General features: G+C 53.9%; 4 protein-coding genes and 1 pseudogene across 10 annotated transcripts; all 5 read right to left on the bottom strand.

Annotated features, from left to right (window-relative positions):
• Positions 1-28081: 28081 nt before the first annotated feature.
• LIF (LIF interleukin 6 family cytokine) lies at positions 28082-36991 on the bottom strand. The gene is made up of 4 exons (XM_047698155.1): positions 36856-36991; positions 34446-34565; positions 32435-32613; positions 28082-31708 (listed from the first exon to the last, which is right to left on the bottom strand). The coding sequence occupies exons 2-4, from the start codon at positions 34462-34464 to the stop codon at positions 31298-31300; spliced, it is 609 nt and encodes a 202-aa protein (XP_047554111.1). The 5' UTR covers positions 34465-34565; positions 36856-36991; the 3' UTR covers positions 28082-31297.
• Positions 36992-38870: 1879 nt separating this feature from the next.
• Positions 38871-45831, bottom strand: LOC125082465 (uncharacterized; annotated as a pseudogene).
• Positions 45832-49567: 3736 nt separating this feature from the next.
• Positions 49568-56760, bottom strand: OSM (oncostatin M). Of its 2 annotated transcripts, XM_047697863.1 has the most exons (4): positions 55062-56760; positions 53388-53937; positions 51640-51773; positions 49568-51077 (listed from the first exon to the last, which is right to left on the bottom strand). In XM_047697863.1, exons 2-4 carry the CDS (start codon positions 53419-53421, stop codon positions 50532-50534), a joined length of 714 nt encoding a protein of 237 aa, XP_047553819.1. In that variant the 5' UTR covers positions 53422-53937; positions 55062-56760; the 3' UTR covers positions 49568-50531. The 2 variants fall into 2 exon arrangements, with proteins under 2 accessions (XP_047553819.1, XP_047553820.1); XM_047697864.1 differs by lacking the exons at positions 53388-53937; positions 55062-56760 and adding an exon at positions 51925-52478.
• Positions 56761-67110: 10350 nt separating this feature from the next.
• On the bottom strand, positions 67111-71627 carry CASTOR1 (cytosolic arginine sensor for mTORC1 subunit 1). Of its 6 annotated transcripts, none has more exons than XM_047697857.1 (9): positions 71396-71621; positions 70706-70776; positions 69332-69519; positions 69113-69245; positions 68719-68845; positions 68222-68335; positions 67969-68051; positions 67774-67868; positions 67111-67651 (listed from the first exon to the last, which is right to left on the bottom strand). In XM_047697857.1, the coding sequence occupies exons 1-9, from the start codon at positions 71506-71508 to the stop codon at positions 67583-67585; spliced, it is 993 nt and encodes a 330-aa protein (XP_047553813.1). In that variant the 5' UTR covers positions 71509-71621; the 3' UTR covers positions 67111-67582. The 6 variants fall into 6 exon arrangements, with proteins under 6 accessions (XP_047553813.1, XP_047553814.1, XP_047553818.1 ...); XM_047697858.1 differs by having other exon boundaries at positions 68719-68842; positions 71396-71616; XM_047697862.1 differs by lacking the exon at positions 67774-67868 and having other exon boundaries at positions 71396-71627.
• A 2346-nt stretch (positions 71628-73973) lies between these two features.
• On the bottom strand, positions 73974-105005 carry TBC1D10A (TBC1 domain family member 10A). The gene is made up of 9 exons (XM_047697784.1): positions 104707-105005; positions 85687-85786; positions 81380-81487; positions 77521-77627; positions 76718-76832; positions 76573-76638; positions 75679-75868; positions 75417-75571; positions 73974-74839 (listed from the first exon to the last, which is right to left on the bottom strand). The coding sequence occupies exons 1-9, from the start codon at positions 104913-104915 to the stop codon at positions 74333-74335; spliced, it is 1557 nt and encodes a 518-aa protein (XP_047553740.1). The 5' UTR covers positions 104916-105005; the 3' UTR covers positions 73974-74332.
• Positions 105006-110368: the final 5363 nt, after the last annotated feature.

The following is a 110368-nucleotide window of genomic DNA, read 5'->3' as shown; positions in this document are numbered from 1 at the left end:
GCCGTTCTCCTCCCTTGGGAGACTGTCGGGGCTTCCGGCACGTGCAAGATGGGACTAATGAAATCCAAGTGCAAAACACAAAAGGCATTTCGCATTGTTGCTGCAAAAGGAACACTTTATAAGCTATCCAGCTGTCTGGCCAAAGACATAGCCAGGGATCTTCTCTGAGAAAGGGACCGTGGGCAGGAGATTTCGAAGGCAATGAGCAAGATGTCATTTTTTTTCGTCTCTAAAGCTGTGGTAGCCCATTGGGGAAAAGCAGAGGAAGGAGAAGCCACAGGAAAGGAGAGCCAGAGAAACAGAACCTGAAAAGAATTCCACGGACTGCTGCCTGAAACATCTGGAAACACGTTAATGGGCATAAAGGAAAAGGCGGCGCCAAGCCATCTCTTGGCAGGAGCTCCGAGAGCCGCCCGAGGGAGCTGGAGCAGACACTGTGGGACTTTTCTCTTGAGTTCCTGTAGCTTCCTCCTCAGGCTGGCCTGGAGTGATGGCTGAAACATGGAAACGTGGCCTGACTTCTCTTCCCACCAACCAACTCCGGGCCTTGGCTTTTCATCCAGTAAATGTGAACAGTTTGGTAAAGATGAACAGGCCCACATTTCTGGGGGAAAAATTAAAAATCTAACATGAATGCCAGGCACCGTGTTGAGTTCTGCACATGCATCCTCTCAGTCCTTACACTAAGTCTGGAGGGGGCGACAGCGTGAAAGGTATGCCCCTTTGACAGAGAGGATAACTGCTCAGAGAGGGTCTGGGCGTTGCCTGAGATCACAGAGCCAGCCAGGGGACAGGGTGAGATTTGAACCCAGAGCCCACCACTGTGTTCTCCTGCTGAAGAGGAGTAAGTGTTAATCTTCCCGGCTCTCCCCCGCACTCAGGGGCCAGAACCCCCTGGGACCAACTGCCGGAAACGGATGACCTCAGCCAGCCTCCTCCGTTCACAGACAGCGGGGAAAGTGAGGAAGCCAGGGACTGGCCCCAGGTCGCGACGCGTCCCGTGTCCAGTCCTCATTCCCGGACTTCACTCTCCCTAACAGCCCCAGGACGGAGCTGGGGAAAAACTTCAGAGACATCTCCTGGGAAGGCAGCCAGAAGGCGGGGCCGAGCTGGGAGCTCTTGTGACGTGGTGATGAGGTGATGTTGACGGCACTGTATTTCCCGCTTTTGAGAAATGCTCTGGCATCAGAGAAGTCGTCGGGGGAGGCGAGAGGAATTTGGCAGGGATCTGGTTATAAGCCATCCGGAGGCTGGTGCAAGGACCAGAAAAGTGGCTGCCTCTTCAGTGTGGTGTCATTCCCTGAGTGCCGTCACAGCTCTCTGTTCACAGGAGGCGTGGTCCTGACCAGGGAGACTCAGAGAGAGAGAGAGAGAGAGAGGGTGGCTCTACCCTGAATCCCAGAGCAGGGTAGGGACATTTCGCCATGCCCTTTTGCAGCCTTTGTCCTGCGGGACCTCATGAGGGCCCGTTGCACACTCACCTGCCCGCATGCAAGCGACTCTCACGTCATTGCATCAGAAGCGTGACACGCTAGCACGACTCATCATTGTTACGCAACTCCCGTGTGCTGGGACCGGTGCTCGGGACCTTATCCACGTTCTCTTGCTTCATCCTCAGCACCCGGCTGTGGAGTCAACAATTACCACCCCCGTTTCTGTGTTTCCACTCGAGGACGCAGAACCTCGGAGGTTTGATGAAGTTACAGAGGTGATAAGGACGGAGCTGGAACTCAAGAGCAGGCGTCCAAGGTCCCAGCCCAGGCTGCCACCCTCGACACCAGGCTGCACCTGCATCACTTCCAGGCACTTCAGGTGACCCCTGAGTATCACTCAAGCAGGAATGGCCAGAATCCTGGCTGTCGCGACTGCCCCCCCACCCTGCCACTCCACCACTTTCCTCTCTGAATTGGGGACATCGGCAGAGGCAGAGCCCCGGGAGACTCTGTCTGTCCCCTCGTGTTGGCCTAGCTCACCCACGGATGAGTCAGCTGGAATTTCTGGACATCGCGGGCTCACAACCGTGGTACCAGGAGCTGTCAGGAGGCAGGAATGTGCGGAATGTGGCTTCGAGCGCTCCGCCTGCACCCCCCTCCGCCCCTGCTCCCTGGGGCCGAATCCACAGAGAGGTTTGGAAGGTGAATGACACAGTGTTTGTCAAGGGTTTGGGACGACAGGTGCATTCGAAGATGAAGACAAAGACTGATTCTTTTCTGGGGCTGCAGGCACAGTTTCCCATCCCGCCCACGCATGCACGTCTGTGTTCCAGGCCCGGATGCTCCGTGCCCCAGGCTCGGTGAAGGGCAAGAAACCACTGATTGGGAAGTGAGAAGAAAAAAATGTCCTGGGCTCACAAAAGACGGAATGTTGGACCTCTTGCCCAGCTCTGACCTGGCCTTGCGACTTCACCATCCTGACTGTGTCCCTTGTCGGCTCACATGCCTTTGTGGACACCGTGGGGATTTGCCTGGTACTTTCTCTATGTGGGGGGCTGTGCGGTCCCTGGGTTAGAGGGCAGTGAACTGGGCGGTGACCCTCCTTCTCTCTGGGACCTTTCCCTCTAGAGGCGGGGACTTCAGATAACAAAACGAGCAGAGCAGCCGCACAGTTACAGAAAGCAGTCAAGCTGATGAAGGAAACCAACCAGGGCCACGATGGAAATGAGGGAGAGGGGGTCACTTTAAAATAAAATGCACCCTTCAGAGCTGTGTACTGTCAAATGTGTCACCTGCCCCAAAGCTTTAGCTCATGTCATTTCCCCACCCGGCTTCCCTTTTTCCTCCCACCTTTGCTGGACGGGGTGTGGGGGGTAGTTTCCTGCCTCCCGGAGCCCTTCTCGCCCACTTGCCGCTTTGCCCCGTGGATATTGGACCACTTATTTCTCTCCCTGGCTCGTGAGGCTCTCAGGGGCAGGAAGCCAAGTTGTCTTACACACCAGTGCCGCGTGAGAATTCCCTCTGACACACGTGCCCCAGAACCTTTTATTTTGGTGCCAGGCCCCAGGGAGATACATAATAAATACTTCTTTAGGGAATGGGCATCCCCAGACTCTGGCTGCCTGTAGAAGGTTGGGAGGAGTTGGGGGTCTGAGTAAAGAAACCGTATTTCAGAGACACTCGGGGCATTGGGAACCAGCTCGGAGCCTCGTGGATTCGGAAAGTCACATCAGATGCATGCCTTTTAGGAAGGAGGAAGGGCTGAGGGTAAAAACTGTTTCATCAGCCCCTCTTCCACAAGTCCGGGCCCACAGATGTTGCCTTGATTACCTATCAAAATGAGCAAATGCCAGAATTCACCCAAGGCCTTGCTGACGCAGGGCACTAGAGAGAGAGAAACCGCTGGGCTGATTATCTTGGCTTTATCCACCACATCTGGTCTAGCTCAGCATCTCTGCTTTCCATCTTTAAAGAGACGGCTGCGGAGTTTGAGAATCTCAGAGCAGCAGAGGCCTAAAAAGACCTCACATCTGACCTCCTCCCTTTGTAGATAAGGGCCATGTCACTAGGAGAGGCTGTGACTCACCCACGGCCACACAGCTGGTGGGAGACCCAGCTGGGACCATCCCATGGCTCTCCCCTCCCAGGCCGGAGCTTTTCCCGGTTTTCCAAGCTGCCTCTTAGATCTCGCCAAGTCATTTCCACATTCTCCTCCCTCGGCCGGGCCGGTGGTAGGCCATTAGTTAGAGAAGCTGGCCATAGTCCTTTCTCCCTCCTTCCACAGGACCTCACCAAAAAAGAAAGAGATTTCGTTCCAGAACCAAACAGGGATCGTTTTTGTTTTGTTTTCATTTTTCTCATCATCTGCTGTATTGTACTATCCAGTCTAGGCTCCCCTCTCGGGGTGCAGCTCCCTGTCTTCAAGCAATGCCACGGAAGTGTCATCCACCCTCCTGTCAACCCTGAGAACAAGAGGCCATGTCTTGGCTGGGCAATGAAGCCACCACGGGTACCGAGGTGAAGGAGGGATGCCACAGACCCGTCAGCCGAGGCCTCGCCTTGGAGAACAGGTGCCCCCAAGGCTTCACAACCCCATTTCCTGAGTTCCTCTTTTGAGACTGTCTCCTCGCTCCCAGGTGAAGTAGAGCATCTCCCTGGAAGGTGCTTCCTAGCCATTCTGGAATGGAGAAGTGCCCATACTCACTCCGTTTTTGTTTTTTTTTTTTAACTGATGTAGAAATTGAGGCTCAGAGGTGTTAAGTTACCTGCCCATGGTCACCCAGCTAGTGAGTGGCAGAGTCAGAATTTGAACTCAGGTCTGACTCCAAAACCCATCTATTCCCAAAACACCTCCCCCATGTGCCTCAAAGGCATTGGAAGCGTCTCAAGAGCCCCCACCTGCCCACATGCTCAGAAATAGTGCCCCTGGCGTTGAGTCCCTCATTGGAGCCATCGCCCAGTGACTTCAGTCTCGGGTAGCCAGGGAAGGTCAGGGATGGGCAGAAGGAAAGTATACAAGAAAGCCCTCAGCAAAGCTTCGATTGTGGTAGGACGGACCTAAGGGTTGGGAGGAGGAAAGGGCCCAGAGGCTGGTGGGGCCAGGCATGAGGGCAGCCCCCCTCAAAAGCCCACAGGGCCACTCCAGGGCAGGGACTGGTTTTGGGGTGGAAGGGCCCAGCGTGACTGGGAGGCATTAGTCAGCAGCGGCGGTTTATGAAAGGAGGGATTGTCTGAAGCCTCCTTACTCACCAGGCCAATCGGGTCGTCCCCAGAGCCCGGGAGCAAAGCTGGTATCAGAGGGGACCGGGAACTCGGCGCTGCTCATTGCCCAGGTTGAATGACCAGGGTATCGGGGGCTGAGTGTGAGGGCCTGTGAGTCACAGCCTTTGGCTGGCAGGCTGAGTGTCTTCATTGTCCACTCGGCCTTGGGACAGTGGACCCAGAGCCCTGCCAGGGTGGGGGAGGGGGCTGGGGAGCCCCCCTCTTATGTCAGAGGAAACCAGGGGCTGATTCATGGGGTGCCTGCCCTCACTTATCACTCTGCCAACCTGCTCCCCCCTCATTAGAAATTCAGATTTGGAGTCACTCCCCAGCAGCCCCCTGGGTTCACCTACCCGTTGCTTCTTCCATCATTCACATGCTCTTTCTGTTGTTGGGTTTTTTGCGTTTTGTGGGGTTTTTTTCCCCTGATTTTTATTTTCACGGACTGTGAAAGTAATCTATTGAATATTATCCAGCCTTATAAAGAAAGGAAATCCTGACCCATGCTATGACAGGGATGAACCTTGGAGCAAGATAGACATTGGCTGTATGAGCCCATGTTCGTGAAACACTTAGGACAGTTGACATCATAGGGACAGAAAGTAGAATAGAAGTTGCCAGGGGCTGGTGGAGGGTGGAGAGGAGGCACGGGGAGTGAGTGCTCAATGGGTCAGCCCAAGTTTGGGAAGATGAAGAAGTTCTGGAGATGGACGGCGGCGATGGTTGCACAACAGGGTGAAGGTACCTAACGCCACTGAACGGAACCGTTGAAAATGGCTAAAATGGGAAATTCTCTATTTAGTATATTATATCACAAGAAACACAAACCAAAAAAAGTAATCCGTTATTCAAACAATACATAAAAGTAAGAGATAGCTAGATGTCCTCATCCCACCCTCTGTTATTAATAATTTGGAATATTTCAAACTTTTTTTAAAAATTTCATTTATTTATTTGACACAGAGAGAGCGAGAGATAGCACAAGCAGGGGGAGTGGGAGACAGAGAAGCAGGCTCTCCGCTGAGCAGGGAGCCCGATGAGGGGCTCAATCCCAGGACCCCGGGATCATGACCTGAGCCAAAGGCAGATGCTTAACCGACTGAGCCACCCAAGCGCCCCTTCAAACCTTTTTATATTCCTGCATAAACATGTAGGTGTGTGTGACAGAAGTTCCCTGAGGTGGGAGGGGAACAGAGTCCCCAGGGGCCAGCCATGCTCCCAGTCTCTAGCTCTCTCTGTGTCTCTTTGAAGGATAATGCCACATCTCCTTCTCACCAAACCCCAGATAACCCCTCAGAGCCAGGCAGCAAGGTCACGGCAAGGTCACGACATTGACAATGACACCATCCAGTGAGAGGTGAGCCCTGTCTGGCTTGGGGCTAAGCCCTCACGCACAGGAAAGCACTTCATCCTTACACCAGCATGTGAGGAAGGTCCACTTTATGCCCACCCCACAGCCCATTTCATACACAGAGACTCAGAGGCTTTGAGAGTGAGGGAGCTACCAGGTCCCAACGTTAGAAGGAGAAAGGAAGTCAGGTTGTTGTACCGCGGGACTCAGAGGCGCCCCGGCTGCCTCATGCCCCTCTCCTTGAACAGTGATCATTTATAGGGCGCTTGTCCACTTTGCAGGAATCCCTTCATTTCTGGCTTCCCAGAGGGAAAGGACTCCTGGAGTTTTGTTCACTGTTTGGTCCTCCTGGAACACAGTAGGTGTTCAACAAATATTTGCAGAGAGAATAGTTCTCATTCATGCCTCTGTTTGATCTTCCCCCACACCCCTGTGAGGTAGCAAGTTAGGAAACAGGATTGCTGCTGGTGTTAGTCATCTGGCTAGCAGGCGAGATGGAGTGACTTCCTCCTGGTCACACGGCTGGGCCCGGCTGCCGGACCGGGGCCCCCTGGCTTCTGGCATCCTTCCCAGGCCTTTCCAACTCTGTTGTCAAGACTTGGGCCCCTGCTGTTACGGGACAAAGATATTAATTGGGAGGAGGAATCCTTTGAGTCATTACCAGCAATAATAATAATAATGGCAGTCATAGTCTCTGTAATCTTTAACTCATGTGAGCCTCTTATCATTGGCACCAACAAGGCACTATTATGCCCATTCTACAGCTAGGCCCAGAGAACTCAAGCAACTTGCTCAATGTCGCACAGCTAGGAAGTGGAAGAGGTGGGATTCAGACTCCATCTGGCTCCAGAGCCCATATGCCACATCCCAGTAACATTTCAGGACCAGCTGGCATCCTGGGCTGGACCCCACAAGGCTCACAGCACAGCTAGGCTGAGCTTTGGTGAAGGCTGGTGCCTAATGAAACGTCCACCCTTCCCTCCCTCGTTCCTGCCGGTCATCAAGTCTTCCCTGACTTCCACCTGTGCGCTCCTCCGAGCGGCCCCAGGACACAGCCTGAATAGATGAGGGCCCTCCCTGTTCTGACTGAGCCTTTGGCCTGCCTGGCAGGAGAGGTAAATGTCATAATTATGTGGTTAATTGTTTCATTAGAGCCCAGACGAGTGCCACCGAGGAGGGCTGAGGCTTTGCCAGTCTGTGATGGGCACAGACCAGGGCTGGGAGCTAAGGAGGGCTGCCCCATGGGGCTGACCTCTCAACTGAATGCCGAAGGGTGGGTTGGGGTGAGGCGAGCCAAGTGGAAGAGCATTCTGAGCATAAGGCATGGCCTGGGCAGCTGCAGGGTCTATGACTGTGGCCCGAGCTGGTGTGGGAGGAGGACAGGCGTGGGGGGTGGGGGGAACCAGGGACGAGGGCTGTGCCAGCCTGCCCTGGGTCAGAGGTCTCTCATACGGAAATGGGACCACTGTCATCATCTCTCTTTCACTATTATCCTTAGAGCACACGTGAGGAAGGGGACTTTAGGAATTCCTGTTCCCCCCCAGCTCGCTGGGCTTGAATGGATTCTCCGATAAGCATTTACTCCATCACACCGTAAGTTCGGGCAGCTGTTAGCACCTGACAACATGCCTGCTGTCCTGTTGACCCTCACAACCACCTGGAGGGAAGAAGGGTGAGCAGGTGCCAGGCCCCAGTACAGCAGAGGAAACTGAGGCAGGAAGAGGTGGTACCTTCCCAGGGCCCCACCCCTGGCACACCTTCCTTTCATGGCGGCCTTTTATCCTCTTTGAGATTGCACTTAGCAGCACCTGAGTCCCTGGACTGCTGGGGGGTGGTTTACGTGACAGAAGCCAGGAAAAGGGCTGAGCAGGTAAAGGCTCAAGGTCAGTGTTCCGGAAACGGTGGCTGCCCTCATTATCATCACAACCATAATCATTACTCCTTGATTCCGGTGCTCAGCTTCTCCCTGAGCACCTGCTCTGTTGTGTGCCAGGCACTGTGCCAGGTGCTGAGAGGCGGGAAGGCATAGAATGCCTTCCCTGCTGCTAAGGAACTTACGGTCTAGTGAGGGAGGCAGTTAATTAGCAACCTGGGGCAGCTAGCGAAGCACCCACGAAGGAGCCGGGCATGGGGCAGGCGTGGCAGGGGAAGCCCAGAGGCCATGAAATCTGAGCTTCAACTTGATGGTAGTTTGGCCCTCAGAAGTGGGAGAGTGGGCGAGGACTCCGCAGACACCTCTGGGTGGAGGTGGGTGTCTCTGACGCTAGAGCAGGCGGAGCTGAGTTAGTGCTGGCCACACCGAAGGGCCTCGAACAGCTGCTCCATGCCTGCCCCGTGGTGAGCAGCGGCGCACGGGGGATCCTGTGTAAGACCCTCTGCCCAGAGGGTCACGATCCACACAACAATGACAAACGCAAAGCTGCCTCGGTCGATGAAGTGGACCAGATCCTTCTCGACAAAGTATTTGCAGCTCTTTCCTAATTCTAGGGGTAAATGATGCCCAATGCAGGAAAGAAAGGCTGTGTGCCCACCAGGGGAAATGTCAAAAACGTTTGTAGCTCACCACACCCAGATAGCCCTGATTAACCCTGTTAAGCAGAGTACATCCTTCCAGCCTTCAGGCAGGTTCCAAGTGCTGTGAGCGGGGAGCCGGGGTTGCGGGGCTGGGGGAGGTCTCAGATGGCACTGGGGGAGGGGGTGAGATTTGGACTCAGCCTTAAAGGAGAGGCAGGGCTTGGAAACCACAGAAAAGCAAAGAGATTCCAAATAAGGGGACAGTATGGCTAAGACACAGAGCTGGGGGAAATGGATAAAACAAAACAAAACAAAACAAAAAACAGGGCTGTCTGGGTACCTGCTCATGGGCCAGCCTCTGTTCTCATGCATATCTCATGTACCCTCATTCAGTTTTCCCAAAACCTCGTGGTACAGAGACAAGAGAACCCTCATGTTAGGGTAAGAAGCAGAAGCACCCACACCCATAGGCTGAAACATGGCTCTGGTCCAGACCCAGGGCCACCTCAGCCCCAAGCCCAGGGAACCATTAAGAGGGGTGGCCAGGAGTGGGCCCCTGTGGACAGGGGCCTGGGCACATCCGGGCCCCCTCTGAGGAAGGGGGAGGAGCTGAAGGAGCGGCGGCAGGAGGGACTGGGGGAGGACCAAGCATAATGGAACCTTCCATGATGCTGGATCTGTGCTGTGGTGGCTTTATCAGGACCCCACAGGTCTTGACAATCGCTGCTGCCCATCTGAAACCGGGCTTCTCAGAGCACGGGTCTGCTGCCCCCCAGGAGATAAGGCAACTCTGGTCATGCGGCTGTAACTGTCAGTGACCAAGCAGAAGGCACAGCAGGGCTGATGGCCAGCTCTGTGACCATGGGCAGGTGACATCGCCTCTCTGAGCCTCGGTCTCCTCATCTGTCCAATGAAAACAGCCACACCACTTCTCTTGCCCCAAGCTTGGTGTGCCACCAGCCCGCTGCTGCTGCCTTCCTCCCAGCCCTGTTCCCTCCCCCAAGCCCCCACCCCACACCAAACCGTTTCCCCAGAGGGCACCACCTTTGCACCGCACCAGACACCAGGCTGGGAGTTGAGTCAGACCGTGGTCCACCAACATGTTGCTGGGGTGGACCGGCCCAGACAGCCAGAGGATTCTTGTCCCAACTCCCATCTGGCAGCCAGCATTTGCCAGGCCCAGCTGAGGCTGGCTGAGCCCGAGGGAGAGAAGGGGGGTGGGGAGCCCCGGATGGGGAGGCTCTGATTTTGCCAGCAAAGGCTTTTGTGCTCTGGAATGCCAGGCCAGGGCAGTCGGCTCTGCCAGCGAAGAGACCGGCCTCCAACAATAATGTTTTTCCCTGGCTTTTCCAGAAGGCACCAGCTGCTTTCTAATTCAAACCATCAGGAGGAGGAGCCTTACATGTGCTGAGTCTCAAAACGCTTGTATAAAGAAAACTACTCCCTGTGCCAGACAAGAGGCAGCTTGGACAGGAGTTTTGGTCAAGAAGCCTCCGGACCTGAGGCTGTGAGGGCCTCCCTGGGCGCCCCCGCCACGTACAGCCCCGGCCCTCAGCTGGCAACCTCCCTGGGGCACGTTTGGCACCAATCACCCCACCCACATCCATGAGGGTCCACCATGCACCAGGGACTACAAGGTTTTTGGAGAAATCATTGTGACTGTTACTGTGGTTCACACGGCTCTAGTCTATGTGGTACACCAGCAACTACACTCAGTGCTTTCCATTCACCGTCTCTCTCGACCACCTACTGTTCTCCCATTTCGCAGAAGAGAATGGTGAGGCTCAGCAAAGCGAAAAGACCCTGCCTTGGGTCCCCCAGCAGAAATAAAGAGGTGGGCTCCTCACTGTGGGTCTGCCTCCAGGGTTTCACTGCCCCACGGCCTTGCTGTGCTGCAGATAAAAGATCGTGTGCCTCCCCACACCAGCCCCCCAACACACACACAAGCATGCACGCACGTGCTGCACACGCACACTCTGTTCATTACGAATTGTATCAATATCAAATGACTGCCTTCATCCCAATAAATGCAATTCCTTCCTCCTAGTTCATTATAATGTCATCGCCTCGGTTTAAAAATTTGTATTCGTCCAATAGATTGTTTATGAAAAGCACATCTGTTGAGGGGTCCATAAATAAATTTTTGAAAAAACCCTGGGATAAAAAGGATGCCCGTGTCCCTTCCTGGGATGGCTAGGATCAAAAAGTCAGATAATAACAAGTGATGGCCAAGATGTGGAGAAATCAGAGCCCTTGGAGCTGTGGGTGGGGGTAGAAGACGGTGCAGCTGCTTTGGAAAACAGTCTGGCAAGCCCTCAAACAATGAAACACAGAGTTCCCTATGACCCAGCAATTCCACTCCTAAGTATGTACCCGAGAGAAATGAAAACATATGTCCACACAAAGACTTGCACAGGAATGTTCAGAGCAACATTGTTTCTAGTAGCCAAAATGTGGAAGCAATCCACAGGAATAAACAAAATGTGGTCTCTCCATAACATGGAATATTATTCAGCCATAAATAGAACTCAGGTACTGATAGGCATTACCATATGGACAGCCCTTGGAAACATTTTGCTGAGTGAAAGAGGCCAGTCACAAAAGTCACATACTGTATGATTCCATTCATAGGAAATGTCTGGAATAGGGAAATCCACAAGGATGGAAAGGAGATTCGTGTTTGCTCAGGATGGGGGCCCAGGGGTGGGGTGGGGACCTGGGGAGCGGTAACAGCCAAAGGGTAGGGGCTGTCTTTCTGGAGTCATCAAAAATGCTCAGAAAGTGTGATAGTTTCACACATCTGTGAACACGCTCAAAGCCATTTAAATGGGTGAATGGGATGGTATGCAAATTTGATCTCAATAAAGCTGTTAAAAAGAAAAGATCGAAGGTGGGGCCCTTAAGGGTGAGGGGGTCAGAGGAGCAAACGCTTTTATTCACAACATCAGAAAGGACAAGCCAGGGTGAGGGAGACAATCTTCGAGTCTGGTTGAGGACAGGCGTTTTGGGTCCTGGTGTGGAAGTAACAAGTTTTCCACACGACTGGAAATGAGTGGTAGGTGTAGGAAGAGAGGGGAACGGCTCTCAGCCTGGGGAGCTGGGGTGAAGGAAGAGGCAATCTAAGGAGGCTTCCTGGAAGAAGTGATGTTCTGCTGCGTCCTGAAGAACAAATTGGGGAAGAAAGTGAGGGTCAGGGCACCTGGGTGGCTCAGTCGTTAGGCATCTGCCTTCGGCTCAGGTGGTAATCCCAGAGTCCTAGGATCGAGCCCCATGTCAGGCCCTCTGTTCAGCGAGATCCTGCTTCTCCCTCTGCCTGCTGTTCCTCTGCTTGTACTCTCTTGTCAAATAAATAAATAAAACCTTAAAAAAGAAAGAAAGTGAGGTTCCCAGGTGGAGGTGACAGAGGCATGCTCAGGGGATGTTCTGAGGGGCTGATGGGAGTGGGGGAGAGTTTGAGACAGGATTCCTTCCCGGCACAGTGGGAAGGGCAGGGGGCCCCATTTGCCCCTAACAGGCTGTGTTTCCCTCAAGCAAGCCCCCATCCCTCTCTGGGCCTGGATTCCAATAAAAAACCCTCCCTTCATCCCTGATTCTGGGGGTCTCTGAGGCTGAGATTGGAGAGAAGAGGGCAAACCAATGACAGATTGGGGGGAAAGGGCAGACGTAGAGGGGGGTTTTGAGTGTCAGGGCCTGGCAACAGAGGGACTAGGGCCTCTCAGACACAAGCTCTCCAGCTTGTCAGAGCTGGACAATGACTTGCTGCCCATGGGCCATGTCTCACACCTTGACCTCCCCAGGAAACACGGGTGCCTGAGAAGAAATCGAAACAGAAACACAGGTGTCTCTCCCTGGGCAGATTCCAAGAAAGAAAAGAAAGTGGCTTCTAAAAGAGAGAACCCATGAGCTTTGAAGGGAGGAAGGAAACCCAAGCTGCGAGAGGAAGCGAGGGAGGAGGGGAGCTGGGAGAGAGCAGCAGGTGCCCTGGGTGTGGGCACGCGGCCCATGGCCACCCCGCCGCTAGTGTCTGAGCGACCCCAGCCCACGGGCGACTCCAAAGGGGCAAGAGAATTGTGTGTGGAGGAGGCGCAGGTCCTGTCGACGGTGGGGGGCTTTCCGCAGATAGTGCCTGCCAGGCTCCCGTCTTCTCAGCCTCCCTCAGCCCTCGTGGCTCAGACATTTGTGGTTCTGCATTTGGAGCCAGAGGATCTGGGTTCAGCTTTGGGGTCTTAACTGCAGTCTCTGCCGCCTCAGTTTGCTTATCTATGAAATGGGATCGCCAGTGCCGCTCCGCCTCTGCTATCAGAGAAAAGGGAAGAAGACTGTCGGTGGTCGGTCATGTGGAAAAAACTGGCCCATGGAGATCTAGGGTGTGGGTGAACTCTGGGCTTGAGGACGGTAACCTCCTGAGCGGTCCCATGCAGCGCTTTTACCTGTCAAACACCTTCCCCTGTGCTGAGTCCTCTGCGCGAGCTGGCCCTGAGCAACGAAGGCCAGGGTGTCCTTCTGTCCATTTGACAAGAGACTGAATGGAGGCTCCGAGAAGCTGCATGACCGAGAGCGTGGGCTGCAAGCAGGAGAACATCAGGACGTTGGGCTCCCCGGGTCTGGACCTCACGGCCAGTGGGCCCTGTTCTCTGGAGAGGGGTTGGGGAGATGCTGATGCCTTTCATCCAGGCAGGGGATCGATCAGCTCTGGTCCTGGGTCCGGGGTCCTTTGGGGGCTGTTTGGCCTGGCAGCAGAGAAGGCTCACAAACAGGCCCTCAAATACGTAAAGTTTTCTTGAGCAGATGCTGGATTACGCTAGTTCCAGGGCTGGAACCAGGGCAAACTCTGAAAGGCTGTAGGGACATGGAGAAGGAACATGACGAAACCACTGACCTTAGAGATGGAACAGGCTGCCTGAGGGGGTAGTGAGCTTCCCGTCACTGGTAGGTGCTCAAGGGCAGGCCTGACATAGCTCAGAGGGGAGTGAATTGCTGAGGGAGGGGAGCCTAGAGGCGGGCTTCTCCACCGAGGCATGGTGGGTATTCTTTGAAGCAGGTGCCTGTCCTACAGGCACCTGTAGGACGATCAGTGACATCCCTGGTCTTAACCCACTAATACCGGTCCCACCCCCCACCCCCACACACACATTTTGTGATGATCAAAAATGTCTCCCGACACAGTCAAGGGTCCCCTGGGGCAAAATCACACCCCCAGTTTGAGACAAACTGGCTTAGGTGTCCTTTAAGGTGCCCTGAGACGCCCTGATTCCATAACTCTAAAGAAGGAGACCCAAGAATCCCTGATATTTTTTGAGCCCCTCGTGGAGTGCACAGATGTTTAGACCCATCACCTCATTTAATGTCGTGATCTGTCCTGGTGGTTCTGTCTTCTTACTTACTCCGTTCTCCCCCACTCCTCTGCCTGCCTTACTCCCATTCCTCCTTATGTTCCAGCTTAAGTGTCACTCCACATGCAGCCCCTTCCTGCTCCCCATCTCATTCATGCCCCTCTTCGTAATTTAGTAATTTAATCCCAGCACCCCACGGATCCCCTAAATAGCTCAGTGTCGGAGTGCCTCCCTCTCTGTCTTCTCACTAGACAGCGGACACCCAGAGGCCCCCGGGGGCTTGCTCCCCTCTGGGTCCCCACGTGGTAGGGGCTCCACGCACATGCCCTGAGGGGCGGGGGAAGAGGTCAGCTCAGCGCATTACGAACTTGTTGAGGTCTGCGGGGCTGCCTCAGCCTGCAGCCCGAGCTGCCCACTGCCCACGCTGCCTGAGCCAGCCCTGAACACCTCCTTGGGAAGCCACCCCCTGCCTGGCCATCCCCGGTTCCTCCTGAGCACAGGACTCTGACACAGACACTGGCCTGTGTCCAGACAGCCAGGTCCCTAGGAAGGACGAGGGGCGGGCCATGTGTGCAGGACCCTCTCCTGCAGGAGGAAATGATCTGGCTGGGGAGAGTGACCACAGACTTGTTCAGTAAATCCCGGGTCCCCAAGCAGGTCCCTTTCTTCAAAGCGGGAAGGAGGTCACTCCAGGATAAACAAGGGAAACCCGGTCAGATCCTGGCCGGGAGATGGCCAGGGCAGAGGGCGTTTCTGTTGACTGGCTATTCTGATGGAGGCTGAGCTGTCGCACAGGAGGACAGGAAGCTCGCCGCCCTTCGTGGCTCAGGTTGGGACTTGAAATGCAGCTGCCCCCCACCCCAGGGGGGCCTTCTGCCAGGTGACCTCTGCTAAGGCTCTCTGGGGCTTGGATCCACAGAGATTTCTTTTGTAAAGTGAGGAAGATTAGAACAGCATTGGTGGTTTCTGAGTTTTGGGGGGGGTTCATTTTGTTTTTAGCAAAAGAAGCCCCCCTTATTAAAGGAAAATCTCATGGGATATCCTAACATGTAATGAAAACCCAAGGTCTGTCTTCTCGGTGTGCTCTATTCCCCCCACCCCAAAATAGTCCTGGGTTAGCTCTCCTTCCCACAGAGCTCTCTCAGGGCCCAGTTTGAAACCCACAGGGGTTTCTCTGAGGCCCTTCTAGCTCCAATCGTCTGCAGTTCTACCAATGACCCCACCAAATGGTGAAATGCAACCGAACATAATGGGGGGCTGGGTCATATGTGGTGGCCCTTCAGGGTCTTCCAAGCCCCTCAGGGCCAGGAGGATGGCTGTGACTTGGGTTATCCTTGAACATGCTGAGATGGAAAATTCTGGTCATCTGAGTATTCTGTTTATTTCTGTGGGTCCCTGGATAAACAGGAATTCACAGTACCCAACAAAGATAAACTTATGGAACTCATTACCCCAAAAGGGGTTAGAAGCCCAGGACGTGAGCACACCCCAGCAGGCCCTGCTGTGTTTGGATGACTGGAGCCCAGAGTAGAGACACCCAGGTCTGGTCCCAGCCTGACGCAGTGGCCACAGCTGTCCTGAGGCTGGAACTCGGAAATGTCCCACAAACACAAGCACTTTCTCATCCCTTTGCTTAAGAAACTCAGGCTTCAAGAATTGGAATCACGCTCAAATAGCAGAAACCAGAGCCCTCGGCTCCCCTGTCAGAGGCTTCCCACATCAACCACTGAGAGGCCAGTGGCAGACCCAGACTTGGGCTCCTCACCTGGGAACTGGACGCATTTGACTGGAGCGTCTTTTCCCATCCACATGTGTGGGTCTGGATGGCTCCGGGCAGGGGACTGAGTTAGCTGCTGGTAACAGAGGGACCAGAGGCCAGAAGCAACTCTTCAGCCAGGCAGCTGGTCAGTGAGCATCTGAAGAAGGTTTCATTGAGAAGGGATGCCTAAGTCTACTTGGAGCCCAGGTAGTCAAGGGGCAGATAGAGGCAGCAGGGAACAGCATTTCCCCCAGAGGGAAGAGCCTGTGCTAGGGTTCAGAGGTGTGAGAGGATCTTGAAGGATTCCTCCAGCTCTAACTGCCTTGGGTGTTAGTGGGTCATTAAGGGTTGATGAGGGAGAAAAGGTGGGCATCCCAGATCAATGTCTCAGAGGAAGAATAAGGGTCTCTTACCTGAGCCAGATTCTTGGGCTTCAGGGACCCTGGGGCTACCCATGGGAAATCTGATCATTTTAAGACTCTCTTAATCAGTTCTCACAGGAGCTAGGAGAGCCCTTGAGAGATTATAGGAGTTTCCTGGGACTGCCATAACCAGTTCACATAAACTGAGTGACTCAAAGCAACAGAAATCTATTCTCTTACTCCTCTGCAGGCCAGAGGTCTTAAATCAAGGTTTTGGCTGGGCAGGGCTTCGTCTGCAGGCCCTAGGGAAGAAGCTTTCCTGGCCTCTTCCAGGTGGTTTCTCGAGAAGGTGGCTCTAGGCCTTTCTTAGCTTATGATTAGGCTACATCACTCCAGGCTCTGCCACTTCCCTCTCTCAAATATCACTCTGCCTTTCTCTTATAAGGATATTTGTCATTGGATTTAGGACCCACTTGGATAATCCAGGATGATCTCATCTAGAGATGCTTGACTTAAGACATAAGACCATTTTCCCAATAAGGTCACACTGACATGTTCTGGGTTGTAGACACATTTTTTGTGGGGGACACCCTTCAACCTGCCACAGTGATCAACCATGCCCGAGCCTTGTTTTGAAGACGCCAAAGCTTAGCCAGGGAAAGGCTTTTGCCTGTGGCTAGATGGTCAGTGACAGAGCTGGCACAGGCATCCTGGTACTGATGTCACTATTGTGACCATAACATTACACGCATATCACTTAGCATAGGCCAGATGTGGTTCTATGCTGCACATTTACCCATTCAGAGTGACCCCATCCTACGGAGGAGGACAGAGGCACAGAGAGGTGCAGGAACTTTCCCAAGGCCACACAGCCCATCTGTGAACCTACACTGTCCCCCGAAAAACCCCATGTGTCTCCTGATATGTAAGAGTGAGGGCCAGCCATGGAATGGTCTTTTGTGCAGCTCGGAGGCTTCAAAGGGATAGAATAGGAGCCTGTGGTCTAGATGAAGGATAGACACATACAAGATCATTTCGTAGAACCCAAGGGAGACGCCAGCCTGGGGGTTCAGGGAGGAATCTCACAGGAGAAGAGACCAATGTCAGGAGACCCTCCAGGGAGGAATGAAATCGTACAGAGGAAGAAGAATGGGAAGGATGTTCTAGACACGAGGACTGGGCACGCGGAAGGAAGGAAGCAGGAATGAGCACGGCATGGGCTGGGGAACTCCAAGTTTGGTTTTTCTGGAACAGAAAATGAAGGGGAATGAGGCTCAGGGGTGGGCAGAGCACAGGCTGAGGTTCTAGACTCCAACCTGAGGGTACTGGGGAGTCACCAAGGGTTTTCAGCAGAAGCTACATTGCTGACTGGTGTTCTCGAAAGATTCTCTCAGGGGCTTAGATAGAGGGATTAAATGGAGAAGTCTCTGCAGAGACCGCACTCAAAGGTGCCACACCTGAAGTTTAGCCCTGGTCAGTGGCTGGGCGGGCGTGAAATGAAGCTGAGATTTGCAACAGGAGAATCTGCACCTGGTCAATTCCCCTTCTTCTCCCCTTCTGTTCTAGAAGCCCAGGTCATGCTGAAAGAATGGAGGCACAGAAGAGAGAAGGTCTATAGACAGAATTTAGCCCTGCACGCATCTCTGTGTGGGGTAGGCCAGTGGTGGCTTCTGGAAAATATGCCTAGAGTATATTTAATAGGGTATTAAAGGAGGTTGGCAGATCAGCATTTTGCAGGCTGTGTCCATGGATATAGTTCTGAAAGGTCGATGAACACACTGTTCCATTCATATCTGACTGTCTTTTTTTTTTTTTTTCCCGATTTATTTATTTGACAGAGAGAAAGAGATCAAAGTAGGCAGAGAGGCAGGCAGGGAGCCGGGGGGGTGGGGGGGGAGGAAACAGACTCCCTGCTGAGTAGAGAGCCCAATTTGGGACTCGATCCCAGGATGCTGAGATCATGACCTGAGCTGAGGGCAGAGGCTTAACCCACTGAGCCACCCAGGCACCCCACATCTGACTGTCTTAAAGGCTCTGAGAAGTCCTACAATGAAGACTTTTTTTTTTTTAAAGATTTTATTTATTTATTTGTCAGAGAGAGAGAGGGAGAGAGAGCAAGCACAGGCAGACAGAATGGCAGGCAGAGGCAGAGGGAGAAGCAGGCTCCCTGATGAGCAAGGAGCCCGATGTGGGACTCGATCCCAGGACGCTGGGATCATGACCTGAGCCAAAGGCAGCTGCTTAACCAACTGAGCCACCCAGGCGTCCCAAGACTTTTTTTTTTTTTAATTAAGCTGTACACATGGTTTGGGGCTTGAACTCACAACCCCGAGGTCAAGAGACACATGGTCTACTGATGGAGTTGCCCTGAAGACATCTTTTTAATTTTGTTTAATCCAATGTATCCCAAACTTTTTTTTTAATTGAGGTATGGTTGACACACAGTGTTATATTAATTGATGCAGGGTCCTTGTCAATGAATATCAATGAACTTCCCTTAAGAATGGAGAGCAGTGGAATCCACTTCGGGCCATGCTGGTGCAGAAAAAGGAGCACCGGGCCAAGAGTCAGGGTAGAATTAGAGTCGGTCCTAGCAGAGACACCCACCACTTCCCTAAAAAGCCCCCATTTCCTCCTGGCTGCCTCCTTTGGGGGCAGTTGTATTCTGTAGTACAGAAACACTTGGACTCCATGTAAAAGGGGTTTTGTGTTCTCACTGTGACGACCTAGTGCCCAACACAGAGCCATGCACCTAATGAATACATGAATGAGAGTCTAAAATGAGACCCGCCACTCCAATAGGATTATTAGGAAATTAAATAAGTGCATGCCTGCAAGATGAGTTTTATGTTAGTAAACTTTATAGCCTTATTCACCTGTAAGGAACTATTTTCTATTTGCCCTGTAATCCAAGGGGACTTTTGCCACACACCCCCCGCCCACTAACTTGCCATGTGCCTAAAATTCCAGTTTGTCATTCATTCTCCTTAAGGCGCTGAAGATCCCAATTACAAGGTAAATGTGTGACCTAGTGGTGTCATCTTTGGGTCACCAGCACTCTGACATGACATCAGACCATCGTCACTGACAATTCGTCCATCAGCTGAATCTGATCCAGACAAAGGAACTCAAAAGTGGGAAGCTCCTCTGCCTTCAACTCAGGTCATGATCCCAGGGTCCTGGGATCGAGCCCCACATCGGGCTCTCTGGGCAGCGGGGAGCCTGCTTCCCCTTCTCTCTCTCTCTGCCTGCCTCTCTGCCTACTTGTGATCTCTGTCTGTCAAATAAATAAATAAAATCTTTAAAAAAAAAAAAAGTGGGAAGCTCCTAAGTGAAGGAGGGATGTGGGACATAAAATGATGTTGTCGGGGATTCTGGGGGGCTTTGGGGAGCAGGGGTAGGCTATAAATTAAGCTTGATGGTCACAGTGCCAACCTCTACCACGGCTCCCATCCAGGCAGGCCTGAGCCATGTTCTTCCCTCCCGGGACATCAGGGTCAAGCAGGTTAGAGGGGGACGGGCCAGGGCTGGGAGAAAGTCTGGCCCATTTCGCCCAGGGCTGCCGGTCTGTGCAAGGGGTCTAAGCTGTGCTCTGCAGGAAGTCCACACAACACAGCCTTCCTGGTTCCCTGCCTGGCCCCTGGGTCAGGCTGGCTCAGCCAGCTATGGGCTCAGGACCAGACACTCTCAGGACCGGATGCAGGAAAACAGGAAGGGAGGTAGCTGCTGCTGGCCATGGTTAGGACTAGGGCCTTCCTCCCTTCCCCATCTCCACCCTTTACTCCCCAGACCCCCACTCTCAGCATCTGCCAGGTGGCAGCCCCTCCTGTCTGGACCAGAGGATTCTCTCTTAAGGGTCTTTTGCAAGGCGGTTTAGAAGAGAACCCCCTGGCACGAGCTGATTCATTCTTGCCATTGGCAACCTGGGCAGCCCCCAGGAAGCACCAGATGGGGGATACTGAGGCTCCTCCTTCTCCATCACGTCTCCACTCAAATGTTCCTTCCCTGGCCACCCAGCTCCGGTATTTCCTCCAGGGCCTTTCTCAACCTGTGGACATCAGCTAGTGTGTCCACTCGTTTCTCATTTCTCTCCCCACCTTGAAATGAAACTACTTGAGAATGGAGACCTGTGTCCAGTGGCATCTAGCCCACAGTAGGCGTTTAATAAATATTTGTTGAACAAATGAAGTAAGAAAGAACCCAGCCCAGAGAGGGAGAAAGGACTTTGCCAAGGTCACTCGGAAGTCAGTGAAGAGCCAGGCCTAGAACCTGGGCCCCGAGACCCCCAAGCCAGTGTGCTTTCTATTTTCTTCTGGGCTGTGTTCCCAGGGTGACAGTGCTCACTTTCTTCTGCAAATATCTCCTCTATCCACCATCCCGAGAATGAAGGATTTACTCTGTGGGCTCCAGCCGCACACCTCACCACCCTACAGCAAGCAATCATTTCCTGACATACACCAGGGCTCAGCAAACTTTTTCTGTAAAGGGTCAGATACTATTTTAGGCTTTGCAGGTCATAAGGTCTCTGTTGCAGATGCTGGACAATACTGTAGTATGAAAAGCAGCCAGAGATAATATATAAATGAATGCATGCAGCTGTGTTTCAATAAAGCTTTATTTACAAAAGCAGGCTGGGGGCCAGACTTAGCAAATCAAAATAGAATTTCAGTGTCCTGCGTTTTGTCTCCCACCCTAGGCTGGTGGGCCAGTGTGCTGACCTGAGCATAGATTCTGGATTGGCACAAACCTGGGAAGGGACAGGGGAAAGAACCCTCATGGAGTGGCCTATTATGTGGGTGGCACTGGGCTCGGCACCTTCCTTTCATTTTCCCAGCAGCCCTGCAAGGTGAGATGTCGGGACCCATCTGACAACGTCTGAGAAAATGAGGACTTGAGGAAAGGAAGATCTGGGCTTTTCATAGCTGGCCAGGGACAGAGCCAGGATCCAAATACGGTTGCAGTCTGACCCCAAAACCCATGCTTTTTTAAACTGATCTCATTGTATTCTGTGGAAACCAGTGCTCAAGAGAGGTGAAGTGATGTGACCAGGGCACACAGCAATGGTGGAGTCCTGCCTGGGCTAGGATGAAGGCTTCCTGGGCCCTCATTCTCTGAGCTTTCGGGGGACACCCAAGAATTCTGGGAATGAACTTGTGTTGTTGACCTATTGGGTTACTTCCCGTGTGTGTGTATACACGTGTGTGTACACGTGTTTATGTGTATATACGGCACACATGCATGAACACATGTAAGCAAGAGCAGAAGCCATGGATCTGGTCAGTTTCTGGGGGCTGGAGCCTATCTGCTTGCAAATGAGTTGCTGTGGAATGCTGTGTTGATTGATGGCTTTGTTTTGACCCGGGCTTCTGAACCTTGGCACACTTGGGCCGGTGATTATTTGCGTGGGGGTGCCAGGGGCTGTCCTGTGCATTGTGGCACAATTAGCAGCACCCCTGGCCTCTACCCACTAGAAGCCAGTAAATAACACCCCCATTGGTTGTGTGTGACACCCCAAAATGTCTCCAAACATTGCCATGCATCTCCGAGTTAGCGGAGGGCGTGGCTGGGTTGGAAAGAAAGAGCCCCAGGCTGAGAACTACTGTTTTTGCCGAATTCAGAGATTTGAACCTCCTTGAGTGTCTCCTGGGGAAACCTGTATTCACCTACCCTCCAGAGGCCCACAGATCTCCCTACACTTCTGGCAAAACCATTCCGAGTTCTTGAGAACAGTACCACTGGGAAAACCTGAAAAGCAGAAGGAAGGGTTTATGTTAGCCAAGTGCCGATAAAACTTGCTGTGAACACAGAATGAACCCAGTCCCTGAAGCCGTGCTCTGTAGGCTGCAGACGATGCCTGAAGCCAGAGGTTCTGGAACCTGTCTCTGCCTCAGAGCACCCCAGAGCTGTTCGAAGGCCCACTCTGGGCCTGTCGGCACGTACCCACGTGGCCTCTGGAAGGTAATCCCGGAAGCTGTCTGTCCCGTTTCCTCTCAGCCCATCCAGCTATCTTCTAATCGGTGTTTGGGGCCTACTCCTGAGGGCCCCTCAGAGGGAATGAAATAGAGGGAATTGGGGGCCCCGGGGCTGCTGTCAGGGAGAAGCTGTGGACAGGGGACTTGGGGGTGCAAAACTCCTGCCACGTGGGTGGCTGACTTCTTTGCATCAGGCTGGTCTGGTGGAGAAAATGACCTCACCTGCTTGAAAGAACCCTGGGTGGTTGCTGGGATCTGGGGTCGGGAAGGGGTCCCCAGGGCCAGACGGAGAGGAGCTTGGGGGCTGAGAACACCCCCCCCCAGCCTGGCTGCAGCCCAGCCTGGCTGCCTGTGGTCTGGCCCGGGAGCAGGGGACAGACCTCCTCCGTGGCTGGCACCCGCTCAGCAGCCTCTTCCCAGCCACGGCGGGGAAAATGAGAGGGGCTGACGTGGGGCTGACCTCACAATCGGCTCCCCATCCTCCAGGACCTCCCTTGGGGGTTCACTGCTGCTGGGAAGCAGGACCTCCCTGGGGTCCCTGGGGGGAGGGAAGCAACTAAAAGATGCCACAGGCTGAGCCGGGGGAGGAGGCACTGGGGGCTAGGTCCCCAGCCAGGGCCAGGGGCTGGGGGAGAGGGGAGATGAAAGGCCCCTTGCACCCCAATACCTCCTCTGATGCCTACAGGAGAACTGAGGTTTTCCTTAGGAAAGTCATCATTGTAGAGGGGCTTTCGAAATTTCTAGAAATGACTCGAGACTGGATGGCCCTGGATGGTCCTGACAATGAGGAAGAGGCGGGGGGATGTGGTTTTTCTTGTGCTACCTGGCCACTCAGCCGACATGCCAGACATTACCAAGTCTACTCCTCTCAACGTTCGTAGGAGGCCCACGTGACAGGTGAGGACACCAGGGTGCAAAGAATTTCACAAGCTTGTCCTGAGCTCCTGAGGCCCTGATCAGGGTGCTTACCCTAGGTCAGGCCTTCTCAGACTCAAGGGAACAGAATCCCCTGAGAATCACCCTGAAATGCAGATTGCAATTCAGCCTGTCTCGGGTAGGGCCGCGATTCTAAATTTCTTAGCTCCCAGGGGTGAAATTCAGGGGTTGGCAAGGCTCTAGGGAAGGACCCCTCCAGCGTCTTCCAGTGTCTTGTGGCCCTAGGCTTTCTCTGGCTCCCGGCTGCGTCCCTCCGCGTCCCTCCCTCTGCCCTCACGGGGCCTCCTCCTCTTCTTCCCTCTGCATGTCTCTTAGAAGACAACTGTCCTTGGACTTGAGGCTCACTCGGTTCATTTGGGATGATCTCACCTGGAGGTCCTTCACTTAATTACATCTGCAAAAATTCTTTTTCCAAATAAGGACACATTCGCAGGTTCTTGGGACTAGGAAGAGGATGTATTTTTCTGGGGGCCACAGTTCAACCCACTGGAGTGGGTGACACAGGCGACGTAGGCTACACCCCTCTCCAAGAGGGGACCAGAAGAGCCGGCCGAGGAGGAAGCGAAGAGTTCTACCGTAGGCTGCCCGCGTCTGCCCTTTGCCTATGACACACTCTTCCTCGAAGAGCCAACCGTCCTTCTGGGGAACTGGGAGGGTTCCAGCTGGCCTGCCAGGGCGGAGGGGTGGGGCCTTGGTGAGCAGAGCCAGGAGAAAGCCTGCTGACAGGTAGAGCCACTCCTGGCTTTGATTCATTGACCGTCCGGGGCAAGAGCTGGACCAAGTCTCTTGGAATTACAAAAATGCCCCACACATATTTTCCCTCCCAGCAGTGGTTTTGTTCTCAGCCAGCAGAGAAGGCCTGTCTGCTCTGTTAACCAACCCCCCACCCCCCCACTCCCCGCTCGGCCTCCTGTCCCCTTGCCCTGTCTGCGGCTCCCTCATCACATCCCCCACCCCCACACCTCTCCCCTCAGAGACACCCTCTCTCCGTTGCCAGTCACTGAGGTCTCAGTGGGCAGGGCTTGACCACGTCCTCATAATTGAAATATTTGGCCCCTCCACTAAGGCCAAAGCAGGGCGGTGCTTCCCCCAAGTCAAAGGGACAGATTCAAGCTGGGTTCTGCTCAGGCAGGAGGGGGCGTGGGAAGTGTCCTGGACACAGGAGCCAGTGGCCAGGAAAAGATTTTCTGCTCAGCGCCGGAGGATCCAAGTGGCCTTGGAGCAAGGCAGGGGCCAAGACTCAAGGCCCACTGACCACCCCCTCCCCAAATCCCTGCCTTTGTCATGGTGCTGTCCTTCCCACCTTCCCCTCATCCACCACCTGGCATCACTCCAGGCTCACAGAACCTTCCTGGAGGGAGGAGGAGGGAGGTGTCCATTTCGTGGGTATACTACACATCCATAAAAATGTTCTTCAAATTTCCGGGGACAGAGGGAGCTTCTGAGGCACGGCCAGCCCCTGCTGCCCTCTCAGGACTCAGAAGCCCAGTGTTGGGCTGGGCCGAAGCCCCAGTTTGGGCCTGTGTCATCCTGGGTTCTTGTAGAATCCCTTTCTTTGGGCTGCATTGGATGCTGGGCAACGGTTTTTGCAAAGACCGCTGCTGAAATAGCCCCCTAGGAACCCACTCGCTGGAAGGCCTGTCACATGATGACTACCACCCACCCCGCCGTGGGGCTCAATGGAGAAATCACCCTCAGAACCAGTCCTAGGATAGGCTCTGTTTTCCCCGAGCCTCAAGAAAGCCTCCTCCTTTCTGAGTGTGAGAACTCATAACAGAACACATCTCCCTTTTTCCTTCAGCTGCCAGGAATCTCAGAGCCAGCTTTGAAGCTCAGCCATAGTAATTATGTGGCCCCTTGTGATCTGAAACATTTATTTTTTTTTTCTTTCCACGCTCTTCGTTTTCTCACTCGGCTTTTATATTCTCTAATGTTGATTCTCTTTATCTGTTTTATCAGTATTTTTATGAGGTGCCTTATGTTGTAAGCTGCTTTGCAGGCTGTTTAGAAAAAAGAGGACTATAAATAAATAAATACATCATCGTTCCATTATGATGTTAATTTTATTGCTGAAAGTGAACCTGGGTGTCTCTGTCGGTTTAGTGTCCAACTCCTGATTCAGGGTCCTGGGATCGAGCTCTGTGCTCAGGGGGGAGTCTGCTTGAGATTCTCTTTTACCCTCTCCTTCTGCCCCTCACCCCTGCTCCTGCACTCTCTCTCACTCTCTCCCTCCCTCTAGCAGGAGCAGGGGAGAGGGGCTGAGTGAGGGGGACAAACAGATACCTTGCTGAGCTGGGAGCCCAAAGATGTGGGTCTCTATCCCAGGACCCTGAGACCATGACCTGAGCTGAAGACAGATGCTTAACCCACTGAACCACTCAGGTGCCCGAAATAGAAAGAGAGAAAGAAAGAAAGAAAGAAAGAAAGAAAGAAAGAAACGAACAAACAAGGAAGGGAGGGCAGGAGGGAGGGAGGAAGAGTTTGTTCAGTGGGATAAGCGAATTCCCCAATTGCATAAGTCTGAATTTAGGGCAGAGGTGACCTGGGAAATAATCTTTCTTCTACCACTAATCTTTGGGCTCCTAGGGTATAAAACTGGCACATAGAGGCCCTTATTGGTCTTGACCAGGTGAACATATAGATAGAGGGTGAACATAAAGATAAGCCAATATAAAGGGCATCTCTCAAAACCTGTGTGATGTCGTGGTAGTCCCTTAGCCTCCTGGGGCCTCTGTTTCTTTACCTGTAAAATGGAAACAGTCAGTAGTCTAGCCCCACCCCCGAAATGGTCGGCAAGATGCAGTGATGAGTAAGGAAACACTTTGTAAACTAAAGTTCCAGACCATCATAGAGCCCATGGGCTGGTGTGTCCAGCCGAATAGCTGTTGGCAATCATCTTCTCGGGGTGGGAGTCCCCCTGTTGTGTGGACCTCCTGAGAGCCAGGATGGGAGACGGCTTAGCTGGGTAATGGGCTGCGGACTCCACCACATCCCTGAGGTCAGGAGGCCCCTCTGTGCAGGTCTCCTCCAAGCCTGGGGCTCAGGGCACTGTCAGAAGAGCCATCAACTGAAAGTTGGTCCACTTTGCCTGCCCCCTTTCCCATCAGCCTGCCCCCCTGGCCTCCTGGACTCAGAGTGGTCAGATCCTGCCTTCTGCACTCCTGGGGGGAGAGGACCCCTTTCCCCTGCAGAGAGAGCACCGAGTCTAAGATTCATTCTCCTTCCTCCATCTGCGCTGCCAGGCTCTGATTACCGCTGTGTTTCTATCTCCCTGCTCATGGGCTCCCTCCAGTAGCCCTGGGAAGTAGACAGAACACCATTCATCAAAGGTTCCTCTCACGGTCTCACAGATAAGGGAGCTGAGCTCACCCGGGATGGCACGTGGCAGAGCCGCTGAGGACCCAGGCCTCAAGGTCAGGGCATCCCTTCCTCCCACCAAGTGATCGCCATTGCCTAGTATTGGGACGGATGGTAATGCAATGACCAATCAACAGTCCTTTGTTCTCTCTGGTGGGGGCTGGCATGGAACAGCATACCTGCCCCCACCTGAGGAACAGAGAGCTCAGCAGACACAAGTGGAAGAGGTACCCGGAGCCCAGCCCCCCAGCCAGCCCCACAGGATGGCAGCAAGAATCCGCCATCCTGGCACTTCCCTCCTTGTTGTGCTTTGCTGTTTGTTTTCCTCTCGTTTCCTAGTAAAGGTTTCAACTTCAACCTTGTCTCCCAGGAGCTAAGGGGAAGCAGGGCGATGCTGGCGGGGTGTGGGCTGGCCCTGGGATCCAGCCTGCTGGAAGGGGCCTTCGCTGACTGTACTTGGGGAGGAAGAGACCCAGAAAGCTGTGGGTCAGGCTCCAGGGACCAGGCAGCCCCTCCCTCCCAAGCAGCTGCCTGTGCTGCCCTTGGCCATTGACACTTGGCGTCTTCATAGACTCAGGAGGAGTGAAAAATGAAAGGAGTGCAGGGTGGCTTTTCTTAGACTTGGATGAGCACACACAAATCCCCTGTGATCTCATTAAAAGGCAGATTCCTATTCAGTAAGTCTGGGGGTAGGGGGAAGCCTGCAATCCTGATCAGCTCCCCGGTGAGGCTAGTGTTGCCCAAGTGTCAGGGGCAAGTCCCTTCATTGCACGGAGAGTGGGGAGGACCACCGGCTGAGCCCCTGCTGACACCCAGTACTGTGATTGCCCTCTCCACCTCGACTTCTGGCACCTTCTCTGTGCCTCTTCCATCACTCACATCCTCCCGGATGCCCTCACTCATTGTCCCCAGTAGCCTGTGAGCTTCCAGAAGGCCTGGATTTTATCCTATTCACCTTTGGAAACCAGCACAGGGCCTGACACTTCTAAACACTCATGAGTGAGTGAGGAGGTGACTCTCAGAAAGACTGTCCAGATCCTCAAATGAATCTCAGCTGGGGGAACCTCAGACCCAAACCCCAGGGTCCCTGTGTCTATGGTTATCTTGTTCTAACCTCCCTTATTCCCCAAGGGAGAAGTAGGAGGCTGAGAAGAAGGTTGGCATGGAAGGGGGCCCCCAGGTGTGAAACAGAGGGACAGGACAGCAGTGTCCACTGCGGGAGGGCTGCTCAGGTCCAGAAAAGCCTGGTCCTGGTGCCAGCATGTGGCACAATCCTGGACAGAGCCCTTAGACTTCCTGCTCTAGGGTCATTCATGCCTATGCCCTTTAGCTCCCCTTGGACAGTCACCGGGCCACTGAGGACAGAAAATTGGTACCCGGTATCTTCTAGATCCCTGGGGTTCCATGCTGCAGAAAGAACATGAAATGTGGAGCTAAGGGGTGGGCCAAAACAGTCTGCCAGTGGGAACTGGGCAAGTGGCTTCATTGCTGAGACTGTTTCCCTCTCTGTGAAATGGGGATGATGACTCTTAGAAATTCATGGGGCTACTGTGAGAGGGGAGGGGCAGGGGCCTTTCTGGGTGGCACTCCACGATCTGGAACCCCAGCCATCTTGTTCCACCTGTGCCTGTTCTGCCCACCCCACCCACCCATGCCAGCATCCCTGCCCAGTGGAAGGGCCCCCTCCACCACCTCCCTGCCCTTTGTCGAGGAGAACTCCACTAGACTGGGTGTCCAAGACAGAGAAAGTCCCAACCCCTCCCGCCCCTGTCTCCCCACATCAGTACAGCCTGGAAAGCTTGCCAAGAGCAGATTCTTTATTAATTTCTCTTTTTTCTTAAAAAAAAAAAGTATTCCTTCAGTATAAAAAATAAATATTTTAAATATGACATTGAATAAATAAAAATAATCTGTCAGTATGAAACATTCCCACAGGGTACATTCATCAAAGAGGAATTTGTCCCTCAAGGCCAAGTCCTATCCAGTAGAAAGGAAGGAGAGAAACACAGAGGGACAAAATGGGGCTAGCAGTGTGGACGGGAGAGATGCCCAGGTACTGGGATCAAGGCGCAAGGGTGGCGGTGACCCGAAAAGTGGGGACATCTGTATCATCTGAAGGGAAATTCTCACTTGATTCTGGCCTCCAACCCCACAGGCTCCGTCTGTTCTAGAGAGCCAGCCAGGTGGGGCTGGGCTCCTTGTGGAGAGGGGGCAGGGGGCATCCCCAAGGAGGAGGCAAGGAGAGGGGGGAGGAGAGACAAAGAAACCGGTGGTGCTTTTTTCGCTTAAAATGTTTTTTAAATAAATGAAAGTTCCCAATACTCCTTTCTCCATCAATTGCCAAATGATTTGTCCTACCCCCTCCTCTGCTGACAGCCTGTCCCTCCTCCCTCCTCTTGACCCAGGATGCAGGTGTGGGTCAATACCAACAGTTGAAAAATGAGGAAAAGGACAGCTTCCTGCCCTGCAAAGCTTTTTCCGCACAAAGGCTCCATAATTTCGGGCTGCTGTGCAAAGTGGTCTGCTAGATTGGTTCGAGAAAGGATGTTAGGGATGGGGACTGAGGAGCAGAGCAGGAGATGGGGGTGGGGGAGGGAGAGGGCAGAGGCCGTGGGAGCCAGGCAGAGAGGTGGTGTTGGGCCCAGGGGAAGAGATTCCCTTGGTCCTTGACCCTCATACCCTGCCCAGGTGGGCTCAGCATGGTAGTTGGTATACTTGAGGGGATGGGATGATGGAAGACCCAGCTGGCCCCAAGCCTTCTGAGTCAGGTTCACCAAAGGAGCAAATTGCTGGGAGGAGGTAGGAGGCAAAGACACCGGATGAGGGTGAGTGTGACCCAGATTAGGACAGCCTCAGAAAACCTGTGGCTGTCATGGTCTCCTCTGCCACCTGCCACAAAACCACCTTGCCCCCCACCCTGCCCCCACCCCTGCTGGCTGCCCACCCGCCCCCCCTACCCCCAGGGTAAAGTGCTCAGGGAAGACAGAGAGGTGCAAAGTGAGTGCAAATTACCATAATAGCATTGGCTGAACTGCTAGGACCGCCACCCGCCACCCGCTCAGGGTTTGAGAAGAAGCCAGAATGTTCCTCTTAGCAGCTGCCCCAGCTCGGCACCCCCTCCCTTGCTCCCAGACTGGAGGGCGTTTCTCCACTTGCCTGGCCCCAGCACAAAGGAAAGGATCGTGTTCCCTGCCTGGGAGCCCAGACATGGGTGGGGGCGTGGGGGGAGGTGGGGCAGGAGGGACCACAGCTTCCTGGTCGTGGGCCCAGGGCCTCCCTATCCTCCTTTCCAGAGCAGGGAGCTCCTCCCTGCACTGCTCCAGCTTCCCAGAGGTCCAGCCAGGCCCTCTGGCCCTTTGTGGGTGTTTAGCCCACCCGAGCAGGAGCTTCCCCACTGTGTGCAAGCATGCTGGATGCTGGCTCAGGACGGTTCCAGAGCCCCTCGCTGGTCTAGAGACAGCATGGGAACAAGGAAACAGCAGCAGAGTGGGCCGCCAGGACTGCCTTAGCCAGGGTTCCTGGGCACCCTCTCAGCCGCGAATGTTACCCCTCACAGCACAATTCCAAGGAACTGCCAGAAAACACAGTGTTGAGTGAGCCCCCTGGAGCCAAGCAAGATGGTGGCCCCAGGAGAAGGCCCCCAGGCCATCACTCCACAAGCCCACCCAGACTACCGTGAACCCAGGATCTTGATATCCCTAAATCAGGCCACAGTTGGGATGGGGTATAGAGGGGGGTCCCCTGTCCCCCACCCAGGTGACCAGTTCTCTCTGATCCTGACTCTCTTCTGAGCTTCACCGGTAAGGCTTCTTCTACTTGTAACATCTTTGACTTCTGGGCCAGTCCCTGTGAAGGCTGGGCCCTGGCTCTTCTATGAGACATCGTATTATTTCTGTTGAGTAGGAAGCAGGGAAAGGGAAACTAACTTTGCCATTTAAAGCACCAATAAGTTAATATAAATAGGGCATCATAATAAATAGACAATCGTGCTGGGTCAGACACACAGCACTCTTGGCTCTCAGGCTTACTAAGACCCTGACCTCAGGTTCTGCTGTCCCCTTGTTCTAGGAACCAGAAATGGCCTCTAGTCCCCATCAAGTACCTTTGTGTGACCTCACGGGACCTCCAGGTGTCCCGGATGTGAGCTGCCACCCTGAACTACCCAGTTCTTCCCATTCCTTCCCATCCCTTACAGACCCCGGCCCAGAAGGAAGACTCTGGGTGCCCTCAGAACCTCTTCACCTAACTTTGCCACCTACCCACCTCCCCAAACCCCACCTCCAGGTCCAACCACCAGATCCTGGCCATCCCAGGCTTCAGGAAAGACTGCAGGGAAGGAGAGCCTGCCAAGGCTCTCAAGACCTCTCTACCTTTCCAAGCCTGAAGGTAGCCTCTCAGCCTCCCTAGAGGCCTGAATCCCAGTGAGCTCATTCTGGAACTTTCTGTTTCACAGTCCAGTCTCTAGGCCTGAGCTCTCCGATCATGCTCAAGAAAAGGAGTATCTTAAACCAGAACTCCCCTTTCTCTCTTCCACTCACTATACTTGTAGGGACCCAAGGAGTCCTCTGGATCCCAGCTCCTCTGGCCTGCCTGAGCCCAGTCAAACCTTCCAAAGACTCCGGAAGGGGCAGCAAAGGCACCAATGGTGGTAATTCTGTGGGGTTGACCCCTGCCGTCGGGCCCCACAGTCAGAGTCACCATGGACAACTCGTGCAGTTTTCTCACAAAGCCCCTAGCCAAGTGGGCCAAGTGGGGACAGAGGTCCAGCCCACAATCCCCTCACCAGCCCAACACCCTGGTGCCTGGCTGCAGTCTCCCATAGGAAGGGTCCTTCTCCTAATTGGCGCTGCTCGGCTTTATCACAGCCCACCCTAAGGGGAGTGGACTGGCCAGGAAACCTCGGGGGTCTGCCGGCAGCCCCCAATTTGGCCTGGCGATGCTCTGGGCCCTGGCCACAGTCTGAGAGCCGCCTGAGCCTAGGATCTCAGGGTGTTCCCTGCAGGCTTCAAGACCTCCCATCTAGAAGGCCTGGGCCACCACGGCAATGACCTGCTTATACTTCCCCAGGAGCTGACAGCCCAGCTTCTTCTTCTGAAAGACGTCCTTGCCCGAGGTGTCAGGGCCATAGGCCACGTCCACGTGGGCCACGTGGTACTTGTTACACAGGCGGCAGAGCACATTGCTGAGGAGGCCCCGCAGGATGTCCGCCGTGGCGTTCAGCTTGCTGTGGAGGCTGAGGGCGTTGGGATTGAGGACCTTCTGGTCCCGAGTGATGTTGCCCAGGGAGGCGCCAAGGTACGCGATGATACGGTAGAGCTCCACGAGCCGCGTTTTCTCCGTGCCGTTGGCGTGGAATGGCGGGAAGTCCGTCACATTGGGGCCACACAGCTTGTCCAGGTTGTTGGGGAACGGCTCCCCCTGGGCCGTGTACTGAGGAGCAGAGAGGGAGAGGGGAGGTGACGTTGGGGGTGGTCAGGGTTAAGGGTTCCAGCCCTACCGCCAAGCCTCTGGGCAAGCTCTTGGGTCTGCTTCCTGCCTCTGGCATAGAGACCCAGCTACTCACCCTCTAGGCATCTCAGGAGCACCGTGAGAGCCCGGAGTAATCAATGGTATGAATGCACGTGGTGAAGCATCAAGGGACTCTCGTCCCCCTCACTCAAGATCATATGGGGACGGAAAGGAAAACACCCCATCTCACCTCCTGTGGGTGTGCCACACACACTTGCCCTTTCACCCACTGTACGCGCCTTCTTCCTGGGCGGCTTTGCACCCCAGACACCCACAGCCCACTTTCTCTCCCAACAGCAGCATCTCCCAGGTCACCCCACTTCCTCTCTGTCCCTCATTGGCCTCCTGCTCCACGTGGGGAGGAATGCCTAGACCAGCAGTGCCCAGCCTCCCGCTTCTCCCCTCAGCTCTGCCCAGACCCAACTGGGCACCTTGGAAAAGTGGCTTCCAGTCTGAGCCTGGGCTGGGGGAGGGGCACCCCCCACACCCAGGAAGCTGTGGGGGGTGGGGGGTTGTTGTTGAACCAAGCCCTTTCCCCATTCTCTCCTGCCAGCTCCAAACTCGATCTCTTCCCAGGCCAGCCCCACCAGCCCAGGTCTGTGGAGCAACACCTCCCCCCTCCCTCGGGACCTGGAAGGGGGGACTTACATAGAGAATAAAGAGAGCATTGGCACTGCCATTGAGCTGCGCCAGTTGGTTCCTGATCTGGTTCATGAGGTTGCTGTGACATGGGTGGCGGGTGGCGCAGGTGGCGTTGACTGGAGTGATGGGAAGGGGGCTCCCTGCTCCGTGTTTCCAGTGCAGAACCAGCAGCAGGGGCACAACTCCTAGGAACATGCAGGAAGGAGCCATGAGCAGGGTGGCTGGGGTGAGCAAGGGGGCTCGGAGCAGAAGATACACCTCTTCTCCCCAGAGACACCGATGCCCCCATCCCACCTCCAGCTCTGTCTTCCCCGGGGCTGCTTCAAGTTTTCATCGTCTCACTGCATCTGTTTCTGTCTGCTTCCCTCTCTCCAGATCTCTATCTCTGCTTCTCTCCACTCACTTGTTTTTTCCTTCTCTCTCTCCTGAGAGGAGGAAGGGGGTAGGACATGAGCTGTTCCCACCTGCTGGGAGCTGGGTCCAGGGTGACAGGAACCATCCAGCCCTTTCCCTCGGGAAGGCAAAAAGCCCCTGAGGCTTCCTGCCCCTTCTGGCTGGAAGACACCATGCCCCAAGCCCAGTGGGTCTCAAGAGACTGAATGGTCCCTATCTTCCCACCTCACAGGATGGTCCAGATTCTTGTGCATTGCTTCATGCCCACTGGTCCTTTGCAGGCATTAGCTCCCAGATCAGGCTCCCATGGGAACCCGGGGTTCGGAGGTGCAGATCTTCTGCGGACACTCTTCTCCCTCCCAAACCTGTCACTTGATTCCGCTGGGCATTTGTCTCCAAAAATTCTGCCACCCTCCCCCATCTCTTCCATCGTTCTTCTCCCAGTGGGGCCATTCTCATATTTAGGACCCTCAGCTCCACCCCAATTCTGCAATTCTGCCCCCTCTCTAACCCCAAATCATCACTCAGAACTTCCTGTCCCCCAGACCTACATGCCACCCCCCTCTTATCTACCACTTGCCCCAGGCGCCAGGTTAGGACAAGGAGAATCCTGGGGTCATGCAGGCTCTCAGAGCCTTGGGGAGGGAGAGGAAATGGTGCAACCAGAAAAGAGAAAAGGGAAAAGGTCGCAAGCAGCCAGGTGGGCGGGGGAGGAAGGAAAGTGAAAGGTGACAGGAGAGCTGGGAGCTGTCTGGGCCTGTTCTGGGTCCCCCCTCCCCCCAGAGAGCCTGCTTCCCTGCTTTACTCTCTCTGGTTCCCTCCCAGGGGCCTCTCCCAGTGGCCCAGCAGCAGGAGCTAGGGGCAGCAGACCAGTGAGGCTGGAGAACCGGTGAGGCTGGGGTGAAGGGGGGCGCTGGAGCACTGGGATCTCCCCCGCTGGGGCAGTGGCAGCCTCAAGTTCACCTCTTCTGGGTCCCCTGTTCCTCCCAGCATCCCCAGGCAGCACTGAGACCCCGGGATGGTTGGGGAGCCCCCACAGCCCCGGCTCACCTAGCAAAGACCACAGCTTTCCAGGCACTAGCAGATGGAGGCGGCACCTGCTTCCGTCCCGGCCGGAGTTTGCAAGCTGCTCGGAGGCCGGTGCCCCTCCCTGGGAGCAGCCCGGGACGCAGTTGGAAAAGAGAAAGCGGAAAGACAGAAAGAAAGAGAAAGAAAGAAAGAAAGAAAGAAAGAAAGAAAGAAAGAAAGAAAGAAAGAAAGAAAGAAAGAAAGAGGGAGGGTGAATTGGGAGAAAGCAGAGCGGGAAGAGCAAACGGGAGAGTGGCAGGGGCGAGGAGGAGGAGTAGGAGGAGGAGGAGCGGGAGGAAGACTGCGGCGGCCCCCTCCCTTGCCCGCCAACCAGCCGGCCCCCGGACGGGATGGGCGCGCGGTGCCGGGACCATGTGCCTGCGCTCGCTCCCGGCCGCCACCCAGTGCCTCCAGCGGCCCGGGCCGGCTGCACCGGTGCCCCAAGTGTCCGTGTGTCTTCGGCGAGTGGGTGTCCCGCTCGCGATCGCCAAGTGCCCCAAGTCGCCGCAGCACCCTCCGTGGGGCGCGGAAGCCGGCGCGGGGCGGGTGGATTTACCTGCCGCCAAGACCTTCATTATGGGCTGGACTCCAGAGGGCCTTGGAAGAGACCTTAGATGCCGGCAGTTTTCAGAGGTTCATGCTCAACGGGGAATTTGCCTGATTTATATACTGGAGCCTGTGTTGTAAGACAGAGAGAGAAACAGCTATATTTAGCAGGGATCCCCGTCCAGGAAGTTGTTTGAGGTGCATCATAGGAAATTATGAATGGAAGAAAGTGAGAGTGGGGGGGCAGTGAAGGGGGAGGGTGGAGAGAGCAGACTTTTTTCCTCTTCTAAGAATTTGATTGATAAAATTATAATGAACTCTTCAACAAAACACCCTGTGGTTTTCCTGAGTGGCTTGCCCTAGGAGTTCTTTGAAGTTGGGGAGTGCCAGGAGGGTCCCGAGGCTCCAATCATCAGGGTCCCCGGGGCTGCAGGTGCTCCACACAGCCTTGACTCACCTGGGTTTGGGAGGTGGCTTGACACTAGGCAAGCAGATGGAGGCTGGCCCCTGTGGCCCCGTGATCAAGGGATTTTGGGGGCAGGGGGGAGGAGGTAGTCTGGGGCTTGGCTGGGAAGGAGGCTCCAGGAAGAGGGGCTGGGGCCCTGCTTGGACTTTAGACTGTAATAAAGCAGAACTGGAGTTCTGTGGGCACCTCTGACGTAGCCTCCTCCAACCTGCCCATTGCTACTGGGGCCAAGGCCAAGTGGGGCTTCGAAGGGCACAGGTTGCCCAGAGTCCCATGGGGTCAGACCTCCTGACCACCACCAGCAAGCCTCCATTGCTGACCACAGATACCTGTGAGGCTGGGGAGGGGGCTGGGAAGATAGGGGAGCAGGGAGGTTGAGGTGACTCAGTTCTTGGGGGACAGCCTAAGGAAGAGCTTCTGGGAAGGTATTGTGTGTCGGGGGTTTACCTAAACTCTTTGTGGTCCAATCTCCCCCTTCAGGGAGCATTTCCATTCTGGAGGGACACCTGGAGCAGAGACCCAGGGAGGCTTATCGGATCAGACCCAGGTTTCTTCCTCAGGATGCTGAGGGCCTGGCTGAGAAGAGAAATAGCTTGCCCCGCCCCCAGCCTTGGAAGCCCCCTTGGGCTCAGAGAATAATGGTGACCCCCCAAAAAGGTGTTTCTAGAGTCTGTAAGGCAGGGTCACAAATAAATTCTGGTGTCTATCATGGCCAATTAGATTCATAAACATGTGAGGACAGGCAGGAAGGAATGGTGGGGACTAGGGCAAAATGAGCACAGGACTCCTCCCCACAGAAGGCATTTCTAAAAAATGATGTGAAGAAGTGCTGGCCAGAGAACACGTATCTGGCACCGTACTGTCTCCCCAATTTGCCAGGGGCACCCTCTGTCCCAGGAGATGGTCCATTCCCCTGGGGAGCTCACCCCAGCCCTCCAGCCTGACTCTAACCAGGAAACAAGGCAGAAAAGTTGGTTTCCCAAGGCGGGGAGACCCACCACCTTTCTCGGGCCCCTGCTCAACCCCTCACCCATCCTCCATGCATGCTCCCAGCTCCCGCCTCTTGCCACATCCCGGACCTGCCCAGCCACGCGTTCCTCCCTCATCGTGCCAGGACGAGCCCTCATGCCTGCTGCGGTCCCCCTTCCCCCACACACACTCTGCCCTATCCAGGCTCACTTCCCCCATGCTCTCCTAGCAGGACATGGGATGTGGGGTGATAAACCTGCCCATCCCAGCTGGCACTTCCCGGCAGGGAGGGGGCTGGTAGAGTCCAGACTGGCTCTCCTTCCTCTCCCCTCCCCCTCCTTGTCTCTTCCTTGGAAGGCCCTAGAAGACCCCTCCTGGCACTTGCCCCTCCCATACACCTACTATGGGGTCCACATACAGCCCCAGGAGGCCCACCTACCCCGGCCAGGCTCAGGCAACCCCATGGCACAAGACATCCCAACTTATTTCCCACCCTGACCAAAAAATCCCCCCCCCTCCTCTCCTCTCCCGTGTGAGGGCCTGACACAAACACGGAGCACGTGAACACAAATGCTGGGCCAGCCTCCAGTCCTACCGCCAATCTCCCAGGCCCCTGTCACCTGACTCAGCCTGGTGCTTCTGCTGTGGACCCCAAGTCCAGGGCCCCACTGTGGCCCCCTCTATGGGTCCCCTTGTTCCCCCACCTGAGACACTCTCTAGGCGCCCTGATTCTCCTGGAGGCTGCCAGCCCTTCCCACTACTCTCCTGCCCCCGTCTCTGCCCTCCAGCCTTCAGAGTAGACTTCCAAGTCCTCGTACTGCATCCCGGCTCCCTGGATCCCATGCCAGCCCTACAGCCCACCCCCCGTCGCCATGTAATCTCAGCCCCACCCCACAGGAAACAGGAAGTGGGGGCAGAGTCTAGAAGTCACTTAACTCCCTCCCCGACTGGCCCTCCCATGCCTCAGTTTCCCCTCTCATGGTACCTGACTTGGTCCGTGCTCCCCAAGAGCTGTGGGCCCCTCGGCACCCTAGGCCCGGCCTCCCTTTCCTGCCCATGTCCAGGCACCACCTGCTCTGGGCCTCTGAGGGGAAGCTCGGGCAGGGTCTTGGAGCTGCCAGGCCGAGAGCTGCCTGCAACGTGGCCCTGGTCCCCAGGAATCGGCCGCCCAGACCGCACTCCAGACCGGCTCTGGTCTCCCGGAGTTTGTTTTCTTCCCTCCCTCTCTATGAGCTCGCGCGCGCGCGCGTGTGTGTGTGTGTGTGTGTGTCTGTGTGTGTGTGCACGCGCGCGCTCGTGTGTGTGTGTGTGTGTGTGTGTGTGTGTGTGTGTGTGTGTGTGTGTGTGTTTTCCCCTCAGCTTCCTCACGGAAGGCATCCTCCCTTCTTGGCTGCATGCTCCCGGGGTCGTGACCCCAGGCCCCACCCTGGAGTGGCAGCCCCAGCTCGGCCCCTTCCAGCTGTGACTTCATCTCCAGCCTGTCCTGCTCCTGCACACAGGGCCTGCTGGGGATTTGACCGGCCTCAGGGTGAGGGGGACCATCAGGGTCCACGTGGGGCCCTTTTCCGCCGACCAAGGCCCTGCCAGGTCAGGGCCCCGGGGTGCTGTCTCCAGGTGGCTGTGCCCTACTTTGCTCATCTCCCCTCTCCAGGAAGTAAGCCCACGTGTCGGCCTTCCCAGGGCCCCGAGGGGCTCTTTTTGTCCTACGCACTCTGCCATAGGCGCCCGCCCCCTCCTCCTTTCTGCAGCTTCTTGCCCATCATGCATTCGACCTTCCTAGAAGATCACAGGTGTTTTATTTTTCAGATGGGGAAACTGAGGCTTGGAGCAGTGAAGCCCACTTGCCCAGGGCTGTGCAGAGGCACTAGAGCGGGGTCTGGAACCCACGCCTCTGGCTTGCAGGCCGAGTTGAGACCGAAAGCACCTCCAGCTCCGAGAGGAGCAAAGGCTCATGAAGAGCACATAGGCTGCTTCTTCCAGGATGTCTCCCCTGCCCACAGCCCAGACCAGCTTGAGTCTGCCTGGTCCTTCCTGTCTCCTCTCAAGCGGACACAAGTCTTCTTCCTCACTCCTGGAGGGCTTGGATGGGGTCTGAGCCTCATTTGTACTCTTGACAGCACCTGGCTCAGGGTTACACCAGAGACGATGCTAAGTACTTTTTAAAAGCATTTCACAATTTCCAAAAGCTGTCTGGGCCAAATGTCTCGTGGAAAGACCCTGTGGAGCTCTCTGGTCCGTATCGTGGACTTTGGCCTCAGTCAGCACGTTGGAGATTTGGTTTTGCCAGCTCTGAGCAGGGGACTTTGGGGGACGTGAGCAGCTCCTGGCCTCAGTTTCTCCATCTATGAAATGGGAACAATGGCACCTATGCTGTGGGTTGGCCGTGAGGTGTGGGGCTCTGCACAGTTCTGGGCGCGCCACAAGCTCCTGACAAGTCGGCATTTATTCTTACCAGGTGAAGAACCTCACCTTACTGGGAAGGAGGGGTTTTTGTCCCCATTTTAGAAATGAGGACACTGGGCACACTCCGGGGCTGAGGAGGGAAATCTGACAGGAACTGTATCCCCTCTCCTGATGGATAATGAGGAAGGACACCCTTAGCGGCTCCAGCTTCTTCAGGGGCACCCCAGACAGATAAAACATGTCCTGTGGGGAGATGGCATGGCACCACTCGCTCTCCTCATGTCCCATCCTGGCCCCTGACTCCCCCTCCCCTCCTCACCCCAGGCCTGAGCTGAGGACAGCATCTGACCCTGGGCTCACCGCCCCCAGGAACTGATTCACCCCCAGGCCCCATCTGAGAAGGAAGGAGACATAGCTCAGCTCAAAGGGGCTTGAATCACCAGCCGCCCCCTGCGGAGCCCCAGGGGGGGATGCGGGGGCGGGGGCCAGCCCCCTGCCTGCCTGTCTCTTTCCTGGGCCTCGGGGGCACTCAGGGGAGAGGGCAGCTCAGCAGCAGTGGCCATCGGCTGGGGGGGCGGCTGGGAGGTACCCTCACAGTCAGGCATCCTGTGTGGGAAGCCAGTAGTACTTACTCACCAGGTAAGCAGCTCTCTGGGCATCGGGGAATTCCCCAAGACCAGTGACCCAGAAACGGAGTGCTCTGGGCAAGCCCCACTGCCCAGGCCAGCCCCCACTCCTTCCTTCAGCATCCCCTCCCCTGTGCCCAGTGGAGATCTCAGTTCTCTGAAAATTCAACGGGCATCTGCTCTTAGCCTCCGGCAACCCAGCCCCTGCCTGGCCTCGATTTTCCCACCTGGGAAATGAGCACAGTGGAGTCAGATGGGCCTGGGGAGGGAGTTGGAGGTCAGAGGCTCTGGTCCAGGACTAGGGCCGGTGAGGGGTGGCCAGAGTTGGCAGGAACAGCTCAGGAATTCTGGCACAGCCCCAGCAGTTGGGAGTCCTGTCCAAAAAGGCAAAAACACCTCATTATTCGACACTTGAGCAATGAAAGTGTCACTACGCCTGTGGTCCCAGCCTGCACCACCACGAAACCATCGTGGACTTTCCTGTGGCCCCTGGAGCCGCTTTGCAAGTCAGCCGTGGGCCAGCCAGGGCTAGGATGGGGGTAAAGCCTGTGGGTAAAGGTGCAGCTCAGAACCAGGAGAACCTGGATTCGAATCCTGCCCATACCACTTACCAGCTGTGTGACCTGGGGCCACTGGGCCCCTCTCTCAGAGCCTTGATTTCCCTTCTAGAATTGGGGAGTGCTGTGTGCGGTGCTGTCATGAGGGATGCTCAGTGGGAAACACAGACAATGTGCTTAACACACCGTAGTCATTCTAGCCAGAGCTCTGCGTGGTCCCAGGAGGGGTTCAAACCGCAGCTTGAGTCAGGGCCCTGGGTCTGAGAGGCCAGGGAGGGCTCCTGGGTCCTCTCAGTCCACAGAGCATGGTGTGGCTCCTGGGGGGACAGACAGCCTTTGAGAACCTTAGCAAGAGAATAAGTAATACTTCCCGCCTCAGGGTCCTAGAGAGCTCAGCTGTCTTTGAGACTCTAGAGGCCCGGGTTCTGGGCTTATAGTCTGCTCTTTCTCACCCTCACCCCGTCAAATCTCTGGCAGGGGCCAGCTACACCCCTCAGGGCCAAGCTCGGGCCAGAAGCCATCCTGGCCTGCCGCCAGCTGCCCCCATCATTACCCGGACATTTCCCGACTGGTTCTGCGTCAGGAATCACCCCCCTGGAGGTGAATCAGAGTGACTGCATTTTTTTCTTCAATTCTGATAGAAATTGCAAGGGAAGCAGCAGCCCACAGAGCGCTGATCACATCACTGGCAAGGTCAGAAGCCAGCCTTCGAGGCCCACGCTGTTACACGAAGCCCGCTTCTGCGCCGGGCTCTGCCCTCAGCATCTCCATCTTGAAGATGGGCTGCTCTCCTCTCTCATCCTCCATCAGCATGGTCTCTGGGAGCACCTTGACCTTCTGCTCTAGGCGCTCCCGCTAGCCCAAGACGGGAGCAGGTGGGATGGAGAGAGCAATGTTTTCACGCTCTGGGTTTCGGAAGCCGGCCACTTAGCAGCTCATGGATTCAATTCAGAGGGCTGCTGCCAGCACTTTCAAAAAGGAAATGGAAGAGCCAAATCACAGGGCATCGCCCAGAGCGAGGGCAAGTGCTGCTCCACAAACATTTTTTTTTTCCCCGTTGTCTCTATGTGTCAGCAGCCGCATCACCCTCCCCGGTCACAAAGTGCGATGTGTTTCTAACTGCAGGTCTCGGTCAAAAACGTTTGTAAGCCACTGGTATCGATGATGAAAGCCTGGCCCTGAGGGGCTGAGGAGTGACTTGCTCAAGGTCACTCAGCGGTTGACAGCATGGGACTCAGGACTTCCATGCCATTCTGCTGTCCTTTCCAGTTCAGGATCCCGCAGGAGGTGCTGCGGGTGGGTCGGGGCGGGTCGGGGTGGGGCGGCTGCTCCTGGTGTGGGGTGGAGGCCTTTCATCACCCTGTGTGGGACAAAGGCCCTCCCGGGGGGGCCCAGCCCCTCACCCTCCACTCCCTTCCGCAGCCTCAGACCCCCAGCTCCCCGCCCCACCCTGCCCCACCTGGGTGGGGTGGGGATAGTCACCGGCCTTTCCTCACTCCTCCACGGGAACCCTTCATCCTCGCCACAGGTGGCAGCAGGAGGAAGTGGCCACCCTGTGCCCCCCCTCCTTCCAGGGTAGGCTGCTACCTGGAGACTGAGTCTGTCTGGGAGCACCTTCGGGGCATCCCATGGGTCTGTGCATCTAGGACTGAACGAGCATTCACACGCGAGCGTGCGTGTGTGGCAGGGGTCTGTGTGTGTTGACCCATCCATGCTGGGCTGTGTCTGACCCTGTGGGCACGCACACGTGTGTCTGCGCTGGTCTGATCGCTTGTGGGAGACAGCTGAGGCATACACATCTCTGGCTGACTTGGTGGCCCTCTTTGTGATTGTGTGGCTGTGTGAGTGACTGTGAATGTGAATCCTGCACGAGCGTGGGTCTGACTTGGTGTCTGTGTGAGTCTGCGTGGCAGGGGGGGGGTTTCTGGGCCCAAGTGGTGAGGCATGACCCCTGCCCAGGCGAAGTGTGTGTGTGTGTGTGTGTGCATGCGTGCGTGTGTGTGTGTGTCCCAAGTGTGCCTCCAAAATCCCCCCCTCACCCTCCAGCTCCCACCCCTGGGAACCATGTGGCAGCCTCACGTCACGGGGGCCACCAGCAGCTGGTTTCCTCCCCACCCCGCCCCAGGCCCCCCTGCCCTGGCCACCCTGACTCTTGGCGCAGGGACAAAGCTGATGTCAGAGCTGAGCTGACAGCTTCCTTCTCCCACTGGATTTTCCAAAAGAGAGAGACCACAGCTCGGCTCCTATTAAATAATCGAGGGGTGGGGGGGTGAGGGGGGAGGGAGGATGTTTCACTCAATGATTTCCTGAACTCAGAGGCAATAAACAGAACAGGAAGCAGCCCCGGGGACCCACTCAGCCTGAAACTGGCCAGCCAGAGGTGGGGCCCAGCCTTCCTCCAGAGTCAAGCTTACTGGAGCCACCCCAACCCGACCCCAGAGATGATGTCAGGGAAGCAGGCAGGCCCTCTCTCCAAACTGTCCCTCAGTGCCTGTAGGGACTGAGGAAATGTTCTGAGGACGGTGGGTGGGAGGTGATAAGATGGATAGAGGAGAGCGGGCCCCTCCCAGTGGGTGGGGAGGATGGAGGGAACGAGGCTCAGCCAGAGTTGGACCATTCTCTTTCCTGGGAAGAGAAGAAAGGGGGAACTCCTTGAAGTCAGGAGAGGGACAGGACCAGGTAGGGGAGCAGCTCGTGGGGAGCAGGGAAGACAAGGCCAGGCATCCCCCTGCCTCCCTCAGCCAACCTGGAAAAGATGACTGTCTCCCACAAACCCTGCAATTTCGGACCACTCCAGCCCTGCTTCCCGCTCTTTCTGGGGCACACTGCAAACCCCAAAGGCCATCAGGGGGCTCTCTCCCACCCACGTCCCGCAAAACAAACTATTATAAAGTGCTGCCTCGAGCCCCCTAGAATCTCCAGTCCTAGCCCCACCTCCAAGGGAAGTATTTAAATCCTGTTTCACAGACTTGGAAACTGAGGCTTAGAGAGTTGAAGGTTTGCCAGAGGTCACACAGGGTGTGACAGAGCCAGGTCTCTCCCCCACATTCCCCACATCCCTACAGGGTCCCTATAATAGAAGCCAGGATGGGCAGGGCTCTCTGGCAACAGGGGGCACAGGGGTCCCCAGGATGAGTCTTCCCCAGGGAGCCCCTCCTTCTGCTTGGGCCGGCCACTCAGCTGCTTATCAGCCACAGGACTCCATGACACAATCCTGCTCTGATCTCCTGCCCAGTGGGGCCCCTTCCACCCCCGCCCCACCCTTGGACCCCATTTCCGCTTCCTCCCTTTCGGGGTGGGACCAGGCCTGCCCCGGGATCACAGTGGGCTGTCTGGAGAGCCGGTATGCCTGCCAGTCACTCAGCAGCCAGGAGCTCCCATGTCCACTGTGGCCAGGGGGTAGCCAGCAGGAGACCCTCACAGAGGGAGGAAGGTGGCCTGCAGTTCCCCATCCTTAGAGTCCCTTGTGAGAGCCCACTTACCTCCCAAGACCACCATGGCCTCTCCTGGCCTCTGGGTCCCCACTTGTAAAGGGACTATGTTAGGAAGATGAGCTTGGGGGTGTGTGTGGAGGGGAAGTAGGTGGGCTCAGCCATCAGCCAGACCACAGATCCAGCCGTAGGTCAGACACTTACAAGCTATGGCCCTCAGACAGGCAGCATTGTCGTTCAGACATTTACAAAATGGGACTTGATGTCATCAGCCCATAAAGGGAGCGACACCCTCTGGAGGGGGTGCTGGAGTTACTGATACTAACCTAGCTGTTAAGATTTCACAGGTGGGACGCAGAGAAGGGAAGTTGCTTTTCCAAGGCCACAGGCCACAAGCAAATTAGTGGCACGTTCCCCAACAGCATGTGGGCGGCCTGCCTCACTTGGGACTCCCAGATGTTGGGGAGGGTCAGGAACCCCAAGTTTTAGTCCCCATTGGTTGTGAGAATTCCAGAAAGAAGCTTTTTGGCGTCTCGGTTTCTCCAGCTGTAAAACGGGTCTAGAGAAGGCCACCAGCCTCCAAGGATCTAGAAAAGGCTTTTTGAGGCTTTGGGGTCTGGTCATGGAGGAGAGGGAAATCCTTCCCAGGGGCCCTGGAAAGCCGGCCCAGCGAGGTTAGGGCTAAGTTGTCCGGCTCCTGGCCCCGCGTTCTCCTACGCCCGGAGGCTTAGGTCGGTTCCAAGCCGCGGGCTGCAGCGCCCCCCACTGTTCAGCCAGCGGCAGCAGCCTTGGCCACAGCACCACCGAGCCCCAGACTGGCGTGGCTCCGCCGGTGCCTCCCCCAGGGCTGGGCAGGGCGGGATTTGGGGATTGAGGAAGTGGGCGGGGATGCCCGAGGCTCCGAATGGAGGGTAAGCAAAGGCCATTGGCCCAGGCAGGAGAAGAAGACGATACTCGGGGGGTCCTGGGGGGGCCTCGGCCTGGCCCAGGACCTACCGGGGATACGGAAGGGGACAGCCCTGAAGACAGGCCGCAAGGGGGAGGCCAAGACCGTACTCAGTGGGCCCGGGTGGGGGCGGCGTGCCCCGATCCAGCTAGAAATCTGGAAGGAGAGAGTTGGGGAGATCACCGCCCCTTCCTACCCACTTCAGGCCCCAGGACCACCTAGTTGCCACCTGGGACAGGCCCTGGGTACCATGTCCCCCCATCCCGGAAGCTTCTCTGCAGTCAGGAACTGCTGATGGCAAGATTGGGGTCCAGCCCCTTCTTAGGTATTTGTGCCAATGAGCCCCCTCCTGCGGTGCCAAGCTGCGCACAGACTTCGGTTATTTTTTCCTTTTTCTTCACCATGGCCTTGTGAGCTGGGGCTTCCACAGTCAGGCCCATCTTACAGAGTGATCAGAGCAGAGTGGTCTAGTACTGTGCTGGCCCAAGGTCAAAAGTGTAGGGGCCATGACCTTGACTGACCACACACCCCAGAGCCTCCCATGAGGGACTTGACTTTGTTAAAGACCCCTGCCCTTCTACCCAAACAGAAGCAGGCAGGGGGTACCCCGTGACCTACCACAGCCCCTTCTAGAGGGACAGGGACCCTCTGCCTGCCACATCTCCATCTGAGGAAAAGCTGGGCTGCCACAGACTCGGAACCCTTTACTGCCCTGGGGTAAAGGAAACTGAGGGTCCCTTGGGAACCCAGGAATCAAGACCACCCCCCATCCCCACCCAAAGAGGCAACCCCTTCGGGATCAGGCAACCCCTTCGGGATCACGCAATACCAGGATTCTGACCTCTCCATCTAGTTCTCTCTCCTCTGCCCGTCCATGATCTTTAACCCTTCAGTGATCCATGACACTTTCACATCTGGTCTGTCCATGTTACCTCAACATCCTTGGTGAGATGGGCAAGGAATGTCCTACCACACCCATTACACAACTGAGAAGTCCGAGGCTTGGAGAACTGTGGGGGTCACTAGGTACCCCCCCAGACATTGGAGGATTTGCCAGTACTGAGGATAAATTGGGAGGCTGGCAGCTACCCCCGCACCAGCCCTGCCCCGTCAGGGAGGCTTACCGTGCTCTGCGCCAGTGCAGGACCCTCTGGAGTCTCGCAGGTGTTTTCTGGGTCTTCAGTAGGACACCATAGACTTCAGGGCCAGCACCCCTCTGCTTCCCTCTCCTGCTGAATCTTCTCTGGAGACAGCTCCTCACACTGCCCCCACTTGACTTCCCGTCAAGTGCCGGGTGGCCCTGAGGCTCCCCCCACTTCCACCCCACCCCCTGGTGGAAGGGCTGGGTGCAACAGGGGCAGAGAACCCCAGGCTCCTGGCTAGCCTGCGCCTGACAGGTGGGGCAGGGTCTTTGGGGTGGCCGAGGGGTAAAGTGGGGCTGGGGGTGGGGAGGGGGCGACCCTGTGCCCAGCACCCCTGCCCAGCACTGCGTGGCAAGGCCGCTGGGACCTGAGTCACAACTGACTGGGCCGCGCCCAGCCTGCCTGGGTGACCCAGGCCAGCATAAGGCGATGACTGAGCAGCCCTCCGCATGACCGGCCGGGGTCGGCCTTAGGTGTTTTGACTCAGACCTGCCACAAGCCGTGTGCACCAGGGCCATGCCCCTTGTCCCCATCCCCAGGAGAGTCACAGGGCTGTAGCCACCCTTCCCCTCCCCCCGGGGCGCAGGTCCCCCCAAGCCACCCCTCACTGTCCCGGCACCCACCTCAGAACCCCGGAGTCACCTGTCCCATCTGGTTGGCCCTCCTCCACAGGCTCCAGGGCCCCACCTGCCCAACCCACGTCCCTGGGAGACCTTCGCCCCTCCCCGCACCAGGGAGCAGAGCCCAGCCCTTGGGGCCGCCCCAGGAAGCAGGGATTGGGGCTGGCCAAGCGGAAGGCCTCCCCAATGCTGACCGTGGACTGTGAGCCTTGCCTTAGCATGGAAAAGGGGTTCTGTGTGCAATCTGGGTCCCAGGCCTGGTGTGGAGGGGAGGAGGGCAGGGGGACAGGGGCAGAGAGAGAGGAGTTGTGAAGAAAACCAATAAGGAAGAGAAAATGAGGGAGAAAAAATAAAGAGAATGTTGCTTGTGCACCTGCTCAGCGACAGTTTATGATAACGCTGAAACAGTGCTGCGCGCGCGCGTGCGTGCATGCGTGTGGGTGTGTGTCTTGTCTCCCGGGGAATCTTACAGCCAGGGAGGTGAGCCAAGTTAGCCCGTTGTACAGAGGGTAAAGCTGAGGCTTGGCTTGGGTGGTCACACAGGTTTAAGGGCAGGGTGGGTGGGGTTTGAACTCATTTTGCTTGACCTTCAAGTATTTTCTCATCCCTCAAGAAAGAGGGAAAAGAACCAGATGGATCGTGGTGGACAGTGAAGGTCATGGAGGCCAGAGAGCCGGCTCCGCTGTTTGCAAGCCCTGAGTTTGTTTGGCAGTTAGATAATGAGTGCTGGGCACCCCATTCCCGCCTTTTCCCAGCAGTTTCCCTGCCCTCTGGACCTGGGGAGCTTTCCATCCTTGTGCATTACATGCTGTTGACTGAGGGGCTGAAAGGGTCACCTTGAAAAACTTGAAAAAGACAAAGAAAATCTGGCTTTGAGTCGATGCCCACACAAGGCCAGGACCCTTCTGTGTTCCTGAGCCTGTGCTGGTTCTGCCGGGGCCTGGGGCCACTTTGTTCCTTCACACAACCCCTGGGGAGGAAGCATCCGCTAGCTGCCTGCCCACAACGTGCCACCACTCCAGGGAAAAACGCTTCCTCTGTGGCACAAAAACATTTTTTGAGCCCCGCCCCACTGCCTGTCCCAGCAAATGGTCGTGGGAACCCCAGTCTCACTTGGAGTGATCAGAGAAAGCTTATTCTAATTCTAGATGCCGACTCCAGAAATGATGCCCTCCCTGCAGCCACCTGAGCCTCTCTGGATGGGGGAATCGAAGAGGAGGAGGCATTTGAACTCAGGGTAGGAGGGTAGCAGAAGGGGTGGGAAAACGCTGGCTTTGGCGGGGGCGGCTGTCGGGATGCCTGGATGGTGCGGACAGAGACGAGCTGGCAAAGCTGGCTGAGCATGAGAGCGGGGGCCTGGGGTTTGCAATTGGTACTGCAGCCAAAGGACAGATGGGAGTCCCCAAAGGCTTCTGAGCAGAAGAGAAGGTAGCAGTGAGATTTTTGACCCGTGTCCACGGAGCCAGGACCTGGCTGGCTGTCGGGAGAGAATCAGGCATGTGCCTGAGACAGGCTGTGGAAGAAACCCTGGGACATTGTGATCAATGGGGAGAGGAGAGGCTAAGAGAGGAGGTGAGGACAGAGGTTCTGGAACTTCTGTGGGGGCAAATAGAAGGCAGAAATCAGGTGTGGGGTGGGAGTGACCTTGGCCTTGAGGTATCCACAGGGCTCCCAGCTCACAGTTCCTAGCAATTGGGCCTGTAGACTTGGGAGAGCACCAGGCTGGAGACAGCAGTTTGGGGGCACCTGCAGCTGTGGTCTCAGCAGGGGACAGCATGGAGGGAACAAGTCCTCGGAGGTGGGACCCCTGAGACTCCCTCCCCAGATTCTGGAGCTCCCTCATCTGCTTCCTACGGGGTAGGTGCTGGTGCAACTCAAATCCAGACACCTCTCCTGGGGCTTATCCACAGAGTAGAGGGCTGGCAAGGGGCCCAGGCAGGGGGGCGGGGGCAGCCACCCTGGGCTTCCCAGCTCTTCCTCCACAGACCAACCTCTGCTCATTCCGTGGGCAACAGCACGACCTGCTGCAGCCTCAACTCCCCTTCCGCTCCGAGAACCTGAGCGAATTTGGCTCAATGTCTGCTGCCTCCCACCCACAGCTTCCCAGCAGCTCAGCCTCAGGAAAGGCCCCCACCCCCATGCTGGGGCAGGACGTGCTGCTCAGCTTTCTGACTCCCTCCAGGGCCCCACCTGCCCTGCTCTTCACTGAGCTCCTCCTGGGTGCAGGCACCGAGCCGGGTGCTATGTTGGAGCAGAGGGAAGCAGACACCATACCCATCCTTGGCAGGTTTCAGGCCAGCAGGGGAGGCAGAGGGTAAAACACCACAGTGGGGGAGGCTTGTCAATAAGACAGTTTTCAGAGAACAAATAAACCAAGTTGCTGGACCCAGACCATGGGTGATAGGGAAGAACACCCAAGGAGGTGCTGATCAGAATGACAGGGAACACTGTTCCAGACAGAGGGAACAGCATAGGCAGAGGTCTCTTGGTAGGAGGGAGCCTTGGGCATATTGGGAGCCAAAAGGTGGCCTGTGTGGCAGGAGCCTTGAAAGCAAGGGACAGCCCAGTGGGGGACAGTGGGAAGCTCTCACCAGGTACTTGGTCAATCACCTGGAACACTGGGCACTACCCTGGAAGCCTGCCGATTGCAAGTCCAGGCGTGGAGTTCTGCACGGGAGTTCCCTCTGTGATCTTGAGTAAGACACTTCCCTTCTCTGGGCCATTTTGATAAATCAGCCATGCCCGCCACTTACTTTATGCTGATCCTTGAATGCTTGGAGCCTTTGCTCTAGCTGTTCCCACCACCTGCAAGCCCCGCCCCTTCTCCAGTGTGTCATTCTGGGTTTCAGAGTAGATGGAGAGGCTTCACCTCCTCCAGATGCCACACTGACCACCCCTATTGCCTGGGTCTCTCACTCGGTTCTATCACCCTGTGTTGGTTTTTGCTGAACTCACGCTGCAATGTCCTGTTGGTTCTACGTGTCTGTTGCCTGTCGGCCCCCCAGCCTGAGAGCTCTGTGCCCTCAGGGACTCAGTGACATTGTTGGCCTAGTTACAGAGGCTGGAGTGTAACAGAAGTTGCTCCCGCCCTGCATCTAAAGGACCTGAATTCAACATACGCTTGCCCTCCCTGTAGTCTCCCTAAGTCTCAGTCTTCTCATCTGCAAAGTGGATCGTATCTATTGTAGAGAGACCTGCATGAGGCTTTCCTCCACCCCTGATGTTAAGTCCTGTTCCATCTTGGCCCCCAGTCCCAGGAGGTGGGGTGCCCAGGGATGGATCCAAGTCAAGTTCATCCACTTCTATTAGCTCTTCCTTTGTAGCTGCTGCCTTAGCTTTCATCGGCATGTACACAATGTCCTATTGTGCAGAATTTTAGGGTTTGCATTTAATCCTCAAGGGTCCACTTTCTTTCACAGATGTTTATACTGTATCCCTATTTACTAAGTGGGAAGGGGGCTCCTTTATATAGTGCTTCAGTATTAAGTCAATACTTGTTCTGTTTCGGGGAATGTTCTTTTCACGCATTAAGAAATTTCAAGATTAAAGAAAAGGCGGGGCTCTGAGCATCAGGAGGGAGCCCAGTTTTCTGGTGGCCTGGTGGAATTCCTACCCCTTGGGGCCCCTCAAGAAGGAGGTTCAAGGACAGAGCAGGTCACAGGCCGTGTCTAAGGCAGGATCTGTTAGTATCTTGTCTATTTCATGGAAACCACATCAGCACATGGACTCCCAGCCAGACACACACAGGGGCCCTCAGCTCCAGCCTTCCTCCTTTCCCTCTTGCTCCGAAACCTCGATATCCCTAGCTCCTAGCATCTCAGGGGAGTCATGTCCAGACGGGCTAAATGCTCTGTCTGTGTTTGAGACACCTCACAGTCAGAGCCCCTGTCTCTCCAAAAGGCCAGGCTCCCCCAAATCCTTTCCCACCAGACAACAGAGAGACACAAGGGCTTTAGAAAAAGGCAAGTTTTTTAAATATATGTTGGCACAATATTAACATTAAATACACATCATAAATAAGCCTTATAAATAGTAAACAGATAAAAACTGATAAAAATCGATAAATTAGTCATATCCCTCCAAAGAATTGGGCCAGCACCTTCTGGGCGTCCCTCCAGAACCAGTTTCAGCATGAGAAATTTTAATGATGCACCACCAGGGGGCGCAGCCAGCAGCCGGTACCCAAGACCAGGCCCTCCAGGCAGTAGGTCTATAGAGAACTCCAGGCCCTGCCCATTTGCAAGGCATTGGATATTTGCTCTGTGTCATTGAATCAAGCGGAGAGGGCTTTACACCAACCGCTTGAATCACAAAAAATAAAACTGAGGTCCAGAGAGGTAAAGTGGCCTGCCTGAGGCCACACAGTGAGTTGGGGTTGAGCTGGGAACTGAGCCCTGTTCTTGGACACCCCCTCCCCCAGATCAGTGCTCCTTCTAAGACACTCTGCATCTGTCACAGCTGCCTAAAGTGAGGTCACCCAGATGTCCAGGTGTCTGGCCTGAGAATGGCAATGAGCCTTCGGAGGCCAGCTCAGACCCTAACCTTCCCCTCAGAACCATGCTGCCATGGAAAGGAGGAAGTCTGGGGGCAACGGCTCTGTAAGTCATGAGAGGGAAGGGCCAGCAGGCCTCGGGGAGCAGAGCGGCGGGGGGGCAGTCAGTCTGGCCATGAGTCAGCCTGTGTCATCAGACCCCTGAATCAATGGAAAGTTGGCCCCGCGTGGCCTGACCCAGCCACCCCACCAAGACTGACGAATTCAGGGCTGGGGGCTCAATAGCCTGACCCTACCCTCCCATCCCAGAGCCTGGCTCCCAACCCTTAAAGTGCACTTCTGGGAGGTGGGGAACAGAGGGGAGCAGGTTTGGAGGCCCTGGGGGGAGATGCCATCCTAGGGAGTACATACGGATCCTTTCTCTGCCGGGGGTGTCCCCTAAGACTACCGGGGCAGCTGAACCCTGGGCAGGAGTCTCTTGTTCCTGGAGAGTGGCACTCTGCAGGCCCCCTTCCGCAGGCCCCGGCGGGGGCTGTGTCTCCGGCTCCGACTCGGGCTCTCCGCCCACTCTCGAAACACCTGCCCCACGGAGTGCATGAAGCGGTGATAGCCGTGCAGGAACCTGCAGCCTTCGAGCCTGCGCTGGAAGGTGTCTGGGGTGGGGGTGGGCGACGGAGATGTCCCTGGGCCTATCGGAGCGGGCTCAGTCGTCTCTGATGAGCCTGGAAGCAGCTGGGCCAGGCAGTGGATATTGTTCTTGAACCCGCGAATGTTCTGCTTTGCCCTATTCAGTGTCTCCAGGTCCTGGGCTTTGGGGATGTCTCGCTGCAAGGCCTTCAGTCTGTGCAGAACGTGGTCCAGCATGGTGTCGAGAGCCCGCAGGAATTCCTGCCTGCTGAGCCGCTGCAGGGCCTCTTTGCTGGGGAAGGTCCCTGGACGCTCCCGGCAGTGCTCCTTCAGTCCATCCTTGTCTAGGCCTTGGCTTTGGATCTGGAGGGAAAAGAGAATCAGGATGTGAGTGCTCAAGCCCCCAACACACACACACACACACACACACACACACACACACACACACACACAGGTCTGCCTTGGTCTGCTCTGGTCTGCCTTGAAATGCTGGACCTCATGCACCCCATCCCATCCAATCCTCCCATTGTACAGATCAAGAAACTGAGGCCAGAGAGGGGTGAGGACTCCCCAGTGTCTGCAAGCAGGGACAGAAGGATGCTGGGGCTGGGGGCTGGTTGGGGTGACTGTGATGCAGGGAGCGTAACCATAGGCTTCAGGAGGACAGGACTCTGTTTGGGTCCCTGCTGCTACCCCTGAGGAATGGGACAAGCTGGGAAAGATCTCTCCTCTCCTTGGTGTTTCAGAATAGGCCCAGAGAGGTCCAGGGGGCCCTGGAATAACACAGGGACTTGGTTTCCCCACCAGCCCCATCTGGAGTGGGGGTTGCTTGAATGGGAGTTGGGCCTCATCCTCTCCAGGCTCACTCATGCCCCAGGCCTGCTGTCCTCTGAGACTCAGATGCCACCAGGGGCCAGGCGCTCACATAGGGGTTCAGGAGCATGCTGGTTCGCTGCATGATGTCCGCCTGCTTCTGGAGCTGCCTGAGCAGCTCTTGGTCCTTGTCCAGACAGCTGCCCATGACCGGCGTGCTCAAGAACAGGAGTCCGAGGACCAGACCTGGGGCAGAGAAGGGGGGAAGATGTCACCTGATTTGGGGAAGGAGGTCAGTGGCTTTCAGAGGGGAGGACACCCCCAGGGCCTCAGAGGGCATAGCCCATCGGCTCAGGCTTCGTGCCATCGAGGGTGGGGCTGGGCACTGTGTACGCACCTGCTGGGGCCACCGCCACCTCCCTGGCAAGTCACAGCCCAGCATCCCTAACAATGGTTCTGCTTCACCAAGCAGGCCCTTGAGAGGAGTTCCCGCGCCTGCCAATCTTGCCAGCCTCGGGATCTGACACAGGGCAGCCCAAGCGAGGCTGCTCTCTGCAAGACCTCTGGGCCAAGATTCTGGGCTCCCCTGCCACAGATCCTGGCCCTCTGCACAGGCGGGCTCAGCCTGGGAGCAGCCCGGTGCCTAGAGCTCTGTCTGTATAAGCAGAAGAGGCTGCCTTTCCCACCGAAGGTTCTGTCTGCAAAGAATGTGTGGGATCATCTAGACCATAGCCCCATTCTACTGACAGGAAAATCAAGGCACTGAGGGAGAAGGGCTTGCCCAGTTCACACAAGGCCAGGACTGTCCTCCACCTCGTGCACCTTCCTCTTCTCTTCATTAGTGGCCACTTCCATCAGGCCCACCAGGGATGCTGTCAGCCAGACTCTTGGGGGTGGTTGAGCATAGTTACTGCTGGCGACCTCCCCACACCCACCCAACCCCCACCCCCAGGCACCGGCAGCCATGTGGTCGGAAGGGGCCTGTGGCGCAATGGCCCGGAAGGCAGTGACACCATGTTCCGTTCCTAAGAACCGTTCAGCCCCTTGGGGAAGACGCTGCCGGGGACGGCTGGGGGGCTGGCCACCCAGGCACCAAGACCATAGGGCGCTCCTTGCTACCTCCCCAGGTATCTGCAGCCGGGCTTGGGCCGGGGGCGGGGAGGGGATCCATGTGAGTGCTGCGTGCACGTGGGACTAGGGTGTCTTCATGGGTGTGTGTCCAGGTCTGCATGAGGCGAGAGGAACAAACTGGCCACACACAAGCGTTGTGCCCAGTCCACCCTGGGGCACCGGACTGCGTGTGGAGGCTCCCAGGTCGGTGAGATTGAGGGCTCTGAATGACATTATGTGGCTCTGTGTGCGTGTCACCCTGTGGGTGTGGCTAGGCGTGCTGTGTGATTGTGTGGGCTCCAGGGTCCCTGTGCCTAGCGGACTGTGTCTCTCCATCCCAGACCCTGTGGATCAGGGCAACAAGGAAGCCTCACTGCCCCTCCAGACATCACACTGCTTTTCTGTTCAGCGTCTGCAGATTCCTCCTCACCCAGCATGTCACTCACCTCCCTCCTGCTTCCCTGGCTTCTCCCTCAATCTATCCCCTTCCCTTATTCTTTTGCTCCCACAGTCACCTCTATATCACCTCCCCTTAAAAGTCTTCCAGGGATTCTCCTTCTTTACTCTGTGAAGATGCTCTGTTCTCAGTGGACCACTTTCTTTGCCTGACCTCCTGGCTCTCTCCCCTTCTCAGCATCCTTCTGGCGCCCGGCCTTCCCAGCTCCCGATGGACAGAAGGTGCCCCTGCACCACGCTGGCACCCAGGGGCACAGCAAGCAGGGTGCTGGTGGAGAGGAAGGAAGTACTTACTGGGCAGCGTCCTCCACATAAGCTGTGCCCGCATGCTGGGTGCCCGAGCTCTGGCCGGCGCCTGCTGGGGGTGACACCTCCTGGCTGGGAGCCTTGCGGGCTGGCAGCCACTTTATGCCCGCCAGGGCGATTGGCCAACACCTCGTGAGGTGGGTGGGGAGGGGGGGAGGGCAGGCCTTCTGGGAACATAACCCCAAAAACCAAAGTTTCCACGGGCGGCCAATGGGCGCTGTGTGCGGTGGCATGCCTCCTCCTCCTCCTGTTTTCTTCGAATTGATTCTTCGAGATCAGGCTCTCTCCCAAAGATGATGCAAACTGCAGCCTCAGCCTTCCTGGGGTGAACAGGGGGCAAGGGGGTCCATGCTATCTGTAGGGAGCTGTGCCCAGGAAAGAGGGGAGAGTGTGACAACTGGGTCTTTGGAGGGCTGCAGGTCAGGCTTGGCCCAGGGGCCAACAGCCTCACAAGTCACTGTGGTTTGGCGCTGAGGGTAGCGAGACATCTTCCTTCTTGAGTGCCCTTCCCGCCCTCTTGCTGGGACTGTTGGGACATCTGTGAACAGAAACCACCACGCTCTGGGCACAGAGCCAGACTCAGGCTGGCAGACCCGAGATTGTGGTTCTGGCCCCAGGACCACCGGGGCTCCCAGCCATCTCCTCTTTCCCATCATGCAACCCCCTCACAACTAGCCTTCCTTATCCCAGACCCCTTGCCTGCAGCCAGGACCTTTCTTTACAGACGGGGTATTCTGGGGGGAAATGAGACATAGGAAATTAGGGTTCAAGCCTGCCAACATGCTGTGTGACCAGAGGCAAGTCACTTAATGTCTCTGGGCCTCAGCAGCCCCACCTGTAAAATGAGGATTCGAAAAGCATTTCCTGGGCCAGGCTCATAGCCCTGCCGCTATCATGGACATAAAAGGCAAAAGTCCTTTGAAGGAAAAAAGAAAGATGAAAGTCTAATTCCAAGTACTCGCTGCTGAGGGCTAGTGTGGGGGGCGGAGGAGATGGGGAAGCTATGAGCTCAGAGGGGAAGCCAGGGTGGGGGAGTCACCATGGTGATGATTGGGGACCAGGTTTCACTTTCTCTGAAAGATAGTGATTTTTGGTTAGTCTTCCGCTTCTCACAGACCTCAGTGGATGTCAGAGTCAAGGCACTGTGGAGACCATGCCTTTCTAGTCAACCTGTTACTGTGTTAGGGTAAACTGAGGCCTGGCCTAGGGCAGACAAGGAGGCTGAGAGGCAGCCCCAGCATATCTCCCTGGCTTGGAAGAGGGTCTTTGGCCTGCACCCTCAGGAGCTCAGTGGGGAGGAGGGCCTCAGGAGCCCGGAGAACCAGGGTAGGACCCCCGGAAGCTGCCAGCTAGGGAAAGCACTGGGCCTGTGGAGCCTGGACAGGGAGAGCTGAGGTGGCAGGAGAGAGGGTGGCCATCCTGACCACCAGGGCTGCTCCCACCTGCTCTATCCTCTGCAGACATGTTCACCATTACTCATTTATTTGTTCGACGAACTTTTATTTGGCCCTTCTCTGAGCCAGCCCCTCCCAAGCGCTGAGGATCCCTTAGTGGGCAAAACCAGACTCTTCCCCCTCACCCAGGAGGAGGAGGCTTCCACCCAGCCCAGGAGGCTATTCCTCACCTCCCGCCCACTCCCTGGCACCCCAACATGGCGCTCACCACACCTACCATCGCCACCCCCAAGGACCAGTTCTGGATTCTCCTCCTGAGAACGTGGCTTCTGCTCAATTCCTCATCTCTGTGCCCACCCCCGCAAGACCGTTTCCTGGGGCCCATGCCAAGCTGGGATCCTTCTTCATTTCGCATCCCTCATCTCATCCGGCAACAGCCCTGGAAGGGAGAGAGCACCAGGGCAGGGATGCCTCGGATCTCTTGAACAAGGAAACTGAGACACTCAGGGCCTGGCTCCAGGCTGGAGAGCCACAGCTGGCTGGAGTGCTTCTCGGCCGTCTCAGCTACCGAGGACGGCCCTTCGCACTCGGGGTGGGGGGAAGGCACAGGCCTTTGCTTTCCTTTTTCTGCATCACCCTGGGTGGGAGCAGTTAAGAGGACGTGGTGTTCACAAGGGGGCTCTCAAGTCTGAAAGACCACGCTCTGAGCAGCAAAGCGAGGTGCGGTGTACAGGCCCCAGGGGCAACGGCCACCGACAGCAAGGAGGAGTTAGCTATTGGTCTGCTCGGGCTGCCCTGACAACATAGCACAGACGGGAGGACTGAAACAACAGAAATGGTTGTTGGTGCCATCCCAGAGCTAGGAGTCTGAGACTGAGCGATCAGTAGGGTCGGTTATCCTGCAGCCTCTCTCTTGGCTCCTAGACGGCCACCTTCTTGCTGTCTCCTCATGTGGTTGACCCCTAGTCTGTGTGTCTGTCCTAATCTCCTCTTCTTAGAAAGACAGCAGCCATAATGGATGGGCCACGCCCACCCCCATGGCCTCCTTGTGCCTTACCTCTCTGAGGACCCTATCTCCAAATACAGCCACATTCTGAGGTACTATGGGAGTCGGTCTTTAACACAAGAATTTAAGGGATAAAACCCTGCCCAGGACAGCTTGCAAGAGGAGGGCATGGTTGGAGGGCTGCGGGGAGTGCGGACGATGGGGGAGTGCCTGGAGCTTGGTGGGAGGGGACAGTGATGTGCAGGAGGACAGGCAGTGGCCCCAAGGTGAGGAGACCCGGCTGGCCAACCGAGCAAAGCATGAGGGGAAGATGCGTCAGCATTTCTGGTGAGGTCAGCGCCCAGTGACGTCCCTCTCCCCAGCAGGAAGGGCTTGCAACACGGCCCAGCCAGTATAAATAGGCTCCCCGACCACAGGCCCGGGCTGTCCCCTCTTCCCGGGCCACGTCAGCTGGGTCCTCGTGATTTGGAGGGGGAAAGAGGACTGGCTTGTTTCCTCAGAACTGCTGTTCCCCTGTCTTTCCGGCCCACCCTCTGCCTGTGAGGCTCTACTGCTCTAAGTGCAAAGACAGACCTGGGCTGGACTGGGTGGGTCAGAATTGGAGGCCCCTCATCTGGGAAGAGAGACAGTGACCTGTGACCTGCTAGGGTGGGAGCTAGACACCAACCCAGTTACCAGTTACCAGTCTCCATCTGCTTATGAGCTTATGAGCCCAGTCACGTCCCCTTTCCAAGCCTCAGTTTCCACTGTGGACAGCAGGGGCACAATGTAACAGTCAAGAGGCAGACAACCCAAATTTAAAATGGGCCAAGGCGGGGCAGCTGAGTGGCTTGGTGAGTCGGGCATCGGCTCTTGGTTTTGGCTCAGGCTGGGATCGCAGCGTGGTGAGCTCGAGCTCCGCGCTCATCAGGAAGTCCGCTGGAGGTTCTCTCCCTCTCCCTCTGGCCAGGCGTGCTCTCTCTCTCAAATAAATAAATAAATCTTTAAAAAAAATAAAGCAGGGGCACCTGGGTGGTGCAGTCGGTTAAGGCTCCAATTCTTGGTTTTGGCTCAGGTCATGATCTCAGGGTCCTGAGACCGAACTCCGTGCTCAACCCAGAGTTTGCTTATGTTTCCCCCTCCCTCTCCCTCTGCCCCTCCCCCCTCCCCGCTCTCTCTCTCTCTCTCTCTCAGGTGTGCGCGCTCTCTCTCTCTCAAAAATAAATAAATAAATCTCTAGAAACATAATGAAAATAAAAATAAAACAAAATGGGCAAAGGAGAAACAAATAGCTATTTCTTCAAAACAGGCAAATGCCCAATAAACCCATAAAAAGCTGCTCAACATCGTTAGCCATCAGGAAAATGCAAAATGAATGGGTCTGAGGAAAATGCAAAATGAAAACCACAGTGAGATACCTCTTCATACCCCCTGGGGTGCCTGTCATCAAAGACAGACAGTAACAAGTGCTGGCGATGACAGGGAAGAATCAGAACCCTAGGATACGGCTCCTGGGAATTCAAGATGGCACAACCGCTTTGAAGACCAGCAGGCCTTCCAACACTCAAACATAGAGATGCCCCATGCGTGAGAGTTCCACGCCCCCGTATGCACCCAAGAGAATTGAAAACACGTGTTCACACAGGAACTTGCACACAAATATTTATAGCAGCCTTTATTCACAATAACCAAGAAATGGAAGCAACCCAAGTGCCCATCAACAGAAAATGGATTTTAAAAATTGTGGTCTAACCATACAACAGCATCTTACTGAGCCACAGAAAGGAATGAGGTCCCGATTCGTGATAGACTGTGGATGAACCTCAAAGGCAGGACGCCAAGTGAAAGAGACCAGTCACAAAAGGCCACACGTTGTACGATTCCATTTGAATGAAATGTCCAGAAGAGGTAAATTCATAGAGACAGAAAGCAGAGGAGTGGCTGCTGGGCCCGGAGGGGTCTGAGGACAAGGAGTGATCGCTAATGGGCATGGGGTTTCTTTGGGGGTGATGGAAGTGGTTTTGAGTTAAATTGTGGTGATGGTGGCACTGTCGTCTGAAGAGACAAAAACCCAGTGAATTACCCACTTAAAGTGAGAAATTTGGTAATAAATATTTTGTATCTTTATTTTTTAAAATGCAGTGGCGAATACTACTTCAAGAGAACGGGGAGCGTAACTCGGTGAATAACACGTGCCAATGCCCGGCCCATCGCTAGTCCTCCAGAAATACCCGCCAGCCAGCCAGTCACCCGGACAGACAAAGGCGCGCATCTACTTATGTCATAGGCTGGCTTTGAGGACTATTGGGAAAGAAAATATTACATAAACCCTGGGGTGAGCAAGGATCTACCAGCGCCCTCCCCACGAGGCCAGTGAGGTCATCCTGAGCTGAAGGATTCTTCGGTTGAGAACTGGCCGAGTTCTTCTGGGACCTGGTGTGTCCATAGTGTGGGAAGCCATGTCCCCCATGTGCCCAGTGGCTCCCCCAAATTGGGTAAGTGAGCGCCCTGCCAGAGGCCTGAATACCTATTGAGGGAAGTGCAGCAGAGAAGGAACTATCTTCTGTTCAGGAGTCTCTTACTGTTTGCGGTGAAGGGGTTGGGGGGATGTGTCCCCCTCTGAGGGGAGATGACCAGGAGATTAGAGCGCTGCCCCTCTACCCTCTCTCCGATTGGCCTAGAACAACTTCTCCCTCACCACCTCTCTGAGACCAAGGTCCTCTCTGTCAGATGAGGGGACAGGAGAGATGAACACAGAGGGCCTAGAACCCTATGGAGCCCCATGGGGTCCCTTAGTGGCTCTAAGCACTGAGATGTCACTGTAAGTAAAAGCAACCTTAACCATTAAACAAGGACCGGCAAGTCCAATGGAGTCCTGACTTTTCTCATGATGACAACATACAACGCCTATTTTGAAACTTCACATTCCTGCCAAATATGTCCAGGTGTCCCAGGCATGTGCTGTTTGCCCAGCGGTAATAATCAGAGATGACTCTGTGTGCTGAGACCAGTTCTGAGCATCTACTATAGGCTGGCTCTGTGACCCCTCCCAGCCATCCTCACAGAGATCGTTTGTCTCCACCCTATAGATGCGGTAACTGAGGCCCGAGAGACGGGGCAGTTGGTGGGAGGTCACAACAGCTAGGAGGGAGCAAAGGCAAGTTGGAGTGTGGGCAGCTGTCCTCGGCCCACGTGCTTGGCCAGCATGCCATTCGTACTGTGGCTTGCCCAGAGCTCATGCAGCCCCATGGTACAACAAGCTTGAAAACATATGGCTTTCTGGGGCGCCTGGGTGGCTCAGTGGGTTAAAGCCTCTGCCTTCGGCTCAGGTCATGATCCCAGGGTCCTGGGATCGAGCCCCATGTCGGGCTCTCTGCTCAGCGGGGAGCCTGCTTCCCTTCCTCTCTCTCTGCCTGCCTCTCTGCCTGCTTGTGATCTCTGTCTGTCAAATGAATAGATAAAATCTTAAAACAAACAAACAAACAAACATATGGCTTTTGCAGTGGGAAGATGGAGATCCACTTGGTCAAGGGCCAGCCGGGCCGTGACTGGGGGAGAGGGTTGGTATTTCTACAGGTGTGGAAAGAAAATGCCAGTTAACTGGCAGAAATGGAGGAAAGAGAGGCTACAAGTTCCATGTGGAGGGAACGTCATGAGCTGCCCACCAAGCAAGATTGCCTCGGTCTAGTTCATTCATTTGTTTTTAAGATTTTGTTTATTTGAGAGAGAGTGAGAGAGATCACAGAGGGAGAGGGAGAAGCAGATTCGCTGCTGAGCAAGGAGCCTGATGTGGGGCTCAATCCCAGGACCCTGGGATCATGACCTGAGCTGAAGGCAGACGCTTAACGACTGAGCCACCCAGGTGTCCCAGTCTAGTTTAGAGAGGAGCAGGTGTGGCTGAAGTCTAACGGAGAGGGAAGGAGGAAATGGGGCCACCCACAAAATGGCTTTACTGCCATTACAGCCCCTCTGGGGGGCTTGTAGAACACAGCCTGGTGCCACCCTCTTGCTTAAAACACTCCCCTGGCTTCACATTGACGTTTCAGTAAGGCCAAGGCCATTACCACAGCCACCAGGCCCTGCCCACCTCCCCAGCCTCACCCATACCTCTCTAAGCCATCACCTTCTCTCACCTTCCTCAGTCTCTCAGGGAAGCAGAGCTCTCACCCCATGGCCTTTGCATATGCTGTTCCCACTGCCTGAATCTCCTCCTACTGAATGAACTGTCACCCAGGCCAAGCTTCACCTCTCCAGGGAAGCCCTCCTGGAACTTTTCTCACCCCAGGCTGGTCCCTACCCACACCCCTCAAATTCCATGGCTCCTCATGGCCTCTCCAGAGCACAGCATAGGCCATATAATTTAGTAGGTGCTCAATAAATCCTTAGTGACTGGATGAACGCCCGGCCATACAGATGTGGGCATCTGTAGAAGCCCCAGGAAAGGTCAGCCATGGCTTCCAGGCTGCAGGACCCAGATGTGTGCCTCTCACATCCAGTGCACTTGCAGCCAGGCCTCCGGAAGTGCAGGTCCACCTCGCTGCTGGGCAGGAACAGGTTCTCTTGGAGCCTTTCTCGTGCCTTCTCCTGGTCACCTTTCCTCAAGGAAATCAGAATTATATCACTCATAATACACCAAAGCACATGATCTCTCTCTCTCTCTCTCTCTTTTTTTTTAGGAAGCCTTGATTTTTAAAGACGCTGACTTTTTCCTTTATGGTATTTTTTTAAAGTGAATTCAAAATATATTCCTTCACCCACTTCAGATTTCAATACTTCCCTGGAAAACAAGCTGAAAAAGAAAAACATAAGGCATTTCTCCTACTTCCTTTAAAGAATTCACTTCAGAATGAATTCCATAAGCAGCACCTGACAGCCTCATAGAAAGGGACCAGTCTACACTGGAGGGGATAATCCTGCCTTTTGCCAAGACAGATGAAGGATGGTGGCTTTTTAGGCCCTTCTTCAACCTGTATTTAAGTAATTCATCATATGTGTCAGGCACCAGGCTAGGCATGGGGTGTAGATCAGCAAGACTAGGCTCCCAGGTAAGTGAATTTGTTGTGAATGCCTTTTTATATCCAGGTCTTGAAGGGTGAATAAACACACTAGCCAACATCCAGCATGTGATCTGGAAACCCACCATTTGTCAGCCTGCTCATTTTTTTTTTTTTAAGATTTTTTTTTAAAATGTATTTATTTGTCAGAGAGAGAGGGAGAGAGAGCAAGCACAGGCAGACAGAATGGCAGGCAGAGGCAGAGGGAGAAGCAGGCTCCCTGATGAGCAAGGAGCCCGATGTGGGACTCGATCCCAGGACGCTGGGATCATGACCTGAGCCGAAGGCAGCTGCTTAACCAACTGAGCCACCCAGGCGTCCCAGCCTGCTCATTTCTTACTCTAGGCTTAGGAGGGAGCACCCAACCCCGCCTGACCCTCGTGGTACCCTGGAGTCTAGCGCTGCACCTGCATCCCGAGCAGAACCAGTCAGAATCCTTCCCCAAGACTGACGTCAGACTCAGGAGACAGGCCTCCCTTACATGGCCAAGCCTTCAGAGCTGGGATGTCACAGGTCTAGCGCTGTGAAAAGCCACTTTCCCCAGCTCCATGGGGGTGGGGTGCAGTCTGATAAAGTGGGTGAGAACATGGCCAGTCCAGCCGGAGAGGCCAAGCAACTTCCCTGAACCCCTGGTCTCCGCCTGAAGCCAGTACCAAACCCACACTGGTCCCAGCGACACAGGACAATGATGTCAGTCTATTTTCTGCTAGTTGAGCTGGTTTCCTGGCACTTGCATGGGGAGTCCTTTGTCCTGCACCAGTATGAGGATGAAAGCAGGAGGGGTGGAGGAGATGGAGAGAGGAAGTGGGACGGGCTTGGAGACTTCTCTTGCTGCCAATTGCTGCAAAAGCCCAAAAACTCTGCTCAACAGAGAGAGCAACTGGAGAAAGATGGAGGGGACCAGCCAGGGTCCCCATGGGGCTGTCCGCAAATGATAGCCCTGGTCCCAAGGGGAAGTCCAGGACGCAGAGGTGGGACTCATTGGCAGGGATGTCTGGAGGAAATGACCTGGACAGGTGTTGTGGAAGACCTGCCTTCTACCCCTTCTTATTCTTGGACAGCTGCCAAGGAAACTCTGGGTGTTTATCTTAATAAGAAAAAAAGAAACAGGGGCACCTGGGTGGCTCAGTCGGTTAAGCGTCTGCCTTTGGCTCAGGTCATGATCTCAGGGTCCTGGGATCGAGCCCCACACCAGGCTTCACTGCTCAGCGGGAGTCTGCTTCTCCCTCTGCCCCTCCCCACCTCATGCTCTCTCTCTCTCTCTCTCCCTCCCAAATAAACAAAATCTTAAAAAAAAAAAAAAAAAGAAGAAAAGAAAATACATCCTGCAGCTCCAAGGGGAGAAAAGGCCATCAAAGCTTGCTCTGTCCAAAGGCCAACTGGTGGATATTCAATGGGTGATGGACAGTGGTCAGCTGGGGCCAGGTCACCTTGTCCACAGAACACGCATGTAAGGAAGGAAGAGAAGTGGGAGATGGCAGAAAACACAAATGTTGGGCGCCCCCACATTAATAGCCCGAGGTGGGAACCCAAATGTCCACCAACAGATCATGAATTGTTAAAAAGTGGTATGTCCACTTATTTAGCCAGAAAAAGGAATCGGCGGTACTGATAAAACATGCGGGGCGCCTGGGTGGCTCAGTGGGTTAAGCCGCTGCCTTTGGCTCAGGTCATGATCCCAGGTCCTGGGTTCGAGTCCCACATCGGGCTTTCTGCTCAGCAGGGAGCCTGCTTCCTCCTCTCTCTCTGCCTGCCTCTCTGCCTACTTGTGATTTCTCTCTGTCAAATAAATAAAATCTTAAAAAAAAAAAAAAAAAAAAACCATGCGCCGCAAAAACACCAGGCTGAGTCAAACAAGCTAAAGGCCCGGAGTCACATATTATCTAATTCTGCCTACGTGAAATGTCCAGAACAGGGAAATCCACAGAGATAGGATGCAGACTGGCCGTGGCCGGGGGCTGGTCGGAAGGGGAATGAGGAGGGACCAGCGATGAGTGTGGGGTTTCCTTTCGGGGTGACGAAAATGTTACAGGTGGTGGTTGCACAACATTGTGGATATGCTAAATGCCACTGACCTCATCACTTGAAAATGGTCAATTATGTATTTATTATGTGACTTTCACCTCAATTTAAATTCTTTTTTTTTTTAAAGGCAGAGCTTAAAAACAGGGCAACTCCAGGAAAGCCAACGGGCAGGAGAGAGTCAGAGACCTCCCACAGCCCCTCCTGTTACTGCTTGGTTAGGACCTGTCCCAGAGCTCTTGCTTGTCGACTTAGAGAAGGCTCACCTCAAGTTCAAAGGCCGGGGCATGCCCTTCAGGACAGGGTCTGGCAACCGCCCCACATAGAAGCTCCCAGCAGCGGGGGAGAACAAGTCAAGGGCAAGGCACAACGGCAGAGCGACAGAGCAGCTGAAGAGCTGCTGCAGCCGGGAGGTCTCAAAGGCAGACCTCCTGAGCAAGGGTCTGCCCAAGGCTGGTGATCGGGACAGGAGGGGACGCACCAAGATTTCTTGCGCAGCCAGATGACAGGGACCAGCAGGAAGCCTGGGGAAGCACAGGTGAGGACAACTGAAGGCTGAATCAGGACCCAGGGAAGTGTGGAGGGCCCGGCTGTGGAGGACAGAGGAGTGGGAAGCTCAAGCTCATAGTGGGCGGGCGGGGGTGGGGGGGCGCTGGGTGTCGATTTCTGTGTGTCCCCGTGGAGGGTCCAGATGGAGGGGCAGAAAGTCAGGCCAGGCTTGCTTCAGGCTGCAGACAGAGGACGAGGGACAGAGGAGGAGTGGACAGAGAGGTAGGAGGGAGACTGAGGAGGCTGAGGCAGCTGGGGTGGAGGGCGAAGGTGGAGGGGTAGAGTTGGGGCACACCCAGCACAGCCCATAAGTCCTCTGGTGACCGCAGGAAGCTGGGCGTCCTGAGATTAGGGCGAGGCAGGAAGGCCTGGGAGGATGTGGGCCCGGAGAAGGAAAGTGGACAGGAGGGTACATACGGACACACACGTGAACACAAAAACACCAGATGTGGACGCCTGCCCTGGTACACGCAGACATAGAGAAACTGCCCTGCCAAAGACGGGAGCAGACGTACAGACACTGGCACCAGCACGTGTCCACACGTGCACAGGCACAGATGCCTCTGGCCATGCACACATGGGACGCGTGCAGAAACACAGCCAGGCACACAGCTGATTTTGGACAAAATCGGATGCACATAGGGCCGCAGAGGCCCAAGGATGCATTGGGACACATGGATTCATGCGTGGACAGACAGACATACACACTTTCTGGCTGAAACAGGCCCATCTGCAGAGATGCACTCAGAGGTCTGCACTGATTACAAGCACGGGCACCTGGAGAGCATCCCCATTGGCATCATGACTGATCCCCCTGAGAAAGCAGCTCTGGGCACCACCGTCTGTGGCACCCTTGGCTCCAGAACACCAGCACCAGGTTCCGCCTGGGAAAGTGAGACAAACCACGGCCATTGCCCAACACACCCACTGGGCCCAGCCCGGGGTCAGGAAGGAGCCAGGGCCAGGCCTCGCGTGCCTGCCCACACATTCACTCCCCGCCACCGACGCAGACGGCTGGGATTGCGAGGGAGCTTGCAAAACCATCCCCATCCCTCAGGGTTCAGCTAAAGTGTCCCTTCCTCCAGGGAACCTCCCCAGGCTATGCCCAATGTTAACCTTTTTGAATTCTCATTTTGCCATGCCCAGCTCTGTGACCTCGGGCAAGCACCTTCTCCTCTCTGTGCTCAGTTTCCTCTCAAAGGCAGGGTGAGTAATGAGAACGTGCTTTGAATACACGAATGAATGGAGCACATCCCTTTCCCACCTCTAGCACAGCTGGGGGAATCAGCCTCCTGGTACTCAGTCAGCTAGCCGCAGGGGGGCTGCCCTCCTGCCTGGTCCCTTCCCACCAGGTGGGACATCTGAGAAGGTAAGGGTTTATTTTCCCTTCTACACAGGACCAAGAAGCCAGCTTTGGGGTGACTTGGCAATAAGCACCAAACCAGACAGACCTACCTGGCGGAGGCAAGGATGATTCAGGGTGCCCCCACCCTGAATTTCTGCTCAAATAACTTCAAGGAGGACTCACAAGGTCATTTGCCCTGTATGGGCAGGTAAAATCTGAGAGGGTCAAATGAGCCACTGTGGGTACCTGCCTGAGCTTTCCTCATCTCCCATCCCCACCCACCTAAGAGCACTCCCCACCCCAGGTTCACATCCTCCCAGCAGATGCCAGACACTAGGCTGGCAGTCGGAGGGCTGAAAGCACCTTTCTACTCCCCAAGGGACTGTAGGCAGGGCCTTCCCCAGACACGGGCTGCCATCTTTATGAGGATGGGCACTTAGGCTCTGCAGTCTGGGACCTTGACCCCTGCACTCAGGAATGGCTATGCTGATGTGGACAGGTGCATGAGTGTGCCCAGGGTTGGAAGGACAAGGACATGGACTATATGCCAGTGAATACCCCCAACCTTAGTTATGAATGATCCAAGCTGAGCCTAACTCCAGGCCTGGGCTAACCAGACAGACTTCCTTTGTTCTATAACTGTCCAGGGGCTCAGGTGGGACAAAGAGGTGATTCTGTGAGGCTCCGCCACAGCCTGGGACAGCTTAAGCCCTATCTGTGTGATGGCACCCACAGCATTAGACAAGTGTGAGGCCAGGGTCACATCCCCCTTTCAGCGGAGTGTACGCCAGTCACTTCCCAAGCCCTGTGCTCTGACCCCAGGTGGGTCCTGGGGTCCCTGGCAATCCCAGAGCAGATCTCCCCATTTATAACCTGTTGACGGCCAAGCTGACCCAGTGACCCCCAAGGACCCTAATGCCCAGGGAGCTAAAACCCCTCCACACTGACCTGGGTCCAAGTCAGAGTAGACCACTGGAGCCCCCTTACCCAGGCCAGTCCTATGGGAAGCACCTGGCACCAATGCCAGATTAGGGCCTGGTTTGAGAGACTAGGCAAAGCCTGATGCACCTGGAAAGCCAGGATAACAGAAATACCCAAATTAGGCAGTGACTCACAAGCAGACAGATGGACAGAACCCCCCAGAGCTGAACATGGGGCCCAGGAGCTCTCTACCTACAGAGTTGGGAGCCCCAAGGATTCTGGTTCTAAAGCCCCCACTTAGCCCAGGACATCCTGTGAGCCAGGGTCCAAGTTGTGCCCTCCAGAGAGAAGCCAGAACTCCCTCTTCCCCCTGAAAGTCAAACTACAAAGCAATGACCCCTTCCCAGCGCCAAGAAGTAGAGGGGTACTGAAGGACCTGCCTCCAAGATCTTGATACACATAAGGAAACAGAGGCTGAGGGGAAGGGGCTGGCCTAGGGTCCCCGACCGCTCACTCACCGGGCTGGCCTTTGCTGCGCTCTGTTCCTGTGATCTGCAGCCCCTGGGTTCCCAGGGGCAGGGCGGGCACATTGCCAGAGGACTGGCCCCTGTTCTGGCTTTTCTGGGGAGCCACGGTGACCTCTGAATACGCCGAAGTCACACCCTTCTTCCCTTCGTAAGTGCGGGCGGGTCTGGGCTGAGGGTACCTGATAACCTCCCCGGGGACATCTGTAGGGTCCCATCAGGCTCACAGTGGAATCCTGGTCTTACGGAGTGAGGAGGCACCCCCTCTACAACAGGAAACCTGGGCCCACGCGCTGATCCTCTGGCCCAGGAAGGCAGCCTGTGAAGGCAGAATGCTTTGCAGGTGGCCTCTATGCCCATCCTGTCATTCTAGCACCCAGGTCCCCACTCTGGCTGGCCCCCTCCCACTACTACTCCAGGAAAGCCCTGGTGACAAGAACTAATTGATCTCTTGGCCAACAAGGACTCCTGTGAGGGACCTCCATGACTCAGGCATGGTCCAAAGGCAAACAGGCAGCAGCCTGGAAGAAGGGTGCTTTTGGGTCCTCCTTGAGGGGTTTCACAATAGCCCAGTCACACCCAAGGTGGCAGGGAAGGCTGGGGGACCTCCAGACAGAAGGATCTCAGAATCTCTAACCACGTTCAATACTTTCTGGGCTATTCCAGAAGCAGCAAGGAAGGAAGGAAGAGGCTGGGCTTCAGAGGCAGGTAGCCATGGATGGGAATCAGGTGACCTTGGCTAAGTCACTTCTCTTCTCAAAGGTTCAATTTCTCTCAGAGGTGAGAACTGAGTCAGGTGAGCTCAGCGGGAGCCGGCAACGTAGGGACAGAGCAGGACTTCCGGCAGAGGGGCTGGAAGGAAGAACAGAGCAGCCATGTCCAAACTCAGACAACACCCACTGGCCACAGCCCAACCCTTCATTACTCCAAGGCCTTTATTAAGTCAATAAAAAAGGGAGAGAGATGTAAAAATACTTTTCTCGGAGGCCCCCAGAGGGGCAGGCACTGTCAGAATCACCCGGCCAGGGAAGGCAACCCAGCCAGAGGCAGAACGGAAATCAGGGCCCTATCCAGGGAGCAGCTGGCCTGGGGCACTGAGGGTGGGGGCGATGGCTCGGACCTCAGGCAGGGAATGTGCAAACGCTGAGGCCGGGCAGGGAGTGATGGGGTGAGGGGTTCCCGGAGGAAGCCCAGAGCACCGTGTTCCCTTGCGTGGGCAGACACGCGTGTCCACATGAGAGCCAGTGCCTGCACGCAGCTTATACACAGAGAGCAGAAGGAGGGGTGCTCGGCAGGAATGGGGGCGGTGGGGAGGGCTCATCCCAGAGCTTGAGGAAATAGCTTAGAGAAGTCTCTGGAAGACTGGGGCGAAGGGAGAGCGAGGTGGCCTCAGGAGCCCTGGCTGTCCTGCCGTCGCTGGAGGACTTCAATGACACTGCTGATGCCGTCCTCAGGCACCTGTGGGCAGAGGGAGGGGTCAGGGCCACGCTGACCTCCTGGCCTAGACAGACTACATCCTGCACCCTCCCCACCCTCCCCGGCCTCAGTGTCCTTCCAGGAGCCCAACCCATGGCGCTCACCAGGGCATGGTCAAAGTTGAAGGTGCTTATGTAGTAGGCAGAGATGTCGGCCGCAGCCAGGGGGCCTGCGATCTGGGCCACGATCCCACACTCATCTGAGGGTTATTGGGAGGATGGGGGGAGTCCATGTGGATCATCCTGGCCACCCCTCCCAGGTCCTCTCCAAGTCCCCAACATGAAAGAAGCAGCCCTCACCAAAGCCCAGAGGCTGTCCACCGATGCGTACCATCCTCCACAGCTCTCCTGAGGAGCTGGTCAGCAGGAGGTCACTGGGGAACCTGGAGAGGCAGGTGGGTAGTGGGCAGGGCACCCACCCATCCCCTCCCTGCCCCAATGTGAGCCCCTGGAAGCAGGGCGACCTGGTGACCTCAGAGTCTGATGCTCCACCTCCCCCCTCCCTAGTGCTGTGCTTGGGGTCTCTGGTCCCCAGGGCCTAGGGGTCACATACTTTTTCTGAGTCTCAGCGTCCATAACGATGGAGATGTAGCCCTCAATGAGGGAGAAGGCAAAGAATGTAATGGAGCTGGGTTCAGTACCGCCAGAGGCTGCCTCCTTGGGGGCACTGGAAAAGGACAGGAGGCTCAAGGGCTCTTCAGGGCACTCAGCCCACTGCATGTCCTCCCACTCCCTGGGCCGCTTTCCTCCCCTGAGGGACCTGGTCTCCTGATGGGGGTGGGAGGCAGGAGAGGACGATGAATCTCACCTCGTCCAAAGACACTGGACCCCCTGGGATGGCCTGACTCAGGGTTGTCTCAGTTCACACTACAGGAAAGGGCTGCACTTGGGGCATTGGGATCTATCCTGAACATCAGTCAGGGGTACGTGGTTACCCCAGGCTGCCAGGAACCCAAGACACAGAACAGGGCACAGAGCGGCAGAATGGTGGGACACAGCACAGGGAACAACCGTGTGAGGACAAAGACATGAGGTGCCAACAAGGCGCACCTGTATGAGTAGAAGAGGACATCGATGAGCGTGGTTGCGATGGCTGGCAGGGTCTCAGGGTCCAGGGTGAGGACACAGAAGCGGTTCTGTGGGCTCTGGATGGGATGCACCGTGGGGCTGGGCCCTGCTAGGAGGGACCAGGCAGTGGCTGTCAGGGCGACTATGGGCTGGGGCGCCGCCTGGTGGCCAGATAGGGAGGGGCCTGGGAGGGATGTAGGATCATGCTCTACGGGAACTTTTTCCACTTGTAGCTCTTCCCACCACATCTCCCTATCTTGGGAGGCAGCCGGTGTCAGCCAGTATCCCCATGCCTACAGACCAACCTTCACAAGGGAAGGGGCCCAGTGGGAAGAGGAGGTCCTCCCTAGGTCTGGGTGTCAGAGGGAAGCCTCACCATGCTGAGAACGGGGAAAGCCATTGCTGGAATCATCCCTGGCAACAGGTACAGGCTCCCCGCCCACTTCTCGGTAAATGTCAAACTCCTGGGATAGAGTGTGGATCACCACGGACAGGTCCTGCTCCCGAACCTGGACCACAAGGGAACGAGGTATCATGTTAGTGCCCAGGCCCCCAGGCCCACTCTGCCCCGCCCTGGAGCCTGCCGAAAACTCACCAGGATAAAGTCCGTCTGGTAAGTGGACAGCATCAGCACAGACACATGGTGCTCCGCCAATGGCGCAATGACTGAGCGGGCGATTTTGGTGACCCCAGCAGCCTGCACTGCTGCACCGCTGCGGGATGACACGTTCAGCACCAGCCATGTGGCCTCAGCCACTTGAAGGAACTCAGATGGGGGAAGCTCTGTGAGCAGGAAGCACATACCATGTCAGAGCCTACGGGGCGGGCCCTGCCCGTTTCCCTGTCTGTGGTGGGGATGAGGGGACAGTGGGGTTCTACCAAGGTAAGGGCAGGTCTGGAGACGGGGGCTGTCTCCCTCTCCCAAGTTCTGCTCCGGAGAACTGCATGTGCGCAAGGACTGCAAAGTGCTTCAAGTGCTGGCCTGCTAGGGATGGAAACTTCCCAGTTAAGACTGGAGCTCCAAATTCAGACAGACCTGGGTTCAAATCCCAGCTTCACCATTTACTTGCTGTTGACCCGCGGTAAATGATTTAACTTTTCAGAACCTCAGTTTCCTCATCTGTAAAATGGGATGAGAGTTTATACCTCAGGAAGGCAGTCTGTGGGTTAAGGCTTTATATCACGTGGAACCACCAGGGGGCGCAAGCAAATCAGGTTAGCTGAGGGATGCCCTTCTCCCTCCGCAGACCCAGACTTTCCTGCAGTACAAACCGGGAAACTAAGGCCTGAAGGGCTGCAGTGGAGGATGGGCCAAACCTCAGTTTCGTGGCCTGATGCTGCAGGCCCGTGCGGAGGGGTCAGGCTGGCAGGAGTAGGAGCCAGATGTCAGCTTCAGAAACCAGGGAGGAATCAGGCTGGCGTCCAGTCCAGAGCAGGAGCCAGAGCCCGGGTGGCTGCTAATCTCCCAAGTGCAGCCAGGAGGCTCCCCAGGACCCTGAGGTGGGCTGGCTGCCCGCTCCTGCTTTCCTTTCCCAACCCTCCGACTCCTGGATTTCCCAGACCAGCCAGGGAGGGGGTGATCGGCACCAGAGAGAGAAGTCCAGGGAAAAATAATGGCTAGGGGGATATAACTGGCACAGGAGCCCCTGATTTTTGCTCTGAACTGTAACTGAGGCCCAGCTACTACTGGCCTGAGGCTGCTAAGTGCCCTTCACAGCCCTGTCTAAAAAGTTCTCATGGGACCCTATTAGATCAGAACCATAACTATGCCATTTTACATAAGAGGAAACAAACAGCTCAGAGAGAGGAAGTGACTTGCTCAAAGGCACACAGCCAGTGAGTGGTAGTAGTAGAATTCGAACCCAGACCCATCTGCCTTCAAAGCCCCAGCTCTTGTGACTTTGGATCCCAGGATCTAGTGAGAATCCCACAAAGAGGGGAGCACATCCTTCCCCAGCCCTGCCCCCACCTTTGAAGCCCTCCTCGTCCACCATGAGCGTGTAATCCTCTGGGGTCTCCGTCAGGCTGAAGAACTTGCACCTGGATGAGGGTGGGGGGCATCTTCAGCCTGGGTTGGGCGGAGGGGGCAGGCAGGATCTCGCTCCAGTTCGCCCAGAAAGACCCTGCTGAGCCCCTCCCTGCCCCCTCAAGCCTCAGTTCTCTCTCCCGCGCCAGTGGGTGTGGGCCTTATCACCGGAATCACGAAAATCACTGTTTTTCGTCTCCGGACCTCTGTAGAAGCTCCCAACCCTCCATTCCGGGAAGGAGGAGAGACTCACCCGCGACTACAGCTCTGGGGGTGTTGGACTTTGGGGCCCCTAGACCAGCCCCTCTGACCCGATGGGAGGCATCTGTAAGAAGCTCCCCGCAGTCGCCAGGAAGGAACTGCCCCCATTTGACACCACTTGAAGTTAAGCATTGCTCACCCCAGGTTGTTTGAGCTTTAACTGGCCCTGGGAGGGGGCCTCACGGCGCCGGATAGGCGCGGCGGTCCCAGGGAGGGTAGGCCCAAGCCGGATGGCGGCGGGAGGAGGGTAGGAAGGAGAAGCGCCCTCCCCGCCCGCTCCCGCTCGCCCTGCGGCGATGTTAATCTCCCGAACCCGTCCCGGATCAACAGCGGAGCCCACCCCCACCTGTGCCCCCGAACCCGGGCGCGCACCGGCTGCGGCGGGGCAGGAAGAGTAGCTTGATGAGCGGGTGGGTGTAGAGCCAGAGACCTGGCCGGGCGAGGCTCAGCACCCTCACCCGGTGCTCCAGGATGTGCAGCTCCATCACGGTCCGCGCGGACCTGACCCCGCTGCCAACCAGACCCAGGCCGCCGCCGGGGGCGGGGCGGCAGGGGCGGTGCCGGGGGCTTAAAGGAGCCGCCGCGCGGCCGCGTCCTTGCCGCCGGCTACTCGGCGGACCCTCCCAGCCCCACGCCGCGTCGTTTCCTGACAGCCACGCCCTGAGGGGCGGGCGGCCTATCCAGAGTGGCCACGCCTCCTCCTTAGGGCCGGAGCCTCATCCCTTAGGTTCCAGCCCGCTGAGCCCCGCCTCTGATGACTCCGCCCCTTTAGGATTGATTCGCGGATCACAGGCTGATCCCACACCGCTTGAGTCCTCTATGCCCCGCCCATGCCGCGCCCCTTTTCGGGGGCTCTGCGTTTTCCGTAAGTCGCCTTCCTCGCTGGGGTCGGAAACAGGAAGGAGATGGGGAACGGTTTCTGGCCTTCAGTCTTATGATTGATATCCTTGAAGTTCCGAAGGGGCCGCTAGACGAACCGGGGTTCAGTTGGGTCCAGAGTGCTGCCCAGAAAACTCTGGAGTATGGAGGGATAGGGATAGGCTGTGCAGCCCTGGTGACTGATTCTCTCCCCACAAAGTGTCCTTTCTCACTCCTTCCCCTTATGGAGGAAGAAGGCGAGTACTCAAAAGGATCATAGAGATAGGGAGGACCCCAGCCACTTATATTTGAGTAACATACTGTGGGCTACGTAGGGGATGAAGGTGGCCAGGCTTATGGCTTGAGACCCTTCAAGACTAAGTTCTTGGGCCGGGGATGCCCAAATGACCAAACTTCAGGGGATAGGCCCATGTATCTGGGGCTCACTGGGTACTCAGATCTCAAACCTGAGATCTGAGCCCTCCTGAGGCCTCCCAAAGCCTGCAGCCATTAGCAGAACCCAGTTGGCCCCAGCACATGTAAACTTGCTTCATGCCCATGGAGGCCCCCAGCACTGGCAGATGCCTCAGATCTGAGGCTTATTAGACTAACTTGGGGTCATTTCAACATTAGACCTGGGTTCTGCTCTGGCTGCCTCACATTTAAGACTCCAAGGCTAAGCAGGTATCAACACACTTAGGCTGGCCCTGTAGCAGAACAGACACAGCATGCTCTGGGGGGACTTTGGCTTGAGCATCCTCAGGCTTCAGATCTGAGGCTTTGAACCAAACAGGTTAAAGCCGGCTTCCGGCCTGACTTGGGACCCAACAGGCCTACACAAGCCTCTTGCTCAAGAACCTCTACTGTAGGTGGATGGAAGCTGGGCAGCACCCTCCAGCCCTTGACTCTCTGGCTCAAGGGATTCCTGGAACACTGCGGCTGCCATATCCTGGCCGAGTCCCTGGAGAGCTGGGGGGAGGGGACTGTCCTAAAGCCTCTCAGGGCAGGTACAGAAAGGTGGGAAACCATAGGGGTGAGGGGTAGGGGGCAGGAAATGGGTAGCTGCCCTGATAGGCTCATATGACACTTGACCTCCCTAGGCCTCAGTATCCCCAGCTATATCAGGACAAAATGTTCCAGGCCCAGGCCCTGTGATGCCTGAAAACTCCTAAGGAGGCTCTTCTCCTCCCTCTCCCACCCCCTCCCACCATGGCCCAGCCCAGCTTGGTAGCCTGCCAGGAACAGCCGCTATTGTTTGACTGGAAAAGCTGCTTCCTCAGCAGAAGGGGGGGGGCCTTTCCCAGGGACACCCTGTCCTCACCCTCACCAGTCATCAGGTTGTGACCGTAGTGCCTGCCTGGGCCCTCAGTGGCATTGCCAGGTCACTAGGAACCCTGGTCAGGAGAGGTAGCTGAGGGGTTTTAGGTGCAAATCGACCAGCTTCATCTTTCCCACTCAGCTCCTGCTTCCTCATCTGTAAAATGGAGACAATAGAGCCTACCTGATCGGCTAGTGACATGCCAGCCCAACGTGGCACATGCTAAGTGTTCAGGAAACAGCAGGCAGCCTTCTATCAAAGACCCAAACTTCTTCCCTCATCCCTGTGTGTCTAATGGAGGCTTAGACTAGGCATGTAAGGGCATTCATTCATGGTCCCTGACCCCTTGTGCCAGCACTCAACCCAAAATAAACACTCAGAACCTCACTGGGGTTTGAAGTGGCATCCAGGCAAGGGGCCTTGATGGAGGAAGCCCCTGGAAAGACCTCCTTAAAGAGCCCCTCCCCCTCAGAGATGGGTAGGTGTCAAGGCCTGGGAAGCAGGCCCTGCTCTGCTCCAGCACTGTGCTCTAGCTCTGGTGACCCTCCTCCATGGCAGACTGGTGAACATGGGGCAGAGGGGATGGGGTGAGGGAAAGTGTGGGCCAGGAACAAAGACTGGCCTATGACAAAGGTACTTCTGAGAGAGGCTCTTGTGCTGGGCTGGGGGCCAGGATGGGGGGCTCTGTAGGGTAGAAAGAAGAGACGCTGAGCACCAGGGGTGGCTCCCCTTCCCAGTCCCTAGCCACACACACCAACTCTCTACACAAGCTTGTTTATTTCTGTACAAAATCATGTTTCTATTTTACACAAAGAGCACCCCACCCTTTACCCCACCCTCTCTCCTCACAACAGCACCCTAGCCCTGGGAAGCATCCCCCCAGGAGGAGGAGGCTGAGTGAGGCCCCGCCCATTGGCCCTCACTTCTGCCTGCCTGAGCTGGGCTGGCCCAAGCTCCACTCTGGAGAAAATAAATAAAAAGGCTCAGGCAGAATCTGTGCTGGGCCAGCCAGACTCTCTGCCGCCCAGGGGCCAGGCAGCTGGGCCCTCAGAGCATGGGCAGGCCCTTGAATGTCAGTCTGTGAGCTGTGTAGGTGTGTGGAGACCCTTCCCCATAGGCCTGAGCTGCCGGGGTTACAAGTAGGTGTCCTCACTCTCCTGGGATGTCAGGCTCTCCTGGGAGTGGTGGTGGACTGAATCCTGGGAGTGGTGGCAGGCTGAATCCTGGGGAGCTGAGTCCTGTGGGGCTGGGTCCAGGTGGGCTGGATCCTTCAGGAGCACATTCTGTGGGGGACACGCATCTCCTGCAGCGGCTGCCACCTTGGCTTGACTTGTGGTTGGGGGCTTATCCAGCTGCCCACTTGCCTTTGCCTGCTTCCACTGCTCCTTCTCCTTCTGGATCTGTTTGGGTGGCTTGGGCTTGCCTTTGGAACCAGGGAGGGGGGCATCTGGGGGCAGGCGGATAGATGGTGAAGGTTGCAGCATGGGCCGGGGGCCTGGCTCCGCCTCCATGATGGCCTTGGCACCGTGTAGCCTGGGTGGGGAGCAGCACTGCAGCTCACCCCGGGTCTCCTGCCAGCGCCGCAGCTGAATGAGGTGTTCACGCTCAATCTGGCGCTCTGTCACCGGCAACTCTACCACCTGTGTGGGTAGTGACAGTAAGATGGATAGCAAGAAGAAACTTCCCCTCTACCTTCCAAATTGGCCCTGTTCTCCCTCACCATCCCCCAGCCCTGGTCACTAAAGGCTGACCCTATTCCTAGGGTCTAATGGGGGTCTGGTCCCTGTGACGATCACAAGTTCAGGCACTTGAGACCCACTGCCTCGAGGAGAAAGCTGCTCACAACTCGAGTCTACTTGCCTAAATATGTGTCACCTAAGTACAGCCCCTGAGACAAAAATCCACAAAAGAAAGAAAAAAGGGAAAATAAACCCAAGGCCATGGATGTGGTACCAGGGAAGAAGAGAGGGTAATGAGTCACAGCTCCTCTAATTCCCAAGTGGTTCAGAACAGGGAAGGCCCTGCAAACCTAGGCCTCTGTGTGCCCCTGTCTTCTCACTAAGACAGGAGGAGAAGGTCTACCCACACCATCCTGAGCTGCTGAGCACCAGGCCTGGCACCAATAACCCACCTTTGGCCAAAGTTACCAGGCTGCTTCTAAAGGGCCCCCACATCTCCCACTCCCACCCAGGGGTGATGGGAGGGTGTGGGCCGCACCTCCTGGACCAGGAAGGCCTCCTGCATGATCTTGGGGCTGAGGTTCCGCAGTTGCTCGATAGTCTCGTACTGGCCCTGACAGGCTTTGAGCTTTTCTGGGGAGCCCAACGCATGTTTCAGCAGCACCAGCCCCACCCGGAAGATGATCTTGACTCCTGCATGGGGGGTGGTAAAAGGGCCTGTAAGGAATTTCTCTGAAAATAGAGGCTCCCTGTGGGCTAGGTTAGAGGCAGGGGTGTCCCCCACAAGCCCAGCCCATTACCTTCACAGAAGAACATATCCCAGACGCGCAGCACAGAGCTCCAGGGCAGGGTGCGGGCAAAGGCACACATGAACCACTCTGTCATGTATAGCAGCGGGTCGATCTTCTGCCGGCTGAGGTGTTTGTGGGCCACAGGTGACACCTTCTGCAGCAGTGAGAAGAGGATCTCCCCATCCAGTTGGATCGCCTCCTGGGGGACACAGTGAAGCTATGGGGCCAGGACTGTAGGCTCGAAGCAGGCAGGCCAGACTACGCTCTGGTTTCCAGTACCAGGCAGGCATTCATTCATCCCTCAGGCAGCTACTGCCTGCCAGGAGCCAACCTTGTGTTGGGGGCTGGGATACACTGAAGAGCAAAACAGACCTAGCTGGTCCACCTCACGGAGCATGTGTGGAAAGGGGCAGACAGATGAATCACAGGAGCAAAGAGACTGGGGGCAGGACAGGCGCTGGTGGGGGAGGTGGCTAAGTGCCCAGAGTATGGCAGAACCAGGAATGCTGGATTAGCATGTGCCAGAGGTCCCACCTACAGGGTCACAAAAAGCTCCCTGAGGGCTTAAAGCTGAAGGAAAGGAGGGGTTATTACAGGAATGAAGGGAGTAGAGGTTTAAACCTATGCCAAGGCTGAGGCAGGGAGGAACTTGGTGCTCTGGAGGAACTGAGACCCTGAAAAGCAACCAGACAGCTAGAAGCAGAGATAGAGGCCAGGTAACCGGTAACCGGTAACTCTGGAGCCTAGAAGACCTGACCTTGGAAGGCCTTGGGTCTTCAGCTTGAAAGCAACAGAAGTCTGGGAAGATTTTTAAGCTAGGGCAACAGTGGCTATGGAGAGAAAGGTCTGGAGAGGCCACAAAGGTCAGGTTCCAGGCCTGGTCTGGACCCAGGAAGCACTTACCAGTTTCTCACTGTAGTAGCCAGGCAGGTACTTCTCACAGATCTGCACCAGGCACCAGAAGGCTTGCTGTGGGCAAGAGAGGCATGAGGCCTTGCTGCTGGGTACTCCCTGCCCACCCACTCACCCGTCCAGGGTCTGGTGGTACCTCAGCAGGCATGTGCATGAGTAGAACAGCGGCAATGGGAGCCTGGGCCTGGCAGTAGCCCTCCTCGGGTCGGTAAAGGGTATAGGCCTTCAGCACACGGAAAAGGTCCTGCTGGCTGTAGAAGGGCCAAGTGGGGCAGGGAAGATAGGTATGACTCTGCCGCCCCTACCAGACCAGACTTGTTTCAGAACTTGCACCTCCCCGGGAACCTGACTGTGGTCAGCAAGGGGTCGGTCTCCCACTACAGCACACAAACTCTCAGAGGACCAGAGGAGGAGGCAGGAAGGGCAGCTCCCCAGCCCCGCCCCACCCCATATGACAGATGAGAGCAGAGGCAGAGCAGCAGAGAAAGTGGAGGCAGAGCCAGGCAGGATGCCAGATACAAGGTAAGGGTGTGTCAGGTCTGGAAGTGTGGGCCTCTCATTCAGTAGCTATGTCTCCTTAGCCAGACAGCTTTGTCCCGGGTATCTTGTCTTCGTCCTCTGGCTGCCTATCCTTCCCCTTCTACATACCCTCTGCCTACCCAGTTATTTCTAACACTCTTTCTCCTCACCAAAACCTGTTTCCAGAAGAAGACCAGGCAAGCTCTAGCACTTTGGGCATAAATGAAAGTTGCCCTAAAGGTAAGAGAAGGAGCTAAGGAGAGATCCATCCAATTCAAACCAAAGGGAAACTCTAACAGTGGAGTCTGGGGCTCCCAGCTTCTGGGCCCCTGAGATACACCCAAACTCATTTTACTTCCTCTGTGCCCTGAGGAACAGGGCCCAGAACCACCTCCAGCCCATAAGATCCAGTCTTCTTACCCATGGCCTCCCCGGGACACAAACATCTCATGGAAAGGGAACTGTCGGTGCAGATCACGTTCAATCACGTCCAGCCACTTGGGGTCCCCAGGGGACATGTCCAGCTCCTAGAAGCAAGATCAAGAGCATGTATTAGAGGAGTTAGTGATGGCTGCTGGGAAGATACAACTGTCCCAGGTATTGGAGGAACCCTCTGCCAGGGGCAATGCCCATCCAATCCCATCATGAACTAGGCCTTCCTGAAGACAAGTCAGGAAGCTCAGGTAAGGAAGCCTGAGAAGAATGAGAGAGAAGGGGCAAAGAGGCAAGGAGGAAAGGGCCCTAGAAACCCTAAGGGGTGAGGAGTGATCCTGACTCTAGGAAGACCCATGTAGTCAAGAATGTCTGTCACTGCTGTAGCTGGAAATAACCTCCAGGCAATTTATTCAGGACTCACTCAAACATCTCAGGTCCTTAAGCTGGAAGGCTACTATCAAAGCAATAGCTACCACTGTTGGCACTGCTCTGAGCCACCCACAGACCTCACTGACTCTTCTCAACCTCAAAGAAAAGCCCTATCATTACACTGTTCACAGATGAGGAAAGTGAGGATCAAAGAAAAGTCACTTGTCCAAGTCCTCATGATTAGAAAAATGGTGGTGCTGGGCCTGGAAGCCAGGCTGACTCAGAGCCATTGATCCCACTTCCTCTGCTTTCTGTCTCCCTGTGCAAGTGGTATCACCTATTCAGGAAGGAGTGTGCGTGTGTGTGTGTGTGTGTGTGTATGAAAGAGAGAGAAGGAGAGGGATCTGCACAGAGTGCTATCTGGAAGGATGTGACATTTGTCAAACATTAAACTCAGAGCCATCTCTGGGTACTGGGGTTTTGACAAAGTTTTATTCTCTTCTCTTTCTTCTTCAAACTTCTGTGAACATTTTAACATGAATACCATTTAAAAACAAAGCATTACACAAAGAAAAATCATTTCCCCATCTTTTGAAATGTTCTTTATCATGATTTGCTTGTTGTTATGTGGATATGTATTATTTGCCAGAATTCACTGAACTGTACACTTAAGGTCTATATATTTCACTCTCTGTAAATACCCCAACTTAAAAATAGAAAGGAAAAATTGGGGTACTTGGGTGGCTCAGTTGGTTAAGCGTCTGACTCTTGATTTTGGCTCAGGTCATGATCTCAGGGTCTGGGATCAAGCCCCACATCAGTTTCCCTGCTCAGCGGGGAGTCTGCTTGTCTCCCTCTCCTCTGCCTCTCCCTCCACTCATACACACTTGCGGTCTCTCTCACTCTCTCTCTAAAATCAACAAATAAATCTTTTTAAAAAATCATAAAAATAGAAAGAAAAAAAATCAATAAAAAGGAAACCCAGAGGGCTGAGCAGGGAAGCAGACCATGTACACGTTGCCTGCAGGGCTCATGCAGTACCAGGGAAGGCCCCTGGGATGACGGCCAGATTCTCAGCAAATACACCCATGGGTACAGACCCAGGCCCTGGCCTTGACTGGCAGGTGTCTTCATAAAAGCCCCTTTCCATCTTGTGTCCCCTCAGTAGGTGTGTCCCAACATTCAACTAAAGCCTCTAGGATGTCAGGTAACTTGACACAAGAGAGTAAGTATTGGACTAAAAAACTGATAGACTGTTCAAGGCTGGAGGTTGGAGAAAAGGACCAGGTGCCTTTAAAGGGCTTTTGATCAGGCACACAGCTGAAGAAGTGGGTGTACAACCTCTAGAGCCCCACATATTCTCAAAATGGGGCTTGTGTGTAGCCTATGAATCTCCCAAGTCAAACCAAGGGCTGGATACTGTCTGAGAACAATGCAGGATTGTTTTTGTCAGAAAGGGGAGGAAGACCCCACAAATTCTCCAGAGGGCTCTGGTAAGGTAGGGACCTGAGCACCCAAGAAGTCAGTTCCTAGGATGTGCTCACCTGGTACCTCAGCAGCCCAAGGCACTTAATGATACATGGGTGGCTGAGAAAGGAAGAGGTAGAGCAAAGGGCCTGTGGCAAGTAAGGGCTCTGGGAATCAAAAGCAGGTGTGAGCCGCTGGCAGCTGATGCAGATACTGAAGCCTCCAAGAGAGCCTGAAGGCACTCACACCATCATGAGGTGAAGCCAAGAAGAAAACCAGGTAAGAAAAGGACAGAGGTCTTGCCCTGCCCAGTGAGGGAGGAAGAAGTAGCAAGGATGGGAGAAGACAGAGCCATGAGCCATGAGAGGCTGCAGAACCTTCCTTGACAGCCGAGACTGGGGGACTTCCGGGGAATACAGGAATAGGTGCTGCTGCCAACAGCCTGTTACTGTCCCCACACTGTGGGTGTGGGGACACTGTCATGTCCACAGCAGCCAGAGGGAGCTTCTCATCCTTGCTCACTTCCTCCATGTCATCCACAGGCAAAGTCCTTCTAGGTGTGCTCGAAAACCACTGCTCCAGCCCCCAGGACTGCCTTGGGGACCCACCACTTGGCTTCAGAGGATCCAGAAGCCCTTTCTTGGCAAATCTACCTTCTCCCACAAGCAACCCTCATGATTTCACAAAGGTGGCTGATTTCTCCGCAGATACATTACTCCCCACACACAAAATGCACACACAGCTCTGTGCTCTGCTACTATGGGATGTGCTCACATTTGCTAACTATGGAACCAGGACTCTGGCCAGGCTGACAAAGCTCTTGGCTCCCATGCCTGTGCTCTAGCAGCCAGAGGTAAACCACAGATTTGGGGAGAAGTTCCCAACTGAACCTCTCCCTCCACCCAGGATGCAGCCTCCTGGAATGAAAGGGACGGAAGAGGAGACTGGAGTCAAGAGGCCTGGTATTGCTGCTCTGTGGGACAGTCCAATCACCCTGATTCCCAGAGCTGCTTCCAACCACCCTCCACCAAAACCTAAAGCCCCACGGCCAAATGCTGCTAGCAAATGACTCTCACACTCTTCGGGTCAACAGCAGAAACTCGGGCTTCCCCGCCCTGCCCACTCTTCTCAGGGAACAGGTTTGGCAAAACAGGAGTGTTTGCCAAAGCATGAACTATGTCAACAGAGAGCTGGTAGCTGGCAGCTCTGTCTCACAGCCACTCACCAGTCCTAAGAGCTTGGGAGAAACCTTGATGCCTGGGGCCAGGTCTGGTGGGTAAGCAGGGGCAACGCAAGGGAGCCAAATGCCTCTCACAGGGGAACATGCTGGAACTGCTGCCCAGCCCAGGTAGGCCCTAAGAAGTCCCAAGAATGGAGGGGTATTCTTACTCCGGCAGCCATGGGGCAAGGGGCAATGGGCAGAGAGAGGAAGGCATGCCTGCAGAGGATATCCTCTCTGGTCACTGATTGCTTTCTAATCCCAAAGGATACTGGTTTGGCTCAGCCACCCCTAAGCCTGACAACCTCACTAGCAGCATGGATGAACTATGTCTGGCAAGCTTGGATGAGGCAGGAGAAAAGAGTCGAGGATGGGAGGCCAAGAGTTACTGAGAGTTCTGTGACCCTGAGGGCAGTCCTTCAAAGGCTCAGAGCAGAGCCCAAGGCAGTCAGGAGAGTGGTCTGAGAGTTCCCTCCTGACGACCAAGAGCTTGGAGGTAGTCTACTGAGCCCAAGAAAACAAAACTGGGTGGTTGACAAGAGAAAGAGATGGAATGGAGGATGGAAAATCGGTCCAACCCACTGAAGCCTGTTCAGCGCTGGAGCTTCAGATGGGCAGAGCCCCCAGGAGTTACAGGTTGGACAGGCCTGGTCAGTGGAGTATCTGACAGGTGGTCTCACTAATCAGCTCATACTGCTGAGGTCCAAGTAAGCACCTGGAGGATTGCTGCCATGTGAAGGACTTCAAGAGATGCGAGAGGGAGGGTAAGATGAAAGAAGGGCTACTCACATCAAACTTTCCAGGGTTCTGCTGTAGCTTCACCTTGCCTCCTGATAGGTACTGCCAAGCACGGCCCCGCAGAGAAGGTGGGATGCCCTTCTGGCACCGCAGACGGATCTGAAAGTAAAAAAAAAAAAAAAGACTGTGCTCATACATCCACTAAGGCAACACCTCCAGAGGCTGTGTGCCAGCCCCACTCTTCTCTTGGTGTTTGGTGGGCCTTCAATTAGCACACCGGGAAAAGCAAAGCGGGGAGAAAAAAGGACTTCCCTCCTTTTGCTACTATTACTACAATGCAGAGCCTAGGATACCAGGGGGCAAGGGGAATAATGACTATAATTAGATATGCTGCTACCAGGTGATGTCAGTCTCCCTGTCCCCTGGCCCAGTGATGAAACAGATATTCTTGAGGTCTACTACATAATTCTGAATCCCTATGACCATTTTCTGAATCAAAATGGAAATGAAGCAAAATGCTCCTCCAAGCTGAAGAAGCCCCATGGGACATCACTAGGGAGAGATCTGCATGGTGTGGGGCACAGCTGTAGCTGCAGGGCAGGTAGCTTTGAGATGACCCTGACCCAGAGACATGGCCTAGGCACTTCTATGGGGGTGCTTGTTTAAGTAGCCATGTGGCAGGACACAGCCCACCTAGATGGGAGAGAACTCAGCAGAACTCAGAAGGAAGATGGGAGCTGATCAGAATGGCTCCCTCTTTGTTTTGGTCATGAATCCTCTCTTCTGCTCTCCTTGATCCTGAGCCCCCACAGTCACCAGCACAGGGACTGTGCTGGACTGGCTGTGGGTCCTGATTCCAACTCTTGCTACAATGGCACAGGTCTTTCCTACCACTCACAGACTGGGAGAGGAGAAGGAGAAAGTGTTTGAGGTAGCTCATGACCTAGAGCTAGGGCTCAATTCTTATCCTTGCTGTTTTTATCAAAAAAAGGCTTCTACCATCAAAATCCAGTTTGAAAAATCATCATGTCTTTTACATATGGGAAAACTGAAACATAGAGTGGAAAAATGTTAGATCACACCATCAGGAACCCGCTACCTCCTATACCACACAGGCTAGAGGGATCCAGCCCCATACACTTTGCACTCCACTGGACTCTCAGAGCTAGACAAGAGGTGAGCTCCACCTGGGCTTTGGGACAGAATGAGATGGAGGCAGCTGCCTTGATCGTCCTCCTTGACCTCAAGGCCAATGGTCAAGGAGGGTGAGGGCAAAAGCAGAGGCACCACTCCTATAGGATGGAGGTGGGGGGTACTGGCCAATGACACTCTCTTCAGTCCCTGCACTAAGCAGCCTGGCCTTGGATGAAGATGGGAGCTAAGGGCAGTGGGAAGAGCAAATGCATGTGAGTTTGACTCCAGTGCTGACCTTGAGCCAATCAATTTGCATAAATAGTTAAGAACAGAATGGCAATACCTAGGATCCTATTAGAAAGGTGGGAAAATGTGTAGCAGGGAGCCTGACACACAGTCTGTGTTCAATAAACGCCTTCCTCTCCACCCCTCCATCACAGGAAAATGCCTGACACAGAAACCCCAGGGGCTCAGGCTCACACCTAACTTCCCCTCACCTGGAAACCCCCTCAAACAGTCCCATTGGAATCTCTCAGAGGATCACAGAAGGCCTAGCCTTCCTGATGACCAGCACAAACAAGAGAAAACTTTCCAAGGGTCAGAGAGTGTCAAGAACCAGGAAGGAGACTGGCAGACAGTCTGGAGGGAGTGGGGGAAGAGCAGAGTGGCTGGTCATAGGAGCTAGGCTCAAGCTTCTGGACCTCCTGCAAAGGCAGTGAGGAGGTGGGACGAGGAGGGGGCGAGAAAGGGAGTGGAAGAGAACTGCCCCAGACTCTGGGAATAGTTTCCTGCTGCTGTGGAATAAGGATTTCCTTAAGGAGGCCACTTGGTCTGAGAAGACTCTGGTAAAGGAATATAGTATGGCCTAGAGCCATAGGCCCTTTAGGCTCTCTTCAGGGCCAAGTTTAGCCTGACCTGAGCCAGACCCCCACATCATCACAGTCCCCTGTCATAGTTGGCCTGCCCCAGGGGAGCCCAGGAATACCTTCAGTCCTTTAAGGTTCTCAAATAGGCCCTGCCCTCACTCAGGCCGGGGCCGGCTATGCGGGGATGAAGAACCAGCAGTACAGCCAGCTTTTCCCACTCTGGCCTCTGGAATCCTCCTTAGTACAGGAATGGCAAGCGCCACCTGCCTGCCTTAGAGAGGAGGCAATGGTGGGGATCAGAAAAGGTAAAGCCAGAGAAAGTTTTCAGCAAACAGAAAGCACAAAGGATTATCATTCTCTGATTGACAGCTGAGTGAGGCCACACCCTGCCTGCTGAACTCTGGGAGGCCTTGGCCACTGTTTAAGCAGAGCTCTACAGGGCTTCAAAGATAGCATTCCAGCCAGAACCTTTCCTCCATAAAGTTCCCTCCTGGGGACTCAGGATAAATCTAGAAGTGTTGGGTCTGGACCCACTTCCTGAAGCAGGATTTGTCCCTCCTGTGCCATGACTTCCTGACCACGGGGAGAGCCCAAGCCTGTGCAGGCAGGCAGGAAGAGCTCCTGGGGCCAGGGTGACCATAGCTGAGGTAGCAAGAATGGAGAGCAGAGGGCTAGGGCCTCTCGGTAGGATAGGGTACAGCCTCCTGTGGTGGCCCCTACTGGGCAGGGGGAGCACTTGGCCTCTAACCACAGTTCCAGGGAAGCAAAAGGAAAGAGGAAGTAGTGCTGCCTGCTCTGCTGAAAGGAGATCCCCAAGGCTTCCCTCTGGAATCCCCATTTGCAAGGGAGGCTGGGGCATGAAGGATCCACTGTCCTTGCCAGCCACTAGTCACAACAGATAGTGGAGAGGGAGCTGAAGCTCAAGGTGAGGGCCTGAGGGGTAAGGAGGCAGGAAAATAGACCCCAGAGTCATGCAGGAAGCAGATGAGAACAATTATCTTTAAAAAATTTTTTCTTAGGAGAAATGTTTAATAAGCACAAAATGAACGCTACAAAGCCTATATAGAATAGCAAGAAAGACTCAGGCCTAGGTGTGCCTCCCCTCCATAGGCATAGGACCTTCAAGTCATCAGCTCATGGGAGCCTCCCAACATGACTGTCATTATCACTCAGCCAGGTAACCTGAGGCTCAGAGGGTGAAGTGACACACAAAGTTGCACAGCTAGTCACAGGTATGAAGAAGGGAAGGTAGTGGGGCTGGGCCAAAGCCCACATTTGACCTTCAGTCCCAAGCTTTCTGCTAGGCCCTGTAGCCAGCTGTGCCAGCCTGGACCAGACCAGCATGTCTGGTGACGATAGTGGGACAGCAGGTTCACTCTCTGCCCTGGGAACTTGGGCAGAGAGACCCTGGCTATGAGCTTCTGGACAGGCCTCCAATAGGCTGGGGAGTAACTAGATCCTGCCCAGGTGGCCAAGGGCATCAACACTGTGGTGGGCAAGGAGTTCCTACAGAGCAATAGAGCTAGTGTCTAAAGAAAGACCAACTAGGAGAGGACCACTGGGTATTTTCATTTTTATAAGACCATTCAACTGTGAGGTTACTTTTTAAAAAAGATTTTATCTATTTATTTGACACAGAGAGATCACAAGCAGGCAAGAGGTAGACAGAGAGAGGGAAGCAGGCTCCCCGCTGAGCAGAAAGCCCAATCCGGGGCTCGATCCCAGGACCCTGAGACCATGACCTGAGCCGAAGCCACCCAGGTGCCCCTGTGAGGTTACTTTTTATTCTTTTTCCTTTGGCCCGGAAGTAAGAGGGAACTCATCACATTAATCTAGACGGTGGTGATGAAGTATGCAGACGCTAAATTAGACTGCCTGGGTTCAAACCTTGATATGTGGTCACCCATAAAATAGGGATTCTACTGCTACCAACCTCATTGGAGAGTTGTAAGGATCACTCAAGTCAAGCATCCAGCACTGCAAATGTTCAACATGTTAGCTATTATTAGTATTATAAAGTCCTCCCTGATAGGTGGGCAGTAAGTAGCAGCAAGAACTTCTCCCAAGAGGGTTGGAGGAATGCTGCTAATAAGGGCTTTTGGCTATAAGTGGTTTTGAAGTTTGACTCCAGGACAAAGTTCTGTGTGATTCTGAAGTCATCTTGGAGGACCAAGTAAAGACTAGTCTCTGCCCTACAGCCAGCTTCTGTTCCCTCTTCAGAGCTGGCAGATGGGGACACTCAAGGCTACTGGCAGTTGGAGAAGCTCCTGCTCCTTTAAGCTGATACAGTTCCTCCCACTTCCTTTTCTTCCCCAGGCTGCCAACTCCCAGCCCAAGGTCCAAGGCCAGGCCCCTCACCTTTTTGTGCTTCTTGGCCATCCATTTGTCCCAGTTGTTGAGCATGTCCAGCCACTTGGACTCCCTCTGCCTCAGCACCTCCAGGGGGACTTCCTCTAGCCTGTGGAGCAAAGGGCAGGGCCTGTCAGAAGTGCCAAAAGAACCAAAGGCCCTGGCTTAGGCCCCAGCCACCAGCCTTGTTAAGGCCTTCATTCCTGCCTCTGTCTTCCAACCCTGTGTTCCCTTTGGGCTACTAACCCATGAACACCCTAACACAGATGAAAGGGAATGCTGCCCCCTCCCTAGAAGGCATAAGCCAAAGAGACATGGTTAAGTGCCTGTGCTCTCCGTACAGCTGCGTGTGCCAACTTCCCCACATCTCGCCTAAAGGACAGACTGGCAGCTCTGGAGGTAGAGGTCTGAGTGCCTGCAACTGTGCACCAAAGCAAAGCATTCCTGTCCTGGATCCATCTAGATAAATATGCCTCTTCAGAGGGCCTACACGCAAGGTGTAGAGCTAGATTTGAAAAAAAAAAAAAAGGTCAAACAAGTACAGAAATAACATGCTCACTTCTTCGAACTCCAGCAAAACTAGTTATTCATAGTTTCCCCAGTTATACCCTGGCCCTCTCCCACTTCTCAACCTTGCTCATGCCAGTCCCTTTGCTGGAATGTTTGTTGGACTCCAAGTTGTCTCTACCTATCAAAATCCTACACATGCTTCAAAACCTCACCAAATATCACTTGTATTTGTACATCTACTAACTGAGCAGCTATCACAGCTGTGCTGGCATTGTTCTAGGGCCAGGGCTTCTGGGCAGGCTGTGGGGAAACATCCCTTTGACTAGAACAAAGTCTGGGCCCTCATGGTGCTGACATTCTACTGGGCTCTGAATGCCCACTAGAGCCACAGGGGAAAACAGTGGAGCATGGAGGCCCTCCCCAGGCAGGCAGGCAGGCACTGGAGCAGCTGAGGTAGACTGGGGCAGAATCCCTGGCTTAGCCAGAGTGTGCTTCAAGTGAGTGGGCCTCCTCCAAGGAGCGTGTTCCTAGGAATTCCTGAATTCACATAACTCTGAGGGGCAAAGAGCAGGAGTCTAGCATTTGTAGACTGGGTATTCTAAAGATGCTTTCTTATTCAGTCTACAGAGCAATATTGGTAAGAAAAAAAATGAATGTGTATACTTCTGTACCACATATACATGCCCTCTTCTTAAATCACTTTTAAAGTTGTGGATTATTGGGGCGCCTGGGTGGCTCAGTGGTTTGGGCCTCTGCCTTCAGCTCGGGTCATGGTCTCGGGGTCCTGGGATCAAGCCCCGCATCGGGCTCTCTGCTCGGCAGGGAGCCTGCTTCCCCCTCTCTCTCTGCCTCTCTGCCTACTTGTGGTCTCTGTCAAATAAATAAAATCTTTAAAAAATATAAATAAATAAAGTTGTGGATTATGGATCTTTTGGCTTTCTTTTTTTTTAATCTTTTACTTTTTTTCCAATTAAAAAAAGTATTGGACGTTGAGAGGTAAGATGCCCTAGGAGGGTATCTTGCTCAGAGTCAAAGAGAGCAAATCAGTGGAAAAACCCGGACTCAGACCCAAGTTAGATCCTAGCCAAGAGCCCATACTCAGTCCTGCCTGACCTCCCAGAAAGGAGTGCAGGGTCAGAAGCACTCAGGCAGCTGGGAGGAGGTCCTTAGGAACAGGACATGATAGGGCTAGGGCTTGGCCCAGGCCTTGATTCTCTAATTCTCTCTCTGACGGAAGGAAATGCACTGCTATGACTTCTACTGGTTGGGAGAGCAGAGGGAGGGGCCTTGGCAGAGCAGAGGCCTCCAAAACACAAAAGGGCAGGTCTTCTTCAGTACGCTTTATCTGGGGAACTGCACAGGCCTGAGAGCAACCTCGGAGCTGAATAGCTGAGGAAGAACGACAGCCTGGGGCAAACCTGAACCACCCCCCCACCCCCCCCACCCCCGCCAATACACTGATACAAGTCCTCTTCTTCTTAAACTGCTGACCCTCTCACTATCTAGAGGCACAATCAGGGTAGGAGGACACTCCTTTCCTTTCCTTCCCCGTAGAAGAAAATCAGAGACCACACCTTTATATCAAGACATTTACAAACTGACAGATGTATGTCTCCAGGCAACCCCTACACATGCGGGGAATGGAAACCAAAGGCCCAGACATCACAGGACTTGCTGCCTCCCCACTCCCGCCTACAAACCACTAGCTTATACAAGTCAGATGAGCATTCTAGTTAACTAAATAAAACGGGATGGCCCCACTATGTTAACAGTAAGTTTTGGCAGTTGTGAATGTGTCTAATATTTGATCCAATCCTCCCACTGAGCAGATGAGAAGACAGAGGCTCACAGACGGCAAGGCTTTTTTGCCTAAGAGTTCCAGCTTCCAGTGAATTCCCATGTGATTAAATACATGCCCATTTGATACTTCAACCCTCCAGGTCTGTCTTTGTTGATAAGATCTGACTACACGGCCTCAGAAACACCCACTCTCTCAACTGCGGATACATAGGGGAACACCTTCAAGTTCAGTGTTCCTTTAAATGATGTCAGATAACGGCTTTGGCAGTTTCAAAGCCCCAACATCAAACCTCAGACCGGAATTTCAATTGGTTACAAAACAAACGACCATATTTCCTGGATTCTAAGACACTATTTCAAATGTACACATAAACTGAAAGATCCGTTTGACTTTTAAAACCTTAAATTGAGGGGCACCTGGGTGGCTCAGTGGGTTAAAGTCTCTGCCTTCAGCTCAGGTCGTGATCCTAAGGTCCTGGGATTGAGCCCCGAGTTGGGCTCTCTGCTCGGCAGGAGCCTGCTTCTTCCTCTCTCTCTGCCTGTCTCTCTGCCTACTTGTGATCTCTGTCTGTCAAATAAATAAATAAAATCTTTTAAAAAAATAAAACCTTAAATTGAGAAAATTTTGAGGAAATATGGTCATTTGAGTGGCTTCTCCTACAATAGCAGAGGAGTTTAAGCCACTTGGGAGATGGTAAAAAGGAAAACACTAGAGATCTGGCTGTACCCACCACTCAGCACACCACATGCTCTCTAACTGCAGGTAGATTTCTCTTTATGCACAGGATGTGCCCCTGAAAAGTTGCAGGCTATCTATCCTTTTTTTTTTTTAAACCAGAAGGTTCACATATCCTTCAGTCTAGTCAGTCAGGATCTCAAAAGGCATCTGATCAGACTGCTGTCTGGTATAGGAATCCCTTCCACAATAGGTAAGCCCTGTGCCCTCTCTGGACCTCAATTTGCCTAGATGATTGGAATGACCTTAATTGTGAACTGATCCTCAAAGGATGCCCAGAAAGGAGCGATGAGGCGAAGATGGAATCAGGGGTATCCCTGCAAATAGCATGATGGGGTAAATGCTAACTGAGGCAATTCCCTCTTGACAGTGGAGGAAGAGCATGAGCCAGCTTCTAATGACAGGGAAGCTGACCAAATGGCCAGTTCATTTTTTTTTTTAAAGATTTTAAAAAATTTATTTGACAGACAGATCACAAGTAGGCAGAGAGGCAGGCAGAGAGAGACAGGAAGAGGAGACAGGCTCCCCGCCGAGCAGAGAGCCCGATGCGGGACTCGATCCCAGGACCCTGAGATCAGACCTGAGCCGAAGGCAGAGGCTTTAACCACTGAGCCACCCAAGCGCCCCATATGGCCAGTTTAAAGTACCAAATGGCACATCAAGGGAGCTTCAGTTCAAGGGCTTCACTTACCCTTCAGAAAACCCCTCTTTCTTTAAGGTGGCCTGAGGGAGTCTTTGCAATCAAAAGAGCCCAGTAAGAACAGTCTCTAGTGGCCCAACCTGCATTAGGATTCCACTAGGGATGGGGCCTCATTATCACCAGGTGAAGCCACCCTATTGTTGAAACTTTTACTCTTAAAATTTTCTTCCCCGTGCAATGCCAAAATTTTCCTGGTAACATCTATGTATAATCTCAATACCCTCTTTTAAGGTGGCACAAATCTCAGTCAGACCAGTCTCATACCAGGCATACAACCACCCATCTTTACCTGGAAGGCCCTTCTTCTCCCCTCTCCAAGTCACAGCAACCCTTTCAGAGCCCAATATAACAATAAAAAACACAACTTAAAATACCAGCAGCAATAGCAGTTACCATTTATACAGCACTTACTACTTAGGAATTTCTTCCTATTCCTATTTCATAATAACCCTACCATCCCATTATCTCTATTTTCCAGAAGTAGAATCCAAGACTTAGTAAAGCTAAGTGCCTCACTCAAGGCCATATAGCTGGAAGTGACAGAGCTGGGAGTCAAACCCAGGTCTACCTGACTCCACAGCCCACACTCTTGACCCTTAAACTATACTCCTCTGTTCCTACAGGGTAAGCCCTCAGCCTCCACATATCCTCCACGCCTGCCCCGATTTCATTAACTGTCCTCCAACCTGAAGACCTCTATCTTGACTTAGAATACCATTTCTCAAAGTTTTAAAACTGAGATCCACAATAAGAAATACATTTTATACTGAGACTTTACACACACACATACACACACGTATAACTGAAATACATTTTATGAAATAATTTACTCTTACATGCACTCTGAAATTTTCATTTTAATTTTATATTATTCTAGTCTATTTCTTTTGTCTTTTTTTAATGCTGGTCCCAATCCCCTAAAACTGATTTCAGCAGTAATTCATTAATGAATCAAGAGATGAAATGAGCACTTCATTACAACTTGCTCATATTGCTTAGCACTGTTCCTCCCTAACTGGACTGGTCTTGAACTTCTGTAACTCCCACCAAGCATCTCATAGGTATTCAACAGGTGCCTGCTTGCTTTTCTTCATGATATCATCACTTTCATATGAATTGCATTCAGGACTATAAGCCATTTCAGCCTACACCAATTTTATCTGTGCCACTAATAGCTCAGTGAGGCGGATCCCTCGCTAATTAATAGATTAATTACTATTTGGCACATGAGAAACTTGACCCAATCAGAGAGGTTATATGACTTGGGAAAAGTCACAAAGCTACTAAGTTAGGTGGTAGAACCAGGGCTTCCCCTCTGCCACAGTGACTCATATGCTGCTTTGGACTCCCCTGGGAAGACTGTGAGGAAATCAGCCATTCTTCAGATGCCACTGTGGGGCTCTATCTTTGGTGCCCAAGTCCCTGGAGACAGTCCATCCCCATCTCCAATGCTCCGACTGCCCCAGGGAGCAGCCTGCCCATACCCAGCAATGCTCAGTGAGGCCAATATGCTGGATGGGCACAGCTCCCAAGCACTACCTCGGTAAGGAGAAGGCAAGCCTGGGCAATGTGCTATTTGCTGGCCACTCCCTCCTGAGGGAGAGAGGCAAAGAGCAGACAAAAGTGGGCAGCCAGGGGGTGACTGATCCCAGATTCTGTTGAGCTCTCAGGCTGAGCTAGACTTAGCTGTGCTATGCCAGGCCATGGCCCAAAGCAGCTGTGACACTCTCCTGACCCCATGGTCTGTAGGCTCCCAGTTTCCTGGTCTTCTCCCCAAACCGAGAAGCCGAAGTTTGCAAGAGCTCAGAGGAACAAGGCCAGTTCCCAAGGCTATAAGACCAAAGACTGTTGGCTCTCTCCCTACTGGTCCTTCTAGCTGTCTGCCTTCTGCCTAAGCATACCTCAGCCCTTCTGGCTGGCAGTCAGCCAGGTATGGTGCCCATGCCCCCTTCATCCGATGGTGGAAGACAAATCTTGGCTCCAAGGAACCCCCAGTTTAATCTCCTCTTCCAAGCCTCACTCTCCAACCCAAACAGAAAGCCTCTTCATTTGAAGAGAAACATAGCCCAAAAAAAAAAGCCTAAGGTCATAGACTATAGGATTTGATTCTCCTCACCTCAACCACTGGAGGCCAGCTGGGGAATGGGGAGAGTGAACAGAGAGGGTATCTTGAAGCCAACCAACCTAGGTTTCCATTCCAGCTCCTCCACCTGGGAGACCGTGGGCAAAATACTCAAGTTCCCTGTCTCAAATTCCTCATCTTTAAGTGGGACCATAATACACACCTCAGATTTCATAGGACTGCAACAAGGAATAAATATATGTAAGGGCCCAGCCTGGTGAGCAGCCAGCAAATGGTAGCTATTAGGTGACTGGTATTTGCAGCTTACCTAGTACTTTCATATCCTTTTTCTCATCTGACTGGTCCACACACACAGACACATACACATGCAGCAGGGCAAGATTATGCCCATTTTACCCATGAAGCAATTGACGCCCAGAAAGATTAAGTAATTTACTTAATGACATAGAGACTGTAATTCCTGGCTTCTGATCCCAACTCTAGATCTTATTTTATAGCTGTCTGAAAGTGGGCAGGCTGCTCCCCTCTGAGAAGGTTCCCCATCTGTAATATGGGGGCAATGCCACCTCCTTAGAGGGCAGCAGTAAAGATCACATGAGGCAGTAAGAGTGGACACATTTCCAGCACTGGCCGTGAAGTAGCTCTGCCAAGTATTACATATGCGCACAATTCCCCAAGGAAGTAGCTTTTATTATCTCCATTTAATAGACAAGAAAACTAAAGCTCAGCAGGGTTGAATAATCTGCCCAAGGTTACACAGCCTGGAAATGGAAGCTGCCACTTAAGCACTAAATTATCCAATAAATATAAAGTGTCTCACCACCTGGCCTCAATATAACCTAAAGGCCTCAGTGCCTGTCACATTCTCTTCTCTCTTTTTTAGCACCCAGCAGAGAATCACTACCCTCTGTGTTGAGAAGGGCAGGAATGAGCGACAAGAAAGTGTGGAAAACTGGGAAGTGGACGTGCAGAAGAAGCACAGCCAATGACAGATCCAGGGACAAGGGTGGGGGAGCTCCCCTCTCCCAGAGCTGGAAAAAGTGGGGATAAACAAAAGGCTGACCTACTTTGCACGCTGGGTAACAACCTCTGGAGTTCATTAACCTAAGAGGTGGTAATGACTGAAAGTTTAAATAGCTTTTATCCCAGCTCCATAGTAACTGATGATAGGAAACTGGAAAACAAGAGAGGGTGGGTTGGAGGGGGGAGGGGTGCAAATGGCTGACAGTCAGGGCTGGGAAGACTGTGAGATCACCCAGTGAGACTACCTCCTCCCAGACAGCCATGGAGGCCTATAGCCCATAGAGTAAGTGATCTGCCCGAGGCCATGCCGTGAGTCAGTGTGGAAAAGGAAGATGGTCTGCAGCAGCCTGGCGCTCCCTCCTGCGGCCTGGCAGCCACTGACTTAAGGCTAGGGCAATGTCCAGGCTCTCTGTCTGGGTAAGAGTCTGGCTTGCTTCATTCTCCCCAATTCCCAGTGCAAGCTAGTTCTGGTCCTGCCTCCCTTCCCCATAAGGAATTCCCTGGCTTTGCTCCTTCCAGCCTGGGTGAGTACACAATGGTAAACAGGTTCTTTCCACCCTTCACTGGCCTTGGTGCCCTGGGCCTCTGCCCAGCTCTCCACTCTGTTCAGCTCCTCCCCTCTTGATGTCAAGCGGAAGAAATGGTTCCTTTAGGCATCAGCCTTGCTGGCTCCAAAAAGCAAGGAACCCCCATTCCCCCCCACCCAGCTAGGGGCAGGCACAGACCACGGCAAAAACCTCCAGGGCAGCTCTCCCTGACGACTGACTGCAGAAGGTTATGGATGGAGACTATTCTCAGTAGAAAACTTCCCTTCCCCAAACCCCTACCCTTAGCAGGCAGAGTAGTGTTTGAAACTTCCCACAGGCAACCAGGTCCCCAGATCACAATCTGACTGTGGGCACCCAGGGGTCATCCTGACTCATGTACAGCCCCCTCACCCATCCTTACCAAAACTGCTAGATCTTACTGATACATCTTAACAAACTAATTTTTGACTCACTGTTTGACTCACTGATTCCTTCCAGGCTCCCTACTGCCCTCCTTGTCCAACAGAAACCTAAGGCTCTGGCTCTCAGGCCCTCCTACTTTCTCTAAATATCCTTCTTCTTTCCCCATCCCTATCTGTAGGTGGCCCTCTCCTGAAACGGCCCTCCATCAGCCCTACCCTACCCCCACTCCAATTCAGTCCCACTCATCTTCCAAGGCCTCATTCAGAACTCCCTCTCATGTCTACAAAGCCTTTCCTAACTACTCCAGGGACAGAACACAATCAGCCCCTCATTATATTCTATACACATTTCTCCAGAGCCTGTGTTCCAGGCCTGAATCTACAAAGAGAAGAATAAAATGCCCTTGAAGAGGTCAATCTGGCAGAGGAGACAGACGGATGAGTGGATAACTGGTATACATGGAAGTGCTATCACAGAAGTATGTGGAAAGTGCTAGGAAACTACAAGAAGCCCCCAAGGTGGTGATAGTGGTTGGGGGGTTATTTAGGTAAAGCTTTAAAGGGGAGCTGACTTTTAAGATGGTCTTCAAAGGGTGACAGGAAGTGGCCAGGGTGAGAAAGGGGAAAAGTCACAGCAGGCAGGAGACCCAGCGTGAGCAAGCACAAGTTAACAGAAAAGGGCATGGCTTGTTTAGGGAATGTGAGCAGTCTAGTGGAGCAGGTAAGGCTTCTCCACCCGACCATCGCTCTGCTGAGGCAGCATTCCATGAGAAGGTGTGCTCCTGGAGGGTTCTGCTCATCTCATTCTCCACAGTGTGTCCTGGGCCTAGAACAGAGCCTGTATGGAACTGGTGCCCAATAAATGTGTGCTGACAGAATCATTAGCTTTGTGATCTCAGGAATTCTGTGTTTCAGTTTTCTCCACAGTGAGATGGGAATACTATCTTCTACCTTGAGATCAGGTGGGTAAAATACAGAAAGTACTTGATAAAGAACATTTCCTCTCTGGCCTGATACCAGCTCTGGATCTTCCTTGAAGCCCAGCACAAGGCTGAACACAGATGTGCTTGATGACAGCCTCTTATAACATTACAATTCTAATATTCAATTAATGTAACCTAATGTCTGTTAGAGCACTTACCAGGCACTTGCTATGCAACAGACATGGTACTCAGCACTTAACTTACATTATTTCATTTAATCCTGACAACAAGCCTATGAAATAGGTCCTCTAATTATCACCCCTCAACCCCCACCACCTTCCAAAGATGAAGAAACATGTTTTCAGCAAGCCAGTAACTATCTAAAGTCCAAGGTAAGCAGAAGACAGTCCTGGGTGATGAATTCAGGCCCCACTCTTCTCCTACTCTGTCACTCAATTCCAGCACAAACTGCTGATCACTGGCCTGCGGGCACACAAGCCCTGATCCCAGGGAACTTGGTGGACTCACAGCCATAAATTGTGATGCTTGGCAAGTCACTTTACCTCTCTGAGATTTGGTATCTCCCCCTGTAAAATGGGGATTATGATGGTCCAGCCTGGTCCACCATGCAGGCTTCTCTGTACAATGGCACTATCATGTGACTATGCTGGGAGGATGGAAGGGGTCACTCAGAGGCAGGACAGGAAGCCTGGGATGAAAGTCCACATGGAATATAGAAGGAGGGTGGTGGCAATTATGATGCAAGTTCTGATTTCTTCCCCAAGTGACTGTCATTACCCAGGAGGGTTTAGACCCCAAGCAGCAATATGGTTGCTGGCTTCAAGTTGAATTTTTCAGCAGACACACCTCTATTTTCACTTCTGCTTTATCTTCACAGACCAAAGAGAAGGAAGATCAGATCCTCCAAGTCAGGGTCACCTGAGGACTCTGTTCCAAATGACTCAAAGAGGAACTGATTGGGGAGGGGGGGAATTCCCAGCTTGCCCTGGGAGGCCAGAAAGCTCCAGACCACAAGCTGAGTGGGACTCCTTACCCCTGAGGCCCCAAGGGTGGTAAGCAGAGAACATGAAGGAATCTGGATCTTCACCATTATGCCAAAGGCCTGAATTCACACAATTCACACTCGAATTTTAAGAGCCACCCTGTACCTTTACTTTGTGGCACACACTATGCTGGGTGTTTACCAACATCACCTCTCTTTATCCTCATAACACCCCCTCTTCTCCCAGTGCCACCAACTGGCCATTTACCTCAGAGGGGTCACATGACTAGAAAGTGACAGAGCCAGGACTTGAAATCAGGTCTACTGGTAGACGTCTTGAACCCAGGCTCTCCTGGTCCCAGATTCAGGTTTTCCCTTTTTGTGAAACCAAGACAGAAGGGGAAGGAAAAGAAGCAGCATCCTCCAAAACTGTCTGGCTGGGAAAGATCACTCCTGGACACACAGAGCCCAGGGTCCAGACTGCACTCTGGAGGAACAAGAGTTCTCCACACTATGTTCCTGGGCCCCCTCAATAGCCAGCTGGTCTTGCCTTGTCTTAGGGTACATGTGAGGAGCTGTGTGTGGAGGTCTGGGACAGAAAGTATACCATTCATCACAACACCTCAAACAACTTGAGATGCCTACCAGGAGAAGCACAGACACTTATGGTTGGACTGAAGTCCTAAAGCTGGGACAGGGAGTAGCCAGAGAGGTCACACGGCGGCCACCAGCTTTGGTAAGATAGAAAACTGGAAAGGAGGACTCCTGGGTTCCAGGCCCAATTCCATCACTTGCCTAACTTTGGTTTCCTTGGCTGTAAACAGGGAAAATAAAACTTACCCTACAGATTTCCCATGGCTCCTGTAAGGACTACCGCAAGACAATGGGAATGAAAGCACTTGTACACTAAGGAGCTAGACAAAGGAAAGTATCCTTTGATTTGATTACACTCCTGAAGACATAAGGGCTACTGGTCCTACACACAAAGAGAGGTCCTCTACAGGAAGAACAGAGCATGCTGGAAGAACTGGCCTCTGTGGGCTGTGCCATGACGACCCTATGCACTTGCATGGTACCTCATAAAAAAGCACTTTTCATATACTTCAAGGTCAGTCTCAGAATGTTAGAAGCAAAAGAGCTCTTCAGCATCATCCCATTAAAACTGCCTTGGTTTATATGTGAGGGAAACTGAAGCTTACAAAGATTAAACAACTTTCTCAAGGTCACACAACTAGTTAGGGATCCAACGAGGAGGCTCGAGGAGGCTTGAGGAGGCTCAGGAACTCAGGTCTCCTGACCCCTGTTCAGCAGTCTTTGTATATGCTATGCTCCTAATCCAGTTATCTCATTTGATCCTCACGATCCTTTTGTACACAGGCCATGCCTTTAATTACCTATTGAATATCTGAATTCCTTGCTAGGCTCTAAGTCCCTTGGAGGGCAGGACCAGGTCTGCATTCCCCTAGCCAAGCACATAGCTGCACACATAGTAAGAGCTCAGTGAGAAACAGGGAGCATCAGTCTCGTGATCAGGAGAGGGGACATACCTAAGTCACACACCATAAGGGTCAGTGGTGGAGCCAACACCAGCACCTTGACTCCTGTGCCTCATTCACAGTCTTTTCCCACTACTGGCCTAAACCCACATTTCCAGCCAGAATCTTTCACCTCTGAGAATGACTGGCGAGGCCCCTAAGCGCTAAGGTGTTCACCTTCTCATAGGTACAGGACTTACTTTCACTTGCCCCAGCTGAGGACCCAGCTCCAGGAATAGGATAAAGACTCAGGGTGAGATCAAGCTGGCCCTGGCTGCCATCTGTGCAGACTTGATCAGTTTATCTATACCCAAAGCCCCACATCTACCCTCTCCAGCTGCATGCCACCTTATGGCTGGTTTTCCATGCCCTCAGGCATTTCCCCTCTCTCTTTGAGAAGAGTCTGGCTCTCCTTGTAGCTTTCTTTGCCATCCAATATGTTTACCCGGCAGAGAGCACAAAGCTCAGTACCACTCACCCAGCCCCTCCCAACCAGGCCAGCTAACCCGCTCTCCTACTGGAGAGAGACAAAGAACCCCTTGATCTGTTCTGGGCATACCAGCCATGCCAGGCACCTTGGGGAGCCTGAGGCTGTGACAAAGCAAAGTCAGTAGCAACCCAATGTCCACTTCAGAGGAAGGCCGCAGCTGGCCTACCCTCCCTGTGGTCAAAGGGCCCTAGTATGGGTTCTGTGAGAGGCCAGGGCCACTTCAGCTTGTCTCAAGCCTTCCCAATTCCCCATCAGTCCACAAAGCCAGTCAGGCATCAAGCCTTGCTGATTTGCTGGCTTCTTCATCCTCATAGCTCCAAACCTCTTCCACGCCTCTCCATAGCCCTTTTGGGCTATCCTGAACTCCCTCAACTGATCTCACTGCTTGCGGTCCAGCTGCTCTCTATACCAGCACCAGACTGACCTTGATGAAACAAAGGAAGCCTCAGTCTGACATTCAAGGTTAGGCATGGTCCTCCCAACCTATTTTCCTAGTCTCCCCCTGCTTCACATCCTCCTCCTGCCTTGTTCTCTTCTTGTCACCTCTGCTCTTGGTACACTACATTTCTCAAACAGCCGGTTTTTAGGGGGACTTTGCAGATAGGTACCCTCCCACCCAATGAAATGCCCTTCCTTGCTCCTTCTGAGGCCTGGATCAAATGTCACTTCATCCTGGGCTCCTATAGATGGAGCTGGCTGCCTCTTCCTATATATTTCAAAGAAACCACACACCTCAACTATAGTCTTTATTGCTCAACACTGTAATGATTTGTCAGTGGTTCTATTTTCCAACAAGTCTGTGAACCTCTTGAGGGCAACAAGACACAAATGCTTTGTTCAGTTCTATATCCCTTGTCCCAATCACAGGGGCTGACAGAGTGATGCTCAAAAATGTTTGGTAGGGGCGCCTGGGTGGCTCAATGGGTTAAAGCCTCTGCGTCAGATGAGGTCATGATCCCAGGGTCCCGGGATCGGCACCCCCCACCCCCATCAGGCTCTCTGCTCAGCGGGGAGCCTGCTTCCCGCCCCCCACCCCCTGCCGCCTGCCTGTCTACTTGTGATCTCTACCAAATAAATAAATAATCTTTTAAAAATAAATAAATAATAAATAAATAAATGTTTGGTAAATAAACTCACTACAAAGATGGATAAGCTGGCAAAAGTAAGCCTTGGCTTTCTCTCCCAGTCTCCTAAGTCTGCTGCCTACTTCCCTACCTGATGAGCAGTAAAGAACTAAGCTGTGACAGTCTGAGAGGAGCTGCAGAGGGCATGCAGAGGCTGGGGTGGGATAAAGAAGGGAAAGAGAAAGGTGAGGTAGATTAAAGCCAAACTTGGCAGCTGCCCTGAAATCCTGGATAGGAGGCTTCTGAGCAGGTGAAGCATCAGGAGTGTTGGTTTGCCAGTGGGGCAGGCAGAACAGTTTCCTCCCTGCCAGGGAGGGTCATTGGGCCCGGAAGAGCAAAGCGTCTAAAGGAGGTGTCCTCCCCCTCATGTGTACTGCCTGCAGGATAAAGTAATCAGCTAGGGCACTGACAATAGGTGGATAATGGCTGGGTTCTGCTCTGGTGGACAATGTATCCTAGCCTGGAGGCTCAAATGGCTGAGAGTCAGGAAGAGAATGGGCCGTGAGTGACATGTAGGGGAGCACTGGGCTACCCTAATCAGAAGATCTGGGATTCCTCCTTAATTTGGCTCCATTGTTAACTAACTGCAAGGCTTTTCCAAAGGTCAGATTCCTCACCTGTACAGGAAGCATAATCCTGCCTTAGCTACAAAGAAACAAAGCACAGAATAGATATCAAAGTCAGATGACCATTCAGCAGTATTTTGGGGTCAACAGCAATGCAGCATGAACTCTGGCCTATGGGAGGGCTAGACCAGGCTTCATCTTGTCATGCTTCCAGGGCCTCCCAAGGATCTTTCTCACTGGGTCCTTCTCTGACCTGGCTGGCTATGGACTTTTGCTGTCATAAGACCTACCTTGCCCTCCACACCAGGATGGAGAGGTAGCCAAGTTCCTGCTAACTCCTGCTCTGGGTGTGGGGGCCTCAGGGACTAGTGAGCACCTGTCATCTGCCTGCTGCCACCTAAGCAAGGCTTAGTCACTGCATTTAGCATTGAGAAACAGGTTCTAGACCTAGTTCTGCCATTTACCAGCTGGCAAACCTCAGGAACTTTCTTCTCAGATCTTTGGTATGCTCACCTATAGAATGGGGATAACTACCCCTCTCAGGGGAAAGTGAGGGTGCAACACTGGTTACAGTTCACTCCTGCTCACAGGGGGATGAACCCCACTGACACTCATCACTGTATCTAGAGATGCAAGTAGAAAATGAAAAAGACATAACCACTAGCCATTCCAATCTTAAAAAGGAGCAAGAACAGGGTTTCCTGGCTAGCTCAGTCAGAAGAGCATGCAACTCTTGATCTCAGGGTAATGGGTTCAAGCCTCATGTTGGGTATAGAGATTACTGAAAAAAGAAAGAAGAAGGAGGAGAAGCAGCAGCAGCAGCAGCAGAAGCAGGAGCAAGAACATTCACTGAGTACCTACAGTGTGCTAGACTCTTTTCAAATATCAGTTCCTGTAAACCTCGCAAAAATCAGTATTATCACAACCATTTCACAGTGAGAAACTGAGGCCTAGTAAAGTGAAGCAACATGTCCAAAGTCACAAAGACAAACAGACTCCAGAGTTTTTGTGTAAAGAGGGAAACGCAAAGCATCTTTTTTCCCCCACCTCAGTGTAAACAGATGGGGTGGCTGGACCAGAGCCAGGCCTCACTGGTCCTCTGGAGGTTCTGTTTCAGACCCAGATGCTGGGAGGACAAAACATCAAGTAGGCTCCACCGCCTTATCTCTTTCCCACAGCTCAGGATTTCTTAGCAGGCGGACACACAGGCACCTTCCCAGGGCAGCAGATGGTGCACTGGTCTCCTGCTTCACCAAGTCAAGCCTTGTCTGAGGCCCCAGAACACCCACAAAGGCCACCAAACCAGATTTTCCTTTGAAGCTAGAGAAAGAGAAAATGGACGGCCTGTGGTCTAGAGTCACAGACCAGGGCTCCACATCTGCAGCTGCCTCCTTCCAGATGGACCACCCAGGGACCACTCCATTGCCAGTTCCATGCTCTCCTGGGAACCATAATGCTCAAGAAAAGAGGATGCTCTGAGCTTATAAGCTGGAGAAGGTGGTGGGAAGGCAGGGAGACAGGCTCTGGCCTGTCAGGAGGGCCCTGACCCTGCCCCAACAAAAACTGGCATAGACCAAACTATAGGGATGCCAATTAAGCCAGTTCTATGATTTCCAAAGCCACAGGGCTGCCCAGTTGGCTAGGAATAGTGGAGGGCCCAGGGGACAGGAGAACTGAATCAGCAGAAGACAATACTACTGTTCCAGATGTTTCTCTCTGGACCCAGCTCAGATCCCTCTCTCCCCTAGCAGGAAGCCAACACCCACGGGATCCCAGAAAGCATAGCTCTTCACCTCATCTGGCCTGCTGCACTGAGCAGACTGAAACTGGGTGGGAAGCTCCAGCCTTAGCAGGCCAGTCCTGGCAATCACATGGGAAAAGAGGGAGGTCAGGAACCCACATCTCTCAGGCCATCTCCCTTGGCCCAGAAGACCTGGTATCCAACTGGTATCCTTCCTTCTCTGACTACCTCCTTTATGCTACAGAAAGACCTTTCCCATATAGATCTGTTCTTCCTACCCCAAAATGATAGGAATGGTAACACCACTCTTCCCACCCTTTCCTGCTGCAAACACTTCTTTTTCCTCTTCTGGTCTTTCCAGGGCTTCAACAACCAGGTCAGCCCCAGCCAAGCCAAACGAACTAATGCTGTCAGCACCTCTGTCTATGTCCATGCCAACCACAGGGGGCATGGCTGGTTGCTTTCTTGTCTCTCCTTACTTACCGGCTATTGCTTACAAGAAAGCAGGGACTATTACAGGCTCGCCAAAGGTATCCTGTAGAGTAGGCTCAAAAGACAGACAAGTGAAGAACTGTAAAGGGCCTAGGGCTGGGAATCAGGAGTTCTTGGCTCATTTTCTGATTCTGATTCTAACAGACTGAAGAGGTGAGGCTAATCACTTCTCTCAGGCCTCAGTTTACCTATCTGTATGATGATAGCCATCTCTAAGGTCACTTTCAGCCTTCTGACTTGAAATGTCTGTCAGTAAATGTCATTCAGTAAATACATACTAAATACATACTTCTCTGCAGGCCTGAATAGAAAAAGGTGAATAAGCCTGGTCCCAGCCCTCAAGCTGATCATTCTAACAAACGGGTGATGATAGCATATTCTTACCCTTGTTGGCCTGTCCTTGTTAGCCTCCTACACTGCTGAGCTAAGTCGGGGAAGATGAAGGCAGGCAGGTTCCTGCGAAGAACCTTCTGTTTCACCTATCCGGCACCTGATTTTCTGCTGAGGCCATAGGCCATATTAATGGATGGTGAAGGCAATGGAAACTGACCTGACCTAGGAATCAGAAACCTTGGATTCATTAGTTCTGCCAACTAATATGCTGTGTGATCTTAAGAGGCCCCTCTGAGCCTCAGTTTCCTCATCTGTAAGAGTAAGGGCTAAGCTGGGTCAATCTCTTAAGATCCTTTCCAATTTTAACAGTCTATGATTTTACAATCTACTCATGCCGGGCACCTAACAGTTACCTGAGCAGGGTAGCCTCTGATCTGCTTCCCCACCCCCTAAGCCCCTGACAACTGCCAAAACTGACCATCTTGAGACAACCTTTGGTCCAGGGTGGCTGAAATGGACCTTTAATCTGGAGCCAGAGTCCCTTCCCTTTCCATGCAGCCATCAGTGCTAATGTTTCACTTCTCTGGGATAGCACATGGACTCCTAGCCCTTAACCACGAGATTAGCTTTAGAGCAGTCACCCTGAAACTTCCCATAACTTCCCCTCTTCTGGCCTTGGGCAGGGACTTACTTTTGGCTTCTTTGGAACCACAATATAAACTAAGGGAACAGCTAAGATTTCAGACACCAGAGATTTTAGGTTGATCAACAGGGTCAAGAAAATGAGGCAGGGAGAGAGGAGGGAACCTGGAATCCCACCTCAGCCCCAGTTCTATAAACCCAGCGATGAGGAGGGCATTTGCAAAGCCTGGGTTTGTGGCTGGAGCGTGGGAGAAGACAGATGTCTGGCTGCCTGGTGAGGGAATACAGCCAAAGGGAGGTGCTCCCACTGGGGCGTCTCTCTGTTCATAAATGCCAGAGGTACGCCCTCATTTTTCTCATCAATTCTCAGATCCTTAGAAGGAAAAGAAAGGAAACTGACATTTTTCTAGGCCACTACGTGGGTCAGGCACTGTGCTAGGCACTGTCATATACATGAATTCATTTAATTCCCACAATAATCTTGGGAGTACATGTTACTGTTGTCCTTTATGGTGAGCAAATAGGCTCAGAGATTCAGGATCTTGCCCAAGGTCACACAGCCAGCAAGTATGATATTTTTCCCTAAGTCTGGCCTTTTCCCCTGTATCACACTGCTCTGTACCCTGATATCTGGTTAACTGCCTATAAGAATGTAGTAGGAATTCTCACCTCCTAGAACTCACCAGCAAATCTAAACTCTTCAAGAACCCACAAATGCAACTGGTAACTCTTTTCTCGATTCTCAAGACCCCATCCCTCTCAGGGCTCTGATCCCTAGTGACTGCTCCTCAATTCAAAAAACACACCCTAAGTGTCCTTTGGTTTCTCACAAGCTAATCCCTAGGGAGCTGTGACAAAGCATCAAATCAAGGTGAGGCATCAGAATAAGGGGTGCTCTTCTGTGAGCAAGTGGGTAGAGGCTGGAAGAGACAGATCCAGTGGATAGGCGAGAACTCTCCTTAGGGGAGGGAGCTACGTTTCTCCAAAGGAGAAGCAGGCCTAGTAAATACGAGGCTTTAGGACTGGTTAAAATCCCGGAAGTGACCTTTATGGGGCTGCTTGTGTGGGTGGGGTTCTTAACAGACTGGTAAAGGCACTTTCCTAAGTCATAAGAGGGGCTGGGGGAGCCTTGGACAGTCAGAGAAAGGGAGAAACAATCATATGGAGTAGGGTTCTGGCTGAGTCCTGTGGGCCCCCTGTTGTGTGAGTCTCTCTGTTGAAGGGGAGGTGCACCATGAGGGAGCCTTGTCAGTTTTGTGCAGAACACTAATCTCATGTGACAGGACAGCTGGGATGGGAGTGGGGTCTGGAGTCTATCCTTCTTAAGGGGACCACGAGCCTATACATATGATCTCTGTGCAGACCAGCTTCAGAGGGTTCTGTAGGGCAGTGTGGCCCTACAGTGTGGAGAGAAGACGCTGCCTCACTGCCTCACATTTCTCTGCCTGCCAGCTGGATCCTGGATGCTCTGGGGGTGGGCGATCAGGGTGCACTACAGCAGGACCCTGCTCTATGACTGCCCCCTTGAGTCTGTGTTTTGGGAGGAGGTGAGTGTTTCCACAGCATACACAGAGGCAACCAACAGTCCGTCCTAGAGGTGAGGCACTGTCACCCTGTAGGAACTGGGAAGGGGGAGTGTCTGCCCACCTGTTGCCAGTGACAGAGAAATCTGCCTCTAAAGGGGGAGGAGAGCATTCTGTGACCCTTCCTTGAACAGAAGGGACTTTCTGCCCCAGGGTGGGACTGTCTGGGAGGGAGCTGATCAATGTCAGTCCAGTCCACCCAGAAATCTGCGTGTCTTGAGGTAAGGGTCAGTCTGTCCTGGAGTGGAATGAGGGCAGGGCGGTCTGTCCCTTTGAAGTCCTGTCTGCCTAAGGTATCTCCCTGGTGTGGGGGTAGCAGGGTCGCGACAGGGCATCTGTGGATCTCGAGGGATGGGGGTGGAGAGGATATCTGTCGGGGGAGGGGCAGCCATCTGGGAGTCTCCAAGGTGTATGGTGGGGGGCGTTAAGCACAGTCAATCAGGCCTAAGGCCGCGGTCGCAGCAGTGGGGCTGGGCCAGGTGTCTGTCGTTCCTGTCTCGCCGTTGGGAGGAGGGCACTGTGGGCGCTTCCTGGGGGCGGGTCAATGTGTCTGGAGGGCGGGGGCAAAGGGGAGGTAGGACTGGCCGGTCTGTCCTTAGGTCGGAAGGGGCTCGCGAGTGAGGGGCGGGTCAGTCCTTCTAGGGAGGAGGTGGAAGTGAGGCAGGGAGGGGAGGGTCGGTGGTCCCAGGCTGGGACGGGAACATGTCGGTCCGTCCAGAGGGAGGCTCTGTCCGCGTCGAGGGCCCCCGCGCGGATTCCGCACCCAGCCCCGGCCCCGAGCCCCAGCGCTACTCACGCGCCCTCCGCGCCCTGCGAGCCCACGATGAAGCCGAACTTGTCGATGCGGCGTTCGGCGAAGCCGTTGGCCTCCGAGTCCGAGCCGAGAGAGCTGAGTTCGTCGGCGGCTGCGGCGTCGGGGCCCGGGGCCAGGCTCTCCCGGGTCCCCGACAGACTCCCTTCCGCCGCGGGCGCGCGCGGCCCGTTCTCTCCGCGGCTCTTCGCCATCCCGGCCGCGCCCGCCGCCTCAGCCCCAGCGGCCACCTCAGCCACCTCAGCCGCCTCAGCCTCCGGGCAGCCGCCGACGCCGCCGACGCCCCGCCCACGCGCCGCACCCATTGGCCGCCGCAAGGCCAGGGGCGGGGCCCTAGGCCCTCTAGGGAGCTTCCCCCCACGCCCAATGGGCGCCGTGGACCCCAGGGCCCGCCCACCTCCCTTAGACTGGCGCCAACCGACTCGACGTGAGGAGGCGGGGCAGCCGTCACCGGGAGCCCTCCCCCCCGGGCTGTCAATCAACAGAGCTTACCTGAAAGAACTCCCAGGGCCTTTCCGGTTGTCCCCGCCCGCCTGTCACCGGCAGCGCCGCTCAGTCAGAAGCTGAGGAAGTGCGCTGGGGATTCCGCATCTGCCTCCTGAATCCCTGGCTCCTCTCCAAGAGATATGGGAAGGGATGATTTCACCCATTCATTTATGAGTCGCTCTGGGAAGACCCAGGATGGACTGAGGATTCGGGGACTCGCCCAGAGACACTCAGTGGCTTAAAGACCCAGGCTGAGCTAGAAGTTTCGGCGCCCCTGCTCCTGCTTTTAGGGCTTTAAATTAGCTCTTGGGAGACCTATTTAACAAGAATAATGACCAGCGTTCTTTGAGCTACTTATTGCCCCAAGTTCTATATAGTTTCTCCTGTAATCTTTTTGCCAACAGCTTGAGACATAACCTACCATAAAAATCACCCGTTTAAAGTGTATAATTCAATGGTTTTAAGCATATTTGTGGAGCTGTGCAACTATCACCACAACCTAATTTTAGAACATTTTCATCACCCCCAAAACAAACTCCTATCCATTAGCAGTCACTACCCATCCTTGGCAACCACAAGTCTGCTTTCTATTTCTATAGACTTGCCCTTTCTGGACATTTCATACAAATGGAATCCTACAAAACGTGGACTTTGTGTCTGGCTTCTTTTACCCAGCATGTTTTCAAAATTCATCCATGTTGTAGTATGTATCAGTACTTCATTCTTCTCTGTGCCTGAGTAATATTCCACCAAATGCAAATTCCACATTTTATCCATTTGTCAGTGCCGGTCACTTGGGTTGTTTCCATTTTTGGGAAACATCGAGGAATAAGTTTTTGTATGGACATGTATCTTCATTTCTCTTGGGTAAATACCTAGGAATGGGAATTGTTAGGTTATATGGTAACTGTTTAACCTTCTAAAGAACTGGCAAGCTATTTTCCAAATTGGTCACATCTTCTTATCAACTTTCTGCAATGAAGCAGGCACAATTTTGTCCCATTTTTACAATTAAACTTAAGTGTAGGGAAGTGAAATCGGTTGCCCAAGGTCCCAGCAATAGCTGTTGCAGAGGCAGGATTTGAACTCAGCTCTTACCAACAACAGCTTGTATCAGGAGGCACGGACCAATCGTATCTATACAGCCTTACCCCCCAAAACCTACTTCTCACCCTAGAGATTGTCAACTCTTGGAGCCATAATGATAACTGCTCACTTAAGCCCAGTACTTTATAGTTTATAGGCAGCAACCACACTGTCATCTGATATTCCCAGTAGACCTGAGGGAGACAGACAAATAACAAGAAAAGACTGGAAGAGCCAGGCCTGAGCTGCCAGGGTGGGACAGGTTGGGGTCCTAAAACTTGAGTGATTTCACCAGCCGTTTCCTTGATGCCACATGGCCCAGACATTCTTGAAGACTTCACTGTGCAGTCTTCACATTCCATAGGCTTCTGGTTTTCCATAAACAGGGCAACAGCAGACATGGGAGTGGGCACAGGCTATTTTGGTCTTTAACTTTCAGTCTAGGAAGACATTCCTCTTCTCCAATGGCTCTAGACAGTGGTAGGTTCTTAGTCCCAGCTTGTAGGAGGGTCAGGGTGGGACTTGCATGGGGATGTGGGCCTGTCCCAAGTAAGGGAAAGAGGAGCCAGATGCAAGGGGAGCAGATGTGAGGCCTCAAGCCTGGCAAAGTATTCACAACCCGAGAGTTCATAATTCTGGTCTTAGGGTCCTATCCCAAACACATTCAGCTCTGTAAGGGCACATGTACAGTGTATTTGGGGTGGGGGTGACAGGTAAAAAGCACCTGGGTGTCCATCTCTGGGAGAGTAAATGTTTCTCCAGTTAAGGCTTTGAGGAGGCCCCAGCTTTTAATTTTCTTGTACAAGACCACCCAGGATTCAAATCCCTGCTGTCACTGTGTACCTTAAACAAATCACTTCTCTCTCAGCCCATTTCCTCATCCGCAAAATGGAAATACTGGAAAATGTACCTCCTTAGGGAAGTTGTTCTGAGACTTTAGTGTGATAATATGTGCTAAGCATCTGGCACATGGAGGTACTCAGTAGGTGGAAGCCAGGAGTGATGGTGTTTGCAGTTTGCAAAGCACTCCAAATCCATTATTTACTTGAATATTTCCCACCATAGTCTGTGGCTGCAGCAGGGGAGTTTACCTAATTTAACCCATGGAACATGGCTTGAGAGACTTTACCTCATGGCTGTGCCCCTCAGTAACAGGACGTTCCTGTGTAAAATTGCTTAACTTTTCTGAACCCTAGCTTCCTCTTCTGAAAAATAAGAATGCCAATAATTACTTGGTGAGGGGGCACCTAATTGGCTTAGTCAGTAGACCATGTAACTCTTGATCTTGGGTCTGAGTTCAAGCACCACACTGGGAGTAGAGCTGACTCAAAACACAAGGAGAACAAAACAACGGCAACAATTACTTGGTGAAGTACATGAGCTGTCTCTGAAGCCTCCAGCACATAGCAGACTCTCACTGTTCTATTTCTTTACTTCAATTTCAGAGCTCTTTATCTGATATTTAGTGAAGAAGAGATGAAGACCGGGATCAATAGCTTATTTGAAGGACATCAGGAGAAGGAAAGGAAAAGGAAATTCAGGTAAAGCAGAGAGGAAGAACGTGTGTGTGAAAAGGACAATAAAGCGGGGTCAGGAAGGTACGGAGAGTGCTGGGGGCAAGGGTGCCAGTGCAGGTGGGGAATAGATGGAAATAAGGAAGCTTCTCTGTAGGGATCTGGGAGAAAGAGAAGCAGGCTCAGAGAACGGGGCGGTTAGACTACAGTGAGAAAGGAGGAGTGAATGAAAGAATGATCGATCCAAAGGAATGCCCCACAGAGTCCTGTGGCTTCCTGGAATAAGCGGCCTTTGGCAATGCCGGGAAACATCCCGGTATCCTGGCCACTATAGGTGTTGAGGAGATGCTCAGCCAGGACTACTGGAATGTATGCACAATCTGGGGACGCCTTCTACTGGGGTCATTCCTGAAAGTTTAGCTCCAGGTGCTCACACAGGCCCCAGGGAAGTCCCCTCTCCTGGACCCTGGAATGTAGGACTGCATGTGCTCAGAAAATCTGTCAGCACCGGCTATCAGGAGACGTCCAGATGTCAGAGCCTTTATTTGTAATAAGGTGAGAGCTGAGTTTCAGAAGGTAGACGGCTGGTGCCCAGAAGCCAATGGAGAGTAGGTAAACGATAGTGTCTTTGCCCCTACACTGCAGATAACGGTAAGACTCTTAGGTTCAAGTGGCAGGGAACAGAACTCAAATGGGCTTAACCCAAAACTGCATTTAGTGTGTTCTGTAGCTTAAAAAAACTCATAGGCCAGTGAGCTTCATGAGACATCTGATCCAGAGGCTGACCAGGAATAGCAGCCTTATTTTCCTCTCTTCTTTGTCCTCCCTCCTCTGGTTGCTTCATCTTAAGCTACAGTCCCTCATGGCAGCAGCTCCAGGCTCACTCCTTCCTCCACACATCCATACAACAGACTCTTCTGGTAGCTTCTGCTCAAGTTGAGGAGGCAGCGGCATTCCTTTATGTGTCATCTGTTTATACTAGGATGCATGCCTATCCCTAATCTAATCACCACAGCTCAGGGACAGGGAACACTGACGGCTTAATTGAACTCAGTTTAAGGCAATGGTTGTACCTTCTCTGTAAGGAGTAAGTGTATCTTGTCTTGCTTCAGATTATATGACTCAGGGGTATCTAGAATAATTCACTTACTATTTTTTTTTGGGGGGGGGAATATTTTATTTGAGAGAGAGCGAACACAAAGGGTGGGGAGGGAGAAGCAGACTTCCTGGTAAGTAGGGAGCTCAAAGGGGAGCTCGATCCCAGGACCCTGAGATCATGACTTGAGCCAAAGGCAGACACTTAACCAACTGAGCCACCGGGCACCCCAGCCCCATTCACTGACTTTTTACCAAAATGTAGCAATTTAAGAGCAAATTCCCAAATTAATGATCTCTTGAAGATCATCTCACTTGAAGATGGTACATTTTTTTAAAAAGCAAATGTCTAAAAATCTTATGTACTAGTATGCATTTAAGCCACACTGTATTTTGCCTTTTTGATTTTTAATTATGATAAATATTACATAAAAGAATTGCTATAATTCAAGTACACCACATATTTCCATTTAAGTATATATCCTGAGCAGAAAGCCCGATGTGGGGCTCGAACCCAGGACCTGGGATCATGACCTGAGCTGAAGGCAGCGGCTTAACCCACTGAGCCACCCAGGCGCCCCTAAGTATATATCCTAACATAACCTAAAATAGCCTTTTATATATTCTCTAATACAAATTCTAACTGTAAAGATTTTTTTGTTGTTGTTGTTTATTTGACAGAGAGAGAGATCACAAGTAGGCAGAGAGGCAGGCAGAGAGAGAGGAAGGGAAGCAGGCTCCCTGCTGAGCAGATAGCCCGATGTGGGGCTCGATCCCAGGACTCCGGGATCATGACCTGAGCTGAAGGCAGAGGCTTTAACCCACTGAGCCACCCAGGCACCCCAAAATTCTAACTGTAAAAAGCGAAATGGGTCAGGATACCAGGGTGGCACAGCTGTTAAGAGTCCGACTCTTATTTCGGCTCCTGTCATGATCTCAGGGTTGTGAGATCAAGCCATTCATCAGCCTCAGCTGAGTTTGCTTAAGATTCTCTTTTCTGGGGCACCTGGGTGGCTTAGTCAGTTAAACATTTGCCTTTGGTTCAGATCATAATATCAGTCCTGGGATCGAGCCCCATGTTGGGCTCCCTGCTCAGTGGTAAGTCTACTTCTCTCCCTTCCTTTGCCTCTTCCTGGCTTGTGCTCTCTCTCGCTCGCTCACTCTCAAATGAACTTTTTTAGAAAGATTATTTATTTATTTATTTATTTGACAGACAGATCACAAGTAGGCAGAGAGGCAGGCAGAGAGAGAGGAGGAAGCAGGACCCTGGGATCATGACCTGAGCCGAAGGCAGAGGCTTTAACCCACTGAGCCACCCAGGTGTCCCTAGAAAGATTTTTATCTGAAAGAGAGTAAGCAAGAGAGAGAGCACAAGCGGGGGGGGGGGGGGGGGGGGGGGGGGGGGGGTGGGTGTGTGTGTGTGTGTGTGTGTGTGACAGAAGCAGAAGGAGAAGCAGGCTCCCCGC

Source organism: Lutra lutra, chromosome 12 (assembly GCF_902655055.1).
Source record: "Lutra lutra chromosome 12, mLutLut1.2, whole genome shotgun sequence".
Taxonomy (NCBI): domain Eukaryota; kingdom Metazoa; phylum Chordata; class Mammalia; order Carnivora; family Mustelidae; genus Lutra; species Lutra lutra.
Note: the sequence above shows the minus strand (reverse complement) of the source record. Positions and strands in the feature narration are given on the sequence as shown.

Coding starts and splice junctions, on each gene's coding strand:
- LIF (XM_047698155.1), bottom strand. Junction 31,709..32,434: donor ATGCTCTCTTTATTCTCTAT/GTAAGTCCCCCC, acceptor TCTGCTCCTCAG/TACACGGCCCAGGGGGAGCC.
- OSM (XM_047697863.1), bottom strand. CDS start 53,421: ATGCGGGCACAGCTTATGTGGAGGACGCTGCCCA. Junction 51,774..53,387: donor TATGTGGAGGACGCTGCCCA/GTAAGTACTTCC, acceptor TCTCTGCCCCAG/GTCTGGTCCTCGGACTCCTG. Junction 51,078..51,639: donor GCATGCTCCTGAACCCCTAT/GTGAGCGCCTGG, acceptor TTTTCCCTCCAG/ATCCAAAGCCAAGGCCTAGA.
- CASTOR1 (XM_047697857.1), bottom strand. CDS start 71,508: ATGGAGCTGCACATCCTGGAGCACCGGGTGAGGGTGCTGAGCCTCGCC. Junction 69,520..70,705: donor GGACGAGGAGGGCTTCAAAG/GTGGGGGCAGGG, acceptor TCCTGCTCACAG/AGCTTCCCCCATCTGAGTTC. Junction 68,846..69,112: donor CTTTCCCCGTTCTCAGCATG/GTGAGGCTTCCC, acceptor GGTCCCTCCTAG/CAGGGCCCAGCCCCACGGTG.
- TBC1D10A (XM_047697784.1), bottom strand. CDS start 104,915: ATGGCGAAGAGCCGCGGAGAGAACGGGCCGCGCGCGCCCGCGGCGGAA. Junction 85,787..104,706: donor TCGCAGGGCGCGGAGGGCGC/GTGAGTAGCGCT, acceptor TTTGCTCCACAG/GCTAGAGGAAGTCCCCCTGG. Junction 75,869..76,572: donor GCTACTACAGTGAGAAACTG/GTAAGTGCTTCC, acceptor TGTGTCCCCCAG/GAGGCGATCCAACTGGATGG.